General features: G+C 44.0%; 1 protein-coding gene across 4 annotated transcripts; it reads left to right on the top strand.

Moving 5' to 3' along the window:
• Positions 1-48,548: 48,548 nt before the first annotated feature.
• On the top strand, positions 48,549-121,545 carry TPST1 (tyrosylprotein sulfotransferase 1). 4 transcript variants are annotated; one of them, XM_044285691.1, is made up of 7 exons: positions 48,549-48,695; positions 78,372-79,302; positions 90,343-90,541; positions 112,789-112,839; positions 115,854-115,884; positions 117,165-117,202; positions 119,430-121,545. In XM_044285691.1, exons 2-5 carry the CDS (start codon positions 78,464-78,466, stop codon positions 115,881-115,883), a joined length of 1,119 nt encoding a protein of 372 aa, XP_044141626.1. In that variant the 5' UTR covers positions 48,549-48,695; positions 78,372-78,463; the 3' UTR covers position 115,884; positions 117,165-117,202; positions 119,430-121,545. The 4 variants fall into 4 exon arrangements, with proteins under 4 accessions (XP_044141626.1, XP_044141623.1, XP_044141622.1 ...); XM_044285687.1 differs by lacking the exon at positions 48,549-48,695 and adding an exon at positions 48,712-48,814; XM_044285690.1 differs by lacking the exon at positions 48,549-48,695 and adding an exon at positions 77,491-77,626.
• The last annotated feature ends 22,634 nt before the right edge of the window (positions 121,546-144,179 follow it).

The following is a 144,179-nucleotide window of genomic DNA, read 5'->3' as shown; positions in this document are numbered from 1 at the left end:
TGATCGAACGTCCCACAGTAAAATTGAGCGAGTCTGATTGGTTGCTATGGCAGCCTGGGGTCTTGTGAAGGCTCCCAGGCTTTCCACAGCAACCTGCCTGTTAAATCCTGCCTCAAGCAGGGCTTAACAGGCAGTGCAGAGAATTCCCATACACTGCAATAGCATGCTAGTCTATGGTATAAGTAATGAAATGATTGCATATTCAAGTTCCTAGGGGGACTATAATAAAAAAAGTTTAAAACATTATTATTGTAATTTTTATATAAAACTAACAAAATAATTAGAAATTCTAATCACCCTTTCCCAATTTTACATATATATATAAAAAAAAAAAAATTAAATACAGTTGATATAGTCAACTCAAACTGTTATAATATAAAATAATTCATTCTGAAAAAAAAAAAAAAAAAAGCCCAATTTTTTTGTAACCTTGCTGCCCCATAACGGTACCAATAAAAACTGCAGCTTGCCCTGCAAAAAAACAAGTCATTAGTATCAGAATATATAAATGTGGATTTTTTTCCACTTTTTTTTTTATGTAGGGGTGGGAAGAGTGCAGCCCTGATTTCCACCCACACCTCTGTCCTAACTAACTCTGTCCTAACTCACGGCGTACAACTTGGCGGCCTTCCCTAGCTTAAATACGTGCAGGGGCCTAAAGAGTGCTAGAGTAACACGTAACAGTCAGGGAAGCAAAGGTCAAAGCCAGGAGGTCATGCAGGTACACAAGGGAAAACACAATAGCAAGGTCAACACAATCCGAAGTCAGAAGCAGAGAGGTCACGTCAATTCCAAGGAAGTAACAAGGTCGAGGTCAGAAACAAAGCCGACGTCCAAACACAATAGCTAGATAATAATAGGAATGCTGGTGAAGGTAGAAAGACTGATCACAGGCAACCTGTGGCCAGCAGGCTGCCTGTTTAAATAGCCCAGACTGGTGAATCACATGACATGGCCAACGTCACGTGACTCGCATAACACAGCCCAACATAGCCGAGCGCCAATCATCATTATCAGCGCTCAGCTCTCCTGATACTTGTTGTCTAGGGGACGGAGGACGCCGGCCACACAGATGAGGCATACCCATATCACTGAATTACCCTCAGACACCGGCAAGTCAGTGATAAAGTCCATGGAGATATGGGACCAAGGTCTACTAGGGATGGGCAGTGGTCGTAACTCCCCCACCAGACGAGACCTAGGAGTCTTGGACCTGGCATAAACCTCATATGAAGACACATATGAGTGGACATCTCTAGACAAAGTAGGCCACCAATAAAACCTGGAGACAAGTTCCTTTGTGGCATTAATACCTGGATGTCCACTAAACACGGAATTATGGCACTCACCCAACAGTCAGAGATGTAAATTACCCGGGATAAATAATTTATTAGTAGGAGATTGTACCGGAGCCAAGTGTTGCCCCACAGTTATTTTGGTTGTCAGAGGAGATCAAAGCCACAATGACACCTGACGGTAATATTGGTTCTTTTGGAGTATCGGAAGATTGAAAAGAACAAAAACTGCGGGATAAGGCGTCCACTTTAATATTTTTACTTCCTGGCCTAAAAGTAATACAAAAATGTAAACGTGTAAAGAACAATGCCCACCTAGTCTGTCTGGGATTCAAATGTTTAGCAGATTCCAAAAACATTACATTCTTATGATCTGTAAATACTGTAACCTGATGTTTAGCCCTCTCCAGAAAATGGCGCCATTCCTCAAAAGCCCATTTAATAGCAAGTAACTCTCGATTACCAATGTCATAATTCCTCTCGGTAGAAGAGAATTTACGAGAAAAGAAAGCACAAGGTCTCAGGTTAGTGAGAGTTAATGACCCCTGGGAGATTACTGCCCCAACTCCATCCTCGGAAGCATCAACCTCCACCACAAAAGCCCGCTCTTGGTTAGGTTGAACTAATACTGGGGCGTTAACGAAACACCTCTTGAATGTTTTAAAAGCCTTTATGGCCTCTGGTAACCAATTCACTAGATCAGCTCCCTTCTTAGTTAGATCCGTGAGATGCTTGGCAATAATAGAAAAGTTCTTAATACATTTTCGATAATAATTTGCGAAACCCAAGAAGCGTTGTAATGCTTTAAGAGAGGAAGGTCTCACCCACTCCAAAATGGCCTGTACCTTCTCTGGATCCATCTTGAAGGATTGGGGTGTGAGAATATATCCTAGAAACGAAGCTTCCTGTACTCCAAAAATACACTTCTCACCCTTCATGAACAGTCGGTTCTCCTGAAGAACCTCCAGTACCCATCGAGTGTGAATAACGTGAGAATCCCAATCAGGCAAATAAATCAGGATGTCATCTACAGTGCTGCCCATAATTATTCATACCCCTGGCAAATTTTTACTTAAAGTTACTTTTACTTAACCAGCAAGTAATTTTTTGACGGTAAATGACATAGGTGTCTCCCAAAAGATAATAAGACGATGTACAAGAGGCATTATTGTGCAAAAAAAACCTTTTCAGCTTTTATTTATATTTGAGCAAAAAGTGTCCAGAGTGTTAGGGGTTGAGCAGCTCCCCCAGATTTGCCACTATATTTCTGTGTTTTTGTCTTGTTTTATATGTAGTGTATGTGCCTTCACCTGGCATTCAAACACTATCCTCTGCACCTGGTAGCCTCCATCACATGGTCTGATATAGGTGTGGCTTACAGTCTGGCTTTGTTCACATTGCACTAGTTGTCCTGCTAGGCGGTTGTGTGGAAGCTTGGCTGTGAGCTGGATTACATCACCTTCAGACCTTGTTCACACCATAGGTAGCGTAGTGGTAGGACCCCTTGCCATGCTGAGAACCGTGACGTGGTGCTTGGGGCTCCGATATCTTCCTGACAGGAATATATTGGCAAAAGTCTCAGCTTTTAATATCTGCATTTATGACTAGCCAGTATAGTCAGTGGTATATCCGTGTGGTGCATTTTTTTCTGTGATTTATGATTATATTTTCATCCGCACAATGCTCCGTTTTGTGTAGGATGCCTTTGTGGTGCATGTGGACCGCGCCGACATCCTCCACCGTATGCAAAATATTTTTTGCTGGGGATAGTCGTTTGCTGCGGTCCACATGCGGTGGGGTTGCTCCCCCAATGAAAAACACGCTACAGTGTTAGGGGTTGAGCAGCTCCCCCAGATTTGCCACTATATTTCTGTGTTTTTGTCTTGTTTTATATGTAGTGTATGTGCCTTCACCTGGCATTCAAACACTATCCTCTGCACCTGGTAGCCTCCATCACATGGTCTGATATAGGTGTGGCTTACAGTCTGGCTTTGTTCACATTGCACTAGTTGTCCTGCTAGGCGGTTGTGTGGAAGCTTGGCTGTGAGCTGGATTACATCACCTTCAGACCTTGTTCACACCATAGGTAGCGTAGTGGTAGGACCCCTTGCCATGCTGAGAACCGTGACGTGGTGCTTGGGGCTCCGATATCTTCCTGACAGGAATATATTGGCAAAAGTCTCAGCTTTTAATATCTGCATTTATGACTAGCCAGTATAGTCAGTGGTATATCCGTGTGGTGCATTTTTTTCTGTGATTTATGATTATATTTTCATCCGCACAATGCTCCGTTTTGTGTAGGATGCCTTTGTGGTGCATGTGGACCGCGCCGACATCCTCCACCGTATGCAAAATATTTTTTGCTGGGGATAGTCGTTTGCTGCGGTCCACATGCGGTGGGGTTGCTCCCCCAATGAAAAACACGCTACAGTGTTAGGGGTTGAGCAGCTCCCCCAGATTTGCCACTATATTTCTGTGTTTTTGTCTTGTTTTATATGTAGTGTATGTGCCTTCACCTGGCATTCAAACACTATCCTCTGCACCTGGTAGCCTCCATCACATGGTCTGATATAGGTGTGGCTTACAGTCTGGCTTTGTTCACATTGCACTAGTTGTCCTGCTAGGCGGTTGTGTGGAAGCTTGGCTGTGAGCTGGATTACATCACCTTCAGACCTTGTTCACACCATAGGTAGCGTAGTGGTAGGACCCCTTGCCATGCTGAGAACCGTGACGTGGTGCTTGGGGCTCCGATATCTTCCTGACAGGAATATATTGGCAAAAGTCTCAGCTTTTAATATCTGCATTTATGACTAGCCAGTATAGTCAGTGGTATATCCGTGTGGTGCATTTTTTTCTGTGATTTATGATTATATTTTCATCCGCACAATGCTCCGTTTTGTGTAGGATGCCTTTGTGGTGCATGTGGACCGCGCCGACATCCTCCACCGTATGCAAAATATTTTTTGCTGGGGATAGTCGTTTGCTGCGGTCCACATGCGGTGGGGTTGCTCCCCCAATGAAAAACACGCTACAGTGTTAGGGGTTGAGCAGCTCCCCCAGATTTGCCACTATATTTCTGTGTTTTTGTCTTGTTTTATATGTAGTGTATGTGCCTTCACCTGGCATTCAAACACTATCCTCTGCACCTGGTAGCCTCCATCACATGGTCTGATATAGGTGTGGCTTACAGTCTGGCTTTGTTCACATTGCACTAGTTGTCCTGCTAGGCGGTTGTGTGGAAGCTTGGCTGTGAGCTGGATTACATCACCTTCAGACCTTGTTCACACCATAGGTAGCGTAGTGGTAGGACCCCTTGCCATGCTGAGAACCGTGACGTGGTGCTTGGGGCTCCGATATCTTCCTGACAGGAATATATTGGCAAAAGTCTCAGCTTTTAATATCTGCATTTATGACTAGCCAGTATAGTCAGTGGTATATCCGTGTGGTGCATTTTTTTCTGTGATTTATGATTATATTTTCATCCGCACAATGCTCCGTTTTGTGTAGGATGCCTTTGTGGTGCATGTGGACCGCGCCGACATCCTCCACCGTATGCAAAATATTTTTTGCTGGGGATAGTCGTTTGCTGCGGTCCACATGCGGTGGGGTTGCTCCCCCAATGAAAAACACGCTACAGTGTTAGGGGTTGAGCAGCTCCCCCAGATTTGCCACTATATTTCTGTGTTTTTGTCTTGTTTTATATGTAGTGTATGTGCCTTCACCTGGCATTCAAACACTATCCTCTGCACCTGGTAGCCTCCATCACATGGTCTGATATAGGTGTGGCTTACAGTCTGGCTTTGTTCACATTGCACTAGTTGTCCTGCTAGGCGGTTGTGTGGAAGCTTGGCTGTGAGCTGGATTACATCACCTTCAGACCTTGTTCACACCATAGGTAGCGTAGTGGTAGGACCCCTTGCCATGCTGAGAACCGTGACGTGGTGCTTGGGGCTCCGATATCTTCCTGACAGGAATATATTGGCAAAAGTCTCAGCTTTTAATATCTGCATTTATGACTAGCCAGTATAGTCAGTGGTATATCCGTGTGGTGCATTTTTTTCTGTGATTTATGATTATATTTTCATCCGCACAATGCTCCGTTTTGTGTAGGATGCCTTTGTGGTGCATGTGGACCGCGCCGACATCCTCCACCGTATGCAAAATATTTTTTGCTGGGGATAGTCGTTTGCTGCGGTCCACATGCGGTGGGGTTGCTCCCCCAATGAAAAACACGCTACAGTGTTAGGGGTTGAGCAGCTCCCCCAGATTTGCCACTATATTTCTGTGTTTTTGTCTTGTTTTATATGTAGTGTATGTGCCTTCACCTGGCATTCAAACACTATCCTCTGCACCTGGTAGCCTCCATCACATGGTCTGATATAGGTGTGGCTTACAGTCTGGCTTTGTTCACATTGCACTAGTTGTCCTGCTAGGCGGTTGTGTGGAAGCTTGGCTGTGAGCTGGATTACATCACCTTCAGACCTTGTTCACACCATAGGTAGCGTAGTGGTAGGACCCCTTGCCATGCTGAGAACCGTGACGTGGTGCTTGGGGCTCCGATATCTTCCTGACAGGAATATATTGGCAAAAGTCTCAGCTTTTAATATCTGCATTTATGACTAGCCAGTATAGTCAGTGGTATATCCGTGTGGTGCATTTTTTTCTGTGATTTATGATTATATTTTCATCCGCACAATGCTCCGTTTTGTGTAGGATGCCTTTGTGGTGCATGTGGACCGCGCCGACATCCTCCACCGTATGCAAAATATTTTTTGCTGGGGATAGTCGTTTGCTGCGGTCCACATGCGGTGGGGTTGCTCCCCCAATGAAAAACACGCTACAGTGTTAGGGGTTGAGCAGCTCCCCCAGATTTGCCACTATATTTCTGTGTTTTTGTCTTGTTTTATATGTAGTGTATGTGCCTTCACCTGGCATTCAAACACTATCCTCTGCACCTGGTAGCCTCCATCACATGGTCTGATATAGGTGTGGCTTACAGTCTGGCTTTGTTCACATTGCACTAGTTGTCCTGCTAGGCGGTTGTGTGGAAGCTTGGCTGTGAGCTGGATTACATCACCTTCAGACCTTGTTCACACCATAGGTAGCGTAGTGGTAGGACCCTTGCCATGCTGAGAACCGTGACGTGGTGCTTGGCGCTCCGATATCTTCCTGACAGGAATATATTGGCAAAAGTCTCAGCTTTTAATATCTGCATTTATGACTAGCCAGTATAGTCAGTGGTATATCCGTGTGGTGCATTTTTTTCTGTGATTTATGATTATATTTTCATCCGCACAATGCTCCGTTTTGTGTAGGATGCCTTTGTGGTGCATGTGGACCGCGCCGACATCCTCCACCGTATGCAAAATATTTTTTGCTGGGGATAGTCGTTTGCTGCGGTCCACATGCGGTGGGGTTGCTCCCCCAATGAAAAACACGCTACAGTGTTAGGGGTTGAGCAGCTCCCCCAGATTTGCCACTATATTTCTGTGTTTTTGTCTTGTTTTATATGTAGTGTATGTGCCTTCACCTGGCATTCAAACACTATCCTCTGCACCTGGTAGCCTCCATCACATGGTCTGATATAGGTGTGGCTTACAGTCTGGCTTTGTTCACATTGCACTAGTTGTCCTGCTAGGCGGTTGTGTGGAAGCTTGGCTGTGAGCTGGATTACATCACCTTCAGACCTTGTTCACACCATAGGTAGCGTAGTGGTAGGACCCCTTGCCATGCTGAGAACCGTGACGTGGTGCTTGGGGCTCCGATATCTTCCTGACAGGAATATATTGGCAAAAGTCTCAGCTTTTAATATCTGCATTTATGACTAGCCAGTATAGTCAGTGGTATATCCGTGTGGTGCATTTTTTTCTGTGATTTGCAAAAAGTGTCCAGTCCAAAATTATTCATACCCTTATTAATAATCAATAGAAAAGCCTTTATTGGGTATAACAGCAATCAAACGCTTCCTATAATTGCAGTCCAGCTTTTTGCATGTCTCCACAGGTATTTTTATATAAAAATATAAAAATAAAGTCATAGTACTTAGAAGGCAGGATGGAAAAAAACAAAAATGAAAAAATGAATATTGGCCTAGTCTCAACATGGTTAAATTTCACTTAGTATGGGTTGTCATGATATGTCATGATATATTTCTTTCCCATAAAGTTTACACAAGATGTCATCTTGAAACATCATAATAGGCTAAGGCTCTGTTCACATTAGAAGTTTTCTTTTCAATTAGGCCTTATGCACATGACAGTATTTTTTTGCAGTCCGCAAAAAGGGGTTCCGTTGTTCGTTGATCCGTGTCCATTTTTGTTTCCATGTGTCTTCCTTTATTTTTGGAGGATCTCCAGACATGAAGGAAAGTAAAAAAAAAAAAAAGTTTAGTTTGCCATGCAAATGGTAGGAAAAAAACGGACGTGGACGCGCAGACGCGGATGACAATGTTGTGTGCATCCGTGTTTTTTCACGGACCCATAGACTTGAATGGGTCCGCGAACCGTTGCCCGTGAAAAAAATAGGTCTGGAAACACGGATCACAGACGTGGATGACAAACGGTGCATTAGCCGAGTTTTCCACGGACCCATTGAAAGTCAATGGGTCCGCAGAAAATCACGGAAAACGGAACAACGGACACGGGACACAACAACAGTCGTGTGCATGAGGCCTAAGACATCCAGTCTGCAAGACTTTTCTTGCCTTAAGGGCCCTGTCACACGTGCAAGAATTCCGTGCGGGTGCAATGCGTGAGGTGAACGCATGGCACCCGCACTGAATCCGGACCCATTCATTTCTATAGGGCTGTGCAGATGAGCAGTGATTTTCACGCATCACTTGTGTGTTGCGTGAAAATCGCAGCATGCTCTATATTGTGCGTTTTTGACGCAACGCAGGCCCCATAGAAGTGAATGGGGCTGCGTGAAAATCGCAAGCACTTGCAAGCAAGTGCGGATGCGGTGCGATTTTTACACATGGTTGCTAGGTTACGATCGGGATGGGGACCCGATCTTTATTATTTTCCCTTATAACATGTTTATAAGGGAAAATAATAGCATTCTTAATACAGAATGCTTAGTAAATTAGGGATGGAGGGGTTAAAAAATAAATAATTAAACTCACCTCATCCACTTGTTCGCGCAGCCTGGCTTGTCTTCTTTCTTCTTCTTTGAGGACCTAGGAGAAAAAGGACCTTTGGTGACATCACTGCGCTCATCACATGGTCCATCACCATGGTGATGGACCATGTGATGAGCGCAGTGATGTCACCAAATGTCCTTTTCCTTCCAGGTTCTAAAAGAAGAAGAAAGAAAACAAGATGGGCTGCGCGAACAAGTGGATGAGGTGAGTTTAATTATTTTTATTTTTTAACCCCTCCATCCCTAATTTACTAAGCATTCTGTATTAAGAATGCTATTATTTTCCCTTATAACCATGTTATAAGGGAAAATAATAAAATCTACACAACACCGATCCCAAACCCAAACTTCTGTGAAGAAGTCCGTGTTAGGGGCTGGGTACCAAACATGCAGATTTTTCTCACGTGCGTGCAAAACGCATTAAAACGCTTTGCACTCGCGTTGAAAAATCAGGCATTTTCCGGCAACGCACCCGCATCTTTTCCCGCAACGCACCCGCAATGCCCGTGTGAAAGAGGCCTAAAACTACTGAAACCCGATTGAAACCTGACTGTCCCTATTATACATAATATCAATGGGACCTGTCAGGATTCAATGAGGTCCATTTAAAAACAGATCTGTCATATTTATTATGGCTCTAATATGAACGGACACCAAGACTCTAGTGTAGACATAGCCTTAAAGACACATTACATATCCCAAACCTATTACAAAACTATGGATATTGATTATTGGTTATTATGACCATTTAATTAGATGTTAGAACACAGTATTTGCATAATATGATGATCATACTAGGGGTATGTTATGAGGTAAGGAATATATAAGCAACTAACATACAACTGATCAGTAACGGGCACCTGTATTTATTCCCAAGGTAAGTGACATCACAAAACCACTTATGATGTCATTCAATTACTTGACCAACAAAGCCAAATCTTTGCAGAGTGAAATATGCTGTAGGTCTAATGATATCACTATACCTATATGCTATTACTGTTTAAGATATTGTTTTGGATAACCTTAAAGTGGTATTCCAGTAAAGTAACTTAATTTTTGAAAAACTGCATTAAAGGATAGCTGTCATATTTTCACTCAAAATTAAATTTTCATATATGTTGTTGCTGCTGTTGTGATAATCCATAATTACTAATTATTGTGTTCACATACCACTTGTTTAATAAGATTCCGTCCATAGCAACCGCTCCTCACAAGACTTCTTTCTGACTATCTTCTCAAGCCCTGAGGCTAAGACCTCCCTCCCTTTCTCCAGACTTAAACACGCCCTCTTCCTCATGAGTAATCGCAATTTTTTATCACCAATATTCTAATCGCAAATTTTTATCGCCAATATCGGCACTATCCGGGTCCGACAGGAGCGCACACGCAGCGCTTGGGACTGCCCACTACTACGTCCTCCATCTTCTGTATATAGAAGATAGGAGTCGGAGGACACCTAGCAAAGCTGTTTTAGCCGCACCACTGAAATGCCTGGGGGAGGAAAGAACATGCTGCAATTACTAGGTAATTCAATACCTATACAAAAGTATTAACTAGGGAACTAAGCTAAACTTAGTCAGACCAATCCAATTACATAAAAAATAATAATAATAATAATATTACAGTTACCCTTTAAGGCTGCAAGCTGTGACCCAACCAGAACCCATACCCATACATGATGATGATGATGATGTATAGTCTTGTGTACACGCAGTCTTACCCTTAGGGCCTCGATGCGCTTAGCTGGCTGAGAAGAAGGCATGACACTTTGCCATGGGCCACAAAGGCCTAGAGAATAAACCAGAGTTTCCATTTGTCTAGCTCCTGTGTGAGCCTGCAACACACTGAGTATGATGGCGCCTGATCTTCCCTTACAAAACTACAATCCCCACAATCCCTAGCTTTCCTGCTGCTTTTCACTGATTGGCTGCCTGATGTACAGTCCGGTCACGCCCCCTCTACTCAGTAATCACCAGCACACTAACACGCCCCTTGTTTCACAAGACATTTAGCTAGAGAACTGATAGCAACACACTGAGCATGCTCGACCACACAGAGGCTCAGAACTACAGGTCGATGCCATGGTAATTTATGAGGAAACACAGTGGGTAGCAGAGGAAGAAAACTACTTATAACTACGGAACGGTAAATCTGTGAAATTTAAATTATATTAGGTAATTATTGATGATGAATTAGTCTAAAACACAAGTTATATTTCTGGTAACCGGAATACCCCTTTAACTTGTATTGTGATTATGGAACTTCAGAAGTCTGTGAATATTAATAAAATATGTTAAACAGGATCTGTAACTGCTTCTGACATGTCTGTTAGTAAATACGTGTATTTTACATGAAATGTCAATTCTGAAGAATATTTTCTTATACCTTAGCACTGTGTTATTCCTCTAATATTCCTACTAGAAATGTATTACTAAATTGACAACTGGGAGTTAGCCATTTGATGTTTTCCCCATCAGTCTGATACTGTCCAATCAGTGCTGATAGAGCCAGACTTTGTAGGGACACTACTCTTTCATAAAGAGAATGGGAAAACCCAAATCATTTATTCAAACATTTTTAGGAGGATTAATGGATGAATGGCATAAAACAGAGTTACGAGAAAATATGCTCCAGTATTTTATGGGGAAAACAAGTCTTTACTAAAACAAAAAAGTCCTAAAGTTGAAGATACCTCTTTAAAGGGACACTTCTGTCAGCAACAGGTATTTTATCTGAAAATTCATAGCAACATTTATTTTTTTTGAATTTTGGGTTGTTTTTCTTTTTCATTTGAGCAGTACCATACTACTGAAAATGAAGTATAAAGGGGGACATTTATCAAACTGGTGTAAAGTAGAACTAACTAGTTGCCCACAGCAACAAATCAGATTCCACCTTTTATTTTCCAAAGGAGCTATGAAAAATGAACGGTGGAATCTGATTGGTTGCTATGGGCAGCTAAGCCAGTTCTACTTTACACCAGTTTCATAAATCTCCCCCAAAATGTCCTGTAGCAGTGATAAATGCAGATAGTGTCAGGGATGGTGTTGCAGAAAGCTGGAACTTGTAAATAAACATCCGACTGGCTTGATCCCAAACTAAGGAGCATATGGGTGAGCCCTATAAAAAACCGTAGAGCTCTCCCTGACTGCTATGCCCATGCAAAGGTCTTTATGGTAGGCGATTGCATGCCCACGTACCTAATACTATGTGACATCTGAAAACCCTATAATAGTGAGGGGACACGACCACCGGCTCCCTGCACTTAATACAGACAGAGTCAGGGTCACCTAGAATCAAGCCAGCAAGGAAACACAAATAAAGGAAACAGACTTATCTGAGGAATCAGCAGAAGCAGCCTCCAGCAGTGAACACAGCCCAGGAAGAAGTATAAACCGCAAAGTGAGGCAGTATGGGAGGGAATATAAAGGGAGACAATTAGTGTAAATAGGTGAAAGGAGATGACAAAGTGAAACCAAAACAAAGAACGTCATGCAGGTAGAGAAGAACATCTAACAGACCCTCTAACAGAAGTGGCGGTGACGGTAGCCGACATCAGGGCTTCTGATCAATATGGTTTATTACAGTAAAAGGGCCAGCTTTTACTGTAATAAACCATATTGATCAGAAGCCCTGATGTCGGCTGCCATCAATTGATATCACTTGATATGCGATCATGGCTAGGGGGGTAGTTAGTCGCGGGTGTCTTGAGCTTTATCCTGTGATAATCCCCCCTGTAAAGCGAGTACTCATATCTTGAGCACCTTTTTATAATACCTCTTCTGGAGTATATTCGGTATAACGATCACTCTCCAGAGACGAGGTGGCACTAATCAACATATTTACTTCTTCTACATCCTTTGGGAGTGGCTGTCACAACCAGACAGCTGAGAAGCTCTGACAGAAGCCTTTCAGAACCTCCTCCTTGAGTTTTCTTTGTTGTGATGTTCAGTTCCTCATCTCGTTAGCCTCTCTCAGCTGTCATGTAGTTGGACTGATTGCTTCCCTTTAAATTCCTCCCCATAATGAATTACTGGGCGGCTTATACTTCTTCCTGGAGTGTATGTGCATGCTGATCCTATTTCCCAGTCTGCTACTAAGTTAAGTGCTGTACATTTATCTGTTATTTTCTGTTTGCTGGATCCCAGGTGACCCTGACTCCCTCCGTGTCTGGTGTAGGGAGCCGGTGGTCGTGTCCCCTCACTATTGTAGGGTGTTCAGGTGTTATATAGTCGAGGTACGTGGATATGCAACCATCCACCTCTGGGATTTTTGCATAGGCTGAGCAGCCAGGGAAAGTGCCAGGTTTTGTGCAGGGGTCTCCCTTTTGGTTCCTTAGCTTTGGATCCAGTGAGTCATATATGCATGTTGCATTGTCTTGTTTCCTGTACACCGTCCGTGACATTATAAGCCGCCAAAACCGTCTCAAGCATGGATCCGGTTTCACTTTTGGCTGAACGCTTCCAGGGTCTTTCATTGGAGGTAGCTGATCTCCGTAAGACTTTTTCTCAGCTTCAAGTGACCGGTTCAGCTTGCGTTCATGGAGTTTGTTCTGAGCCTAAGATCTCGCTCCCGGATACGTTCTCCGGGGGTAGTGAGAATTTTGTGCGTTTTAGAGAGGCTTGCAAACTCCATTTTCGCCTTCTTCCCCACCCATTCCTCTGGTGATGAGGAACGGAGGGTGGGGATCATTATATCGCTGCTCAGGGGTAACGCTCAGTCTTGGGCCTTTTCGCTGCCGGAGGGGGCACGGCCTCTCCGTTCAGTGGATGAATTATTTTTAGCCCTCGGTCAAATATATGATGATCTGTATCGTATTGCTCTGGCTGAGTCTAGACTACGTCTATTATGCCAAGGTAAACAATCCGCAGAGATATACTGCTAAGAATTTCGGAGATGGGCAGCTGATACTGGTTGGAATGATGCTGCACTCCGAAGTCAATTTTGCCATGGTCTTTCAGAGGGATTGAAAGATGCATTTGCCTTTCATGAGAGGCCTATTTCCTTGGACTCTGCTATGTCTCAGGCCGTTCGTATTGACAGGCGTCTTAGAGAGAGAGGAGAGATATCTCCTTCCTGTCATACTCAGTCCCAGGACAGTGCAGCGGTCTCATTCTGTGCGCAGGGGTCTCGGTCGCTGTCAGCCCCTTCTGAGCAGGAGCCCATGCAGCTGGGGTTGATTGCTTCTGACAATAGAAGATTCAGCTCGCATGGGAGGGTTTGTTTTTGTTGTGGAGGTATAAATCATTTGGCAAATGTTTGTCCCTCTAGGAGATTCAGGCAGTTTTCTGGGAGTAATAAAGAAACAAACAGGAAAAAATCTTTTAAAAATGTTCCGTCTGTTACTATTGGCAGGGTTGAGGCGGAAATTGAAGGTTTTCCGTTTGCTTGTAGTTCCCGTTTTGTCCTGCCTGCTAGGGATGGCGCTAGAGAGCAAGAGCATTTTTTGTGAGATTTTTGTGGATAGTGGAGCAGCTGTCAATCTCATTGATAATCAATTTGCAATAACTCATGGTTTCCAGGTGCGCACTTTGGGAAAGGATATTCCTGTTTTTGCTATTGATTCCGCTCCACTTTCTCAGAAATCATTAAAGGGCATAGTTCACAATATCCGTTTAATTGTGAGTGATGCTCATGTTGAGGATGTGTCATGTTTCGTCCTTAGCAGGTTTGCCTACTCCTCTAGTGTTGGGGCTACCCTGGCTCACTAAACATAACCCCACCATTGATTGGCAAGCGAGGCAAATAAATGGTTGGAGTGACTTTTGCAGAGAGAATTGCCTCACGACATCTGTTTCTGAGGTTGCTACTAAGACTGTACCATCTTTTCTCTCTGAATTTTCGGATGTCTTCTCTGAGAGTGGAGTTCAGGATTTGCCCCCGCACAGGGAGTACGATTGCCCTATTAATCTCATCCCAGGCGCCAAGCTGCCTAAATCTCGTTTATACAATCTTTCCCAACCTGAGAGGATCGCTATGCGTGCTTATATCTCTGAGAGTCTGAGAAAAGGACACATACGACCCTCGAAGTCACCTGTTGCCGCTGGTTTTTTCTTTGTTAAGAAAAAAGATGGTTCTTTAAGACCTTGTCTGGATTTCAGGGAGCTGAACAGTATCACTATTCGTGACCCTTATCCGCTTCCTCTGATCCCGGACCTGTTTAACCAGGTTGTTGGGGCTAAAGTCTTTTCCAAATTAGATCTAAGAGGGGCATACAACCTGGTCAGGGTCAGAGAAGGAGATGAATGGAAGACGGCCTTCAATACCCCATAGGGCCATTTTGAGAATTTGGTTATGCCTTTTGGTTCGATGAATGCCCCAGCCGTTTTTCAGCATTTCGTGAACAGCATTTTTTATCATTTGATGGGAAAATTTGTATTAGTGTATTTGGATGACATTTTGATTTTTTCTCCTGATTTCAAAACTCATAAGGAACATTTACGTCAGGTCTTGCTCATCCTGCGGGAGAATAAATTATATGCGAAACTGGAAAAATGTGTGTTTGCGGTTCCAGAAATTCAATTTCTGGGGTTTCTTCTCTCCGCTTCTGGTTTTCGCATGGACCCCGAGAAGGTCCGCGCTGTGCTTGAGTGGGAGCTTCCTGAGAATCAGAAGGCGCTGATGCGTTTTTTGGGCTTTGCCAATTATTACAGGAAGTTTATTTTGAATTATTCCTCTATTGTTAAACCACTCACTGATATGACCAGAAAGGGGGTAGATTTTTCTTCTTGGTCAGTAGAGGCGCGTAAGGCTTTTTCTAATATCAAGGAGAGTTTTGCTTCCGCTCCCATCTTGGTGCAACCTGATATTTCTTTACCCTTCATAGTTGAGGTTGATGCTTCTGAGGTGGGTGTGGGGGCGGTCTTGTCTCAGGGTTCCTCTCCTGCCAAATGGCGACCGTGTGCCTTTTTCTCGAAAAAACTCTCCTCCGCAGAGAGAAATTACGATGTGGGAGATAGGGAATTGTTAGCCATCAAGTTGGCTTTTGAGGAATGGCGCCATTGGCTAGAGGGAGCCAGACACCCTATTACCGTATTTACTGACCATAAAAATCTGGCCTACTTGGAGTCAGCCAAGCAGTCTGAACCCGAGACAGGCCAGATGGTCTTTGTTCTTTTCTAGGTTTAATTTTGTTGTCACGTTCCGCCCTGGAGTTAAGAATGTGAAGGCAGATGCCCTGTCACGTTGTTTTCCGGGAGGCGGGAATTTTGAAGACCCGGGTCCCATTTTGGCTGAAGGTGTGGTGGTCTCTGCTCTTTTTTCTGAATTGGAGGCAGAGGTGCAGGCAGCCCAGTCAGAGGCTCCTGATCTTTGTCCTCCTGGGAGGTTGCTTGTGCCTCTCGCTTTAAGATACAAGATTTTTAAGGAACACCACGATACGGTCCTTGCTGGGCACCCGGCGGCAAGAGCCACACTGGATCTCATCGCTCGGAGATTCTGGTGGCCTGCGCTTCGTAAGTCGGTTGAGGGTTTTGTGGCAGCCTCCGAGACTTGCGCTCGTGCCAAAGTCCCTCATTCACGGCCATCAGGTCCTCTCCTTCCCTTACCCATTCCTTCCCGTCCTTGGACACATCTGTCCATGGACTTCATAACGGACCTGCCTCGTTCCTCGGGGAAGACTGTGATTCTGGAAAGGTGGACCGTTTTAGCAAAATGGTGCATTTCATCCCTTTTCCTGGTTTGCCCAATGCTAAGACGCTGGCGCAGGCATTTATTGATCACATTGTCAAATTGCACGGTATTCCGTCAGACATAGTCTCTGATAGGGGCACGCAGTTTGCTTCCAGATTCTGGAAGGCTTTCTGTTCTCGCTTGGGGGTTCGGTTGTCATTCTCTTCTGCTTTCCACCCGCAGTCGAATGGCCAGACAGAGCGCGTCAATCAGAATCTGGAGACATATCTGCGCTGTTTTGTGGCGGAGAATCAAGAGGATTGGTGTTCTTTTTTGTCCCTTGCTGAGTTTGCTTTAAATAACCGTCGTCAGGAGTCCTCTGATAAGTCACCATTTTTTGGTGCATATGGGTTTCATCCGCAGTTTGGGACTTTCTCTGGAGAGGGGTCTTCTGGTTTACCTGATGAGGACAGATTCTCCTCGCCTTTGTCATCTATTTGGCAAAAGATTCAGGATAATCTAAAGAGCATGAGTGAGAGATATAAGCGTGTGGCAGATAAGAGACATGTGCTTGGTCCGGACCTGAATGTTGGTGATCTGGTGTGGTTGTCTACCAAGAATATCAAATTGAAGGTTCCCTCCTGGAAGTTGGGTCCTAGGTTTATTGGGCCTTACAAAATCCTGTCTGTCATCAATCCTGTTGCCTACCGTCTTGATCTTCCTCAGACTTGGAAGATCCATAATGTTTTTCATAAGTCCTTATTGAAACCTTATGTTCAACCCATTGTACCCTCGCCTTTGCCTCCTCCTCCGATTATGGTTGATGGGAATCTTGAATTTCAGGTCTCTAGGATTGTGGATTCTCGTCTTGTCTGCGGTTCTCTTCAGTACCTTGTTCATTGGGAGGGTTATGGTCCTGAGGAGAGGATGTGGGTCCCAGTGACGGACATTAAGGCCTCTCGTCTCATCAGGGCTTTCCATAGGTCCCATCCTGAGAAGGTGGGCTCTGAGTGTCCGGAGTCCACTCGTAGAGGGAGGGGTACTGTCACAACCAGACAGCTGAGAAGCTCTGACAGAAGCCTTTCAGAACCTCCTCCTTGAGTTTTCTTTGTTGTGATGTTCAGTTCCTCATCTCGTTAGCCTCTCTCAGCTGTCATGTAGTTGGACTGATTGCTTCCCTTTAAATTCCTCCCCATAATCCATTACTGGGCAGCTTATACTTCTTCCTGGAGTGTGTGTGCATGCTGATCCTATTTCCCAGTCTTCTACTAAGTTAAGTGCTGTACATTTATCTGTTATTTTCTGTTTGCTGGATCCCAGGTGACCCTGACTCCCTCCGTGTCTGGTGTAGGGAGCCGGTGGTCGTGTCCCCTCACTATTGTAGGGTGTTCAGGTGTTATATAGTCGAGGTACGTGGATATGCAACCATCCACCTCTGGGATTTTTGCATAGGCTGAGCAGCCAGGGAAAGTGCCAGGTTTTGTGCAGGGGTCTCCCTTTTGGTTCCTTAGCTTTGGATCCAGTGAGTCATATATGCATGTTGCATTGTCTTGTTTCCTGTACACCGTCCGTGACAGTGGCGCCTTTTATAGTGTTTCCTTTTGAACCAGGTTACGGTTGGATCCATCTATTCTGGAACCACCAGACCAAGTTCACTCACTATCTGCATTTTTCCAATTGGAATGAAAAACATTTTCTTCATTCCCCTATAACACTTGTGCTGCCTTCCCTCAATTTCTACTGAACGGCACTTAGATTGCGGTGCTACTATACCTGACTCTACCTCCACTATAACTCTCTCCACCCTTCTGGCGCCTTTTCTCCAGGACACTCAGCCCTGGTTGGACCACTCAACCTCTTTTTTTCTTTATCTTATTGCTGTAGCAGTGAGCACAGAGAGATTAGGGCTCTTTCACACCTGCGTTCTTTTCTTCCGGCATAGAGTTCCGTCGTTGGGGCTCTATGCCGGAAGAATCCTGATCAGTTTTATCCTAATGCATTCTGAATGGAGAGAAATCCGTTCAGGATGCATCAGGATGTCTTCAGTTCAGGACCGGAACGTTTTTTGGCCAGAGAAAATACCGCAGCATGCTGCGCTTTTTGCTCCGGCCAAAAATCCTGAACACTTGCCGCAAGGCCGGATCCGGAATTAATGCCCATTGAAAGGCATTGATCCGGATCCGGCCTTAAGCTAAACGTCGTTTCGGCGCATTACCGGATCCGACGTTTAGCTTTTTCTGAATGGTTACCATGGCTGCCGGGACGCTAAAGTCCTGGCAGCCATGGTAAAGTGTAGTGGGGAGCGGGGGAGCAGTATACTTACCGTCCGTGCGGCTCCCGGGGCGCTTCAGAGTGACGTCAGGGCGCCCCAGGCGCATGGATGACGTGATCGCATGGCACGTCATCCATGCGCATGGGGCGCTCTGACGTCATTCTGGAGCGCCCCGGGAGCCGCACAGACTGTAAGTATGCCGCTCCCCCGCTCCCCACTACTACTATGGCAATCAGGACTTTAATAGCGTCCTGGGTGCCATAGTAACACTGAAAGCATTTTGAAGACTGATCAGTCTTCAAATGCTTTCAGTTCACTTGCGTTTTTCCGGATCCGGCGTGTAATTCCGGCAAGTGGAGTACACGCCGGATCCGGACAACGCAAGTGTGAAAGAGGCCTAAAACTTCTATATAGTCAATTAAGTGCTGCTGTGTGAGGAAGATGTTATCTTCAGTATAATAGTAGGTGTAGAATTAAAACAGCAGTATGGCAGCTCTGTTATTTGCTTGACAGACCTAGATAAAGATGCTCAGAGAAAAGCTTTGCACATGTACTGTGTGATTCTCTAATTGAGTCACTCAACCCCCTTCCCTTTCTGGCCTCAGTCAATGGTCTGAGTGAAAAAGTCAAGGGAGGCCATTTACTGTGCTAAACGTCCACACAAAGGAGGAAAGCAAAGAGCCAGGACAAGGAATCGCATACATGGGGTGACTTACAACATTATATACAGAAAACCGTCCATATATTTTTTGTAAAAACAATTTTTCCACATACTGTAGATGTCCCTTTAAGAGAAATTAGCACGTTTTCGGTAATATATGATAGTTTGCCAGGTACAATATTTAATTAATCATCTTTTTGTTCAAGAACATTTAATGAAATAATGAAAATGTCAAAGTACCTGTTTCTTCATGTGATATCTTTTCACACTACTTTTGAAGTTGTAATATGTAAGCAAACATTTCTTATTATAATAGACTGTAATACTGGAAGGTTGAGTAGACAGGTTTGGAGTATAAATGAGGCAATTTCAAATTTATAAGCTGAAATGACCCAAGAACCCATAGTTCTAATTTTACAATATTAATATGCATTGCTGCTTATAAAATAGTTTGATTGTGTCGCCCTTAAAACATTTCTTGTAAGAATACAAAATAGCCTTGAAATCAATTTGTAAAAAATGATGCTATTGACTTTGGTATCTACGCCCTTTGGGGATTCGCTCTGGTAGTTAGGACTAGCGGATGCAGTATAGAGCCAAAGTACACAGTTCTTGAATCAAACAGCAGTGTTTATTCACACATTGGTGTATAACAAAATGCAGATAAGTTGTATCACAAAACTCAGGTGGCTTGGTGTTTGTTCATACACAAGGAAATTCCATAAACAATAAAAGTCACCTTTTCTCCTGGGTGTTAATTTACACCCTGTTAGCAGTTCAGCCTCATCAAGTCCATAGGCGGCCTGTTTGCCTTTAGAGGGGCCTGAATCCTCCAGCCCAGCTCAAACCTCAAATCCCAGCACAGCCCTCAGTTCACAGCACACAGACTCCTGAGCTCCACTGTCAGAGGGAGGTAAATCCACCACACCTGGCAGTGCTGGCTGGTTTTTATGCCTGGCAAAACTCAGCCTGGAACATGGGGAGTAGTCACACACCCAGCACTTTGACTACTCCCAGTAAGAGCCGTCCTGGATCAGCTATGACAGCCATGCTAAATCTCAAGGTGTCAATTAGCAATAGCTGCTGCTGACACATAAAATACCGGCTCTTACTTCACTTTCTTACATGCCCCCCCTTTGTTCAACCCGGGACAGGGCATCTGCATTTCCCTGCAACTGGCCTGCCCTGTGTTCCACGGAAAACTTAAAGTTCTGTGGGGAACAAATCTCATGTAACAGCCTATCATTCCTAGGAACGACTTTACTTGTTTAGTGGTTACAGGTCGGGGCCAATTTCTTATCACCTCTATTTTGTTTACTTGGGGTTTGATCACTCCGCGCCGAATGACATACTCCAGGAATTTTGTCTCCTGTAACCCTATCGTGCATTTTTTGGGGTTAGCGGTTAGTCCTGCTTTTCGAAGGGAGTCTACTACAGCCTGCACTTTGAGCAGGTGACTTTCCCAGTCGGCACTGAGCAGGACAATATCGTCCAGATAAGCTGAAGCGTACCGACGATGTGGTCGCAGCACAACGTCCATTAGCCTTTGGAAAGTGGAGGGGGCGCCATGCAGACCAAAGGGTAACACCTTATACTGGCACAGCCCCTTCGGTGTGATGAAGGCCGTTTTCTCTTTGGCAGCCTCCATTAAGGGTACCTTGCCAGTACCCTTTGGTGAGGTCCAAAACAGAAAAATACTGGGATTGTCCTAATCTCTTAATCAGTCCGTCTACCTGTCATGCCCTGCTCAGGTGATGTGCGGATGTCTGCCAGGTTAGCAGCATGTGTGTAGTTTTTTGTTTGTTTTGGGTTTGGAGTTGAGCTGTATCCGCCTCCTTTCAGGTGCACTGGGTGGGGTCATTTGTGTGAGTTTAAATTACGCCCCTTCCCAGTGTCCTGTGCGGGTTATAGCTCCTATCTTGCTCTGAGGAAAGGTAGAGTTGCTGTTTCTGCTCAGCTACAAGATAAGTTGTTTTTTGTTTTCCCTTTTGTGTGTTCTGTCTAGGCTGTTAGAGAGACACCTGCCTCCTCCTGGTCTTGAGGAAGCAGGCTGTCTCTTCCCCCTTTTCCACCATCGTCGGGACTTTAGGGAATCAACAGCTTTAGGCATGGGGGCACGTTTATTCCCACCTTTAGGGTCTGAACGTGGGCACAGAAGTCCAGGGAGAGTTTGTAGGGAATTGTCTGGAGTTGACCTTTATTCCCAGCTTCTGGCCTAGACGCTTGATTTGTGGTTTACTGTGTGTTTTTGTATATTGTATCCTACCCAGCGTGACATTATAACCTGCCCATACCTAGACTGCCATTTCTCAGCTGCTTTGAGATGGAGTCAATGCGTTAGTTGATCGCATGCAGGGATTATCCCTAGAGGTTGCGGATTTGAGTAATTCTGTTGCACGGTGTCAGAATGCTCTAGCATCAGGTACGATAGGAGGAAGTCAAATTTATGGGGAACCTAGAGTCGCCCTCCCTGATAGATTTTCAGGGGGTGTGGATGACTTTATCCGCTTTAGAGAGTCATGCAAGCTTTATTTGCGGCTGTGGCCGTCTTAATCTGGTGATGAGAATCAGGAAGTAGGGATAATTATATCCCTGCTTAAAGGGGACGCACAGTCCTGGGCCTCTTCTCTGCCGACCGGTTCTCAGGCTCTCCAGTCGGTGGATGAATTTTTAAAAGCCTTGGGATTAATTTATGATGACCCAGATCGGGTCTCAATGGCGGAATCTAAGTTGCGTAATTTATTACAAGGAGAACATACTGCAGAGGCGTACTGCGTTGAGTTTAGGAGATGGGCTACTGAGTCTGAGTGGAATGACCCCGCGCTACGTAGTCAGTTTTGTCAGGGGTTGTCTGAGAGATTGAAAAATGCCCTCGCTTTTCATGAATATCCTGATACGTTGGAGAATGCTATGTCTTTAGCAGTACAGTTAGATAGACGCATTAGAGAGAGGTGTAAGGTTCCTTCCACGCGAGGGATCCCTTCTGGGAGTGGTTTAGTCTCACTGGTTCCCCAGGGTAATATAACATGTAATTCTGGGGTAGGGGAGGAACCCATGCAGCTGGGTCAGGTGTCTTTCCGTTCTGGTAATAGGAACTTTAGGAGGTTGCATAAGCTATGTTATTACTGTGGAGAAAGTGGTCATTTTGTTTATGCTTGTCCTTTTGTTAAACAGCATGTTAATGATAAAGAACCACAAAGAGGTTTACATGAAGAGGAAAAAAAACATCCCTGACTCTTGGTAGTGTGAATGGGGTGTCGGACCAAGCAGGTATGCAATCTCCCTGCAATACTCGTTTTCTACTTCCAGCTATGGTGGCACTAGACCCAGGAAAATTTAATTTTGAAGTATTCATTGACTGTGGTGCTGGGGTAAACCTTATTGAATTTCTTTTTATTCAAAATCTGGGCTTAAGTACTTGCACTTTAGAAAGAGAGATTCCGGTGTTCGCAATTGATTCTTCCCCTCTTTCTCAAAGGAGTCTCACTCATATTGTTCATGGTATTCAGTTATGGGTAGGTGATTCACATGTTGAGATCATTTCTTGTTTTGTCATGAAGGACTTGCCCGCTCCTATGGTCTTAGGTTTACCGTGGTTGATAAAACATAACCCAACTATAGATTGGCAGGCAAGGCAGATCATTGATTGGAGTGAATTTAGTTCGGACAATTGTCTTAGAGCCTCTATCTCAGGTGTGTCTACTACGGTTCTACCTCAGTATCTCTCAGATTTTGCGGATGTCTCTTCGGAGGGTGGGGCTCAGGAGTTGCCTCCTCATCGTGAATATGATTGTCCGGTTAATCTCATCCCAGGGGCTAAGCTGCCAAAGTCTCGTCTATACAATCTTTCTCAACCCGAAAGAGAGGTCATGCGGAAGTACTGTATATTACCGAGAGTTTGGCAAAGGGTCATATTAGGCCATCTAAGTCTCCGGTCGCAGTTGGTTTATTCTTTGTAAAGAAAAAGGATAGATCGCTTAGACCCTGTCTGGATTTCCGGGAATTGAACCGCATTACGGTCCGTGATCCGTATCCCCTTCCTTTGATTTATGACCTTTTTTTATCAAATTGTTGGAGCCAAGGTGTTCTCCAAGTTATATTTAAGAGGGGCCTACAATCTGATCAGAATCAAGGAGAGGGATTAGTGGAAAACGGCCTTCAACACGCACGAGGGTCATTTCGAGAATCTGGTTATGCCTTTTGGGTTTACTAACGCTCCTGCGGTGTTTCAGCGATTTGTCAATGACATTTTCCATCATCTTGTGCGAAGGTTTATTGTAATTTACTTGGATGACATACTATTTTACTCTCCTGATCTGAAGACCCATCAGGATCATGTGAGACAGGTTTTGTTGATCCTTTGGGAGAATAAATTAAATGCTAAATTGGAGAAATGTATGTTTTCTGTTCAGGAGCTTCCGTTTCTGGGATATCTGCTTTCTGACTCTGGTTTTTGTATGGACCCCAAAAAGGTCCGGGCGGTTCTGGAATGGGACCGACCGGGGAATAAGAAAGCTTTAATGCAGTTTTTGGGGTTTACCAATTATTATAGAAAATGTATCTTGAACTTACCATTGTAAAACCTTTGACCGATATGACTAGGAAAGGCGTCGACTTCTGTCTGGTCGGATGAGGCATTGCAGGCCTTTTCGGCTATTAAGGAATGTTTTGCGTCTGCTCCCATTCTGATGCAGCCTGATGCATCAGAGGTGGGGGTTGAAGCAGTGTTGTCGCAGGGTTCATCTCCTGGCAAATGGCGTCCATGTGCTTTTTTTCCCAAGAAGCTCTCGGTCTCCTATGTAGGAGATAGGGAATTGCTGGCCATCAAACTGGCCTTTGAGGAATGGCGTCACTGGTTGGAGGAGGTGTCTCATCCCATTACGGTATATACTGATCATAAGAATTTGGCTTACCTGGAATCTGCTAAGCATTTGAATCCTAGATAGGCTAGATGGTCACTGTTCTTTACTAGGTTCAATTTTGTGGTTACTTTTTCGCCCGAGGGTTAAAAACGTTAAGGCAGATGCATTGTCTAGTAGTTTTCCTGGGGGAAGTGATTCAGAGGATCCTGCTCCGACTTTGGCTGGTGGGGTGGTGGTGCGGGTTATAGCTCCTATCTTGCTCTGAGGAAAGGTGGAGTTGCTTTTTCTGCTCAGCTACAAGATAAGTTGGTTTTTGTTTTCCCTTTTGTGTGTTCTGTCTAGGCTGTTAGAGAGACACCTGCCTCCTCCTGGTCTTGAGGAAGCAGTCTTTCTCTCCCCCCCCCCCCTTTCCACCATCGTAGGGACTTTAGGGAATCAACAGCCTTAGGCACGGGGGCACGTTATTCCCACCTTTAGGGTCTGAAGGTGGGCCCAGAAGTCCAGGGAGAGTTGGTAGGGAATTGTCAGGAGGTGACCTTTATTCCTAGCTTCTGGCCTAGACGCTTGTTTTGTGGTTTACTGTGTGTTTTTGTATATTGTATCCTACCCAGCATGACACTACCCGGGGCATGGGATACGTGTCGAACTTAGATACCTCGTTTAATTTTCAAAATTTGTTACAAAACCGCAACGTCACTTCCGGTTTGGATATCAGTACTATATGGCTGGCCCACTCACTCTAGACTCCTCGATGACGTCTAGTTGCAGCATTAGTTGTACTTCCTTAGAGATGGCCTGTTGCCGAGCCTCGGGTACTCGGTATTGTTTCAATAGGATTTTGGCCTGAGGACCAGTAACAGTGTCATGCTGGATTATGGAAGCGCATCCAGGGAGGTCTGAGAACACATCCGTGTTCCTGCTGACGAACTCCCTGGCCTCCCGAGTCTGTTTAGAGGAGAGGCTGTCAGCAATCTTTTGACACGGTGGGGAGTTACAATTTCACCAAATACTAGGCCATAGGCAGGGAAAAGGGAGCTGGTCACCTCCTAAAGCTTCCCTAAAATAGCCCTAGTCTCCTGACTGTATGAGCCGCCTTCAATGGTAAGGGGGCTAATACCCACAAACCTAGAAGTCTAGGAATCACCCTCAACATTGTGACAGGGCAGAGACCTCCTGTTCATCCAACACCACGGATGAAAGGCGTCTCTAGAGGCCCAGTAGCTGACAGGGAGAAAGACAATGCAGCAACTGCACGGCAGGTAAGTGCACAGTGTAACAACAGAACATCAAACACTTACCTGCCGCAGCAAAGATGTAAAAACAACACCAAAACAACCTGGACCCAATGCGGACACCGATGAAAGGTAGCTCGAGGCAAGACTGCTAATATCTTTAGGTTCACCCCTCCGGGAAACTAATGGGACCCCCTTTCGGAGGTAACACACAAAGGGAAACTTCTTGCACACATGCAGGGACAAACACAAACAACATCCCAGACATGCAACAGCAAACAAGACGTACAACAAACCTCCAACTCAAACCCACACCATAAACCACAAAACAGGAGGGGAAGGGAGACATAGAGGAAACACACAGTATGACATCGCAGATGACATTGCTAAGAACAATGATGTCAAACTTGGATGGCCCTCAGATCTCATCCATGCACAGAGCAAGCATCTCACATGCAAGGCTGACAAACCAAACTGATCCCAGTCTCCAAGCCAGAGTATATAAGAAGACCTGAGACCACTCCTAACTCACTAATTTGCTCCAGCCAGTGTATTAACCCCACAGGCACCACTCAGCAGGGAGACACCACTCAAAGGGAAACTGCACACAAGCAAAAGGCAACAGGTTGCCGCAGACAACAGCATGCGTGGCCAGCAAGTCACGGCACACACAGCAAAACCTGTGACTCTGCCACAACATGCCAAAACAGCAACATGTTGCCACCGGCAACAGCAAGCGTGGCAACAGTGTCACAGCGTACACCATAGGCCATGACATCTTCACTGTGGCAACAGCTTTCCTTACATCAGACTTCTTCCCCTAGAAAACTTGGCCGCGGGCTATTGTCAGTACTGGTCTCCCTATCCTTCCACGGTTTGAGTAAATTCACATGGTACACCTGCTCCGGCTTCCGCTGCCCTGGCTAGTGTACCTTGTAGTTTACTTCTCCAACCTTTTCGAGTCCCTTATAGTGTCCCTGCCACCTAGCTAGTAACTTACTGTCCACTGCCGGTACCAGAACCAAAACCCAATCTCCTGGGTTAAAGATCCGGACCCAAGCCTGCCGATTATACACCCGACTTGAGTTTGCTGAGCTGCCTCCACATGTTCCTTTACCAGCGGCAACACGGTTTCCATATGTTCCTGCATCTGGGTAACATATTCAACAACACTTTTATATGGTATGGGTTGTTGCTCCCACGCCTCTTTGGCTATGTCCAACAGACCACGTGGATGTCTGCCATATAGTAGTTCGAAGGGCGAGAACCCAGTAGAGGCCTGGGGCACTTCTCGCACTGCGAACATAAGATACAGCAGAAGGAGGTCCCAGTCCTTCCCATCCTTAGACACTACTCATTTTAACATAGTTTTTAACGTTTGATTAAACCTTTCTGCTAGGCTGTCAGTTTGCGGGTGATAGACGGATGTTTGATGTTCAGCAACTTACAGAGCTCCCGCATGTCCTTGCACATAAAAGGAGTCCCCTGGTCAGTCAGAACCTCTTTGGGTATCCCCACTCGGGAAAACATCTCCATTAACTCTTTTACTATGAGTTTGGCCGATGTATGTCGCAGTGGCACCGCCTCTGGGTACCGGCGTAGTCCAGGATGAGCAAGATGTGTTGGTGCCCCCTAGCGGACTTCGGTACTGGGCCTACGAGATCCATAGCGATTCTCTCAAATGGTACCTCGATAATTGGGAGGGGCACTAAGGGACTGCAGAACAGGTGCTGGGGTCTAGTGGTTTGGCAGGTGGGGCAAGACTTACAAAAGTCATACACCTCTCTAAAGACACTAGGCCAGTAAAACCGTTGTAGTATCCGGTCCTGTGTCTTCTGCAGTCCCAGATGTCCCCCGAGAACATGTTGGTGGGCTAACTCTAACACGAAATAGGGGTGTTGGAACCGCGCTGCTCGAGGCTATGTAGTCCGTTTTGTCAGTGGATATAGCAGGGCACCCGCGTCTCTCCTCTTCACCTAAAGTGGATCCAATCCTTCACAGACCGCCTCCTCTACAGGGTCAAGAAGATTACGCAAGATAGTGAAGTACCCTCTATTAAGTTGGTTTAAAAGGTTTTATTGTACTCACAAGAGTTTGCAGAAAATAGGCATAAAACACAAAAGAACCGTCACGTTCCTGCCCGACCCGGGTTTCGCTCGCTGGCTTCCTCAGGGGCGACAACTGTTGTCGCCCCTGAGGAAGCCAGCGAGCGAAACCCGGGTCGGGCAGGAACGTGACGGTTCTTTTGTGTTTTATGCCTATTTTCTGCAAACTCTTGTGAGTACAATAAAACCTTTTAAACCAACTTAATAGAGGGTACTTCACTATCTTGCGTAATCTTCTTGACCCTGTAGAGGAGGCGGTCTGTGAAGGATTGGATCCACTTTAGGTGAAGAGGAGAGACGCGGGTGCCCTGCTATATCCACTGACAAAACGGACTACATAGCCTCGAGCAGCGCGGTTCCAACACCCCTATTCCTTGATTACTCAGTGTGAACTACCTACCACACCTTATCGGGACCAGCAGCGCAAGTACTTTTGTCCTTGTTGGGACTCAGGATTGACTTTTTCTTTATATATATCTCGTGTATATTGTTTTATATTAACTCTAACACGAGTTTTCGATAGGCCCCGGACACCACCAACTGTTCAACAGGTTCATCCCGCAGCTGGTTAATCTGATATAGCATATTCTGGTGCACCACAAAACGGGGAAACATCGACTCGGCCCGAGGTTGTTGGGGTACACCATCAAGTATTACCACATTCTCCCAGGGTTCGGTCTCGGCGTTGGGCTGTACCAAAATTTTCCCCGGAGACATTGGGGTCTGCCAACCCAGGACCTGGTGGCAACACCTCTACATCTCCCACCATTACCCTATTCAAGGTTGTCTCCCCCTCTTCCACCGAAGTGGCGGTCACCCCTACTGCTGGCCCTTTGGCCTCAGGTTCCCAGGGTTCTGGTCATTCCCCTGAATGATGGGGGGGCAAGAAATGGACATGAATCACGAGGGGCAGAAATGTGAAATGATGGGGGGGGGGGGCAAGAAATGGATATGAATCATGAGGGGCAGAAATGTGAAATGATGGTGGGGGCAAGAAATGGACATGAATCATGAGGGGCAGAAATGTGAAATGATGGGGGGGCAAGAAATGGACATGAATCATGAGGGGCAGAAATGTGAAATGATGGGGGGGCAAGAAATGGACATGAATCATGAGGGGCAAAAATGTGAAATGATGGGGGGGGCAAGAAATGGACATGAATCATGAGGGGCAGAAATGTGAAATGATGGGGGGGCAAGAAATGGACATGAATCATAAGGGGCAAAAATGTGAAATGATGGGGGGGGCAAGAAATGGACATGAATCATGAGGGGCAGAAATGTGAAATGATGGGGGGGCAAGAAATGGACATGAATCATGAGGGGCAGAAATGTGAAATGATGGGGGGGCAAGAAATGGACATGAATCATGAGGGGCAGAAATGTGAAATGATGGGGGGGGGGGGGCAACAAAATGTAGATTCGCCCCCAGTCTTGCCAAAATCTCACCGTTTACCTTCGGGTAGTTGGCCGCTTGATCGTCTGGCAAGTTGAAATACAACCGCTGGAAATCTGATGCCAGGAAACAAGCGATGACCTCAGCCCACTGGTCTCGGGGCAGCTTTTCCCTGGTGGCCACGTTCTCGTACATTGCCAGGTAGGTTTCGATGTCGTCTGTGGGTGTCATCTTAGGGATCGATGCACGGATTGCTTTCAGGGGATCGTAGACGCTTGGGGTTGCTCCTGCTGTCTGCAAAGCCATCACGTGTTGTAGCAGCAACTGGTTGGTCTCTTGCTGCTGCTTATTAGCCTCCTGTTGGTGCAGGTTAGTCTCTTGCTGCTGCAAATTAGCCTCCATGAGGGCCTTCACAACAGCCTCCATTTTGTCGTCGGGCACGGGTTGAAATACAGCTGGTTTGATGTACGACATACACCTGTGCCCAAAAATGCAAACCCAAAAATATATTGGCGTTCACGCCAGCCTCACTGCGTTTGCCCGCATCTTCCACAAATTGTGGGGATTCGCTCTGGTAGTTAGGACTAGCTAATATTAATATGCATTGCTGCTTATAAAATGGTTTAATTGTGTCGCCCTTAAAACATTTCTTGCAAGAATACATAATAGCCTTGAAATCAATTTGTAAAAAATGATGCTATTGACTTTGGTATCTACGCCCTTTGGGGATTCGCTCTGGTAGTTAGGACTAGCGGATGCAGTATAGAGCCAAAGAACACATTTCTTGAATCAAACAGCTGTGTTTATTCACACATTGGTGTATAACAAAATGCAGATAAGTTGTATCACAAAACTCAGGTGGCTTGGTGTTTGTTCACACACAAGGAAAGTCCATAAACAATAAAAGTCACCCTTTCTCCTGGGTGTTAATTTACACCCTGTTAGCAGTTCAGCCTCATCAAGTCCATAGGCAGCCTGTTTACCTTTAGAGGGGCCTGAGTTCTCCAGCCCGGCTTAAACCTCAAATCCCAACACAGCCCTCAGTTCACAGCACGCAGACTCCTCAGCTCCACTGTCAGAGGGAGGTAAATCCACCACAACTGGCAATGATTGCTGGTTTTTATGCCTGGCAAAACCCGGCCTGGAACATGGGGAGTAGTCACCCACCCAGCACTTTGACTACTCCCAGTAAGAACCGTCCCGGATCAGCTATGACAGCCATGCTAAATCTCAAGGTGTCAATTAGCAATAGCTGCTGCTGACACATAAAATACCGGCTCTTACTTCACCGAGGTCAGGAATCTCGGTGACACATACCTTTCATCCACTATGATTCCAGGTACCTTCTTACAGCCCCCTTCTTTCAGTCTTTAATTTCAGGGCATCCACCTTATATCTTCACTGCTTGTAAGAAGCCGTTTGTAGCTTGCTGATCCTTATTGGCTGGTTTGCACAACAGCAGAAATCATTCTGTGCATGTGGATCAGGGAAATGGGACTGAAGTACTGGGCATGTGTGACTGCTAGAGATGAGCCAAGTTTTGAAAAACTCGATTCGTCCAATTCGCCGAACTTCGCCAAGAAATTTGATTCATTCTGAATAAATTTGTCATGAATCACTGTAAATCAGGTATACCCAGGCCGCTCTGCCTAATGCAGCGGGACACCATGGCAGCACATGCAGAGGGCACCATGGCCCCTGGGTGTCTGCTGTTTTAAAGAGCAGACACCTGACACTAACTTCCTGTGACCGGCGGTAATGGCGGTCGTGGACCTTTAACCCTTCAGATGCCGTGGTCATCCGGGTGTGCCCCGGCTACCCCCAGCAGGGTTCAGGGGAGACGGAGCATGTATGCAGCAGCCCCTGTCCTTCTGTGTGATGTTACCAGAGATGGTACACAGCATTGAGGCAGGAAAACCTTCCTCAAAGCAATACAATTGAGGAATCCCATGTGGATCCATCCATAAGGTCTGGGATCCCTCCCTACTATGAACCTAGTGGTATTTTGCTTTTAAAATTATTAGGGTTAAGACCAGATGGCCAAACATGGTAAATGGATCAAACATGGCCGCTGGATTATTACGCTCAACACTAGTGACCACCAGCATTTGACACATTAGGTAGATATTCTGAGAGAGAATAAAAAGAACCATAATAATTATTTAACAGCAATATCTAGGCACAGTAGTTTAAAAAAAAATAATTTATGATTCTAATTACAAATTTGTTGCTTTGTGTGATCTAATTTTGTGACAAGGCCTTAAAAGCATTAGAACAGAATTTTACATAAATTTTACCTGCAAATTGTCAGCCAGCCAGTACCGCAGGGGCAACACGTGAGGTGCACGGTGGGCCGATGAGGGGCCAAACAATAACACACAGTTCATCGGTTTACTCACGGTTAGCAGAAAGCCTCCCTGGGCTGGCAGCACAGTGTTGAGGAAGACAGCACGAAATCCTGCGGGGCACGCTCTGTGTTAGGGAAGCATCAGCCAAGATAGCGGTTGAGGTGCCCTTGATGTCAGGGGTGCTTAGGGTGCTTGTTGCGGCTGAGTCCCTTGATGGTATTTGTAGTGACGCCAGTACTGGTAGTAATGGTAGTACAACCAATGGTAAGAATGAAGTAGACGGTGGTAGGATACAACTCACAGCTTTTACTGATGTTGGTTCCAGTTGCAGCATGTACATCAAACAGAATACAGTCCTTTGCAATTTAAAGGAATCCTGCTGATCCACTGTTAATAGGTTTGGCTGGGTTTAGCTTAGCTTGAAGGTTCTGTATCAGTGTAATTTGGTGAGGTTGCCGGTGGCTATAGTATCCTTCACCTGGATACCCAAAGGTCTTTTATGCCTGGTTTGTGGCTTTTATCCTTTGGATTTTTTAAGTCCTTTCTTTCTTTTGTCCCTTTCTGGACTAAACTTTAACTTAGCAGAAGTGCTAGATCTGCACTCTCTCAAACTCAGCAGACTGACTACTAATCAGCAACCACTGAACTAACTCCTTCCCCTCGTCTCACTAGGCCTGACCTAGGTATTTATATGACCTAAGTACTATCCCCATCTAGTGGTGGGATCTATAAATTACACCAGACCAGCCTATGAACAGGGATACAACAGGTGTTGTAGTATAAAATAACATGCAATATGATAATGCAGTTTTAAAGCTATTTTGCAGTTCACACGTGTCCTGAGTGGAACGCTGCAAATCCCATTGATTGTAGAGAATAGAGATGAGTGAATTTCATTTTTTGAAATTCATTCACGCTTCGTTTGGTGGTAAAAGCAGAATTGCGTTATGGATTCCATTACCATGGACCATAATGCAATTCTATAACAGAATGCATAACGGAATGCCTTTAGCAGCATTCCGTTATTCATTCTGTCACAATATAAGTCTATAGGCCGCAAAACAGATCCCTCCCGTTTCCGTTATGCAGAGGAGTACTCTCCTGCTTAACGCAAACTGGACGGATCCGTTTTGCATTCCATCATAGAATTGCGTTATGGTCAGTGGTAACAGAATCCATAACGCAATCCTGCTTTTATCACCAAACGAAGTGTGAACGAATTTCATAACATGAAAATCGCTCATCTCTAGTAGAGAACATTTTTTCCAATGGACAAAGCATTGCTTCTGACATTGATATTTTCCTAATTAATCATGATCATAAATTCCTGAATATTCTTCCTGCTTGCGGGAGCTAAGGACACTCAATGTCAACTTGGTACTTAAATCAATAGCTGGTCCGCATAGGAATCCATACTAAATATTTAAAGAGGTGCAGAATTTCAAAGAATCACATTAACAACAAAGCAGTGACTGTATTAGATAGAAACAGAACTGAGCAAAAATATTAGATTTCAAACAAATTATACATTTTCAATAAGGATCAGATTTTGGATCACGTTTGCCCTGCTGTATGTTCCTAAAATGAAGGGTTCATTGTTGTTGAGAGAATGCCTGACACCTGATACTTGCTTTGTCATACAGGGATACCTGAAACAGAACTACAGCTCAGGACCAGTCCAGTTTCACACTCCCACTGATCACAGAGAGACTGAGACATCCGACGGAAAACACCTTTAAAAGCTTAGGCTACTTTCACACTAGCGTTTTTTGCGGATCCGTTACAATAACACAACCGAATGCATCCTTCATGAACGGATCCCGTTGAATTATGTCTTCTATAGCCATGATGGATCGTCTCGAACACCATTGAAAGTCAATGGGGGACAGATCTGTATTGTGCCAGATTGTGTCAGAGAAAATGTATCCATCCCCATTGACTTACATTGTGTGCTAGGACGGATCCGTTTGGCTCCGCTTCATCAGGCGGACAGCAAAACGCTGCAGGCAGCGTTTTGGTGTCCGACTCCAGAGCGGAATGGTGACTGAACGGAGGAAAACTGATGCTTGTGAGCGGATCCTTTTCCATTCAGAATGCATTAGGGCAAAACTGATCCGTTTTGGACTGCTTTTGAGAGCCCTGAACGGATCTCACAAACGGAAAGCCAAAACGCTAGTGTGAAAGTAGCCTTATTCAGACAGCTAAGGGTACTTTCACACTTGCAGCAGAGGATTCCGGCAGGCAGTTCCGTCGCCGGAACTGCCTGCCGGATCCGGCAATCCGGACGCAAACAGATGGCATTTTTCCGACGGATCCGTCTGACAAATGCATTTAAATACCGGATCCATCTCTCCAGTGTCATCTGGAAAAACGGATCCGGTATTTATTTTTTTCACAGATTTAAAGGTCTGCGCATGCACGGACCGGAAGAACGGATAAGTCAATGCGGCAATTTTAATGCCGGATCCGGCACTAATACATTTCTATTAAAATTTATGCCGGATCCGGCATTCCGGCAAGTGTTCAGGATTTTTGGCCGGAGAGAAAAATACAACACGCAGCGGTATTTTCTCCGGCCAAAAAGCGTAAGAGGGACTGAACTGATGCATCCTGATGCATACTGAACGGAATGCTCTCCATTCAGAATGCATTGGGATAAAACTGATCATTTTTTTTCCGGTATTGAGACCCTCAATACCAGAAAAGAAATTTTCCCATCTGGGTGCTGTCCAAGTGTACTGTAGAATAGACAGCACCTGGACTGAACACCCACCCACTGTTCACCTGCCCCCCACTGTTCTGGTCCAGCACTCTGGCTCTGGTCAGTGATCTTCCGGTCCAAGGCTTGTTTACTTCTGGCTGGTAGCCAATTACTGGATTCAACGGTGACACGTGACCCAGCAGTGATGTAGGATACCTTTTGGGGACAGGTCTCCACTGAGGCCAGTCATTGGCTGCAGAGGCGCACATGACCCAGTCCGTACCCCTGCTGGAAGTAAACAAGATGGGAACCGGAAGATCACCCAACAGAGCCAGTGATACCAGAGCCAGATAGTGATACCTCATAAAATACCTATTAATTAACATTCACGATATGTCTACTTTATGTTGCCATCATTTTGGTAACGTTATATATTTTTTTTTTAGGACCTTAGAATTTTAGAAGCAATTTTTACAATTGTCAAGAAAATTTCCAAAATCAAGAATTTATTTGTCTTGCACTGCTGAACATAAGTATTTGAACACCTGAGAAACAGCAAGAATTCTGGCTCTCAAAGACCTGTTACTGTGCCTTTAAACTGTCCACCTCTACTCCACTCATTAATCTAACTTAGTAGCACCTGTCTGAACTCTTTAAAGACCCCTGTCCACCCCACAGTCAGTCAGATGCCAACTACTACCATGGGCAAGACCAAAGAGCTGTCAAAAGACACCATAGACAAAATTGCGGACCTCCACAAGGCTGGAAAGGGCTATGGGGTAATTGCCAAGCAGCTTGGTGAAAATAGATCAACCATTGGAGCAATTGTCAGAAAATGGAAGAAGTTAAAGACGACTGTCAGTCTCCCTCGGACTGGGGCTCCATGCAAGATCTCACCTCGTGGGGTATTACTGATGATAAGAAAGGTGAGGAATCAGCCCAGAACTACAAGGGAGGAGCTAGTCAATGACATGAAAAGAGCTGGGTCCACAGTTTCAAATGTCACTGTCGATAGAACACCACGCCGTCATGGTTTCAAACCATGCATTGCACGTAAGGTTCCCCTGCTCAAGTCATCACATGTCCACTCCCATCTGAAGGTTGCCAAAGACCATCTTGATGATCCAGAGGAGGCATGGGAGAAAGTCATGTGGTCAGATGAGACCAAAGAAGAGCTTTTTGATCTAAACTTCATTTGTGTTTGGAGGAAAAAGACGGAGGTGGTAACATCATGCTTTGGTTGTGCTTTTCTGCGAAGGGGACAGGATGACTGCACTGTATTAAGGAGAGGATGAATGGGGCCATTTATTGTGAGATTTTGAGCAACAACCTCCTTCCCTCAGTCAGAGCATTGAAGATGGATCGTGGCTGGGTCTTCCAACATGACAACGACCCGAAGCACACAGCCAGAATAACCAAGGAGTGGCTCTGTAAGAAGCATATCAAGGTTCTGGAGTGGCCTAGCCAGTCTCCAGACCTAAATCCATTAGAACATCTTTGGAGGGAGCTGAAAACTCTTTGTTGCTCAGCGACAGCCCCGAAACCTCTAGAGGAGGTTTGTGTGAAGGAGTGGTCCAAAATTCCTGTTGCAGTGTGTGCAAACCTGGTCAAGATCTACAGGAAACGTTTGACCTCTGTAATTGCAAACAAAGGCTTCTGTACCAAATATTGAGGTAGTTGTGGAAGATATGACACTCATCGAATATATTGCGGCTATCGAATATATGGTGATATAACGATCACAATATTCGATGACCAGATTATATTGTGGTGGACTTATTACCTACTACTAGGCATATAGGTTCAATTAGTTACCTTATACCTCAGTCATTTACATATCCAATCGTCATTTTAGTGATGTTTTAATTATTGTGTGTTTTATTTTCTGTACAATATACATATCTTGTATGATCATTTTAGATGTATGACTTTTTAATATTTGTGACCTGGAGTACATTACAACAATTTAAAATAATAAAATTAATTGTTTGAGCAGTCCTCCGGATATATGAGTGCCATATCTTCCACAACTATCTCTTTATAATAACCCTTTGGTGTGTGGAGTTCACACTGAGATATTGAGCACCACTTCATCCCCATTGATTAGTAGAGCCACCCCATTCTGCCAACATAATTTGTACCAAATATTAACACTGATTTTTCTCAGGTTTTCAAATACTTATGTTCAGCAGTAGAAGACGAATACATTCTTTAAAATACAATTTTGAATACAATGTGATTTCCTGAATTTTTTTATTTTATTCTGTCTCTCAGAGTGGTAATACACCTACAATGTGAATTTCAGACCCCCCCCCCCCCCATGGAAATGTCTTTGGGTGCCATATTGCATATGAAGAGATCCTGAGGTATCCCCACAGTGAAAACCCCAAAAAAGTGACAGGATTTTGTAAACTACACCACCCAAGGAATTTTTAAGGGGTGTAGTGAGAACTTAGCCCCAACAGGTGTTTTACAGAATTTATAACACTTGGCTGTGAAAATAAAAAAATACTTTTTTTTTTTTTTTACAAAAAAATAGTGCTTTAGGCCAAAACTTTCGTTTTCACAGGGGATAACAGGAGAATATCATCCCACAATTTGCTACTCATTTTCTCTTGAGTACAGAAGTACCCCATCTGCTGTTTGGGGATATGCCAGGGCTCAAAAGGGAAGGAGCAGCATCTGGATTTTCTAACATGGACTTTGTTGAAATTGTGTATAAGAGCTGTGACACAGTGAGAGATTTAGTCTGGGAAAACAGGGATTTGCCTCCAGCACAGGTTGGTGCTGTATCAGCAAGGACTCTTTGAGGCAGAATTGCTGCCTGGTGTGAATTACCACCAACACTGCAAGGTGACTTTTTTGTTTGAATATGCTTGTTTTGTCACTTGCCTAAAGTGTGAATAAAACACTGAACTGTTTGATCCAAAGAACTTGTTGCTGCCTCTATACTGCGTCCGCTAATCCTGTCTACCAGAGTGAGTCCCCAGAGCACCATAACTTTCTATTTTTTGTTGACTGAGAAATGAGGGCTTATTTTATTGGCACCATTTTGGGGTACATTTGGCTTTCTGATCGCTTTTTATCTCTGCTAATCTCCTCCAGCACACGCTTTCTGTGGGATGAAACAGAGCTATTGCTGTTGAGTCACCAGGAAGTGTGGCTTAGCATCACGCGTGGCTGTGTTGAGGCTGAGTATTGTGCAGCTTGAGCCCGGACAGGTATGTTAGAGCACTGAGGGTAGAAGACAGAATTGAGGGAGGAGATCAGGGGTGGATTGACAATAGAACCTACAGGGAATTTTACCAGTGGGCCAATGCTCAGGGGTCCACTCGAGCACTCCTCACTGCCACTAGCTAGGTACATAAGGATCTGATTCTCTCAGTGGTAATTAACACTAGTTGCATCAGTACCCTCCTGAATTCAATTGTATCGCTCCCCTCAGGTGATACAGTCGAATACTGCAGAGAGGCATGTGAGCCCAAGTCTAAGTACATAAGTATGCTCTGCTTTTTACCTTCATAGGCCACAGGCCACTATATAAGGTAGTGTACAAATAGCGCAGAGACTCGGGCATCTTGGGTCACATGCTGGAAGAGGCGCAACTTGGAACAGGACTTAGGTGTTTTATTTTTTTTCTACTTTTCTTGACCACTTAGGAAGCATACTACTAGGGGCACTATAGAAGTCATTGTTAGGGGAAGTCCAGGTGGCATGCTGAAGTTAGGGTTGGTTTGGTGCTGTGGCCCACATCTCACTCCCTAAGGAGGACAGAACTTGGCAGCTATTGATGGCCACCACAGAGGGGCAGCTTCTGGGGAGGTATTTTATGCTGCACTGTGGTATTTGGTTCAGCAGAGACAGTATATTGTGCTGCATTGTGGTATTGTTGACCCTGCCAACTTGTGTTGCTCTGCCTTCTGTCAACTTGGATTCAACTACAACATGGGGGTCACTTTTAGTTTTTTTTCCAGGGCCACTTTAAGTTCCCAGTCCATCCCTGGAGGTGATGTAAAGGTATACAGCACTGTAGATAGCTTTGTGGGTAAGAATGAGCACTTTAAATTGAATCCTATACTGTATGGGCAATCATTGCAATGACTGGCATAGGGTGGAGGAATCGGAGTAGCAGTTAGGCCTCATGCACACAACATATGTGTTTGACTGCCCGTAAACTGCAGATCGGTGAAACATGGATACCAGGGGTGTGCATTCCACACTTTTGCATTCTGCACTTAGAAAAGCCTAGTAGTTAAAATATATTTATAATAAAATAATATTTAAGTATAGTAATATTTAGCATTTTCAGTAATTTTACTTTATTAATTCCAGGATAACCCCTTTAAGGATAGGTTGGAGAGGGGAGGGTTTAGTGAAGGGAAGACAGATTAGGAATGAGTTGCAGTAACCAAGACGAGAATAGATAAGGGCTTTAATGAGCGTTTTTGTTGTCTCCAGTGAATTCTAGAAATGTTTTTGAAAGATTCAATTTGAGATAGAGCAAGGAAATGATGTTAGAGACAGTGGACAGGCAGTCCCTGGTGTTTTGTAGTAATGCAAGGATTATGTCAGGGAATGAAGTGTATGTTGCATGTCATCAGTTTAGAGATCATATTGAGAATCAATAGGCACTGTGTAGAGAGAAAAATAAGAGAGGACCTAGGACTGAACCCTGACGAACCCCAACAGCAAGAGGGAGAGGAGAAGTAGATCCAGCAAATGATACACTGAAAGAGCGTCCAAACAAATAGGAAGAAAAACAAGAGAGAGCAGTGTCCTTAAAGGAAATATGTTACTAAAAATGTTATCTGCCAGTTAAAACCAGATAGCAGTTAAAACCAGATTATCTGATTACAGCAGGGGTGGATTGGCCATAGACCCTACAGGGAAATTTCCTGGTGGGCCGATGCCACAGGGGGCCACACAAGTCCTCCTCTCTGCCACTGACCGGTTACAGGTACTTATGTACCCAGCCAGCGACCGAACATACCCTCCTGAATTCATGCGCCATAGACAACTGGAGGAGGATGACAGAAAATGGTAGATATTGATGGCTACCTTTTGGGCAGTATATTGTGCTACACTGTGTTATTTGGTTCTGCTGGTATGGTATTTTGCACTAAGGTATTGTTGACCCTGCCTAATTGTGTTGCCCCGCCTTCTGTTAATTTGGACCTGCCTACAAAATGGGGCCACTTTAACTTTTTTCCAGGGCCACTTTAAGTTCCCAGGCCACCCCTTGATTACAGATTTATTGATTCTAGTTCCTGAACATAATTATGGGGACTGCCATCTTGCCTGAGCTGTTCTTAACAGGATTTAGAAAGCCTTAAAGGGCTTCTGTCACTCCACTAAACTAATTTTATTTTTTATTTTTTTGTCTCCTTAAAATCCTTTTGCTGCGATTTCTCAATATATAGGGCTATTACTCTGTTTGGTTCAGTAATTATATAAAAAACTGACTTTTATAATATGCAAATTACCTCTCTAGCAGCAGGTAGGGCGGCTACCTGCTGCTAGCAGCCACATCCTCCATTCATAATGACGCCCCCTCCTCATGTTGATTGACAGGGCCAGCGGACGCGCTCGTTCTCTGACTGGCCCTGTCTGCGCTTTAAATCTCGCGCCGGTCTTCAGTTGGCGCAGGCGCACTCAGTGGAGGACGCTCGCTCGGCCGCTCCATCCTCAGTGCACCTGCGCCGGGTGTACATGTGACGTCATCGGCACAGGCGCACTGAGGATGGAGCGGCCGAGCGAGCGTCCTCCACTGAGTGCGCCTGTGCCAACTGAAGACCGGTGCGAGATTTAAAACGTAGACAGGGCCAGTCAGAGAACGAGCGTGTCTGCTGGCCCTGTCAATCAACATGAGGAGGGGGCGTCATTATGAATGGATGATGCGGCTGCTAGCAGCAGGTAGCCGCCCTACCTGCTGCTAGAGGGGTCATTTGCATATTATAAAAGTCTGTTTTTTTTATATAACTACTGAACCAAACGGAGTAATAGCCCTATATATTGAGAAATCGCAGCATAAGGATTTTAAGGAGACAAAAAAAAAAATTAGTTTAGTGGAGTGACAGAAGCCCTTCTTTGCGGCAGTCACATGGGCCACAGACACAATGGTCTGAATGGGATCTCATTGACTTCTATGGGAGAGTTTTCTAGGAATGCTCTGTGACCTGTGCAGAGGTCATTGTACAAGGAAAGAATAGATAAGCTTTGACAATCACATATTTTGAATGGTGGATCCAGTGTTATATATACACAGAGGTGATATCATTACAGGGATAAGAATGACAAAAAAGCAGGTAACTGCAGGAATGTGATCTGTACAGAACAAGAAGTGTACAAACATTCTTTATAATAAGTTAAACATAAAAACTCGATTTAAAAATAGCCAATTTTTTGATGACACATTTTTTTGTTGACACAAGTCCAATAGATTGAAGCATGCCGAGTAGGAGATGGTGGGCTTAAGTGTCAAATTCTGCAGAGAGATCCAGAAGAATGAGCAGAAAGTAGTTACCATTGTAGTTAGCTGTCAGGAGGTTATCTGTCACTTTGGTAAGAGGAGTTCCTGTGTGTGGAAACCAGATTGTATTGAGTCAAGGAGACTTAACAGAGAGAAAGTGAAAGAGGAGAGAATAGACTAAACCCTCCAGGAGTTTATAGATGATTAGAGACAAGTCTGTAGTTAGTTGTGCAGGACGGGTCAAGAGATGGTTTCTTTAAAAATAGGATTGCGAAAGAATGTTTGAAAGAGTAGGGGAAGATACTAGAAGAGCGAGACAGGTTGGAAATTTTAGTTAGGTGAGTAGTCACAACCGGGAGAGAGACTGGAGAAGTGAGGGTACAGGGTCACTAATGCAGATGGTAGGGCGGTAGGGCGAGAATAAGAGAGGATCCTGGAGACTTCTTCTGTGACTGAGTTGAATATAGAAAGTAAACCAGATGAGGTGTGGTAGAGAAAGGTGATCGATGATACTTGGAACCTGGGAGATGATTTCATGCTGGATGTTTTCAATTTTTTTGGGAAGCGGATAGATCTTTAGCACAGAGGTCTGTAATAGCCGCCTGCTTTTTAGACTGAGGAGAGAGTGAAATGTGTCAAAGAGTTTTTTTGTATTACTGGACAGTGAAGAGATCAGAGATGTGAAAAGGTCTGTTTGGCATGGTGAAGGGCAGAGTTATAGGTTCTCAGAATAAATTTGCAATGGAGGCATTGCATGGCTTTTCTACATAGATGTTCAGCACTTCTGGAGCACTGTAGGAGAAATAGAGTTTGATGTGTGTGCCAGGGTTGCTTTTATCACTGTTGGAAGGTTCTGAGTTTAAGGGGTGCTGCTTCATCTAGGGTACTTCTGAGGGTATGACTATAGTGTTTTGCAGCCAGATCAGAAAAGACTGGGGACAATGATGGCTGGAGAGTGTCTATAAGTTTCCAAGGGTCAATGGCATGTAGATTTCTGCATGTGTGATAAGCAGGAGTGTGCAGAGATGGATGAGAATTTGTGATAGTGAAGGAGAGAAGGTTGTGCTAAGGGAGCGGTAGAGGAGAGTTAATGAAGTCAGAAACCAAGCAGAGCCAGAGGAAGACAAGTTCAAGTATATTACTATCTTTTTGCATCTGAGATTTAAAAAGTTGTGAAAGGCCAAGAGAGAAGGTTAGAGATAGGCTGGGAGCAGGCAGATAGATCGGGTTGCATATGGGGATATTAAAACCATCCAGAACGACAGTTGGTAATTCTGAGGACAGGAAACATAGAAGCCATGTAGCCAAGTGATCCAGGAAATGGGTGGGTGGCCAGGGAGGTGTAAACAGCTGCCACTCTCAGGGAGAGTGGGTGAAAGAGTCTGAGGGTGTGGACCTCAAAAGATGGTAATGAGAGCGATAGTATTGGGCGAATAATCTGGAAGATGCATTGTGGAGAAAGAAGTATAATGACTCCACCACCATGTCTGTGTATGAGAAAAATTAGCAAGAGAAGCGGTGTAAGCAGCCAGCAGGTTAAGAGAATTAGAAAGAAAGAAATTATACATATAGGGGAGTTTGTTGCACACTGACCGTGGATTCCAGAGTGCACAGTTAAGAGAAGGAAGAGAAGACATACAACAAATGTTGATGAGATTTGCAGGATTGTATGTGAGATGGTGAGATATCCCCAACGTTAAAAGCAAAAAAAGTTGAGAAACAGCAAATAGTTCCATGATTTTTAAGAGTGTTTTTTGTGCTGTACACTAAGACAAGTTGATTCAGGAAGGTTAATAGTGCATGACAGCAGACAATAATAGGACATGTTCTATTTTTTTGCGGAACAGACATGCGGACATACAGAAACGGAATGCTCACAGAGTAACTTCTGTTTTTTTTTTTTTTGCAGACCCATTAAATAGTTCCATATGCGGTCCACGAAAAAAATATGTTTGTGTGCCTGAGCCCTAAGACGACTACTGCCCTCGTGCCAGCCCCAGCACTTGTGCCACCCCCATACTATGTCTAAATTTATAGGCGAGTATGTGCTTAGATCTATGGTTAATTAAGCTTGTTTACTCTATTAACAAACCAACTTTAATACCTGAGAGGAAAATGCTATGCAGAGATAAACATAGTGGCCTAGTCTTGAAAGTCAGTATGGATCAAACACTTTGACAAAAGTCGCAAAAATAAGATCAAGTCAGTCATATGTACTATTAATGAATGTTTGAATATGCAGCAATGGCAGAGATGTATAGCAAACAGAGGGTTAATAGCCGGATTGAAGACGAATTTGTACCACAAAAGAATGTTTCAATATGTCAATGGTTGGTACAGAGTCAGAGAAAATTCTCTTATCACCAGTTTTGCCCACCTAAAAGTGCATTTACTCGCACAAAGCTAAAGACGATTGGTGGGAAGGAAGAATTCTTTCCTGACAGTCGGCTGCTTGTTCAGTGGGGTTGAAGTGTTGCATTTACATGCAGTGAACGCTTCCACAGTATGAGGACGAGGGACATGTAAATCCACCTTAATTTTATATGGTTTTATGTGATTTTCTCTTGCTGTGTATTTGTATCATTCTATCAAATAAAATTTGATGTATAAATGTACAAAATAAATATGTTGTGTGCATAGACAGTTTATGGAGTTTAGATCTTGTGGAAAGCAAAACGTACTTTTACATGTTCTGAGCAGGAGGTCAGCAAGCAGATACGTGTCTGATTCCTTTCACAATAGGTGCTATGCCCTCAGGCCAGCCAGAGAATCCTTTACAACCAAGAATGTGTAATATTTCTTTTCATTTACTTGCTTCACATACACAAATCATCTATTTATCTAGATCATTATGTGTCAAGTATCCATGAAAGAACACTGCTCAATGTTTCCTCTATATTTAGATGGCTAACCCCATCTTCTACCTCATGTAAGGCAAACATACTGGCCCACAGTTACTAATCCTATCCAGATGTTAAGTGTAAGGCCTCTTGCACACGATCGTATGGCTTTTTCTGTATATTGCGGTACGTTTTTCACTGATCTGTTGTTCAGTTTTTTGTTTCAGTAGTGCTTTCCGTTCCTTTTTGCCGTTCCGTTTTTCCATTTGGTTTCCGTTTGTGATCCGTTTTTTTGCAGATCGCAAACGGAGACGGAAGCATACAATAATGTTTAAACAGTAGGTACATAAAAAATTTGGGCTGGGCATAAAATTTTCAATAGATGGTTCCACAAAAACGGAACGGATACGGAAGACATACGGATGCATCCCGTATGCATTCAGTTTTTTTTGCTGAACCATTGACTTGAATAGAGCCACAGAACGTGATTTGCAGGCAATAATAGGACATGTTCTATCTTTGAACGGAACAGAAATACGGAAATGGAATGCATACGGAGTACCTTCCGTTGTTTTTGCGGACCCATTGAAGTGAAAGGTTCTCCACACGGACCGCAAACGGAACCTGCAAGAACGGAAAGAGGCCTAAAGGAGGAACAGGCAGTCTTAAACTGCGCCTAATTTATCACAATGGCTGATGCTGGATAATAAATCTGGTACATCTTTAGACTCTAAGTTTAGAGAACATGATTGTTGGCTCAGTTTAACCCCCTAAAAAAGCAACAAAATGTTGGCACTTACTTTGGTACGCAGCAGCACATTTAGGCCATGACTATGAAGCCACCTTCCTCTCCACTAAGGCTACTTTCACATGTGCAGCAGAGTGATCAGGCAAGCAATTCCGTCGCCGGAACTGCCTGCCAGATCCGGCAATCTGCATGTATTGCGATCACAAATGCATTGCAAGAACGGATCCGTGTCTCCGGATGTCATCTGGAGAAATGTATTTGTTATATATATATATATTTTTTTTTTTTACCGCTCTGCGCATGCACAGACCGGAAGGACAGATCCGGCATTGCAGTATTTTTAATGCCGGATCCGTCACTAATACATTTTAATGTAAATTAATGCCGGATCCGACATTCCGGCAACTGATCCGGAATTTTAGACGGAGATAATACCTCAACATGCTGCATTATTTCCTCTGTCCAAAACGCCGTTCAGTGACATCCTGATGCATCATGAACGGATTTCTCTCCATTCAGAATGCATGGGGGTTAAACTGATCAGTTCTTTTCCAGTATTGAGTCCCTATGACGGAACTCAGTGCCTGAAAAGAAAAAAAACGCTAATGTGAAAGTACCCTGAGCCATGCCCCTTGTTAGACCAGTAGCAAAACTGTCTTAAAGTGTCTAAAACAAGCAATACATTTGTTGCAAAGAATGTATACCAGTTTTGGTGCATTTTAATTAGTAAATCTCCCCTTCTATGTGGAGTGTTCTAAGAATAACAAAATAAATCATGTAGGTCATCAATATTAAGCCACTGCACAACCCCTTTAATGTGATAAACAAGTCTGATATATCTTGTCTATAAGGACAGGATAAGGTTAGATATTTTTGCAAGGTGTTAATCAAGCAAAGTGAAGTCTCACTGAGGCTTCTTACGAGGTCTACTAGGTCTACAGGGGACTATTCATGTGAGCTGTCTTAGTTATTCCCTTTAAAACCACAAGGAAACCCCCAGGAGCTCTAGAGAGCCATGGTTCAAGTATGTGAACCTGGGTTAAAGGGGTTTTGCAACCAGCACTCGCGCCATTCAGCTGTTTGAAGAAGAGGCGGTGCTCCATGTGAGCGCTGCCTCTTCTTCATCAAGCTATGCATCACCTCCCCAGTAGCGGTGGCGTGGTGTAATTACAAGTATGGATGAATGGATACAGCGAGTACTTGTAACTACACAGCACTTCCTAGATGGCTGGCAATGAAAGGAAGAGGAAACAGCGCTCACATGGAGCGCTGCCTCCTCTTCAAACTGTTGATTGGCAGGCCCCCACCGATCAGATATTTATGACCTATCCTGAGGATAGGTCATCAATAAATAAAGGCTACACAAGCCCTTTAAGTCTGGCACAGCCAGTAAGTAATCTAATTTACCGTATTTTTCACCCCATAAGACGCACTCCCCCCCCCCCTGCAAATGCCCCTGCATCTTATGGGGCGAATGCTGACATTTGTACTCCGCTTGATACATCGCGTCATATGGGCAGGTGCGTCTTATAGGGTGAAAAATACGGTAATACCTTTCCCCTTAATGTCTGTGGGCAAGAATTTACTAAAAAAAACTCCAAAAAGTTCTATATTCCAAATGGTTGAATATTTCAGAAAAGGCTTAGAGACCACTACTTCTTTTAGTCATCTCAAATAGAACGTGTTCTCTATGAGAAATAACAGGTTTAAATTGGAAACCCTGCCTGAAATTTCTAGGGTGGCCTAGAGATCCAGAAGATGGTTTGAGGTAGACAAGAAGCTACATTAAGCCATTTTCACACTAAATGTTTTAGGATGTCCCCATGTAGATGGTAGCTTTGTATCTGTGTTGAGTCTTATGCCTGGGGGAATTGTTAATTAAACTGTTAGGGCTGTTTCACACGAGCGGATGCCGTGCGTGACATCCGCTGCGTGAATGACAGCCAAGACCCGATAAGGACAGCAGAAGCACGGAGCATTAACATGACTGATAATGCTCCGTGCCTCTCTGTGATCTCTTTACTACAAAATCACGGTGACAACTTTATCTCAATGTGATTTTGTAATAAAGAGATCACATAGAGGCACGGAGCATTATCAGTCATGTTAATGCTCCGTGCTTCTGCTGTCAGCATCGGGTCTTGGCTGTCATTCATGCAGTGGATGTCACGCACGGCATCCGCTCGTGTGAAACAGCCCTTAGGGTACTTTCACACTTGCGTTGTTGGATTTCAGCAGACAGTTCCGTTGCCGTATTCCAGATCCGGATGCGGATCCAGCTGACAAATGCATTGAAACACCGGTTCCGTCTCTCCGATGTCATCCGGAAAAACGGATCCGGTATTTATTTTTTTCACATTTTTAAAGGTCTGCACATGTGCAGATGGGGAAACCGGATCCGGTTTTCCGGAACACTTGGTTCCGGATCCGGCATTAATAAATTTCAATGGAAATTAATGCCGGATTCGGCATTCCGGCAAGTGTTCAGGAATTTTGGCCAGAGAAAATACTGCAGCATGCTGCAGTATTTTCTCCGGCCAAATACCGTAAGAATGACTGAACTGAAGACATCCTGATGCATACTGAACGGAATGCTTTCCATTCAGAATGTATTAGGATAAAACTGAAGCGTTTTTTTCCGGTATTGAGCCCCTAGGATGGAACTCAATACCGGAAAACTTTAACGCAAGTGTGAAAGTACCCTTAGTGAAATCTGATAAACCTAAGAAGCAGAGCAACCAACTATTGCAACTATCCACATTAATTGTGCAAGCTGGGAAAGAAGGTCCTGAAAACCCCAGAACTGGTTGGCTGTCTACCCCAGGGGAATCTTTTGACAATGATGAACTCTGCAGACACAGGTGCCATGATTTGGAAGGTCAAAATGCATAAACTACAACCTTCTCTTCTACTTGATCCTACTTAATCTTTAAGACAGACGTGCTTAACCTGCGACCCTCCAGCTGCTTTAAAACTACAACTCCCACAATGACCTGCTATAGTCTGTTCGGGCATGCTGGGAGTTGTAGTTTTGCAACAGCTGGAGGGCCGCAGATTATGCATGCCTGCTTTAAGAGAATATAAAGTAACAAAGAAGGAGGAGGGAATGGATGTAGGTTCCTTGAGTGTAACAATGAGAGGTGTGCTTGGGCTCTGCTGGAGGGCGGGCCTGGGCACTGAATAGGGGGGTTTCTGGGCACTGTTGAAAGAAAGTTATCTCCTCGAACCACTGCCAGATAGTTCTTATCTCCTCGAACCACTGCCAGACCGTTCTTATCATCTCAAACCACTGCCAGACAGTTCTTATCTCCTTGAACCACTGCCAGACAATTCTTATCTAATCAAACCACTGCCAGGCAGTTCTTATCATCTCTAACCACTGCCAGACAATTCTTATCTCCTCGAACCACTGCCAGGCAGTTCTTATCATCACTAACCGCTGCCAGACAATTCTTATTTCCTCGAACCACTGCCAGGCAGTTCTTATCATCACTAACCGCTGCCAGACAATTCTTATTTCCTCGAACCACTGCCAGGCAGTTCTTATCATCACTAACCACTGCCAGGCAGTTCTTATCTACTTGAACCACTGTCAGGCAGTTCTTATCTCCTCGAACCACTGCCAGGCAGTTCTTATCATCTCTAACTACTGCCAGGCAGTTCTTATCTCCTTGATCCACCGTCAGGCAGTTCTTATCTCCTCGAACCACTGCCAGACAGTTCTTATCTCCTTGAACCACTGCCAGGCAGTTCTTATCATCTCTAACCACTGCCAGGTAGTTCTTATCTCCTCGAACCACTGTTTTTATCTCCTCGAACCACTGTCAGACAGTTGTTATCTCCTCGAACCACTGCAGGACAGTTCTTATCTCCTCGAACCACTGCCAGACAGTTCTTATCTCCTCGAACCACTGCCAGACAGTTCTCATCTCCTCAAACCACCAGGCAGTTCTTATCTCCTCGAACCACTGCCAGGCAGTTCTTATCTCCTTGATCCACTGTCAGGCAGTTCTTATCTCCTCGAACCACTGCCAGAAAGTTCTTATCGCCACGAACCACTGCCGGACAGTTCTTATCTCCTCAAACCACTTCCAGACAGTTCTTATCTCCTCGAAGAACAAAAGGATAGGGCAAAATTATTCTTTTTGCCCAATCCTTGTCTCCCCCATATGTCGGGTACAGTCAGAAGCCCCCACAACAGTGTGTCAGCCTCGGCTTAACCTGCCATTTACAGAGGGTTCGGCTGACAAAAGTATAATGTGTATGGCATAAGTAGCAATTGACTGGAGATTTTGATGTGTATATATATAAGAGTCTGGTTTTGGAGAAGGCATATTCCTCGAACACCACCAAAATTATTTTTTTTAAATGTCTGAGGTAAGCACACACAGCCTTGCAACCTCACCTCAAACCCATGGGTACGTCTGGGCATCACTATGGGCAGTGTGACTCATTTTCCCTGCCAACAGGTAGGCACAGACCTACACCCATTTGTATGTGCTAGGTGGTTACCTCCCCAAGAACATAATGTTCTATTCTCTTCTTGTATGCCAGTTTACCATGGTTTTCCTATAAATGTTGAGTTTGCCCATTTGTCACCCATAAACCAGGCTATTATTTTAAGAAGCACAGTACAATAAATCTGCCCATAAGAAGCACAGGCGGTAATGCGGCGAACACATCAGACAATGACGCCGCCAGCTCCACAGCTGAGGATGCCGCACGTCACCGCCTCAGTGAGGAGACCTTCAGCACCTTCCACCGCTAACTACTCCAGTGCCCAGCCCTCCAGCCACTCGGCCAATCACAGGTCGGATCTCACCTCAGCCCCTTATCCCTGCTGACCAATGAGCGCGCCGCTGACATCTCTCGGCCCTGTGCCTGGCAGCCGCGGTCTGTGCACGCGCAGCGAGTGCTTGGAAGAGCGAGGCAGAGAACGGCGGAGACTGAGCATGATGTCGGGGGGAGGGGGGGACCGGAGCTGACAGGGGCTGCCCGCCCGGGACCGGACACAGGTGAGCGCCCTCTCTAATGACTTCTGGTTACTTATTGCCAGATACGGCCGTGTAATGGGAGCTCTTTGTACTAATGCTGTCCCGCACGGTGTGGATAGCTCTGGATTATGGAGCGGCCGGTAAGTTCATTTCCAGGCAGAGGGGGGTGTTCAGTGCTGTTACATTGGCACAGGGCAGTTATTTCATGCTGGGCATAGAAGGGAGATGCTGTGCCAGGCTGCTCCATCGCCGGTAGTGTATCCTGTCCCAGAACATGGCATTTGCCAGATCTGATGCCAAGTGGTGTTCCATTGGATGTATTGCCCAGCTCCGCAACTCAGTCCATGGTCTACTTTACACCCATCAGGTGCCTAGCACTGGGTATCTGGCCAAGCTCCTACTTTTTGCCCAGCCTCCTTGGTCTTGCCCCTTTCTTTTTGTGCAGCCTCTTGGGCATATAGGTATTATATGATACTTGTGCCATCCTCTGGTTTTTATTTTTTATTATAATCAATCATATTTTATTTATAGTGTAAAAAAACATGTCCACATAACATTTATAATATAAAGTCTAAGATCATCCCCGACCCACCCCAGCTATCCCCCCCCTTCCAACCTTGCAGGAGAAAAAAAAAAAAAAAAAAAGAAAAGAAGAAGAATTCCAAATTAATTAACCATATCCCAGTCTTCCCACAGTTTGCCCCATTTTAAATAGGATCCTCTTTGTTTATGCAGAATCCTCTCATAGCTATTTACTTTCTCTACCAAGGCCAGCCAATTACTGCAATCTGGAGCGGAGGAACTAAACCATAATCTGGAAACAAGAAGCCTGGCCAAGAACATAACCTTAATCAATAATTGACGTTTTATGGGCTGATAATTAACCTCCGATAAGTCTCCCAGGACCCATATCCTGGGAGACAGAGGAACAACAATATTAAGTTTACGAGCCAGAGTGGTCTGGACCGATCTCCAGTAGCTGCCCACCATTGGGCAGTCCCAAAACAGGTGTAAGTGGTCTGCCTCGGAGTCGCCACAGCGTGGGCAATCGGAGGAGGCTCTAAGTCCTCTTCTATATAACCACATAGGTGTCACATATATTTTGTGCAAAATGTTAAATTGTACAACAGTATGATTAAAATTGTGTGAAACATATTTTAAACTTTCCCCTATGTTCTCCCAATTTGGGGGACCCACCTCTAAAAGTAACAAAGACCAGGACTTCTGTCCTGGTGAAAGAAGACCCAAAAAAAATGTTTCATTAAGTGTCTATAACAATGTGATATTTTAATTTTCGTGGCGGATTTCTTAATAATTAAATCGTGTAAGAATTCAGGAGTATCTATAAGAAAAAGGTGACTATTCAAAGTTCTAGAAAGTGCAGACCTCAATTGAAAATATGCGTACCAGGCCACCTCACTCAGATTAGCCCTTTGCCCTAATTCCATCGAGGACAGAATTTGTCCACCACTAACCACCTGATGTAAATACTCAATATTCCTAGTCCTCCAATACTGGCAGCAATTCAAGTCCCTAAAATTCAAAAGCTTTGGATTATGCCATAGTGGGGTACATATAAGTGATGCCTTAACTCCACACCAGCTCCTAATAACCCGCCAGGTCTTTATAGCCATTCTGCAGAAAAGTGTGTGCCCGGTCTGTATATTTGATAAATAGTCGGACTCCAATACAGTAAAGAAATCCGTAAAACCTGAGTCTTTCACCACTTTACTGCAAAAGCTGCTATTTTCCCAGTCCTTAAAAAGGCAGAGTTGAGAGGCCATAAAATAACCCCTAAAATAGAGGAGGTTAAGGCCTCCCTGGTTATAAGGCTGGGTTTTGATCAGTGCCTGGTTTCTGGGTCAATTCTCTATCTGTCCTGTAAGTGGCACAGAGCCAGGCTGTAACTGAAAGGGCACGGGGCTGATGGAATGACACGGTCATTTTACGATTGGATCACAGATTATCAGCAAGCAGTTTTATTTTTATTATTATTTGTGTCCATGTCCAGTGCCCACAATGAAGAAACGTTTCATTTCATTATTATTTTTTCTATAACTGATGTTACACCTTGGGAATAGTTTTCGCAGATCTCTTCTCAATAGGGGATCGCTCATTACCTTGGCATTTTCTTTATACCAGGGGTCAGCAACCTTCGGCATGCCAGCTGTTCAAAAACTACAACTCCCAGAATCCTCCTTTCACCTCTGTTGGAGTTACATGAACAGCCGAGTAAGTTTGCCCGCTGGGAGTTGTAGTTTACTGATCTCTGCTTTATACATTGCGTCAGACCTGCAGTTTTCTATGACGCCTTGTGCCATTTATAGCAGGGACAAGGCTGGCCAGGGCTTGTGGAGATTTGCTCTTTTTAGCATTTCTTTTGATGCCTATGGAATATCATAGCGCCAGTTCACACGACCAAGCTTAAAAAATCATCACTGAATCTGCTTGAGGTTTTTGAAGCAGATCTGCACTAAAAACCTGTGGAAAATGCACAAAAACCGCATGGACTTGCGTGGAGCTGTTTTATTTTGTGTTTCCTATTAATTTCTATGGGAGATTCGGCGCAGATTCTGCCCCCAAGATGGGGCATGCTGCATCTTTTTTTCCTCCCGATCTTTGCAATGAATGGGAGGCTGTTTTGAAGCGTTTTCTGGAGCTGATTTTGAGGCAGAAACGCTCCAAAAATCAGCACCAAAAAACTCAATGTGAACTGACAATAGAAAAATTGCCTACCCCTGGTATGGGGACCACGCTGCCCTGTTTGAAGGGGTCAACAAGGTGCTGACCTAATTGGGCATGTTTAGTGGCACACGCTCCTTATTCCAGATGACAGGATCTGATCTCCACGGCTCCTGCAGATACTTATGCCTCACTGTTTGACCCAGTCCAAAATATGTCCGCTCGTGATGATTCTTTATATTATGGGCCATGATGATATCTAAGCCTCGGTGTTTTGGGATAATCTTGAAGACCTGTATGCTTGCCAGTAATAACTCGTGCACCGTCAGATTAGCAAATAATTGATTCTTCTTTCATCCATGATCAGTATGACATTACATGTGGAGGTAATACTAAGAATGTTATCCTTTATCTCCTCCAAGTTGGCACAGTTCACTTGGCGAGCTGTTGCCTGTCCTTCTTGTACTTTGAGTTGCTGCCTCCAGATGTGCCCAGTAATAAATGGGTACTGCATCAGGTTAAAGTGAACCTGTCATCAACTTTATGCTGACAATGAGGGCAGCATAAAGTAGTGACAGAAATGCTGATGTCAGCGGTGTGTCACACATCAGCTAAATGTAAGTGGTTGCAGAGAACCAGCATCATAATCATTGAAACACAGGCCTGGAAAAGAGTCAAATCCACTTGAAAAGAGTCCTGGTTATTCATAATCTCCTGCTCTCCCCGCCCATCTGCTGATGATTGGCAGTTCTCTCCTAGAGAGAAAGGGAGACAACTAGGTAGAAGACTGTCAGTCATCAGCAGGTGGGCAGGAGAGCAGGAATTCATGAATAACCAGGACTCTTCTCAGGTGGCCGGGACTCTTCTCCAGGCCCAGTCTGCAATGATTGTGATGCTGGTTCTCGGCAACCACTTACTTTTACCTTATAAATGACAGACCGCTGAAATCAGCTCACCTGTCTCTACTTTTTTCTGCCATTAGTAAGGGCAGCATAACGTTGATGACGGGTTCCCTTTAGGCCTCATGCACACGAACGTATTTTTTAACGTCCCGCAAAACGTGGTTCCGTTGTATCGTGATCCGTGCCCGTTTTTTCTTCCGTGGGTCTGCCGTGATTTTTGGAGGATCCACGGACATGAAAGATGAAAAAAATCTAAGTCAAGTTTGCCATTGAAATGATAGGAAAAAACGGACACGGATCACGGACACGGATGACAATCTTGTGTGCATCCGTGATTTTCACGGACCCATTGACTTGAATGGGCCCGTGAACCGTTGGCCGTGAAAAAAATAGGACAGGTTATATTTTTTTCACGGCCTCGAAACACGGGTCACGGGCGCGGTGTAAAAACGGTGCACAAGCCGAGTTTTCTACGGCCCCATTGAAAGTCAATGGAGCCGCAGAAAAAAATGGAAAACGGCACAACGGCCACGGGTGCACACAACGGTCGTGTGCATGAGGCCTTAATGTGTGCTTTTCAGCTAGTCTTAGACTATGAAGCAAAAATACTATAGAGAAAACCACATGCAAAAACCACATGTGTAGTGTCTACATGTGTTACTGCATGTGTGGTTTCAGTGGAGAACGTCTCTAGGAATGTTTCTAGAACTCTGCACATCTTTATTTCTGTTTCCAAAATGTACTTCCAAATTTTTACAGGACCTGTTACCTCTCCCAACATGTCTGTTTTAGAACCTATTAGCATTCCCTGTGCAATACTGATTCTGGGGCATCTTTTCATATAGCTCTGTTCTGCTCCTCTATTATTGCTACTAGAAATCTGTAACTGGGTGTTATCAGTGGGGGGGGGGGGGGGGGGCACATGGGGCAGCCGCGTTACTGTCGAGTACCACGTGGCTCTGCAGGCTGCAGTGGGCTCTAATTAAACTAATTAAGGACACACTGATTAGCCTGTCTGCATTTTATTAGATGTGTGGTATTGCAGGTGCCGCGCAACCATTAACAATGCAGTCATAATTAAAGTAGAGCCTGCCTTGGCCTGTATGGCCATAGTGCGTCCACACCACCACACTAATGCATTATGTGGTCGTACCCTAACAATGTCCATTCAGCGCTGCCGGTGGGACACTGCAGGGACACGCCTCAAGCTGGTAACATCCAGTTGCAAATTCATTACTTACCTTCTAGTAGCAATAACTGAGGAATGGAACAACAGTTATGTGAAAAGATGCTGCAGAATTTTTTATGCATGGGAATTAAAACTATTTTGTAAAACAGACTTGTCAAGAAAGGCATCCTCTTTACAGCAACGCTCCAGTTCAAGAAAAAAACATAACTGGGGAACACACAAAAGCTTTACATGGTGACCTCCGACTCATCTTTTCAGTCCTGGGCTCTTCTGTCATCCAAGATGGCGGCTCCACTTCTCAGACTACCTGATGCACACTGTGGATCAGTAGCCCAAGACACTTCGTACTTGTCTAGCTCTTGGACTGGCCAGTGCTGTTCCCGTGAGCAGTGCCGGCCAATCAGAGGGCATGAGGTAGTCTGAGAAGTGGTGCCGCCATCTTGGATGACAGAACACAAGCTCGGGAATTGACAGATCTGCAGCTAAAAAGTTGAAAAGTCAGAGCACCAGGTAAGTGTTCTGTTCTTTCCCCAGTTTTTGTGATTTTATTTAATTTTTTATTTTTGCAACTGGAGAGTCGTTTTAAATCATTTAGTTGAAATGAGGACCTCCCAACCGGTTGCTTTGGGATCCTTAGCCACATTGCTAGATATGTTGAAGGGTGGAATACAATAAGCAGATATACCAGTATACTTTATGATACTGATGTTACCTTTTCTTCTTCTGAACTTTGGACTTTGACTTGGTCACTCCCAAGAGACGGCTGATATACACCTTTCCTGAATTGCACGTACAAGGAGGGCGAGGCATTTTCTGTTGACAGTGTATGGCCGGTGCTCTTAGACATTAGGGCTTGTGAGCACCCTGTCTCATACGAGGCTGTTGTGAGTCACAAGTCAAGAGGACTGCTAAATAGGGATGAGCGAACTTCTTCTGTTTTCAAGTTACAAGGTTCAGGTTCCGATTATCTAAGGCCCCTTGCAGACGAGTGTTTGTTAGCTCCCGGCCTGACCTCCCAGCACTGCAGGCGTCACATAGCATTATACTAATTTATGATGCTATGTAACCCTTACAGTTCAGGAATGTATTGGATAACACTGGCAGCATTACGTGACCCTGTCAGTGCTGGGAGGTCAGGCCAGGAGCTACGCTGCGGAGTTGCAGCGTGACAAACGCTCGTCTGCAATTATGGTCTGTGGTTGCGGAATCCATAACGGAATCCTTAGATATCCTGAACCCGAACCTTGAAAAACAGAAGCTCGCTCAACACTACTGCTAAACAACAGGTCCTGCTTTGGGATGTCACAGATCCACAATTACACCGGGTGTAGGAAATGACGACTGATCAAAAATGAAGCATCTTAGGGGACTAGAAAACTTCCACCTCGATGGAAGAGTTGGACTGATTAAGGACAGGGTGCGTTCTTGTCTCTCTGTCTTTTTAAGTTTGCCTAATTATTTGGCCACACACATTAGTCTTAAGTTGATCAAGATAGATGATTTCAACCAAAATGAACTTTCGTCTGTTGAAATTTAACAAGGAACGATCCTTCTGACTGACGACAGACCGTTGTTGTTGGAAAAGAAGTTGGTTGCGTTTTAATATTTTCGTCCGATAGTTTGTCAAAAGGTCTTTCATCCATCACCTGATTTCATTGAACAGGTATGGGCAGTTTAATCAACTGTGAAGGCCAATCTAGACTAAAGTGTGTATGACCATGTCTGCCAAGTAAATGTTCACCAGATGTTTTTTCAACTGGTGTTCAACCATCAACCAACTTCTGTCTACTGTGTATGGCCACCTTAATGCCTGTGGCCCCAGCTTGGGTTGTTCATGAATAACTTTGTACAATATTATAATCTCTTTAAAAATGTGTCTTAAAGGGGTTGTCTACTATTTGTTATATTGATGATCTATCCGGATAGGACATCCATATCAGATCGTCAGGGGGCCAACTGGTGGCACCCCCGCCGACTAATTGTTTGAAGAGACCACAGTTCTCAAACAAGCACTGCCTTCTCGTCACGGTTTACCTACTTGCAGCTGCGACTGCACCTAAGCCGTCCCATTAATATCTATGGGATGGCTCCTTCCTATTCAAGTGAATGGAATGGTGAAGTTGTAATTACATTGCTATGTCGCTGCAGTTGCAACGGCGAGCAGGTAAATAGTGAAGAGAAGGCAATGCTCGTATGAGTGCTGCTGTCTCTTCAACCAGCTGATCAGCGCAGGTGCCGGGAGTCGGACCCCCACCGATCTTATATTGATGATCTATCCTGAAGGTAGGTCATCAATATAAAAAAAAGCAGACAACCCCTTTAAAGGAGGCAATACACATTAGATAGAAGATGGTTTTAAAACCAGTTGAACAAACAATCGTCTGAAGGATCTTTTCACACACACGACCATACACGTTAGTCCATATAGTCCCTTATAAACTGGCCATAAACATTCTTTCAAAGAGGGCTCTTTCATCTACAATCTTTTTTTTGTGAACAGAAAAGCATTCTTCCGTTTATCAGATGAAGATTTCAAGCAGAGCTGACTTCTTTTCAGACAATAATGTTCTGTCATCTGTGGATGTTGAAATTGTCTATTTTGAACAACTTTAGACCAATGTGTACGACCACCTTTACAGAGTGCTTGTCATCTTGAGAACCTTTAGGGCTGTTTCACACGAGCGGATGGCTCTCATTCACGCAGCGTGACATCCGCTGCGTGAATGAGAGCCAAGACCTGCTGCGGACAGCAGAAGCATTAACCTGACTGATAATGCTCCGTGCCTCTCTGTGATCTCTTTACTACGAAATCACAGTGAGATAAAGTTGTCACCGTTATTTTGTAGTAAAGAGATCATAGAGAGGCACGGAGCATTATCAATCATGTTAATGCTCTGTGCTTCTGCTGTCCGCAGCGGGTCTTGGCTGTCATTCACGCAGCGGATGTCATGCACGGCATCCGCTCGTTTGAAACAGCCCTTATGGCTAAAGACGTACGAATTAAAAAGGTGCCGCTGATTACCCGATGATTGAGCGAGCTGCTTGTTCATCGGTTAGGCTAGTTTCACACTAGCGGCAGGGGAGTCCAGCAGGCAGTTCCGTTAGGTGAACAGCTTGTCGGATCTGTCCTGCCACCAGTCCACGTGTGCCCCCGGACTGTTGCTCTGTCCCTATTGACTATAATGGGGGCGGAGTTCCGACGGCATGTCGTAGTTTTTGTCCAGCTGCCGTGCTGCTGCCGGAACTCCGCCCCCACCCCCATTATAGTCAAAGGGGACGGAGCCACAGTCCGGGGGCACACGCGAAATAGCGGCAGGACCGATCCGACAGGCTGTTCCCCTGCCGGACTCCCCTGCCGCTAATGTGAAAGTACCCTTAATAGGATTGTTGGTACGGACACCTAAATAGTCGCCAGCAGTAGCTTTTGCATCTAAACAGCCTTTGCTGCCGGCGAACAATGATTCTGTATGGGGACAAGTGATGGCATTAGCGATGGCTTCTCCTCATACTGTGGAGGAGATTTCTGCAGGTAAATGCAATTTTCTCCTCTGACAAGCAAGCGATTGTCAGGAAGGAACACTCCATTGAGCAGTGTAAAGGGACCTTTAGAGAAGACAGGCTCTGGGTTCTCCTGAAGATCTGCCGATAAGGAGCGTTCTGTATATATATGTTGTATACTGTTAGCAAGTAAAACAAATTACAGCATGCTTTATGAGCGACCTGATAGTGAGTATAAGGGCTCCTGCACATGACCGTTGGATGTTTTGCGGTCTGCAAAACACAGATACTGGTCGTGTGCATTCCGTATTTTGCGGAACAGAACAGCTGGCCCCTAATAGAACAACCTATCCTTGTCCGTAATGCGGACAATAATGCACACAGTAATTTCCTTTTTTAGCGGACCCAATGAATTGAATGGTTTCACATACGGGCCACAAAAAAAAAAAAAAGAACAGACACTGAAAAAAATTAATAGTAGCCCAGATTGGATAAGAGGTTGTGTCCTGCACTGTCAATACGTGTGGCATGGGTATGTCGCACTTCATCAGGAGAGCTTGCCGGGACCTCTTCTCTGCACTTGTCCAAACTAGTGCAATATAGGTAAATTTGTGGTGCAGATTTATTTGGCCGTCCACTCTGCATGTGCTGACGGGTTCAGTGCATTCAGCGATTGACTGGCTGTTCACAGTGCACTGTGTATATGCCTGTGTTTTTTAGACATTTATGGTTACATCATACGGTTTACGGCTACTTTCACACTCGCGTTTTGGGCGGATCTGTCATAGATCTGCAAAAACGGATCCGTTACAATAATACAACCGTATGCATCCGTCATGAACGGATCCATTTGTATTATCTGTAACATAGCCAAGACGGATCCAGTTTTCTATTGTGCCAGATTGTGTCAGAGAAAACTGATCTGTCCCCATTGACTTACATTGTGTGCCAGGACAAATCCGTTTGGCTCAGTTTCGTCAAGCGGACAGCAAAGCACTGCAGACAGGTGTCCGCCTCCAGAGCGGAATGGAGACTGATCGGAGGCAAACTGATGAATTCTGAGCGTATCCTTTTCCATTCAGAATGTATTAGAGCAAAACTGATCCGTTTTGGACCGCTTGTGAGAGCCCATGATGGATCTCTCAAACGGAAAGCCAAAACGCCAGGGTGAAAGTAGCCTTAAACATTGGTGCGAGTTTCTTTAAAACGAGATGGTGTGGGGTAGCAAGTTTCAGGTTTGTGACACACAGAGCAATACATAGTATAACGTGCCGTTAAATGCTTAAACAACATTCCATTACAATAAAAGAGTAGCATAACATTACATTAAAAACATTGATGGTACAATAGAAATGTCTCCCGATTGTTTAGCTCCAGGACGAACATTCCTTAGTTTATCTGCCGGTCTATCCTGCCTGAGCACATGCTCTCGTTTGTGAGTACCATAGATTTATTGTTTTGGTGTGTTTTTATTGCGTCTATAATTGTGCGTCTCCGCAATCCAGCTAGTTGGAAACTCTTCGGTGATAACCGTTTATGGAGGAGTCCCTTGTAGTGTACAGTAGTAAGGCCATAGTCCGTTACCACACAGGCACGTGCTGCTTCGTCAAGATTACAGTGTGGTTTTCATGGATGGTTTCAGCTGTTAACTACATGCCAGTCTTTGCAGAAGCTTTGGCAAAACCTCCGTGTACAAGAATCTGTAACGTTGTGTTCCAGTAGTGTGATGTGACCCCCTTTCTACAGCTCGGGCATTACAGGCAATTCTACAAATGTAGCGAAAATGAGCCAGACGTCAATTCTCCTTGCTAGGTTTAAAGTATTACACAGTCGATTAGAAAGTGAAATAAAATATCAGAAATATATCCCTGTGCATATAAGCCGGCAGGAGCCAAGTCTTTGACATTTACAGAGACTAAAAGTGTTCTAATTCTTTTGTGCAGCTTCCAGTACGAAGGTGCTGCGTTTTAACCGCATAGAAATCTTGCTTGTGTAGTTATACACGGAGAAGGAATAGTTGTGGAAAGCACAGGCTGGATAGGCGTGTTAATGTTATGCAAATGAGAAAAAAGGAAACAAAATATTCAAAAACCTCTCTAGTATCCGCCCCTTTCTCGCTATGGAAACAACAAAAACTCTCAATATTGCCCTGATCCACTCCTGCCTGGATTACTGCAACTCGCTATTAATTGGCCTCCCCCTCACCAGACTCTCCCCTCTCCAATCTATTCTTAATGCAGCAGCCAGGGTCGCCTATCTGTCCAACCGCTACTCTGATGCCTTCGCCCTGTGTCAGTCATTGCACTGGCTACCCATACACTATAGAATCCAATTCAAACTGCTCGTCCTCACCCACATAGCCCTCCACTGTGCTACACCACCCTACATCTCTGTCTACCACCCTACCCGTGCTCTTCGTTATACCAAGGACTGACTTCCACAAAAATCCGAACCGGTTTCTCACGAGCTGCATCGGTTCTCTGGAATGCCCTACCCCAAGAAATCAGGCTTAATCACAACATGCACAGTTTTAAACGTTCGTTAAAAAACGCATCTTTTAAGGGTGGCCTATCACCTCCCTTGATCTAACCTCCCCATAGCACATTTAGCATTCCCTGAAGCTGAGCCTCCACTGCATCCAGAAGCACTTCGTATATTGGCTGCTGACCGGCTCATGTGGCTTTATATCTGCTCCCCCTATTCTCCCAGGATGGCTGGACTATCGCACATAACAAGCACTTTTACCTTTTGTGTCACCCCTATTCCCTCATAGATTGTAAGCTCTTGCGAGCAGGGCCCTCATTCCTTTTGTTGTAGTAATCAACTTGTCTGTTGCTATGTTATTTATGACTGTACATGAATCCCTGAATTGTTAGGCGCTGCGGAATATGTTGGCGCTATATAAATAAAGATTTATTATTATTATTATTTATGCATTATCTAGTATGAGCACCACACACAGAAATACATGCACTTACATGCCTTGGCCTGATATCAGTTAGGTGGATAATGAGTGTCTGAGGAACGTTCTACAACACTGAATGCACTTGGGAACGGAGATCATCAAGATCCGCTGCTGGCAGCTCCCTTTGTAATTGCCGACCGATGATGACTTCCCAGATGTGCTTGATGGGAAACTATTCTGCAGATGCTACAGGCCATGGTAGGACATTTAGGTCACGGAGGCTGCCCACAGTACCATGAGCAACATGTGGCTTGGCCTAGTCCTATTGAAATGACTCCTGGGACACTTGAGAAAATGGGAGTATCACTGGCTTCACGACCAAATCAATGCAACACTGAGCTGTTAGTGTACCTAAAAAGAAGACTAGAGGGGTTGGCTAATGTACATTATGCCACCCCTCACTATAATCCCAGAAGTAGGACTGGTGTGTAATGGTCTCTTGTGAAAGCCTCTTTGTGATGTTTCCCATGTAGTCTCCAGACCAGTCTTCAACTATGATTACGTCCAAGACAAAAGCTTGGACTCATTGCTGAAGAGGGAAGACCTCTATTCGTCCTCTTTTTGTCTTCTTGCTCTGCACCATGATAGTCTTTGAGAGCTGTGGTGTGGTGAAGTCAGTGGAACATCTGTAGATGAATGTCTGGCTCGTAGCTCAGTGTCATGCAAACATCTTCTGATGGTTTGTGCAGACACTGTTTACCACCCTTGGGATGTAATGTCCAAATTCACTTGCAGTGCAGAATGGATGACTACTCTTCTAATCAGATGATCAGTTTGAGCTGTGGCTAGGGCATCGGGTACTGCTAATTGCAGGGTCATACCAACACCTGTGTTTAAAATGGCAAGTCCTGGTGTAGCCTGAAAATTAGTAGAAACTGTGGTACAGTACCCGCTGCTTAAGCTGCACATGTGATAGCACCCTAAGGTGTATGGCCATCTTTCATTCCATGACTGTGGGGTAGATTTTGGCAGATCAATTGTGTATTACGAGGTTTTGGTGTAGCAGGGACACGGAACTGTATAATACACACTGCAGCTGTGAGGAACTTCTTTTTCTAAAGATTGAGAACTACGCATCAGTCAGGAGAAGGAACTTCCTGCACAAGTCATCTGTGACAGACCTCAGGAAAAGAGAAGTAGCGTCTTTGTAGCTCCTGTTGTCTCTGTATAATTGGCAAGTTCTGACGTTATTTGTAGACTTGTCAGTGGAAAATGTCCATCGCCCTGTATTATAACGATATTATTTAACTCTGGCCTCACACTGAGCAAATATACTTTCATTAAGTACTGTGACAAGGCAGACGCCGCAGTGCTACCCCTTCGAGCAGAACTGAACAGTCTCCTCTACGTCTCTCTCTGAATTGGCAGCTCTCTTGTCACAGCAGATGTTGCTATGTGACAAATGGATGCTGCATGGCTTTCCTCTGAAGTCACTACAACTTCCATCAGAGAAACCACGTATTGCTTGGCAGCCGCCCACTATGTGTAGCTATAGTTATTTTAGAGTGAATGGAGTGAGTACAAGGCCTGCACAATCCACATGGCAAGGCAGAAGGCTGGTCTGTTGCCTCAGCACTTCACTGAAACATCTCGCTTCCTGCAGGTTGTTTGAGGCTCTGATTCTTTGGGTCACATTTAGTAAAGAATGGCCTTTCATATGCCAGTGTTAGTAAAAAGTACGCCTGCGCTGTCCCGTGAGCTACAAACTGAAATGTACCCCCCCCCCCTTTGTTGCTTTTTCTGTTTTGTTGTATAGGTTTGTGCTACCCATAGCATTTCTCATGGTCACAAAACATGCCTAGAAAACTCTCCTACAGAAGTCAATGAGGTCCACTTCAGACCTTTGTCTATGGCCCATGAGGCTGCCGTATAGCAGTTTTCTTAATGCTTTCTAAATGCAGTTAAGGGGGTTATCCTGGAAGCGATGATGACGACCTCTCCTCAGGATAGGCCATCGTTATCATATTAGCAGGCATCCAAGTCCTGGCATCCCTGCCAATCAGCTTTTTCAGGAAGCCACTATGCTCACTGGAGCTTTGGTGAATGATTCAGGCACCCGACATCTTTCCAAGGATGTCGTATAGTGGTTGCCCTTGGTATTGCGGCTGAGCCCCATTGATCTGCAACTAGGCCACGTGACCAATGTACAGTGATGTCACTGGCCTAGGAAGAGGTTGCTGCGCTCAAGACCTCTTCTAACAGCTGTTCGGTGGGAGTACCAGTTATCTCGCTCCGTAGATATGATACTGATGACCTATTCTGAGGATAAGTGATAAATATCTTTTCCCAGATAACCCTATTAAGACCAGCTCAGGCAAGATGGCTGCCCCCAAAATCATGTCCAAAAAATAGAATAAAAAAAAATTATAATAAGAAAATTAAAAACAGATTAGAAAAAATGGATATTTGTCGCTTTCTGGTTTTAACTGGCAGAAAAAAAAATTGGTGGCACATTTCCTTTGGCTTTGTTACTGTCCACTCTTCCATAGAGCCCCTCTCTGTGGTTTGTACGGATAAGGCCGTTTTTGCGGCTTGGATGCCGACCCATTCAATTCAATGTGGCCACAAAAGATGCGGACAGCACTCCGTTCCATGGTCCGCCCCCAAAAATATCAATGGCTGTCTGCAATTTGTGGACCGCAAAACACACAACGGTCGTGTGCATGAGGCCTTATAGTCATGCTATGGACAGATTCTTCCATCTCTGTTATGGATCATTGGATCTCCTTCTGTGTTATCATTGATGTCTCTGTTGAATCTTTCATTAATGTCCTCCTTGCTCGGTGTGTGGGTTTTGGTGGCCAGACCGTGAACGAGCCCTTATTCAACTAATGATGTGATTTTGGAAGTTAATTGGTTGGAACAGACCGTATTGAGGGGTTTTATACATACTCACTCACAATTTTCAATTTTTTGTGTAGGTATTTATTTATTAAACAGGGTATTTTTTCATTCCACTGTAACAACTAAGGCTACTTTCACACTTGCGCTTGATCGGATCCGTTCTGAACGGATCCGATCATATTAATGCAGACGGAGGCTCCGTTCAGTACGGATCCGTCTGCATTAATAACTTAGAAAAATTTCTAAGTCTGAAAGTAGTCTGAGCGGATCTGTTCAGACTTTTAATGTAAAGTCAATGGGGGACGGATCCGCTTGAAGATTGAGCCATATGGTGTCATCTTCAAGCGGATCCGTTCCCATTGACTTACATTGTAAGTCTGAACGGATCCGCTCGCCTCCGCACGGCCAGGCGGACAGCTGAACGCTGCAAGCAGTGTTCAGCTGTCCGCCTGGCCGTGCGGAGGTGAGCGGAGCGGAGGCTGAACGCCGCCAGACTGATGCAGTCTGAGCGGATCCGCTCCATTCAGACTGCATCAGGGCTGGACGGAGGCGTTCGGGTCCGCTCGTGAGCTCCTTCAAACGGAGCTCACGAGTGGACCGACGAACGCAAGTGTGAAAGTAGCCTTAGACTATTGTTTCTGGTTCATTACATAAAATTAAAATTAAAAATCCATTTTAATTTCAGATTGTAATGCAACAACAGAAAAAACCCATTAAAGGGCGGTGAATACCTTGACAGGGCACTGTGTATATTGTATCACCCTGCAGCAAGCACAAGGGTTATGTGGTCAGGTGTTATCGTGTGATCTGCAGACTCCATTAAAGTGGAACTGCGTGCTATTAATATTGAAAGAGCATTTTGCACTAAATGCAAAACTACCTAGAAATAGACGTCCCCAGAGTTCTCTTGCATGAAGTACTTCAATATTTCATTGTAGAGAATTCTGAGTTATTAAGCAGATGCTGGATTTCCAAATGTAAAACCATTCGTGGCTGCCTACTCATCTGGACCAATGTGTCTATTGACGGTATATACCTATCTTGCCCCGCTCATCTTCTTCCTGTGTTATTTTGTATTTCTCTGGCATTCAGAAACAACCATACTGAGAGGAAGGCTACACCGTGACTTTGAGGTTTTCTAGGATTTTGATATTGATAGCCTATCCTCAGGATAGGTCATCAACATAAGAACGGAAGGGGCTCCGACTTGTAAAAATGTCTCTTGGTCACTGCCAGTGATGCGGTGGTCTAAGGGCTCATGCACACGACCGTTGTTTATGTCTGCATCCGATCCACATTTTTTGCCGGTTGGATCCGGACCTGTTCACTTCATATGTCCATTCCGCTGCTCCCGCCCAAAAAATAGAACATGTCATATTATTTTCCACATTATAGATAAGGATAGGTCAGTTCTTTAGAGGGCAGAATGTTCCTTTCCACAAAATGCGGAACGCACACGACCAGTATCCGTGTTTTGCGGCTCCGCAATTTGCAGGTCACAAATACGGCAACTGCCGTGTGCACGAGCCCTGAGGGTGTAAAGTAATGGATGTTGGGCTGAGGGCCTAGTGTTAATGAGACCCCGGGTAGAGGGAATGCACTCCCGGTTTGGCCACTGCACTGTAGTCAGTGGGAGGCCGGTTTGGGTGAGTTGGTTGAAGTCTTCTGTGATGATACATGTGCTTTGTTCACTAGAAATATGGACTATCTCAATAGGTTCTGCTTAGGATAACGCCATCCTTCACATCGCCTGTACAGAAGAAAAAGCACTGTTTAAACATGAGAATGAATAAAGTTATGTTAACATGAAACACACTATTGTTTTTGTGGTAAAATTTCAAGAATGGACAGGATACTTCTTTCTTCAGTTTTTTTGCGATTTAAGGCTTCGTTAAGGCATCATCGTTCCAGATGGATTAGGCACATAACTGAGCCGAACGGAACCTAAGGACCCCATAGACTATAATGGGCTTCGTTAGGTTTCCGCTCAGAAGATTTTGGAGTGGAGACAAAAGTTGTGCATGCAGGACTTTTGTCTCTGCTTCAAAAATCTTCCTCTGAGCGGAAACCTAACGGACCCCATTATAGACTATGACGTCCTTAGGTTCCGTTCGGCTTAGTTATGTGCCTAAGAGTCCATTCACACGTCCGCAATGTGGAACGGAATTGCGGACCCATTCATTTCTATGGGGCAGCACTATCTGCTGCCCGGATCCGGAATTGCGGATCCGCACTTCCGGGTCGGCAATTCCGATCGCGAAAAAATTGAACATGTCCTATTCTTGTCCGCAATTGAATAGGCATTTTCTATTAAGTGCCAGTGATGTGCGGTCCGCAAAATGCGGAACGCACATCGCCGATGTCCGTGGATCTGCAAAACACACACGGACGTGTGAATGGACCCTAATCCGTCCTTTCCGTTCTCCTGCTCCTAAACGGAGCAGGAGAACGGAAAGGCTGAACGGTGATGTGAACGAAGCCTTAGAAAACCACAAGCAGAAGAAAGAAAGCTGTCAAAATTAAAATGTGGATTACCCACTGAAATGTGGAATATCTGCATATGTTTCGGTGTAGAATCCGCTCCAAAAATCCATATATCCTTAAGGCGAGTTTAGACGGGCCGATGCAACAGCCAATTGTTGGGAATGAAGCATTCCTTCCCGACAATCAGCTGCTCGTTCAGTGAAAGTGACCACTGTGTTTACATTCAGCGATCACCTCCACAGTAGGAGAACGAGGGATGGCTATAGCGATCCTTCATTCCCATACAGAATCACTGTTTCTGGGCAGCAGGTTGCTGTTTAGACCACACGATTTGCTGACTATGACCGACAGGATCACCCAATGAACAAGCATTTCGCTCGTTCATTTAGATGGCCAGGTTATAGGGAACGAGCATTCACATTATGATTGTTTCTGATAATCTGGACAATTATTGGTACGTGTAATTCCATCTTTATTTTCTCCCTGATAAGAGAAGAAAGTCATAGCTAGCTCTTGCTTCACCCAGGGCAAAGATTTTGTTCAGTGCCCTAGCCCTGACTACAGGGTGATGGCACATCATAAAAGGTATTGAAAAACTCAGTTAAAAAGTTTCTTGCCATAGTTCACAGAAAAAAAAAAACACCAGTATTCTGCCATGTCAGATGATGACGTTCTGAGTACATTTTGACTCTTCCAGGGTAATTGTGATCTGTGACCCGCATCCTGTGTTTACATCCCGCCGCATGACTCGTGGGGATTGTCCAGCATAAGGTCTCTGCCTCTCCTTCCCCCTTTCAGCTCGAACATCACAGATCCTCCAAGCCTGTTTGAAGCCCTGCTAGAAAAACTCCACCCTAAGGCCTCATGCACACGACCGTGCCGTTTTTTGCAGTGCGCAAACCGCAGATCCGCAAAAACCGGAAGCCGCTCGTTTTGCCTTCCGCAATTTGCAATATAAATGCGGAAAGCGCGGACAAGAATAGGACATGTTATTTTTATTTTTTTTGCGGGGCCTCGGAACGGAGCCACGGATGCGGACAGCACGCGGAGTGCTGCCCGCATCTTTTGCGGCCCCATTGAAGTGAATGGGTCCGCATTCTAGCCGCCAAAACGGCGGCTCGGATGCGGACCCAAACAACGGTCGTGTGCATGAGGCCTAAGACACAACATCATTTGCTGACATCATATCTAAAGGGCAGGGTCCAGGAGAATGAGCAGAACACCGCCGCGGGGAGGCAAGGTCACTGATGATTGTGTCTACGGGGCAGAACCTTACAAGCTTTGCCACACCTCAGATGTAGAAGTGATGTCTTCGGGATAGGGAACCAATCCAGAGGAAAATGTCACAACTTATTGTTTGATGTTAATAGATGCTGAAAATGGCAAAACCGGAAAACCATCTGTACCTGGTCAAGACAGTGGGGCTCTTGTACTGCATCAGGATAGGCTAATATAGGATGAGTGACAATGGAGCAGACTGCAGTCTTGGGAAGGGGGGTTCATATATAGATTTTGGGACACAAGACGAGCAGGACTTCTGTAACAGAGCCAAAGCCTTAAGGAGTTCAGTAGGCAAATATTAGCGTTACTGGCTACAACCAGTAATGCTCTTCACTCCTCTAGTCTCCCTTGCCTGCCGCAGTGCTTTCCAGTGCATTGGAATATGTGCTAATCATCCAGTTCTCTTTGCCATTAGGACAGCTGGTCTTGATCAAATCTGTTTTAGGTTGGGAAGAATGTCTAAACAGAATGATATTATTATGCGAGGACAGTCCTTGGTGTATATTCCACATCTCTGCCACGCAGTCATCTTGGTTTATTGTCTGCTCCACTTCCAGGAGGATTTCTCTGAATGTGAATTTGCTGGTGTTAATGACAGTTACATTCCTGGAAAAACTGAGTAAGCTTGGTGCTGTGTGAGAAGTACTGTGTTGTGGTTCAGAGGAGTTTCTGCTAGCTCGAATGTAGTACATCCTCTTTTATAGTGGTTGTGCTGTGACTAGTCATAGATTAAGCATTAAAGTTATTTACCACCTGATAAGCCTTTTAAGGCCTTTTAATGCTTGGTTATCTCACTTCTGCAAATGGCATTTATCATGTAGAGAAAGTTAATACAAGGCACTTACTAATGTATTGTGATTGTCCATATTGCCTCCTTTGTTGGCTTAAGGTATTTTTCTCAACTCTGTTCATGTTATAACATTTTTGCTGTGAAGAAGAGGCATGTGATCTCTGCTGAGTCAAATTCAGTTTTGAGAACTGCAAAAGTAAACCAAACATCTGTCATAATATCTTGTAGGCAGAGAAACTGCCCAATAATCCTTCAAAAACCCTTTGGAAGAGCATGACATTGTGAATGGATTAAAGGAATTTATTTACCAAAAAAATTAAACATATACAGCCTTATTCTACATAATTAAAAAAATAATCTTTATTTCATGATGGAATAACCTTTGGATTAGGGCTGCAACGATTAATCGATGTAATCGATTATATTCGATAACTGGATTCGTTGTCGACGAATCCAGTTATCGAATAATCGCCGATTCGTTGCTATTCGGGCGGGCGGGCGGGCGCTGCATCTTTATTTTACCTTTTTACAATGACGCTCCCGCTCCTGTAACAGCCAGGCAGAGCGGACGGCGGCGTAACGTCACTCAATCACGTGACGCGCCTGCTCCGCCTCCTTCATTCATGAAGTGGGCGGAGCAGGCGCGTCACGTGATTGAGTGACGTTACGCCGCCGTCCGCTCTGCCTGGCTGTTACAGGAGCGGGAGCGTCATTGTAAAAAGGTAAAATAAAGATGCAAGCGCCGGGGCTGTTAGGGGGAAGGGGGGGTCTGTGTATAGCACTGCTATGGGGAGGGGGGAGGATCTGTCTATAGCACTGCTATGGGGAGGAGGGGGGGTCTGTGTATGGCACTGCTATGGGAAGGGGGGTCTGTGCACTGTTATGAGGAAAGGGATCTGTGCACTGTTATGCCCATAACAGTGCACATATCCCCCTCTCCATAACTACGCCGTCCACAGATCCCCCATAATAGTGTCGTCCACAGATCCCCCATAATAGTGGTCGTCCACAGATCCCCCATAATAGTGTCGTCCACAGATCCCCCATAAACGCCGTCCACAGATCCCCCATAAACGCCGTCCACAGATCCCCCATAAACGCCGTCCACAGATCCCCCATAATAGTGTCGTCCTCAGATCCCCCATAAACGCCGTCCACAGATCCCCCCCCATAAGTGTCGTCCACAGATCCCCCCATAAGTGTCGTCCACAGATCCCCCCATAAGTGTCGTCCACAGATCCCCCCATAAGTGTCGTCCACAGATCCCCCCATAAGTCGCCAAACGCCGTCCACAGATCCCCCATAAACGCCGTCCACAGATCCCCCCATAAACGCCGTCCACAGATCCCCCCATAAGTGCCGTCCACAGATCCCCCCATAAGTGTCGTCCACAGATCCCCCCATAAGTGTCGTCCACAGATCCCCCATAAGTGTCGTCCACAGATCCCCCATAAGTGTCGTCCACAGATCCCCCATAAGTGTCGTCCACAGATCCCCCATAAGTGTCGTCCACAGATCCCCCATAAGTGTCGTCCACAGATCCCCCATAAGTGTCGTCCACAGATCCCCCATAAGTGTCGTCCACAGATCCCCCATAAGTGTCGTCCACAGATCCCCCATAAGTGTCGTCCACAGATCCCCCATAAGTGTCGTCCACAGATCCCCCATAAGTGTCGTCCACAGATCCCCCATAAGTGTCGTCCACAGATCCCCCATAAGTGTCGTCCACAGATCCCCCATAAGTGTCGTCCACAGATCCCCCATAAGTGTCGTCCACAGATCCCCCATAAGTGTCGTCCACAGAATCCCCCATAAGTGTCGTCCCAGATCCCCCATAAGTGCTGTCCACAGATCCCCCATAAGTGTCGTCCACAGATCCCCCATAAGTGTCGTCCTACAGATCCACCCATAAGTGTCGTCCACAGATCCCCATAAGTGTCGTCCACAGATCACCCAAAGTGTCGTCCACAATCCCCCATAAGTGTCGTCCACAATTCCCCCATAAGTGTCGTCCACAATTCCCCCATAAGTGTCGTCCACAATTCCCCCATAAGTGTCGTCCACAATTTGTTTTAATATGGCCTTTGAACATAATTTTTCAAGTAAGATCATATAAACCTCTGTTTTGTAATTTTGTCGTTTTTCCCGATTAATCGATTAATCGTAGAAATTAATCGGCAACTAATCGATTATTCAAATAATCGTTAGCTGCAGCCCTACTTTGGATGGTAATATATTTTCCCCAAAAAGCATTTTATCTAAAAAACAAATCCAATTTAAATTAAAAAAAATCCAATTTTTATATATATATATTTTAAATCATTGATTTTTATCCACCCTGCTTCTATACCTGCAGCAGAGATTGTCACCGTTCAGTCTCTGACCCTAATGGGGCTCAGTCTCATTTTCCTATACATGCACAAGGGTCAACTAATCTACCAGTATATGTTTTTTATGGAGCCTAGAAGGAAGCAGAAGCATACAGAGGAAGCCCACGACCACATGAAAAATGCTTATTCACTACTGGTGATCTTTGTCCAGCCTAAACTGTAGTGTTCAGCACTGTAGGCCTGTGCAGTACAAGGAACATACCATAATCTATCACCTATATGTTTTTTTTTTTTGCAAAAATGAAAAAATACTATTATGCTGTTTGTATAATAGGAGTGATAATAAGGCAATATACCATTTGTGAAAATGAGGACATGAATGACCTCTTCATGATGCCCTCTTCCTTTCATTTCTAGGGAAATATTTATGGTGTGTTCTTGCTTATGGTGACCTTTAATGTCAGTGGATATCGCCACGATATTCCATTATGTACACTCCTCAACATTGAAATTGCAACACCAATAAGGACAAGCTGCAAGGTTATACAAATTGAGAAAGTAGCAGATATCTCTAAGAGCTGCAGTTGATTAAATTTTTTAACAACTAGTTGTAATTGGTGGTATGTGAGAAGGGCATATAAGTCAGATTGAAAGCAATGTTTTTAGTGACATAAACCTGAAAAATCCGATCAAGTTGCATAGCATAATTGTGTGATGCCTACAGTTTGTCGAGGTTCCAGTTATTGCCACTTGGGCAGAATCCTTGAACTGAGAGACCTTGGTCATCACTCTGGCAGATCACTGTGGGCCTAGGCTGAGATGCACTCTTCAACGCTACGTGTCCCAGTGTTTGGAAGAACAAAGACTAACTGAAATGACAGCAAGAGGTGCAACGAGGTGAACGTCTGCATGGATGGATCATCTGGTTAGAAGAATGCCTTGTAGTGATGTATTCTGTACTGCAAGTGAAATGGGGCGTCACATCACAAGTCGTCGGTGGCAAATACTGTCTACACAAACCATCAGGTGTTTTACACAACATTGGGCTATGAGCCAGACCTCCAACTATAGGTGTTCCATTGACCTCACGCCACCGCTCTCAAGGACTATCATGGTGCACAGCAAGGCTGGAACAGAGGTCTTTCCTCTTTAGCGATGGTTCCTGCTTTTGTTACTGATGTAAAGATAGCTGGAGATTGGTCAGTGTTACATTGATTTCGAACCAGTTGTACTGCCATTTTTCCATAGTGTCCCGGCAATCCTTTTCCAACAGGGCAAAGCCAGGCCTCCTGTTGCTTGTGCTATTGTGAGCAGCCTGCATGGCCTAAACGAGTTACCGTGGCCTGCAGTATCTCCAGACTTGTCTCCCGTCGAGCACATCTGGGACGTCTTTGGCAATTGCAAAGGGAGCTGCCAGCAGCAGATCTTGATGATTTTTGTGCCCAAGTGCATTCAGTATGCCAGCACATTCCTCAGAGAACCATTTATAACCTCTTTGATTGCATGCCAAGACCTCTAAGTGCATGTATTTCTGCACATGGCTCTCGCACTTGATACTGAATAAATTGAGATGTTCTAAAATATTTTATTTCCATTTTGTTATCTTTTGCATATCAATAACATGTATCAATCCTATAATTTCCATTACTCTGCAACTTTTCCTTCAAGCACTATAATGTTGTGTAGTTACTGTTTGCCCTATGCTACCCAGTGAAATTAGCTTGTTGTAAGAATGTAATTTGGCTTGTATACCATCTTACAGTAGGGATGTCATCAAGCAGTGTTCTCGAATGATTGCACCTTAGCCATGCATGTAAATCCCTGAGAACATATTGCAATTGTAGTGTCCTCACATCCCATATGATTAATTGTAACGGAACAGAGCACTAGATGTTGGCTCTGATTGCTCCTTTGCTTTGGCCATTTTCCAGACTGAACGACTCTCCTAAGATTATTCACTAGAAGCCTTTTTGAAAGCCTTTTGAGCTACATCTAGCTTCAGGCATGCTTCTATGCTTTGCATTTAGTCTGTGTATGCACTTTTTTGGGGTCAAAATTCTTGTTGGTGAATTTGTCTAATATCTGTTTATGGTTTCAATCCAGTTTGTATAGTTGAGAGCATTGTGACCACAATAATATTTGTTTTACCAGTGTTTGCTCTGAACCTTGCTTGGGGGAAATATTGTATGGTTGCAGGTGAACTAATTGTCAGCTTCTATCAATTCTACCCTATACACTGTGCAGTTTGATGCAGTCCATAACTATACAGTTTAGAAAACTCTCATCTGACTGAGCTGTTCCTCCGGACCCAACCCACCTCTAATACTCATGCATACTTGGCTAGGCCTACTGTGTATATGTGTTCTAAATGGGGGAATTGAGGGCAGAAGGATCGGTCATATTGAAATCTAACATACAGCTCTTTCTTTTCCCCAATAGTCTGTGCAGATACCAGACGGATCCGCACCTAAACGCAGGTGTGAAAGTAGCCTAAGCTAACCTTTTACTGTATAAAAATGAGAAGTTGTATTGACCACCTCTAAATACATGGCTGACAGACTGCAGTTAACATTTATGGATATGGCGTGAGATGGGTTTCCTGTGTACTTTTCCCAGCGGAGACGTCCTAATGAGTTTATTTGGCTGTATAGTGATCAGATGTTAGCACATATGTTGCTGAATGAATAGAGGAGGAGGAGGCAGACTCTGGGTTTCGATTTCTCAGGCAAGCAGATCAATATGCGGTTTTGTGGCCTTATCTAGTTTATAAAAAAAAAAAAAGGAAAAATACTTCACACTTATGTGCAAGCGGCTAATGCGTTTCCCAGCCCTGTACCGGAAAGCTATGGGAATAAGCATGTGTCTACAGTTCAGCCTGAATAATACTGACAACTTCAGGAGTGTGAGGAAGAATCTGATGTCTTCGTGGTGTTCCTCAGTCTACTGATTGTCTGCACTTTATCATTATCTGTTTCAAAGTGAGGGATGATGTGAAGGGGTTTCCAGTGGTCCCATACACAATGCCTTATGTGTCCTAAGAAATTCTAGATAATGTAACATTTTAAAAAAGCCACAAACCCCCCAAAACATCACAAACAAAAGCACAGGATAGGTGGCTGATTGGTGAGGGTCCAACCGCTGGGACCCTGGCGATTCCAGGAATGGGGGTCCTGTCTCTGGTTTGAATGCAGTAGTGGTCGAGCATGTGCCCTGTCTCTCCATTCACAGTGTTTGGGACTGCCTGAGATAGTAGAGTGCTGCCCTCCTCTATTTCCAGCACTTCCCACATTTAGGAAGAAAATATGTGCCGGAAACGTAGGTGACAAATGCGGAGTGTAACTATATCCTAACAGTGCATGCACACCATCCTGCATTTTATATGAAGCATACAGCTGTCTCACAGCCGTGTGAATGAAGATGTTAGAACTGAAATACTGCAGGAGAACCTTTAAATGGGCTTTCCCAAACATGGGTGGGCTCCCTCACTAGTACAGGGGCCACCATCCTCTGTTTGAGTCATTTATATATTTATTACTCCTATTTATATAGCGGACATGATTGCACACATTGTTGATGGTGGCAGTGGTAGGGCCCATTTACTTGCTGATTGGGTGAGTGATCGCGCTTGACAATGCTTGTTCCCAATCATGGGTCAGTGGAAACCTGTTCAGTGAGCAACCAACACTTCTTTATTGTGGACATTCAAATCATAATTTGCTGGCAGCACATTGTCCCGTGTCAATGGGGATGTGCTGTCAACAATAATGAAACGATCTAAAGAGACGATTGCATTAATGATTGCTCCATGTAGGTAAATGGAGCTGATTGACATGATTTATCACCAATCCTGCTTGTTACTGATTTTTATTTATTTTTCATAGAAATGGGCTGCGGCCATTTACAGGTTATCGACTTTTTTAATGAAAGTGTAAGCAGTAAATTTACTATGACATCATCAGTTATGACATCACTGTAATTTTTATTGAAATCGCTGGTATCCAGTTGTCGGATCACATTGGATGAAACCCTTTTCATTTCCTGGTCACATTTAACCTGCGGCTAATGCCAAATGTTGGTATAAACCATAAAGCCCAAAGTCTACTCTAGACATATGCCCTTAAATTAAGAAATGCTATGTAAAGACGTTCCCGCAGCCAGCATTGTAATTACAGTGCTCTGTGTCCTTTTATCTTCTCTGCTGATTTCTTTAGTCTACAGTTCTGGTAAAAAGCACAAATTACTGGCTTCTGTGTTTTATTATTTATATCCTACCTGAATAAACTTTCAAAGCATTCAAGTAGAGCTCTGTGATCAGTCTCATACTGTACTTGGTTGATCTGTCCTTCTCCTCTTCATACAGTCCTTTTACATGGACCAATGTTTTAGGCAACTATCAGGAATGAACTAAACATTCCTGATAATTGGTCTGTTGTCGGTCCATGTAAAAGGACCAATCGTTACAGATCTTTATGGCGGTAGTCAATAAAAATATTCTCTAAAAGGCCCCACACCCATTAGTATATGGCTGAAAGTCTAATGCGGGTGGGGAGCTCCCGACTCTCCCTCAACAGATTGTCAGCGGAGGAAGGGAATATTTTTACCCAATCTTTTTGTTCTCAAGGGTGGTAAGCCACCGACAGAGGTGTCTGGCTGGGGCTTTCTCCTCATTGAATCCAAGTTTGGTGAACCAAACATATACAGGTCCTTCTCGAAAAATTAGCATATTGTGATAAAGTTCATTATTTTCTGTAATGTACTGATAAACATTAGACTTTCATATATTTTAGATTCATTACACACCAACTGAAGTAGTTCAAGCCTTTTATTGTTTTAATATTGATGATTTTGGCATACAGCTCATGAAAACCCCAAATTCCTATCTCAAAAAATTAGCATATCATGAAAAGGTTCTCTAAACGAGCTATTAACCTAATCATCTGAATCAACTAATTAACTCTAAACACCTGCAAAAGATTCCTGAGGCTTTTAAAAACTCCCAGCCTGGTTCATTACTCCAAACCGCAATCATGGGTAAGACTGCCGACCTGACTGCTGTCCAGAAGGCCATCATTGACACCCTCAAGCAAGAGGGTAAGACACAGAAAGAAATTTCTGAACGAATAGGCTGTTCCCAGAGTGCTGTATCAAGGCACCTCAGTGGGAAGTCTGTGGGAAGGAAAAAGTGTGGCAGAAAATGCTGCACAACGAGAAGAGGTGACCGGACCCTGAGGAAGATTGTGGAGAAGGACCGATTCCAGACCTTGGGGGACCTGCGGAAGAGTCTGGAGTAGAAACATCCAGAGCCACCGTGTACAGGCGTGTGCAGGAAATGGGCTACAGGTGCCGCATTCCCCAGGTCAAGCCACTTTTGAACCAGAAACAGCGGCAGAAGCGCCTGACCTGGGCTACAGAGAAGCAGCACTGGACTGTTGCCGAGTGGTCCAAAGTACTTTTTTCGGATGAAAGCAAATTTTGCATGTCATTCGGAAATCAAGGTGCCAGAGTCTGGAGGAAGACTGGGGAGAGGGAAATGCCAAAATGCCTGAAGTCCAGTGTCAAGTACCCACAGTCAGTGATGGTCTGGGGTGTCATGTCAGCTGCTGGTGTTGGTCCACTGTGTTTTATCATGGGCAGGGTCAATGCAGCTAGCTATCAGGAGATTTTGGAGCACTTCATGCTTCCATCTGCTGAAAAGCTTTATGGAGATGAAGATTTCATTTTTCAGCACGACCTGGCACCTGCTCACAGTGCCAAAACTACTGGTAAATGGTTTACTGACCATGGTATTACTGTGCTCAATAGGCCTGCCAACTCTCCTGACCTGAACCCCATAGAGAATCTGTGGGATATTGGGAAGAGAAAGTTGAGAGACGCAAGACCCAACACTCTGGATGAGCTTAAGGCCGCTATCGAAGCATCCTGGGCCTCCATAACACCTCAGCAGTGCCACAGGCTGATTGCCTCCATGCCACGCTGCATTGAAGCAGTCATTTCTGCAAAAGGATTCCCGACCAAGTATTGAGTGCATAACTGAACATAATTATTTGAAGGTTGACTTTTTTTGTATTAAAAACACTTTTCTTTTATTGGTCGGATGAAATATGCTAGTTTTTTGAGATAGGAAATTTGGGTTTTCATGAGCTGTATGCCAAAATCATCAATATTAAAACAATAAAAGGCTTGAACTACTTCAGTTGTGTGTAATGAATCTAAAATATATGAAAGTCTAATGTTTATCAGTACATTACAGAAAAGAATGAACTTTATCACAATATGCTAATTTTTTGAGAAGGACCTGTATGTGTATGGGGGAGCAGGAGGGAGACGAGAAAGGGAGCTGTTGGCCGAACAATCTTTTGGCCTCACAGCTATTGTATGACTGCCTTAAGACCTTCTAGATGTCACACCCAATACGAGCACCAATAAGGCTGGAGGTACACATGCAGCAGAAATCTAAAGAAATAGCTTATACTTCTCCTTTCTGCTGGATCAAGTTGTGGCTTTGGCTTAAAAAAACAACAAAGAAACGGTGTCAAAAACTGCATGTGTGATTCCAGACTAAGTGCAGTAAAATAAGAAGCATTACTCCTGAATATGGACACCCAGAAAACAGCACTGGAGCTTTGAGATGAAAAGGATGCAGCTAGGAGGGTAACAAAGTATTGCATAAGATTTGCATGCTAATGTGCAACCAAACGATCTGTGGCTTTGGTGGGTTTAACATAAATGGATGGCATGAGGAAGAAAGAGTGCATGGTAGATGCCCTAAATTTTAGGCTGTGAGGAGATGGTTTAAACAGAGGTCCTTGGCAGAATAGAGGTCATATGTGGAGAGTGTCTGGAGCATAGTGTGGAAATGTTGGCAGTAGCCAATTGTACACAGTTCAGAGAATGAAGAGCGAAGTTGAGGAGTCCAGCAGAAGACTTTGGGCTGCATTGGTGGGATGTTAGTCTTGGGAACAGTAGGTTGTTGCAGTCATCTAGATGGGATATTCGGTAAGTACAGGGGCCAGCATTTTGGCTGATAGATGAGAAAGTATGTAAAATGTTATGGAGTTATTACCGTACAAATTCTTAAGTCACATGTAAAGTAAGTCACACAGAGTAGTCATGAGCATGTGCGTTCTCTATGACCGCAGTAGTGCAGAAATTGATGTTTGAGAAATAGGGGAAGATTTGTCAAACTGTTTCAAAGTAGAACTGGCTTAGATGCCTATAGCAACCAATCATATTCCACCTTTCAGTTTCCGGTGGAGCTGTGAAAAATTAAAGGTGGAATCTGATTTGTTGCTATGGGCATCTAAGCCAGTTCTACTTTACACCAGTTTGATTAATCTCCCCCATAGTCTTTTATCTTTATACAGGAAGCCCTACTGCCCCAAACCTTTTAAAACAAATCTGATGCTGCTGTGAATCTCCTGTGATGGCCTCAGTAGAGTGCAGTTCTACTAACCGCTTACTAAGTGCCCCATAATCTGTAGCTGTAACTGGTACCTTGGTCTCTTGGGGACAAATGATGACTGCTTGGGGACAAATGATGACTGCTATGTACAGAGCACTTAAATGTGTTCTCTCCGGTGGTATTAGTATAGTAAACACAGCGATTCCCTCAAATTTCAGTCTCTATCTAAAAATCAATCGTAGCTTCCTTAATTGTCAGTGAGAGAGGCTACTTATGAGCCATGATTGGTCCCAGCCATTGCACACTGACCTTCTCCACAGAGTGGAAGAATCTATAAATACCGCCAATGTGCGTCACTACATGATAATAGAATTGTGCTGTGGAGTGGTGGTTGCTGCCGCTGCTTTGTGATGACGATACGTAAACTCTTTAGCTATTGAGGCAATCCACTGAAGGGCTGATTCACTCTTCGCCTGTCACATCCCGTTAAGTCCTCTGTCCTCATCTAGCGGGATCTTTGGTCAGTCTTCAATGCACTGTCGATAGAAACTCCTTTTATAATAACAGATTGTGATATGAACAATGGTAAGATGTTATTTTTATTACTTTTTATATTTTTATTATGTTTTTTTTTCTTTTGACTTTTTATTTATTTATCTTGCATCAAGTTATTACTCTAGGTATAATATAATCTATGTTTTATGTATATCTATAAGAGTTAGAGCTTGTGCCAAGATAGAAACTTAGAACGTATCCACAAGATAGGTGGTAAGTAGGGGTTCGGACCACCAGAATAGAGCAGCAGGTTGAGTTGCATTCTCGAGGAGACTGCTAGAGACCAGACTTCACCAGTTATAACCCCCTACCTGTGTTGAGAGCAAATCGGTGCTGCATTGCATGGTCAAATGACTGCCCATGCATGGTCAACCTTCAGAGAAACCAGTGGGAGTTATGGAAGAGTATGTATGCCAGGCCCCCATTGAGATTGTGGTGATATGTATCATTAACTTGTCATAAATGAATGATGACTGTAGTGTTTGAAGTGTTCCAGACTATGGTTCTCTCAGCTTGCTATCAATTACCAGTAACTCAGTAACCATGTAGATTTTTCCCTGCTCTTTCATTACGGTATAAGTGCTACATAGTATGGTTTTAAATTTTTATTTATTTTTTAATTTCTTGTAGAATCTTATTCCAGATGGTCATTTTTTTTTTTTTTTTTTTTTTTTACTGTATTTTATTCTTTCATTGGTGGTTGGCTGCATTACGCGGATTGTCAGACTCTGTCTGTTTTTGCTATAATAATGTGCGTTTATTTTTTGTTCTGCAGATGGCGCTCACCTTTTTGGAATAGGATCTTATTGGGATGCCGTTGTAAATAAAAACTGCACCGACTCAATCTGTCCCATTTTGGTTGTCAAAATGATTGGGAAACTAAAGCAAAACTTGCTGCTGGGCTGCCTAGTGATAAGCTCCGTGACTGTCTTCTACTTAGGTCAACACGCAATGGAGTGCCACCATCGAATAGAGGAACGCAGTCAGCCTGTCAAAATGGAAAGCCCTAAAGCAACTGTAAGAACTCTGCAAAGAGCAAATTCTAGTTTTCCATATAACAAGGACATGCCATTAATATTTATTGGGGGAGTACCTCGCAGTGGAACTACACTAATGCGTGCCATGCTTGACGCCCACCCTGAGATTCGATGTGGAGAAGAGACCAGAGTTATTCCGCGAATCTTGGCGGTCAAACAAATGTGGGCACGATCCAGCAAAGAAAAAATTCGTTTAGATGAGGCCGGTGTTACGGATGAAGTGCTGGACGCAGCCATGCAGGCTTTTTTACTGGAAATAATAGTGAAGCATGGGGAACCGGCACCGTACCTATGTAACAAAGATCCGTTTGCTTTAAAATCACTCTCTTATTTAGCCAAGATATTTCCCAATGCCAAATTTCTCCTGATGGTGAGAGATGGCCGCGCGTCAGTGCACTCGATGATATCTCGAAAAGTTACTATAGCTGGCTTTGATTTGAATAGCTATAGAGATTGCTTAACCAAGTGGAACCGTGCCATAGAGACCATGTATAATCAGTGCATTGAGGTGGGCTACGACAGGTGCATGATGGTGCATTATGAACAGCTGGTTCTACATCCAGAGCGTTGGATGAAAACATTACTGAAATTTCTCATGATTCCATGGAATGATGCTGTGCTACACCATGAGGAGATGATTGGCAAAGCTGGAGGTGTATCCCTGTCCAAGTAAGTATTCGTTGTATTGTAGCCATGACCCTGTGTATATCTTCTTCACACGTAGTCCTGCTTGACATTGGAAAACAGGACCAGTGTTCCACCAAAAATCTCAGCTTACTGTATATTCATCCAAACTGATGGTCAGTTGCTGTAGGCGATCAGTGGCCCTTTGGGGTCTTTTTGCTCTGGTTAATATGATATCCATATGCCTTAATAGGAGAACCCGTTAAAAGCAACAGATCTAGAAATCGTAAGTTTCAAAGGTTTGTGTTATTGGATGTAAAAAAGTACAAATATATATTTTGTGTGTTTTTTTTTATTTTTATTTCGGGCCTTTTTACTTTTTTTTTTTTTTTTCTACATTTAAGTCAATGGTGCAAAAATGGCATGATGGAGTCTGCTCAGTAAATATGCAGTGATAAAATGTCCTGTCATCCCAGGCCATGGGTTTATGTGAAAACTTTGGGGTCATTTATCAAACTGGGGTAAAGTAGAACTGGCTTAGTTGCCCATAGAAACCCACCAGATTCCTCCTTTCCTTTTCCAAAGGAGCTGTGAAAAATGAAAGGTGCAATCTGGTTGGTTGCTATGGGCAACTAAGCCAGGTCTACTTTATACCAGCTTTTATAAATGACCCTTTAAGTTTTTAGTTTTTTTTTCCATGTGTGACATGGACATGACCCATTTATAGCTATCTAGCATGTTTCTGGATGGCTGATACAATGATTTTCAGCCATGGAGAATTCAGTCAGGAACCCAAAGCATCTTTTTAAAGGGGCCCATAATAGTGTGAAGTTGGCATGTTGCCCATAGCAACAAGTCAAATTCCAGTTTGGAAGTTGGAAACTACACAAAGTCTGAGTTTGATTGGACGCTGTGAGCAACATGCAGATATTGCTGACCAATGTAGACCACATTATTTATTTATTTATTTATTTTTGCAACAAATTTTTAATTCTCTGTATATCGTCATCTTCTTTGAAAGGACCACCCCTGTAGAAGATCGTTTTTCCACTGAAATTATGGATGGTCTTCTTGGCGTTTTTTATGTAGTTCTTTTCTTAATTTAAAAATACATATTCTTATACTGTAATCCTAAGATTTTATTTACTGTTTTTCTGTTACTGGTTGTAGCTTTTGTGTTTGTGATCATCAAACACGTCATTGATAACGGTTCGCCTATAGTGAAAAGGTTGAGAATCTCTGATTGAAGAAGAGGCCTTGGGTCCATAGTGACCAGAGCCAAACCTGACTGGCAAACTGCAATATGGGCTATAGTTGGTATGGGCAGAAAGCCCAGCGTATAAAGGGCTTAGACCTGAAGCCTGAAACGTGCTCTGAGACATTATAGACGGCGTCACAAATCTATATTGATGTCAGATGACAGATTGTGTAACATTACAGGTACTCGGGGTAGAAAGGTGTGTTGTTCAACTCTCTAATCAGTATCTAGCCCGAAGAGAACAACAAAAACTAAACTTTATTCCATTTTTTTTTTGCACAAAATATCCAATAGATTCAAGAGCACTATAGGGTCAAACAGGCTAACAGCAGGGAACTGGTTGTGAGGTAGAGCTGCAGGGACGTTATTCGGTGTCCACTGAGTTACTTCCAGCTCGATACAAATATTACACAAACGGTTGTCTCTGCACTTAAATATCCACTAGGTTGTCTTTGCAGGCCCCAGCTAAACATATTATAACTAAGATGTAACAGGGTCTGCATAGTACGATGCCAGAAGATTGTCCCCCAGATTAGAGCCCAGCATTCATCAGACACACAGGCATTCAAGCCTCTTGTTCAAAATGCAGGTCATGAAGTCTTGCATCGCGTTTCTGTATAGCGCTGGGCAGCTAAGAATGTCAGTCTAACCTTTAAAAGATGGCTCCCCCTCCCTCGTTGTCAACGGTAAAATATCTGTTAAACTACAACTATATTCATATTTTTTAATCTAAGTATTAACCCAACACAGCCACTTTTATTACCTCTCCACCTACGAGGAGCCATGACGTTTTTCTTACCATTTAATGTACCATGTATTGATAAGTTGTTAGAATAGTTTAATGTTTTACTAAAGAATAAAAAAAAATGCTTTTTCACCATACTCTGAAACCGGTATTTTTATTTATTTTTTACACCCAACGTCTGTATGTTTATTTTTCACCAGCCTAAAGCTGATTTCACATGGGCAATATTTCTATTTGGATGCCGTCTATTTTTACAATGGCCCGCTTTCGGACTGAACACTGACCCATTCAATTCAAAGGGTATATGCGCTTGAGCATTGTTTTTCACAGACCAACTGTCTGATCCGAAAGAATCGAATCTGAGGTGTTAAACAGCCAGGATTGATGTAATATCTTGAGACTGTGCCATCAAAGCACTGTACATGTACAGCAGGACCGTCTGTGCAGCACCTCACCATGGGGTTTATTGGGTTCTCTCTTGTAGACAATCCCAGTTTGTGTGCACTGTTAGGACATACACTGTAGATATCATAGTGGGGCTTCTCCCTGCTGGAAACCTCAACTATGTGCTAACGAACTCCTGAGATAGAGCATCTCCTGCTCTGGCCGAAATGGCCTGGTCATGTCTTATATGGCCGCCAATTGATTTACATGGGCACCATGTTATACTGCATGTTTCCTGCAGTGCGCAGACAAAGCAACTGTAGCGATCAACTGGGCGGCAGTTTTTGGCCACTTTCACTTGGTCAGTATTTCTCATCTGTATTTGTAAGTCAATGGAAAGATCCTCTGGATAGGTCATCGGAATCTGATCTGTGGGGGTCTGATAACCGAGACCCCCACCATTCAGTCCTGTGAGTGCAGTGGCCTTCTCACAGCTTACAAAGCACAGCGTATGGATGGATCTGGTCAGCACACGATCCTCATGTGCGCTGCAGTGGGAAAGGGGAAATCTCCAGTAACACAGCGTAGAGAAGCGGTTGTGCTTGGTATCGCGCTCAGCCCCATTCACTTCTGAGGGGCTGAGCTGCGCCTAGGCTACATGACCGATGAACGTGATGTCACTGAGCCTAGGAAAAGATGTGAGAAGGCTGTGGCGCTCACAGGAGTGCTGGTGCCTTCTCATACTGCTGATCGGTGGGCTCCGGGTGTCTGACCCCCAATGATCAGATACGGAGGACCTATCAAGAAGATAGTTCATCAGTAGTAAAATCTCGGAAAACCCCTTTAATTAGCAGAGGCTCTCCTATTAGTGTTTAGTGAAAAACAGATCAAACGCGAATGCCATGGGCGTGTTTGGTCTGCATCACGGACCAAAGTAGTGCATGTCTTCGTGATTTTTTTTTTTTTTTTTTTTACACTGTACCATGGTCAGTAGAAAAAAAAAAATGAATATAAAAGAAAATAAAAATCAATAGATGTGTGCTTTCCTTGGAAAACGGGTCAGCACTCTTCAGTGAAAAATTGAGTCTGCAACACAGGCATGGCGGCACTACGGTTGGGTGAATGGACCCTATACTGACGAAAAATACTGACCAAAACTGGCAACTGACTGTGAAAGCGACCTTTAGAAGAGCGTTGTTGCTGAGACAACACCTTTTTAAAGCTACCTGTACATGTTGTGAATTGCGCACAGTTTTTCGGAGTGGATTCTCGTATAGATGAATTACAGAGTAATAAAGTAGCAGAAAAGTGTATGAGACTTCACAAATCTCATGTATACATTGCTTTTTTTTTTTTTCATTCTGTGCAGATTGACGTGCCATGCGGATTTTGAAATCCTCAGCATGTCAATTCTTTGTGTGGATTTCAGCCTTTTCAAGACATGGGTGAAATTTGACGCAAAACTGCATCAACTCTGCACCAAAAACTCCAAGTAAGGCCTCATGCACACGACCTTTGTGTGTTTTGCGGTCCGCAAATTCCAGATCCGCAAAACACTGACGTACGCAATTTGTAGAACGGCGTGGACAGACATTAATTTAACTGCCTATTCTTGTCCGCAAAATGGACAAGAATAGGCCAGGTTATATTAAATTTTTTGCGGACCACGGAACGAAGCAACGGATGCGGAAAGCACACGGAGTGCTGTCCACATCTTTTGCGGCCCGATTGAAGTGAATGGATCCGTATCCAAGCCGCAAATGGATGCGGACCAAAACAAGTCATGTGCATGAGGCCTAACACGTGTTTTTATTGCAGAAATCAGAATTTCTGAAAGACCTACTTTGTGTGTGTGCAAAAACTGCAGCGTAATACAATTTAAATAATCTCACGTACACTTTGCTTCTTTCTTCCGTGTGAATTTAGAAATCCGCAGCATGTCAATTATGTTTGCCATTTTTGGTGAGGATTTCGCCCTTTCAGTGATAGGGTGAGATCTGCTTCAAAACGGCAAAAATTCCACCACAAAAAACACACTGAAAACTTGAGTTTTTTGGTGCAGGTATGGTGCAGAAACGGGTAGGGCTGTCCTGCATGTTTACCCACCCCGTGTGCAGGTAGACGGAGGGCCTTCACATGTTGCAGAAGTTTTCTGATGTTGGTAGAAGGTTAACCCATGGTCACCACAAAGTGTTACCCTGTAGACACAGGGAAAGGGGAGTGATTCTCATCTCTTTTCAGCGCTGTGGTATATGTTGGTGTTATAGAAGTGAATAGTAGACAGGACGTTTGCTCTACCTTCTCCTGCTCTAAAATTGCTTGAGTTTGTGAAAAGTTCAACTTGATGACCATGGTTAACGATTTAACTCCTGTAAGAGATTATTAGGGAAGTCAGTGCTACTGTAAGTGATTATTCCGGGTTGATGCTGTGTTATAATATTCAGTATATTGGTTTTTGTGGTGGTTTCTGCGCTGACGACCACTTTGCTCCATTGAATATGAGCTGCATAGTTGTGGGTGGAATGCCGGGGGCCCTGCAAGGAGGAATGAAGGATGTGAGCTGGGCAGTTTACATGAGGTAAGGTTATGGGGGTGGCTTTAGTAATGGAAAATAAGGGCAGCCATAGATCTGTGCCATGCAAGCAGATGTGGGTTCTATGCGTAAACTCCAGGCAGTGCTGTGACTTGGCGTTTTATCAGCACTTGCCACCTAGTTGGCAGAGTCATATCCTGTGAAAGTAACTGGTAATTAGTCATCTGGCGACGCCTCGTTGGTGATGCTTTACACGTCTGTGTGAATTTGCAAATTGGAATCACTTAACATTCTTTGGAGCTGGAGCTACAACTGCAGCCGGAGTGTATAACCGCCTAAATGTGTTTTCAACATCCCCGGGTGGTGACTGTACAGCAACTGCACCAAGGGGCATGCTCCCAAAGTAGTGTCCTCCCACACATGGGTAGTGCCACATGGCATATTGTACTGCCGCTAGTACAAGGACACATCTATCTGGGCATTACTGTGGCCCTACTATGCATAGCTAACTGAGAGTGGCCACATAGTGGTGCCCAGCACCATAAGTAGCAGCTCAGTGGCATTTACAGCAGGAGGAGTTTACCATAGCCCTATATGGCTCAGCCCACGTCAAGACTATGATAACTAGGAGGATGGCTAGATCTTATACTTCTATGCAGGGTTAGTTTCCAGATTTCTGCTAGTAATGTGCTTTGTTTCACACCAAAATTAGTATTATATAATTAGTGTATTTTTCGCCCATAAAACGCATTTTGCTTGTAGAGGAGGAAAATAAGATTATTATTTTTTCTCCCCATCAGACCCTCAATGTTAAAAACACCCCCAAACAGACTTTAGATCAGACTCCCAATGTTAATTAGACTGCAGCGAAGACCCCCAATCAGACCTCATCAACTCACCTCTCCTCTTGCCGTTTATGAGATGCTGCACTGTGCTGTGACCTGACCGGGCACAGCTCGCCTCGTCCTCACGCTGTGCGCAGTTCACAGCACAGTGTCGGCAGAAGTAGACCAGGAAGCGGTGAGTACTGTCAGCACAAGGAGCGACAGCTCCCTGGTCTTACTGTACTAATGAGCACTTCCATAAAACGGTCATTGGTATTCGCCTGACATTTCCCCCTAACTTTTGGGGAGGGAAATGCTTCTTATAGGGTGATAAATGTGGGAATATAAAACGGCTATTCTGCAGTGCTCTATCCGTTTCATTATAATAGACTTCCTTTCAGTATTTGATACATTTGTATGTATCCACGTTACATAATATACACATGTGGCTCCAGGACAGCAGGGTACCTCACCCTGATTGTCCTGTACACAAGCGTTACTGTCAGGACAGCAAGCATGGGGCACAGGAGCGAAGGGGGGCTACCTGTATTGAGAGATGCAGTTGGTATAGTGGAGGAAAAAAGGGTCCGCGTGAGTACAGAGAAGACAGCAGGACGGAATGGGGATGGTGGTAGTGTGGGGCCCCATTTCACGTTTTCCTATGGCACCTGGTGCCTACTTGTTGTATTCCTGGTCCTCTATATTGTGCATGCTCGGTGTAATTGCTACATTACATCTCTTACTGGTAATAAAAGCTGAAAAGATGCTGCCATGGGACAACGCCTTTCCCAGCAAATTCATTTAACCCCATTATTTCCACATGGCTTGATGTTAAAAATAAGTGTTTGTTGGTTAACAATTGGGCAGTGCCATCTGTTCCTCAGCAATACGTGCTGTTGTCATATTCTCATTAACCTTCTAGTCATCATGGTTTACTTGGAAGCGGTTGTTATGTCATCTGAAAATAATGCGGCTTTCTGAGGTACATTAGAGCTGTCACTTCACGTTAAGTACTTGCTGATGGCTCCTATTTTTCCATCATGACTTCCGTTGTCTCGCCCGTCTCCTTCAGTGTACGTGAATAACATGCAGTGAACATGACAGTGCTGCCAAAAGTCTAAAAGCTTGTAAATGGAAGAAAATTCATGCTGCATTAAAGGGTTGTCCCACAAAAAATATTCTACCTTGTTCAAACCCGCACCTGGATCGGAATACGTTTGTAATTGGATTTTTCTTTGCTGAGATGGTTGCACATACTCTGTTCCATCTTTCAAATTCCACCAGCCCCATCTTCTGTTAGGACCCATTCACACTGAGTTCTTTCCTGTGCTGAAATTCCGCTGGAGATCTTCTGCGCTGCCTACCCTTGAAAAGAATAGGGGGCAGAACTGACATGGCCACGGCTTGCAGAGGAACAACCTGACAGATTTCCCCATATGTGGCATAGCCAGACTCCATTGACTATAATGGGATCCGTCTGGTTTCTGGCATGAGTGCCGGGCGGGCAAAACATAGTACTTATGCCGGATCCCATTATAGTCGGTGTGAACGGCAGTATCTGACTAGGCTGGATACGTTGAAATCTGGCAGGCTATTCTCATGCAGGAACAGCACGCAAGATTTGAGAACGCTGATGTGAAACTAAACTTACTAGTTCAGGTAATTCAAGTGGCCTCTTGGGTTTAGATGAACTAATAATCGTCCAGATTATCGGGAACGGCCATTCCTGCAAACACTCATTCCCAATAATCTGGCCATCAAATGTGCTTGCTGCCCAGAAACAATAATTCTGTATGAGGATGAGTGATCTCAATAACCATCCCTCGTGCTCATACTGTGAAGGAGATCACTGCATGTAAATACAATGAACGAGCAGCCGACTGTCGGGACGGAACGCTTCCTTTCCGACAATCGGCCGCTCCATTGGCCCATCTAAACCCACCTAGAGACTGGTGGCAAAGCAGACAGTTCACTTACATGGATAGAAGTCTGTCTGGCTGGACTGGTTAGCCACGGACTGCTCCTGCTAGACAATAAACTTCTGAAAGACATCCAGGGGAGGGAGTAACATATGGGTAGATGAGGCTTGAGCACTTGCACGTCACTTCTTCACAGTTACAAAAGAAAGGAATATAGAGGAGTTAAAGGGGATTCCCAATTTTAGGATGTTGATGGCCTGTGTTCTGTCCATCAGCTAAAATTGTGACACATAGTAGTGCATCATAAGTAGCGTCACGTAACTGACGTCTCTGGCCTAGGGTAAGCAGCGAGAAGGTGGGGCTTCTCAAACAGCTGATCGGCGGGGCTCCTGGATTTCGGACCCCACTAGTTAGATGCTGATGACCCATCAGTTGCAAATAGTTGGATAACCCCTTTAACATGGGGCGAAGTGCTGCCGACAAACCTTTTTATGCACGAATAAAATATATATTTAGACAGGAGAGTAATTGGTACGAGATTTGTTCTCCCTTGAGCGTACTGATGATGGAGGTTTGGAACCTGGCTGTTTGTGTCTGTGCTTCAGGTTCCCTCAGCTCACCGCTTGTGGTACAACGTTCAGTTGAGCGCAGCTTCATTAGCAGCGATGTCATTGCTCTTTGTGGTAGCAGTGATTCTCTGGTGTTGCTTGCAAAGCAGACAACACTTTGAATGTTTATGTTTCAGCTCATTAATTAATCACTATTTGTAATTCTCAATTTTGGACTTGTTTCATGTGCAGCTAACCATATCCATTGGTCCTTCTTGTTTGGTACTCTAATATAAGGCTGTTCACATCTCTGCCTATTATTTCTATTCTGTTATATAGAAGCAGAACAAGAAAAATAACGGAAGCAGCGCTACCGTGAAATCAAGGGGAAGAAACTGACCCCATTGTCTATAATGGGATGTGTCTGGCTTCTGCATTTTGCTGGACAAGATAGTGCTTTATTTTTATTATTTTTTATGCCATTTTTAACAGAATCTCTGAGGGAAATCAGAAGTGGAGCCTCCCATGCAGATGTGAACATAACTATGCAAAGCAGCATAGTACCCGCCTCTGAGAGCACCCATTTGTGCTGGTGACATCACTGGGCTCACTGCTAGTCGGAAGTCTCCCCTTATATTTGTATTCAGCGGATTCACCTAAATCTGGTTCAAGAAAGTACAAAATAATATAGTGGCTGGAGGGCACTCAAATACCAGAGAACATCAAAGTCGGATATCAGTAATATAACATAGTACATAAGGCCGAAAAAAGACATTTGTCCATCCAGTTCGGCCTGTCATCCTGCAAGTTGATCCAGAGGAAGGCAAAAAAAAAACTGTGAGGTAGAAGCCAATTTTCCCCACTTTAGGGGGAATAAAAAAATTCCTTCCCGACTCCAATCAGGCAATCAGAATAACTCCCTGGATCAACGACCCCTCTCTAGTAGTTATAGCCTGTAATATTATTACACTCCAGAAATACATCCGGCCCCTCTTGAATTCCTTTATTGCACTCACCATCACCACCTCCTCAGGCAGAGAGTTCCATATTCTCACTGCTCTTACCGTAAAGAATCCTCTTCTATGTTTGTGTACAAACCCTTCTTTCCTCCAGACGCAGAGGATGTCCCCTCATCACAGTCCTGGGGATAAATAGATGATGGGAGAGATCTCTGTACTGTCCCCTGATATATTTATACATATTAATTAGATCTCCCCTCAGTCGTCTTTTTTTCTAAAGTGAATAACCCTAATTTTGATCTTTCAGGGTACTGTAGTTGCCCCATTCCAGTTATTACTTTAGTTGCCCTTCTCTGGACCCTCTCCAGCTCTGCCATGTCTGCCTTGTCCACAGGAGCCCAGAACTGTACACAGTACTCCATGTGTGGTCTGACTAGTGATTTGTAAAGTGGTAGGACTATGTTCTCATCACGGGCATCTATGCCCCTTTTGATGCAACCCATTATCTTATTGGCCTTGGCAGCAGCTGCCTGACACTGTTTTTTGCTGCTTAGTTTGCTGTTGATTAAAATTCCTAGATCCTTTTCCATGTCAGTGTTACCGAGTGTTTTACCATTTAGTATGTACGGGTGACTTGCATTTTTCCTTCCCATGTGCATAACTTCACATTTGTCAGTGTTAAACCTCATCTGCCACTTATCTGCCCAAGCTTCCAATCTATCCAGATCCCTCTGTAGTAGATAGTAATCTCAATTTATTGCCTAAAATAGTGACATATATGACTAAAATCGTACTCCCATCAATCTAAAAACGTACACCTAAAAACATACATATAACACAATGTCATACTGTGAAAAAAGACCGCACAATGAAATGTCCAAACGCTGTATGATAGGACAAAATCCGTATAGGGCTGCAATGTCCGTATGCAATTCAGGTCAGGTGTATGACCGCATATGTGCAGATTCAATTAGTGTAGATTCAATTGGTGTGCAATACCAGCTCGCGGTGTGGGTCAAATATATGACTGCGTATATTCAACTAATATAGTCTTTATCACGAACTTCACATAACCCCCATAGGGCAAAGTACATTACCCCTCCTGCGTCCCCGTGATCTTGCGCCAGCCACTTAGACTCACACGGCGTCCTGTATGGTATTAGGTCTATGACGTCCGGCTGCGTCCCTCGTGATGCACGTATTGTTGCAAGACTGATGAGTGCGTCGGGTCCTAAAGTCCGGACCATATAGTTGTATCCGCACTAGAAGTCGCTCACTGGGGATTCGAGGGGTCCGGTGTCTTTTGTTGATAGCACCTCAGAGTTCCAATAAAGAGTCCTTTGCTTTCATGAACCAAACCGGACGCGTTTCAGGGATCAAGCCCCTTCCTCAACATTACCGCTGTTCATTACTATACATGATAATTAGGCTGCACCTTGCCTGATACGGCAGGTAGCTAGTCAGAGAGAGTGTTGTGAGCATGCTCAGTGATGTGCAGTATGCACTGTGGAGGTGGAAGGAGGGCAGCTGTCTCCAACCTCTAGTTCTAGGTGGTGTGTTGTTAGAAAGAAGCAACTTGGCAACCTATTATGGGGCAGAATTTGTATCTAAAAGGAAAATAATAAAAACGTAAAAGGGACAATGTCCAAGACATGACATGTTACAGTATTGTTATGACATTATGGCCACATACACACAACGATTACCCAAGAGAAGCTACAAGTCTTATGGGACTTTTTTTTACCCTTATATATAAAATGTAGCAGTAATAGCTAAAAGGGGTTCTCACTTGTGGGACTCCCGTCAAAGAGCTGATTTTGCAGTGAAAAGATTCAGTCAGCTGTATACTATTGTCTTCTGAATTGGCGGCCATTCAGATGGATGACCTCAACTAATACTGTTTTATTCTTTTCAGGGTTGAGCGATCGACTGATCAAGTCATCAAGCCAGTCAACGTGGATGCTTTGTCAAAATGGGTTGGCAAAATACCGCCAGATGTTTTAAGAGATATGCCAGTCATTGCACCAATGTTGGCGAAACTAGGCTATGATCCATATGCCAGTCCTCCCAATTATGGAAAGCCAGACCAGAAGGTTATTGATAATACAAGACGGGTAAGTGATAAAATAATATTTGAGGAGCACTTAAACTTGTATTGGATTGTTGTTTTGTTGTCCCAGTACATTATGAAGCCTTACAACTAACCCTAATGCCCATATAGTCGCCTGCCCTTGCCTTTAAGACTTTCAACATGGTACCGTACTTTCATCGGATGTCAGCACTTCAAATGCCTGCCCTGCTACAGCTGTCCTTGTCCATGCCTCCACACTTTTTTGCAGTGTGGACCGTCAGATGAGGATCCCAGACCATATTCAAGTGAATGGGCCTTCAGCCACATGGTTGGTGACCTTGCATTGCGGACCGAAATTTGCAGTCCACAGCACGGGCACAGGCCAACAATGGCCATATGCATGAAGCCTTACTATAGGGTTTCTTCTCTAAATTGGTGAAGAGTAAACTCAACTTTAGCAACCATCAGCAGAAAGCTGCCGTTGCTGTGCAGAAAATGGCCCGGCCCGGCCACGCAGGTCAGATAATTATTAGATATCTGGAGCATAAGAATTATATGTTGCATCACTTACTGTGTCATTCCATATTACCTCTATAATTAAGGTTTTACAGAAGAGAAAAATCAGGGATAATAGACGATGCAGAAATAATTTACTTTCATCCTTGCGGATATCATCTTGGCCCTCTTTATCCACTGTATTTAAATCCTGTATATTATTTGCGGTTTACATGGGCCTGATGTAGGCACTCATTCAGTGCCAGGTGTGGTGCTGCTAACGGACTAAATAAAAAAAAATAAAAAAAGTTACCTATATATCAGGTTTTCCACCATTATTTCAGCAGAGCCCACGTTCCCCAGTTTTGTTTCTTATCTCCAGTACTGTGAAGCAGAAGCTGAATCATAACCAGAATGACACTAATCCTTTTTATATAGAGTTATACCTTCTGATCTGGATATCTCTGCACTTTGGATTGCCATGTGTTTTTTTTTCATTTAGTTTCTGGCATTAATAGGGTTTTCCGAGATTTAGGTGACTAATATCTGATTGGTGGGGGTCCGATTTGCTGCACCCCAGCCGATCAGCTGTTTGAAGAGGCTGTGGCGCATCGTGGCATCTTCCTAGGCCAGTGATGTCACATTTATGGGGGTTGAGCTGTAAAACCAAGCACAGCTGCTATACAATGTACAGCTCAACAAAATGCACTGGCCTCCTCAAACAGCTGATTGGCGGGGGTGATCTGATATTGATGACCTATCTAAATTCTTGCTCATGAACTTTTTTTTTTGTGGCGTTTCATAGATTTGAATTATTTTTATGGCTAAGCTTTGGCTGTAGACTGAGATTACCATGTGCAATGCAGTTGTATCTGCTGGACTGTTGTAAAGTTCATACCTGGACCGTGGAGCTTTGGATGGTGTGTTACACAAATCTGGGTAATCTTCTTCTTGCCTTGAAACTGTAAAAAGTGGTTTAGGAGGATTACTGGTCTGTGACCATAATGGTTGATGTGTGATGGTTTTGGCAGGGATGCTTACATCCATAGACCAGGGATCAGCAACCCCCAGAACTTCAGCTGTTCTGAATCTACAACTCCCAGGATCCTCTTTTCACTTCTATGGGAGTTACAAGAACAGCCAAATAGGTGTGCATGCTGGCAGTTGTAGTTTCACAGCAGCTGGAGTGCAGAAGGTTGCTGATCCGTGTTCTAGAAAATGGCTTGCCTCCAACTTTGTGGTAAAAGCTAGGGCCGCACTATTATCTGCTTGGAATTGGCCATAGACAACCGGAGGTGTGACAGAAATGGTTTCCTGAGTGCTGTGAAAAAGCTGTGAAGAGCCCTGGCCGCAAACCATTCATCACCTTTGGTATGAAAGGAACCTCTGATTCCCTGGTCGACCTTATTGCCCAGCCTTGTGCTTTAAATCCAGTGGAAAGGTTTCCCAGATGGGTAGAGGCAGTAATAACAACCAAAGGGCAGTTCCACCTAAGATGTGATGTTCAGGTGCCCACGTACCTTGGTCGTGAGGTGCGGGTGTAATTTTAGCATGCAGGGGGCATTACTGCTGATGAGCAATAGCATTATGCATATAAAAGAAATCCAGCGCCCTGTTACCATGGCCAGAACGATGTAGTAATTAGCTGGAATACTTCATATCGTTGTAGACCCTTGAGCTCATGTACATTCTCCATAGCAACACTATTTAGTTATTTCTGCTGTAGAATTCCTGGTGACGTCACTGCCGCCGTGTCGCCTCCCTGAGTGTTACTGTGCTTCCCATTGAAGTGTCCTCTGCTAGATTTCTCTTTTAGAACTTATTATCCAATGCCTCTTAGGCTTTGAAGTGCGAAGCCGGCGCGTCTATCAAGCTAATTAAAATGAACCTTATGACTTGTGTCTTTGAAGTGCTGGGAAATATGCCTGGTTAATTCAGCCTCCAGAGGACGGATGTAGTAGCTTGGTATTGTATCCCAGTCTGAGTTTCAATTGAAAGCATCTGTCTCCGACTTTTTTCCATTCTGCTTGGCAGATAAATAGTGATAATGAGCTATGTATAGGTGCGTCTTTGTAGGATGACATTATAACATTATATTGGTGCGGGGCCGCAGCTTTCCTTTTAATTTACCAACAGAAGCATAGCTGGGCAATGGCACAGTATCGTCTGTGTGAGCAGAGAATGACGAGGAATTGTAGGATAACTGTACGGAATGATTGCTGCCGCGTATATATGTGTAGTAGATAGAAGAGCTTTCAGCTAATGTATTGTGAGGTAATGCATTACATGACTCCACACTGACAGGTTAGGCTACTTTCACACTAGCCTTTTTACTGGATCCGGCAGGGTTCAGCAAAAAACGCTTCCGTTACTGATAATACAACCATCTGCATCCATTATGAACGGATCCAGTTGTATTATCTTTAACATACCCAAGACGGATCCGTTATGAACACTATTTCAAGTCAATGGCGAACGGATCCGTTTTCTATTGTGTCAGAGAGGACGTGGTTTGCTCTCTGGTATGAGAACGGAATGCATTTTGGAGCATTCCGTTCTGTTCAGTTATGTTTTGTCCCCAATGACAATAAATGGGGACAAAACTGAAGCATTTTTTTCTGGTATTGAGCCCCTATGAGGGATCTGAATACCGAAAAATATTAACGCTAGTGTGAAAGTAGCTTTATTATAGACACATACAGTGTATTCTGGGATACTTACAAAATAATAGTAATCTTTTTATATAAAAAATTAAAACAAGAGCAAGTCCTGCTCACAAGAGCTTACAGTCTATGAGAAGATGGGGGGGTGTCACAAAAGGTAAAAAGTGCTCGATTTGTACAATGGTCCATCCATCTTAAAGATTTGTACCTATGAAACTGGCTGACCTGTCATATGTCTCCTTGGAATCTGTGTTGGTCACACACAAATAGGGTGGGTTTTTGTTTGTGAATTATTTAGCGGATTTTTCAGTTTTTCTCCTTTCATTTAAGGGTACTTTCACACTTGCGGCAGAGGATTACGGCAATCCGGACGCAAACGGATGGCATTTGTCAGACTGATCGGGATGTGGATCCGTCTGACAAATGCATTGAAATACTGGATCTGTCTCTCCAGTGTCATCTGGAAAAACCGATCCAGTATTTTTTTCTCTCACAGATTTAGAGGTCTGCGCGGACCGGAAGAATGGATCTGTCAATGCGGCAATTTTAATGCCGGATCCGGCACTAATACATTTCAATGGCATTCCAGCAAGAGTTCAGGATTTTTGGCCGGAGGGAAAAATACAGCATGCTGCGGTATTTTCTCCGGCCAAAAAACTTAAGAGGGACTGAACTGATGCATCCTGAACGGAATGCTCTCTATTCAGAATGCATTAGGATATAACTGATCTTTTTTTTTTTTTTCCGGTATTGAGCCCTTGGGATGGAACTCAATACCGGAAAACAAAAACGCTATTGTGAAAGTACCCTAATGCAGCTAGATAATTTTTTGTATCTTCTGTAATGTTCAATGTGATTAATACTATGGGAATGAGAGAAGTGGTCTAATACCACCTCCCCTTGGCAGAGTGCTGGCTGCAGACCTAGTTGCGGTAATGGACTGAGCACTTTTAGAAAACAAAGCCATGGCTAGCCTAACAAGAAGGCCATTGTTGTTGAAACGTTCTCTCTCAGATGATCCTGTTTCCTTTCAGTCATATTACCGCAACAGCCTCTTACAGAAACCACATTCACTAATGTCCCCTCACTGTTTAAAATGTATGAGGCGCTTCAGTGGCATCTTCCTAAGAAAACATCTTACTAACTAAAGTTAATACTGTATCAGTCTGCTCATATAAACTGTATTATTTGCTTTAGTTTTTGATCAGTACAGGTTTAAGCCCTTCAACATGGTTTGTGTAAATATCGTCAGGGGGTCTCTGTGTCCTATTGGTCACACTACCCTACTCAAAGGTAGAAGGTCAAACATAGTGTCCTGTGATTGAGATGGTTTGATTATTAATAACCCCCCCCCCCCCCCCCCAGTAGTGGATCTGGGTGTATTCTAATATTTAGGCCTCATGCACATGGCTGTTGTTGGATGGTGCCCGTATTGCGGCCCACAAACTGCGGATCCGCAATATATGGGCACCTGCCGTTTGTGCACCGCATCACTGATGCGGACCTGTTCAAGTGAATGAATCCGGAAGGTGCGGAACAGAGGCACGGAGCCCCACAGAAGCATTACGGAGTGCTTCCATGGGTTTTCTGTCCATGCCGCCACATTTTTTTGCAGTGTGGACCGTCGGGTGAGGATCGCAGGCCATATTCAAGTGAATGGGTCCTCGGCCACATGGTCGGTGACCTTGCATTGCGGACCGAAATTTGCAGTCCGCAGCACGGGCACAGGCCAACAATTGCCATATGCATGAAGCCTTACTATGGGGTTTTTCTCTAAATTGTAATATTGATGAAGAGTAAACTAAACTTCAGCAACCATCAGCAGACAGCTGCTGCCAAGACAAATTAAATCCTGGGATCAGGGGCGGATTGGCCATAGACACTATAGGGAAATTTTCCGGGGGCCACCCAAGCTCTCCTTATCTGATGCTCAACAGCCGCAGTTGCCCTCCTGAACTCAACTGTATTACCTTCCTCAGGATTGTGATACAGTTGGATACTCTGGCAAAGGTGGGAGTATTTTGTGTTGCACTGTGGTATTGCAGGCCCTGTCTACTTATGTTGGCCCTGCCAACTTGTGTTGGCTCTGCCTACTTATTTTGCCCCAGCTTCTACCAACTTAGTCCCGCCTACAACATGGGGCCACTTTAAGTTTCCAATCTGCCCCTGCCTGGGATACACCTAGAAAGCCATAACTGCACCTGTGTATTAGAAACAGGGGCTGGTGCAGAGGAGGCCAACCAAGGTAATTAAAGTTGTCTGGCCCAGGAACTGACCAACCTCCTCCTTGGGACCCATTCCCAAATGAGAAAAAGAAAAAAACACCTGTTTTTCCCTTCCCCCACGACAGCACCACAGAGAGAGGATCAGCCCCAAGGGGCAGGAAACCTGCAGAATAAAAAGGTGGAGCCTTTCTACTCCTTCAGTGATTTCCTGTCCCTGGAGTAGGAGACCTACAGTTTTTCTTCCAGGTATTTACCATTGGTCTGTTATCCTAGGGGGTCCTTAGAGAGCTGACTGTATCCTGCCGGGCTCCATCGCGCTGCGGTTGCAGGCTGCCAGGACCCTAGGATCTGGGGGAGCTCCAGGGGCTCCTCGGGGTCTTGCGGCAGGCACCTGGGCATCCTTCTGTGGAAGTTTTGCCACGCAGTATGAGGAGGCTTCCCCAGAAGCTGGGCGGCTGGCGCCTGGGCATCCCTTCATGGAGGCTTTGCCACGCTGCCTCAGGACGGACGAAGAGCTACGGAATAGCGTGGATACTTCCGGTAGCGAGTGCAGCGGGTGATGCACGTCCGGGAGAGCCTGGGACGTACTTCCGGCCCGCGACATTTAAAAAGGATATCCCTTACCGCCGAGACAGAGAGGTCTTACAGGCGGCTTAAGGAGATCGAGGAACGGCTCCAGTTCTTTGTATTTAATTTTTTAGTCAAAACCTAAGAAAATGCTGGCTAAAAGGAAAAACAAAGAATGTGCCATATGTAAAACAGCTCTTTCGTCGTCTTATGACAAAAAGCTGTGTCAACGCTGTATTGATGTATCCCCATCCCTCCTAGAGAATATTAAAACACTAATTAAGATGGAAGTGAAAAATACGCTAAAACCCAGTAAGAAGCTTAATGTGACGGAAAGGGTTAACCTATCCCAAGACAATTCTTCTGGCGACAGTGACTTCCCCCTGGATACCCTTTTCCTCAGATTCTTCCTCAGAGGATGAAATTATAGGAAAATCCTATACTGACAGACTGTTAAAAGTTATAAGATCCACTATGAATATTGAAGATGTTAAGGAGGATAATTCGGTAGCGGACTCTTTGAAGGATTGCAGGAAAAAAGGGTTGATGCTTCCCCGTGCATAATAGCATTATTTCTCTAATTCAAAGGAAATGGGAAAAAAACATGGTTTTTAGTTCAAAAACCTTTTAAACATAAATGCCCTTTTGAGGATGAGCAAGGCTCCCAAAATAGACGTTGCCATTGCCAAGGTTTCTAAAAGGTATTCTCTTCCCTTTGAAGATACAGGTGTTCTTAGGGACCCTTTGGATAAGAAGGCCGTCCTTCCTGAAGGGTGCTTGGGAGGCATCCACTTCCTTTTTTCGCACTAACGTAGCGACCATGGTAACAGCTAGAACCTTAGCCTTTGGGCTGCAGCAATTGAAAATCCAGTTAAGAGAGGGATCCTAGGGAGCAGATTTTATCCTCCCTGCCCACATTACAGAAGGCAGGTGCCTCTGTAGATGCAGTCAGACTTGGCGCTCAGACTGCATCTCTTGCTAACTTAAGAACTGGAGTGGAGGAGATGTAGCTTTCCAACATAGGTTATGTGGTATTCCCTGTCTGGGTAAATTTCTCTTTGGTCCTGATTTCGATGATTTGTTAGATAAGGTGGCGGATAAGAAGAAAAGATTTCCCCCTCCCAATCCTTCAGAATTTTCTTCTTTCAGGCCCAGTAGGTCCTTTCGGTCCTCCGGGGTAATTCGGGCAGGAGACAGTTGAGGGTTAAAGACCAGAGATATAGGAAAATCTGGCATGGAAAGGAAACTCTTCCTCGTCAAATAAAAAACAACAATGACGCCCACCCAAAGGTGGGAGGAAGACTAAGATTTTTTTTTCTCTCCGCTTGGGAAAAGGTAGCTGGCCCATGGGTTTTGCAGATGATTTGTCATGGTCTAAAACCAGATTTTCGTGCCATGCCACCTCAAAGATTTATCATTACAAAAAATTGTGCTGTAAAAAGGTCTTTCCCTATAATAAAATAAATTTGAGAACGAATAGAGAAGGAAGTCTTAATTCCTGTTCCTCAAAAAGGTTATTTCTCCACGCTTTTTCCTTCAGAACCATCATCAATCTGAGGGATTTAAACAAGTTTCTACTATTCAAAAAATTCAAGATGGAAACAATGAAAACTACAGTGCAGCTCCTGTTTCCACATTGTTTCATGGCAGTAATGGATTTGAAAGATAACTATTTCCACATCCCAATGCACCCAGAGTTCCAGAAGTTTCTTAGAGCTGCAGTCCTTTTGGAGGGTCAGCTACAGCCGTTCCAATTTCAGGCTTTGCCCTTTGGCCTGTCTATGGCACCAAGGATCGTTACCAAAATGGTAGCGGAGATGGTATCCTTCATAAGACTAAAGGATGTGATGTTAGTACCATATCTGGACGATTTTTTAATAATTGCAAAATCTCATCACTGTTGCAGGGAAGCAGTTCAGATGGTGGTAAAGACCTTTCAGGAATTGGGCTGGATAATCAACGACAAAAAATCCAGACCAAAGCCAGAAAAGTGTCTGAGATTTCTAGGCCTAATTTTAGACTCTGTATCCCAGAAGGTATATCTACCGGAGGAAAAGATAACCAGGATTTTCAGTCAAGTAAAATCCCTCACATCTCCCACCCTGACAATTCGGAAGGCGATGTCAGTTTTACGGTCCCTGGTGTCCTGTATTCCAGAGGTCGAATGGGCTCAGCTACACTCTCGGCAATTACAAATGGAAATATTAGCCACATTCAAATAGAGCAAAGGTGTTCTAGATGTCAAGATGAAAATCTCAAAACCAACAATGAAAAGTCTAGCCTGGTTTGGGGGGGGGGGGGGGGACAGGCAAAATCTGATGCAGGGGATCCCATGGTCCTATCCGGATCCGATAATCATAACTATGGATGCAAGACTCTGGGGGTGGGGAACTCATGTCCAGGGTCTCAGTTTTCAGGGTCAGTGGTCTATGAGTCAAAGGCGTTTTTTCTCCAACAGGAAGGAGCTTGTAGCGGTGAGATTGGCATAAGAAGCTTCTCTGTATCCGACAATCGGACTACACTAGCTTGTATTAATCACCAAGGGGGGACAAGGTCAGTCGCCCTTGGATGGGAGGTGAGTCGGTTGTTGAAGAAATTGGAGGGGCAGGTCAGTCATGTTTCAGCCCTTCACATAAAAGGAAAAGAAAATATTCAAACGGACTTCCTGAACAGTTCAGTCTTCAGGATCACAAAATTATGGGGCATGCCTGTGATAAACCTGTTCACCTCTAGTCAGATCAAGTCAGTAGATCTGTTTTTGTTCCCTAAATCCGAGGGAATCCTCTTATGGGCTGGATGCCCTTCTTCTAAAATGTGACTTCACACTAGCATATGCCTTTCCACCTTTCCAGTTACTGCCGTTAGTCCTGAAAAAGATCAGAAAGGACAGGGCGAAATTGCTCCATTCTGGCTGAAGAGGGCACGGTTTACTCTTCTCAGAATAATGTCAGTGTCAGACCCTTGGAAACTTCCGGAGATTCCCAATCTACTGTCCCAGGGTCCGGTTTTCTGTCCAGCAGTAAATGGTCTGGATTTAATTGCATGGAATTTGAAAGGAGCCTATGAATTAAAAAAGGATTTTTACAGGAACTGATTGCTACACTTAAGAGTAGAAAGCCGGTGACAATTTCTATTTGAGCCAGGACATGGCATAAAAAGATTTCTATAAATTTTTAGATTTCTATAAAATGAATCCTGATAATCTGCCTTATTCGGTTCCTATTTCATACATTCTTGAATTTCTTCAGAGAAGGCTAGCTTTGGGGTTAGCTAAAAATACTTTAAAGGTACAGGTCTCTGCCCTTTCTGTGCTTTTTGGGTAGTTAGTTTTTTTTTTTTTTAGTTTTTTTTTTTTTTTAGAGCAATGGATAGGATGGCTCCTGTTTCTAAACCAAAAATTCCCTTGTATCTTAATCTGGTCCTAAGACCTCTGACCTAGCCACCTTTTGAGCCCATTAAATCGTCTGATATCAAGTATCTTACCTACAACATTGTTTTACTGGTAACACTTACCACGGCCAGGAGGGTAAGCGAGTTGCATGCTATTTCCAAAAATCCTCCTTTTACTTCTATTCTAGAGGATAGAGTTATTGTCCAGCCTGACCCAGCCTTCTTACCTAAAGTTTCTTTCCAGTTTCATAGATCCCAGGAAATAGTACTTCCTTCATTTTGTGCCAATCCAAAAAACCTGAAAAAAATTGTTTTTCATACATTAGATGTAAGACGCTGCTTGTTAAATTATCTCAAATCTGCGGAGGAGTGGCGAAAGTCTTCAGCCTTATTTGTCTTCTTCTCTGGGCCAAATAGGGGTATGAAGGCTACCAAAAGTGCCTTGTCTAGATGGATCAGACTATGTATAGCTCAAGCTTACTTGGAGGCTGCTCTTTCTCCTCCAATATCTGTGAAGGCTCATTCCACTCGTTCTGTCTCCACTTCTTCGTCTGAAAGATCTGTTGCAACTATTGATCAAATCTGCAAAGCTGCCACGTGGTCTTCTCCATGTACTATTTTCCAGCACTATTGTTTGGACCTAAACTCTTCCTCTGATCTATCTTTTGGTAGAAAGGTCTTACAAGCGGTGGTCCCTCTCTAAGGAAGGATGATTTCTCTGTAATTCTCTCTGTGGTGCTGTCGTGGGGGAAGGGAAAAATGATGATTGCACTTACTGGTAATCGGATTTGCCAGACCCCACGACAGCACCCTTCCTTATTCCCTCCCTGTTTTCTGTCCCTGGGGCAGATCCTCTCTCTGTGGCGCTGGCGTGGGCTCTGATTACCGGTAAGTGTAATCATAATTTTCAGTCCTGCCATTCTCGCACCATGGCCCAGTTCCCAGCTGCTTTGGTTCCTCCTGCCAGGAAGTGGCTGTGGCCAATCACTGCCCTCAGTGGTCATATGTGCTAGAACAAAGGTAGGACTGCAGACAAGAGTTTTTTTTTATTTTTTATTTTTTTAAGGGAATAGGTTGATTGCAGTACAAGACAGATCATTAAAATTTGATATTTTCATACCTTGGCCTGTAACAACAATGGGGTGGGGAGATGGCGAGGGGGGACAATTTTCAACAGCTAGAGGACAAAGCTTCTTTACTGTAAGAGCAGTGAGATGGTGGAACTCAGTGCCACAAGATGTTTTGATGGATGACTCTGAATAGGTTCAAGAAGTACCTGGATTCCTTCATATGTAGTTAGGATATCACAAGTTGTATTCCCTAGATAACTGGAGATGGGGTGTTGATCCAAGGGTTTTCCACTAGTATGGGGCAATTGGCATCCTCTCATAGGGTTTTTTGCCTTCTTGTAAGGATTATAGGTTGGTCTTCATGGAACAGTGTCACATTCTTGTTTTAAAATTCTAAAATCAGTAGGTGGTCTTTTAAGTTTTGCATTTAGGAAAATAGTTTGATAAAAAAAAAAAATCTTTCTGCTAGGGATTATCATACGTGTAGAAGAAATTGCATATCCTATCCTAAGCTTTTTATATAGCATTTAAATGTCCACCCTCGTGGATTATTTCATCCAGAAAAGGCAGGATGTGAACTTCTATCTATAATTACTTTCTTTGGCCACACGCTCAGCAGCATTCTTGTCTAGACATATAACCACTTCTTGCCCTCCTGATCCCTTTGGCTTCAGATTATGGGTCACTATGAGTTCCCTGCTGTACTCCCTCCAGCGCAGAAGGTGAATAGCACTCAGTCCATTTCCATCATTCATCACACAGTGAACTAACTGCTGGGAAACACACACTTCTTTACTCCAGAAGGAACCGATTATAGAGGCTTTATACTGTTAAAACACACACTTGACTGTCCTTGATTTTCTTTTAACTAGTTTTTCTCTCTATAGTTTTCTGGCCTATTCCAAATAGTAACCTTAACTGAACCCGAGCTGTACTGTAGTACTACTATAGGTTTCCGAATAAGGTATGGTCTTTGAAGGAGTGTCCTGGTTGAAATTCTCATTATGCTTTCTACTGACAAAAGTTGAGTGCAGAGCAGTCTAGTATAATAGAAGTGTGGCACAGAAGGGCCAGGTCACATTCACAGGTGGGTAGCAGGACCTGTCACTGACAAATTCAGGATCCATGATATGCATCAGGAAACTCCTTTTCATAAAGCATAGCACATTTGCTGCTCAGAAACTGGAGCGGTTCTCGAAGACAGAATACGCATATATGGGGTCATTTATTAAGACTGGCGTTTTAGAATTGTCTCTTAATAACCCTGCACTGGTGCTTGATGCGCCTAAGTTATGTAGAGTTGTAGATTTAAGTCATTTTTTATGCCAAAAACTGACACAGAAAATGATAAATGAGAGGGGCCGGCCATCTCACATCCTTTCTCTTTTCTCTGCAACCAAATCTGCGACAAAAGTACACCAAAAAAGGGAGTACTTCTCATCATAAATAACCCCCATAATGTATGCCCGTTAGATGCATTTGCTAGTAAATCAGATGCCTGTGCCTCTGGAAGCAGATACCAGCCCTCCGGGGGCAGGTAGATGGAGCCATTAGCAGGGGGTGCTGGCAGTTTGTAGCTGTTTAAATGAGTTTGGGGTAGAGATAAGTGCAGTTGCAGCTCCGTAGCTGAGCCTTTGCCCTGGCTTTGCTAAACTGAGCAGTGGCACAGGCAGGAAATTTTGGGCTAAATGTCCGGCCCTGGCTGTCTAACGGCAGGTGGGCGCTTCTTCCCTTGTGGGGCCAGCTCTTCACATGAGAAAAAGTCCTGCAGATAAGACAAATAAATTTGTTAGAATCCATTTGCTCATCTTTAGGGCTGTATTACACCAACAGGTTATCTGTCCAATCAGACCAATAGTTGGTGTGTGTAACAAAAGATCTGTGTGTGTAATTGGCCATCTGACCAAAGATTGGTCAGAAAATCTGTCAGATAATATGTTGGTATGTTGGCCCTAAGTTTGGAAGTTACTATTCCCATAAGGATCACTGAACTAATCCTTTTAATTGGATCTGCTTTCTAGTCTGCTAACTAATCTGTGAGCAGATTGTGATTCAGCCAGCTAGCATCGATAGTCTCATGTGAAATGTGTTAGTGTTGCTTGCCACACTACAGTACAAGATCTTCTATAGTAAATGCAGGACTATCTGGGCTGTGGTGACACAGGGATTCAACACCAACCGAAATCTGTGTTTGTTTAAAGGGGTTTCTAGGAGACAGACAGTGATGGCTTATACTTCGGATACACTATCAGGGTTTAATAGGAGGAGGCCCTCCTCCTATTAAACCCTGATGGTGTATCCAAAGTATAACCCTTGGGACTCCCGCAGATCAACAGGATGAAGAAGATGAACATTGAAAAGGCTGTGATTATCCCGTGAAACCTGTGCCATTTTCATGATTGGTAGGATTCTCAAGAATCGGGCTGCTCCAATCTATAACATTGGCTGTTCTAAAGCCTGTATTACACTGCCCGATTTTTCGGCAGACAATCGCTCAAGAGCATTCGTGATCATCTGGCAGATACTGCCGCCTACTCCCCGATGAACGAGCAAATGCTCGATCATTAGGCAATCAAAATCTTTTGACATGTTAAAAAAAAAAAAAAAAAAAAAAAACGTTTGCAGGCGGCAAAACTATTGGTGTCTGGCAAAGCACTACAAAGCATGGCAGGCGATTGCAGGGAGGGAACGCTTCCCTCCCGACAACTGTCTGCCACGTCAGGATGTGTAATACAGCCTTTAGGCCACTTTTACATAGTCAGTGTTTGATCAGTGATTTCCATCAGTCACTGAGCCAAAACCACGAGTGAGTCATAAACACAGAAACTGGAGCAAATCTATCCAATACTCTTTATTAGTGTTGAGCGAACTTTGTGTTTAAAGTTCGGGTTATTGAAGAATCGCGTTATGGATTCTAAATTCCGTTATGGTCCGTGGTAGCGGAATCCATACGCGATTCTTTGATAACCCGAACTTTAGACGTCGAACTTAAAACACAAGTTCCCTCAACACTACTCCTTATCTGTTAGCTCCACTCCTGGTTTTGGCTCATCACTAATGGAAATCACTGACCAAACACTGAATGTGTGAAAGCAGCCTTAGGGCGCATTGACATGACCATATGTATTTTGCCGTCTGCAAATCCAGGATTGCCAAAAATACGGATGACGTCATTGTTGTCCACAAAATGGACAAGAATAGGATATGTTCTACCTTTGTGCTGTCCAATTTTTTTGGCCCCATTGTAATAAATGGGTCCGCATCCAATCTGCAAAAAATGTGTATTGGATGCGGAGCAAAAAATACAGTTGTGTGAATGGGATCTAAGGTTGACTCTAGGAAAACCTCTTTAAAAAAAACATAGATAAGCAAATAAAATTACTTTAACCTCTTAATAACTAAGCCACTTTTGGCAGCAAAGTTTTGGTTCTCCACGCCTTCCAAAAACCATAATTTTTTTTATTATTATTTTTATCAACATTATTATTATTATTATTATTATTATTGTATTTTTTTATGGCAACATTTAACAATCCATATGATATTTTGTGACACTAAAACTAAGAGTCTTGTCTATCAAAAATTCTAGATTAAAAAAACAAAAAAAAATTACTATGTCTGGAACTGAAGTTATTTAAGAGCAAGAACAGATGTTTCAGCTGGTAAAACAAACATTACAACGTTTCTCCTTTATACTCACGGCAGAAATGACATAGAGATAATGAGTCATTAATTAAGCTTGGTGTTCACATCACCAGAGCATGGATAATGAGACTGGTTTCCATAAATCTGTGGAGCGTCACAAGATATTTTACATAGCCCCCGTGAACTATATCGATTTTATAACTAAAGCTCATATGCACAAACTTATTTTTTGTCAGCATCCGATCCACATTTTTTGCAGGTCTGATGCAGACCCTTTCACTTCATCTACAGGTGAAACTCGAAAAATTAGAATATCGTGCAAAAGTCCATTTATTTCAGTAATGCAAATTAAAATAAAATTGCATTAATGCAGCTTAAAATTAGAATTTGTGAAAAGGTTCAATATTCTAGGCTCAAAGTGTCCCACTCTAGTCAGCTAATATTCCATACCCCCTGACCAAAGGGTACCTGAGATTGTGACTTTGGGGTTTCATAAACTGTAAGCCATAATCCTCCAAAGTATAACAAATAAAGGCTTGAAATATCTCGCTTTGCATGTAAGGAGTCTATCTCATATGTTATTTTCACCTTTTAATTTGCATTACTGAAATAAATGAACTTTGCACGATATTCTAAATTTTCAAGTTTCACCTGTATATGTCCATTCTGCAGCACCTGCAAAAAAAATAGAACATGTCCTGTTCTTGTCTGTGTTACGGATAAGGATAGGACTGTTCTATTATGGGCCGGATGTTCAAAATGTGGAATGCACACGGCCGGTGTCCATGTTTTGCAGACCGCAAAAACGACTACGGCCATGTGCATGAGCACTAACTGGTAGAAGCGGTTTTATACAGCTCCTCCAGTAGATATAGGAATATTAAAGGGGTGTCCCTTCTGCAGGCCATCATCTGTATATAGTGAACATCTTTTTACAGTGGCATTCCCATAAAAATTTGTATTCCTTTTACCAGTGGCTGTAGTTGGAAGTTATCTACTCCCTTCGGGTTGTCAGCTGTGTCATGTGACTGACACTTTGACACTCCAACTGACTCAGCATCTGTGGACTGGAAATCCATTTCTCTAGTCATTCCTCTGAGACTGACATCAAGGCTCCCATAGGAATGAATAGAAAAAAACCGGAATTCCTGTCCACACATAAGATGCTGAGTCAGTTGGAGTCAGATTGTTGGTCACATGACACAGCTGAGGACCAGAAGGGAGTGGATAACTCACAGATGCAGATGCTGGTAAGAACATTAGGGGACATTTATCATTTTGTGGTTTAAAAAAGTTTTATCATGGCAGTTGCTCCATTGTCAGCGACATTTGGTGATCCTCGCCACTTTTCAAAGTGGTTTATGTTTAAGAGCTAAAAGTGAGATTAGACCAGGATTATGGCACATTTACAGGCAACCCCCTGGCCTACTTCTACACATATAGGTGTAAACCACATTTCACCCACACCAGATATATTAAGATACACCCCTTCATATATTAGTTTCAGGCACACACACAAGGCAATGCCAGACTTATAACTGGCACAAAAACAACCGCTGGTGATAAATGTCCCCTTCACCTTCACTACAGTTTACATCACCTTCCTTTCTAACGGGCTAGAGAATAAACATTGTGGGAGTGTTTCTTTAAGCACCATTCATCTGTGCAGAGATGATGTCTGGATGAGTTAGGAGTCTAGACTTCAATGTATGAAATCATCCCTGGGGAAGCGTTCAGTAGAGCAGAGTATATTACAGAGCAATGTACCATTTCTTCTAGATTAGCCGGACTTAAAGGGGTTTTCCGCGATTTTAACACTGATAGGTCATCAGTATCTGATCGGTGGAGTCCGCGGATCAGCTCTTTGAGAAGGCACCGGAGCTCCTGTGAACACCGTGGCGCCCTCTGCTTTCCTTAGGCCAGCGACGACTAGTTCATTAGTCACTTGGCCTAGGGAGAAGCTCACCCTCTTAGAAATTAATGGGGCTGATCGTGGTACCAAGCACAGCCTCTATACAATGTACGGCACTGTACTGGGTGAGCACGGAGAAGGCCATGGTGCTCACATGAGCGCCGCTGCCTTCTCAAACGTCTGATCTTCGGGGGTCCTGGGTGTCTGAACCCCTCTGATCAGATACTGATAATATCTCGGAAAACCCTTTTGACGAAAAAGTTTGCAACCCACCTTTTTATTTATATGTCTAAAGTCTAATAACTATAATTATTATTAGTTATCCGTGAGTCTTTACTGTGCCAATGTTGGTGTGTCCCTGGCCTATGCCGACCTTTGCCTGAGTTGCAGCCAGCATACTAGTATTTGTGAAAGCTGTCCCTACATAGTTGTTTTATAGATTGTCTGGTGTTTCAATTATAGCCTTTCTATTCTCCATCTAAAGAGTGACTGGAAATGATTATTCTTTTCACCGTCAGTGGGATCGTATAGGTGCCAGATTCATAAGCCACACTAGTATACTGCAGGTAGAGGACATTTAGGAAGAATTCCAAAATTCTGATGCTATAACTTTATTTTTCTCTTGGGGCCCATTCGCTGTATAAAACGGATGTGGACCCATTACTTTAAATGGGGCCGCAAAAGATAAGGACAGCACACTGTGTGATGTCCGTATTTCTGTTCAGTGGCCCCACAAAAAAGATAGAACATGTCCTATTGTCCGCAATTGCTCTGAAAAATGTGGTCTGCATGCGGCTGGTAGCTGTGTTTTGTGGATCTGCAATTTGTGGACCACCAAAAAAAAAAAACTGATATGGTCTTGTGAATGGACCCGAAGAAAAATCTCCTAATTAGTTCTATATGCCTGGTTCTCCCAGACTGGATAATTGAATGTCCTATTTCACCTTAAGGACTTGGCCATTTTTTGCAAATCTGACCAGTGTCACTTTAAGTGCTCATAACTTTAAAACGCTTTGACTTATCCAGGCCTTTTTGAGATTGTTTTTTCGTCACATATTGTACTTCACGACACTGCTAAAATTGGGTAAAAAAAGTAAATTTTTTTTGCATTAAAAAATACCATATTTACCCAAAATTTTGAAAAATTAGCAAATTTCTAAGTTTGTTTCTCTACTTCTGTAATACATAGTAATACCCCCAAAAATTGTGATGACTTTACATTCCCCATATGTCTACTTCATGTTTGTAGCATTTTGGGAATGATATTTTATTTTTTGGGTATGTTACAAGGCTTAGAAGTTTAGAAGCAAATTTTGAAATTTTTCAGAAATCTTCAAAATCCGACTTTTTATGGACCAGTGGCAGGGGGGGGGGTCTGGGGTCTGAGAGAAAGATTTAGATAAAAGTTATTATTAAATTTTTTTTCCTAACTAACTTTTCCCTTCTTTCCCTGCCTAACGGTGCCTCTCCCTCACTGACCCTAACCTACCTGGATGGCGATGGGTGCAGGAGGGTGATGGATGCCGATTTTAGGGGGACGCATGAGCTGATGCTGAACGGTGAGGGTGCTGGACAGGAAGAGGAGGGGAGAGAGGAGCGCAGGAAGTTTGAATCTCGCGCCTCTCTCCCCTACACCAATCAGCACCCTGGACAGCAGGGTTTTCTGCGATCGCCGATACCCCCCCCCCTGCGTTGTTCAGCCGGCATCCCGTTCCGTTTAACCCCCGCGGCGCCGGAATCCCGATTTTAAAGTTAGGACGTACCGGTACGCCCGAGTCCTAAGGACTCAGGAAATAGGGCGTACCGGTACGCCGTGTGTCCTTAAGGGGTTAAAGGAATCTAATTTTGATGTACTGGGGCGCATGACGGACTCATGCGCACAGGAAAAAAAAAAGTAGGTATGGATCCTGTGTGGAGGCACATGGAGCCATTATGGGTCAGTATTACAGAACCATAGGCCCTCCATGTGTCTTGAAGGGGACATGCAGTACAACCTGCAACGGTAAAAAATCAGGGGAAAGGGTAAAGTATGGCTCCATAGCAGAACTGTAAAACCGCTGTGTGCCAAAGTGTGGACATGGCGTAGATTTTATCAGATGTACTCATATACAAGGGCAGCTTTGATATGCTGTCGTTACACAGATCATTGCACTAAAGGTAACTATGGGAGGTGTGAACGTTTTCACTTGTGTATCTGTCAGTCATTAAACCTAATGACTCTTACAGTGACCCCTTGTGCCATTTCATCCCCTCCACAGTGTCTCACCTGTAAAGAAGACGTCTAGGCTTAATAGAGTGCACATAAAGATGTCTGGCTGCTTTATCATTTTCAGGGGTAACAAATTGTGCTGTGTGCAGCATTTTAAAGGCTTTGGTTGGCGGTTTTGCTTAGATTTCTGCAAATATGCTTTAACTATGGCTTCCTGACGAATTCCTCAGAACTTCTAGTTTTCAATCTGCAGTAGCGGTGCGGTTCCTCCGTGGTCAGATTTCTCTTCTGTTAAATGTTGAGGCAGTTTATAGCAGCACAGTCATTTATCACCACCAGGTGGGCCAATGCTTTATTGCTGCGTTCCTGGCCATTTGTCTTCTATGATCGATAGAGAATTGTGATTCACCTGCACCATAATGTAAATCCTCTGCTCTCAGCTTGCTGTCCACTTCCAGAATAAGCTGCCCCTCTTCCCCAATGGATGAATTTCCACCTTGAATTTAGGATTTTTAAAGCTAAGCCAGAAATGGACGATTACTGAGGACACGTAGAATGGAAAGCTGGAATCTTCTCCTATGTTTGAATCCTGTCCTGTCCAATACTGTATAAAAATAACCTGAATGTGGAAACCAAGCCCAACATTTGTAAAAATCACGACCTATGTAAAAAGAAAACCAGAAAAGTGTGTTTTTAGCAGTATTGTATTTTATGAAATCCTTGTTACTACAGTGGTTCATCTGTCAAACTGAGCTCTCTTTACTCATGACCTATCCTCCGATAGGTCATCAGTATATAATTGGTGGGGGTCCGACACCCAGGACCCCTGCCGATGAGCTCTTTGAGAAGGCCACAGCCTTCTCTCTGTTTACCAAGTACAGCGCCGCCCATTTGATGGTGGCTGTGCTGTGCTCAGCCCCATTGTAGTGTATGGTGGTCCCTAGGCCATGTGACCAATGAATGTGACGTCACCGGCCTAGTGAAGGCTGTGAGAGGATAGGATAGGTCATCATTAAAAAGATCTTGGAAAACCCCTTTTAACCTGTGGTGTGGATTTTAAATCTGCAGCATGTCAATTTATGCTCCAGATTTCTGCTGCGGATTTCACCTCTGCAATACAATCTGTAGTAAAATGCTTGTTAAAAGTCACATAAAATGTGGATTTTGTCACAGATTCATAACGGATTTTCCTGCAGATCGGCATCAGAATTTGTGGCGGATTTTGTACATCAAAATACCTCCCGTATTAATGTACCCTAAATAATGGAATATAGGGGGTCCAAGTAAGGAAATAACTGCGTAGTAAGCACATGCAATTGTGAATTCTGTCTATTTATTCTCAGGGTTAAATGCAGTTACAAAGTTCATTTGCAGTGGAATGTGTTTGGCAAGAGGTTGGCTTAAAAGTGCAAATAATGAGGTGATTGAGCAGACTTTGGTGGGTAATGCCAACCTGTGACTGAACAATGCCGTGTTTGCTGATCTCCTAGCTAATATCTCAAGCCTCAGTGGTTTATATTAGTCATCTGAAAAGTCTGTGTAGATGGGAGTAAGTCAACACCACACAACAACAAAAAAACTTTCGTCTGTTACTAGGCAAAAACAGTTTGTCCTATACTAAATCGAGTGTGCGGATTACAAACCCGAAGTCCGAATTGTTGTAACACGTCACGAAATTTTGCTATGCATATGTATGCCTAAATGAATTAAGCACTTGGAAAGCATTGAATAATTTTGAACAGAACGAGTTTTACTCCAGCAATTACCTGATCTACATCAAAGTTTGCGTACACAGTATACAGTAAACAGTGTATGAAAATGTAATGGAATAACAATTTCAAAAAGTCTAGTTTTTCAGTTTAAAAGTCTTACTTGAGAAAGGCCCAGTACTGTTAAAAGTGCTTTAGGCATCTGCTTTTGCGTTTGTGAACAGTCATATTTTCCCGTTGCAAAAACCAGCAGTAGCCCCCCATCATGTTGGGATTCCAGCGGCCTTGATACCTGTTCTCCATTGTAGAAATATCTTTATGGGACCGCTCTCCATGTTCGTCACTTACGTGTTCCAAATTGGGTGGGATAAAGTCAAGATGGGAATGTGAGAAATGCACTTTCAATGACATTCGGCAGCCAAGTTGTTCATATGCTGGAAGCATGTTGTCTACTAATTCAGCATTGTTTGCAACTCGTCTGTTCCCAAGGAAGTTCTGCACTACTAGCACAAATGCATCCCAAGCTGCAAGACGCACTCGCTTTGTCAGATTCTTGCGCTGATCATAAGTAGTGTATTTGCCACATATGTAAAAGCTAATCCAGCACCTCAGTGCGCTTGAACGTGCCAAGGTATATAGTCACACTGTCGGGGTGGGTGCTGTGTGTCTGCTAGGCAGTTAATGGACTAGTCCCCCTTCTTGGCATCACTGTGAGGGAACCTTGGTCAGGGTCACTAGTTTATTGCTGTTTTATTATACTTGCAAGCAAAGCACCCGTCCTCTCTATCCTTGGCCACTGCATTTGAAGGATACTTCTCTAGTACACACGTTATATTCATCTGCAATCTACACATCTGGAGGCGGTAGGACTGTATCTTACTTTTTGTTCTATCCTCCGGCAACTAGATTGAATTACAATAAGTTGGATGTGTTGGTAGTGGTTCAGTCTTCTTGATCTACTCACTGTCTTGGTGTTTTTAACCATATTGATTTATTTTATGGCCTATCTAGTAAAAGTTATATTTTAAGAAATTAAGCATACCCTGTCCACATAGGAATTTTTGCCACATATGTAGCACAAATTGTCTGGATCGTTAACACATTTGCGTTTATCCATCTTAAGTTTCAAAACTGATGGCACTATAACAGATCACTTTATCAAAATCTGTCCAGCATGCCTTATATACTTACTGCTGACATCAGCCTGAGTGCGTCCGAACAGGTCTGGACAGGTCCATTGGAATATCTCTAATATAATGCATTATTTATTATATAATGCACTTTTATAGCGCTACTATATTCCGCAGCGCTTTACAGACATTAGCATCCAACTGTCCCCAATGGGGCTCACAATCTAAGTCCCTCCAGTATGTCTTTGGAGTGTGGGAGGAAACTGGAGTACCCGGAGGAAACCCACACAAACACGGGGAGAACATACAAACCCCATGCAGATGTTGCCCTTAGTCCAATTCGAACCTAGGACCCCAGCGCTGCTAGGCACCAATGCTAACCAGTGAGCCACCATGCTGCCCATTAAAATTATGGCTGAACTTACTTTTGATCCAAAAAGCTTTGGGCTTTTTATAATTTTGTGTTTTCTTTAGTAAAGATGCTAAAAATATATATATATATTCCCATAATCTTGTTTTTGATGCCCCCACCAGTACAATCTGCCCCCTCCCAGTGCCATCAATTCAACCCCCCATGCCATAACCTGCCCACATTCCTTGAGCCCCCAACAGTGCCTCTTTCACCCCCTGCCATCAGCCACACCTCTCTGCCCCCATTCAGTGCCATCTCTCCCCCAGTGCAATAATCTGCCCCCTATTCCATGACCCCCCCAACAGTGCCTCTTTCCCCTCCTGCCATCAGCCACACTTCTCTGCCATCTGCCCAAGCCCCCTCCCCCCTTCCCGTGCCATAATCGGACCCCATGCCAGCCAGTAAAGATAGATAGATGATAGAAAGAGATACAGAAAGAAGGAAAGCTAGATGGATAGAACTTTCAATACATACCTGTATGTTTTGAAGTTCATCCAAGATGGCCGATATGGCTGCTGGGGGAGGGGACATTTATAGAACATGCTCAGTTGATCAAAACTAATTGAAACTGATCCGCCTCAGACGGAGCCATTACAGATGGATCCGTTCATATGGACTTCAATTGTGTGTCAGGACAGATCAGTTTTGGCTCCGCATCGTCAGGCGGACACCAAAACGCTGCTTGCAGATCGGAATGGAGACTGATCGGAGGCAAACTGATGCATTCTGAGCGGATCCTTTTCCATTCAGAATGCATTAGGGCAAAACTGATCCTGATCTCACAAACGGAAAGCGAAAATGCCAGTGTGAAAGTAGACTTATTTGAAAGTGAGGTGTAAACATTTTCTTGTTTGATCCTTCAGGTCTACAAGGGTGAATTTCAACTTCCAGACTTTCTGAAAGAGATGCCCCAGGTACGATATTATTGATATGCTATTGTGTACACAAATTGGTATTATTGTGTTAGAAGGATCATGAACATCACTGTTCGCTATAGCCGTATAACCTCCATAGAAATGTACACAATCCGCAGAACTGACCCAGGAGACTGGAATGAAATCAGCCACATGTTTCATACATTCTTCCTTTTTTGGCTTAGTTTTTATAGCACTAAGATAAACAGTGCTTTTGGTCTAAGTCCACATTTTCAGATTGTACTGCCTAAAGCAGCCGCAGTCATTATATTTAGTCTTTACTTTTATACCATGTTACTACTACTTTGACCATTCATCTCAAGGATATTATTCATCTTTTAAAATACTTTGCAGTTGACCCATCACATTCGGGCAGGATGATTTCTCCTGGCATGTATCAATGTATCAAACATGCCAGGAGAAATCCTCCTGCCCAAATAGGCCATCAATATCAGATCTGTGGGGGTCTTACTCCTGGCACCCCCACGATCAGCTGTTCGAAAAGGTGCAGTGCTCACCGAAGCCTCTTAAGAGGCGCAGTGCTCACCGAAGCCTCTTCCTAGGCCAATGATGTAACATGGCCTAGGCGCAGCTCAGTCCCATTCAAGTGAATTGTCCTGGGCTGCAATACCAAGCACAGGCCATGTACGATACGTGGCGCTGTGTTTGGTACGCTGTGAGGAGGCCGCAGAGCTCACTGGAGTGGTGTGGTCTCTTCAAACAGTTGATTGATGCCAGTGGTGGAACCACAGAAGTCACATTCTGTTGTCCTATCCTGATGATACGTCATCAATATTCTGCTCCTAGAAGACCCCTTTAATATGTAGACTTAGTGCTGTCATATCCTGTAGTTGAAAAATCTGGAAACTGATTTGAGTCTTGAGTCTAAATGTTGATATGTAATATGTGTCAGGCTTATATTATACTATGATAATTCAGGATAGGCCACCCCCTTGTCCTGAACTCACCAAGTGCTAATTTATTCAAAATGGCATCATTGCTATTTTGTATAGAAATTTAAAGCCTATGCTTGAAGTTCACGCCTGAATGCAGTTAAATGGTTTTACAGCCCCAAAAATGCTCAGAATGCTGTGAAAAAAACAAACCCCTGACCACACAGATCCCCCGCTGGCCGCCGCTGCCAAGTCCTCCATTGCCCTCAACTTCCTGTTCCACCAATGTTCTGTCATCACAGGACCATGTGGCCACTGAAACTGGATCAAATAATATAGATTGTTAAAGGCTAGTTAACCCTAAAAACACAGAGACAGAGGCACTCCTCTGAACGCTTCCCCTATTGGCCCTGCTCAGCCTTTTGAGCACGTGCAGTACAGATAGATCCGTACTCCACACATGTGAAAAGCCGAGGTGATGCCCCGTTGCGATTCACAGGTTTAGTTACCCTTTCAGTGCGCACACTCAGTCCATATAGTAGGAAGTAAGTTATTTCTAAGAGCTTGCTATACTTGCTATAAAGACTGCATATAAAGCCACATTCCTGTGTAAAGTTCCAGTAATGAATCCGTTTTTGGCACAAGTTGGTTCTAAAAGTTCCAGAAGACAAATTAAACAAATCCAAAACCCCACTTCCTCTTCTACTGGGGATTGTGGCATGTGAACTTGGTAAAGTTCTACTGCTGTCTTCTTGCAGAGATGGATATGTATGATATGTTTGCAATCTGAACAGGCATTTGGGGAGATTCACACTTAGTGTATATTTTTGCTGTGTTGAATCGGCCGCAAAATCTTTCCAACTTGTGCCCTTATAGATACATGTTCTTTTTGAGTTACTTGGGAGCGATTTGGTTATTTTTATCATGCCACCTCTTTAGGGTATGTACACATGTATCAGATATGCAATATAGTTCTTCCGCCAGAAGATAATAAAAATATTGGGGGCAATTTATCAAAACTGGTGTAAAGGTAAACTGGCATAGTTGCCCATAGAAACCAATTAGCTTTCACCTTTAATTTTCCAACGGTGCGGTGAAAAATAAAAGTTGGAATTTGATTGGTTGCTGTCGGCAACTAAGGCTGGTTTCACATCACATTTATTTTTCTATTTTTCTGTAAAAAAAATAAAAATAAATCTGGCACCATTGGCTTACATTGATTTTCATGCCAGATCTGATTTGTTCAGTTTTGTCAACAGGACTTTGTTTCCGTCCTGCATAACAGAAACCAGACGGATCCATTATGCTTGCCCGTAGACTTCTATTAGGACGGATCAAAACAGAATTCCTTATTAAAGCGATTCTGTCACCTCTTTTTACCCTATAGAGATGCGGACATGCACGGCTAGATCGCTGCTAGCATGTCCGCAATATACCTGTCCCATATCTCTGAGTGGTTTTATTGAGTGTAAAAAATGATTTTATATATATGTAAATCAGCCTGGTAAGGAGCCCAAGGGGCTGCACTAACCGTTCTGGAGCCCAGCACCGCCTTTATCCACGAATCTCCATTCCATTTTGATTTCCGTCTTCTGGATTCCGTTATTTATATAACGGTGATGTGAACCCGGCCTAAGCCTGTTTTCCTTTTACACCAGTTTTGATAAATCTCCCTCATTGTCCTCATGAGAGGAACTCTTTTTTTAGTACGAGTGCAGGGTGGATGTAAATGCCTGTAAGGCCTCATGCACACGTCCGTTGTGTGTTTTGCGGTCCACAAATTGCGGATCCGCAAAACACGGATGATGTCCGTGTGCGTTCCGCAATTTGCGAAACAACACGGACAGCCATTAATACAACTGCCTATTCTTGTCCACAAAATGGACAAGAATAGGACAGTGTTTTGTTTTTTGCTGACCGTGGAACGGAGCAATTCATTGAAGTGAATGGGTCCGCATCCGAAGCAACGGTCGTGTGCATGAGGCCGAAGAGATGTTGGAGCAGAATGTAGTGCAGCAGCTATACAGATTAGCTGTGTTGTGGTGTCTGCGCCAATAACTTTCTGTCCTAATTGTAAGAAATCTTCTTCTGGGGATCCAATGTGGTGTTTTTATGTTCTAGCGAAAGAAGACACGGGAAGGAAACTCATGAGGCAAGATTGTTTTCTCTTGGACTATTGCAGCTCTTATTTCTGGGCAGCTCTTCTCTGGATTGGATTTAACCCTTTGCAATGCAAGGGGTAAAATCTGTGGCAAAACCACATCAAAACAGCAAGTAACACAAGCGGTTTTGGTGTGGAAACTCGTGTGCAGTTACCCTAAAGGCTGCCATTGCTGCATGTCTCCATCCTACCTTGCTATTAATGCTTATTCCTCCTGTCCTCCACATGCAGAATGATCTATGCTTCATGGGATTACTCATGTTTTCTCTCTTCTGCGCCACTGTATTGCTGCTTCAATGGAAATTACTGCATTAAAGGCCATAAAAGGGGCCAGATACTAAATTTGGTTTTGCCTTTGGTCGCTGCTGATGGCGCATATTAGGACACATTAGTTATCCCTGAGATCTGGCAGCTTAGTGCACTAGCAGTGTGTGAATGTTTCCTGTCTGGACTGAAGACCAATATATCTGGTCACCTGTCCATAATGACTAGTATGCAAGAATGACTACCCCCCAAGTCTGATGTGATAGAACTAGGTTGGTTTATCACCACGATGCTCCTGGCTAGCCACAGACCTTAATGAGACAAGAAAGAACATCTCGGTGAACTATCGATTACACCATTATGTAGTTAATCATGGCCGTTCTATGCAAACGACTCGATAAAAACCTTCCGAGAAGAAGTCCTAAATTCTGAACAGTTATAAAGTTCTTGGCCTGGCTGGAAATGTTCCCTAGCGACTGCTTTGTATTGCAGCACAGCCAAATTCATTTGAATGGGACTGAGATGCACTTAGGCTAGGTGACTGATGTACCGTAGCCTAGAAAGAGGCCTAAGTTCCCATGGAACAGCTGATTGGCTGGGGTGCTGGGCGCCGGACCTCTACCGATCTGATATTGATGACCTATTCTGAGGTTAGGCCTTCAATGTCAGATTTCTGGATAACCCCTTTAACTATAATCGCCTTCCCATGTGAATCTCAGACCATCTTTGATGTGCACACTACCACCCCACGCCCCTCACTTTCTCTATCCCCAGGACAGCGCTGTATCTTATTGCAGAGTGATGTGCTTATTGTGACTGATTTCGTAAAAAAAATCAGGAACCTCCAGGCCCTCAAATAATACGTTTACTATTGGCTTATGGTTGCTAATGCTTCACTGTGCTTGCTTTCCTACCATTAACCAATCTGAAATGAGAGGAAGTACCATAAATCAGTTTTATGGCCGATTCCCTCATCTGCGTAACTATTGCTCCCTTATGTTTTACAGACTGAAGCAGTAAAGTAGCTGAGCCGTACTCTGTCCAGGTAAGAGCTCTGCCAGAAACCCCCTGCAGTGTTGAGTAGGTCCCATGAAGACTGATATCAGTAACTGCAGTATATGTTGAACAGCATGTGAGGAGACGTATATGTAAATGAATTGCGGAGCATATTACTAAACATAAATTAGACTTGGCCTTAATTTTGGAAGGTACTACAGTAGTTCTTGCAGTGGAGGTCCAGTGGGTATATGGTGTTTTAAAGGCAATGCTCCCTGGGAAAACATATGAAAATGAGTTCACCTCTAATAAGGAAGAAAACTGTCTCTCTAGTGCCACCTATAGGTAGCTACCCTGCGATGCAATGTGTCATCATGAAATGCAGTCTGATGACAGAGCAGGAGGAGCTGATATATAGTTTTGTGTGTAAGGTTCATAAAACTTGTAATTTATTCATTAAAGCCTCTGCTCAGTATCCATGTTGACAGCTGTCTGTGCATGACACCAATACACCATAAATAACAAATTGGACCACCGATGACTAAGTATACCACGGTGCAGTCTAGCCCTGTCAGTCAAAGGGGTGGTGGGTGTGTACTGAGGCCCCTTCAGTGATCAAACTGCCTAATTTGAATAAATAAAAAAAAATCCACATATTTCTGCATCAGTGCAAGCCAAGAAAGAAAGGTATGGTTTTAATCAGCATGATCAACCCTACCAGGGCAGGTAGGCAAGGCAAAATGCCTGGTTGAATAGGGTTGATTGTGCAGGAAGAGGCTCTTTAAATGTATGAATTTTACGTTTTGCTGATGTTTAACCACATAGCCACCAGTTAATAGCGACCATGGTATATAACTGGTAGGAGAGGGAGCCCCCCCACCCCGGACTGGTGGTTGCCATGGCAGCTGGAGACCTAACAATAGACTGTCTGCCATCTGTCATGGTTCTGCAAAAACGCTTCCGTTACAATAATACAACCGCATGCATCTGTCATGAACGGATCCGGTTGTATTATGTCTTCTATAGCCATGACGGATCAGTCTTGAACACCACTGAAAGTCAATGGGGGACGGATCCGTTTTCTATTGTGCCAGATTGCTGCAGGCAGGTGTCCGCCTCCAGAGCGGAATGGAGACTGAACGGAGGCAAACTGAGGCATTCTGAGCGGATCCTTTTCCATTCAGAATGCATTAGGGCAAAACTGATCCGCTTTGGACCGCTTGTGAGAGCCCTGAACGGATCTCACAAACAGAAAGCCAGAACGCAAGTGTGAAAGTAGCCTAATATGGCAGGCATAATACACTGCTCTTTATAAGTAGTGTAGTGTATTATGTTAGCAATCATGATCACAGGTATCTTTGTGGGACTAAAGAATGTTGTAAAAAAAAAAAATATATATATATATATATATATATATATATATATATATATATATATATATATATATATATATATATATATATATATATATAATTCCGAACTAAACAATTCCAGGTTTCTCCTTATTAAAAGCTTTTATTTCTTGTAATAAAAATGTTACAAAGCCTACGCATAATGGGTATCGTCACATCCGTAACGTTTAAACCATACAACTATCGTGTTATTTTTCCTGGTCATACGTACCCTAAAATGATACCATTTGAAAACAAAATTGTCACACAAAAAGCAAATCCACATACAGCTCTGACAACAGAAAAAAATAAAGTTATGGCTCTTGGAATGTGACAATGAAAAAACTAAAGAAAAAAAATAATGTATTGGTCATTAGGCCCAAAATAAGTCCATCACTAAGGGGTTAAGATTATTTTAAGGCCTTGCAGAGTGACAAATGGCTGTTTTCTTTCCCTCTTTAATTTCACTTCCCATGTATGCCTACAGTGTTTGGCGAAAACATAATGCAGATATATATTATACAGGCCACTTCCTTATTCACACAAATGTATGAAGATCGGCTGTTTTGCGGCTGCAGTACACAGAGCTTTTTAATACGCATATGTCCGCATAGGACACGTACATGGCGATCGCCGGATGTGAGACCGGAATAGTGCATGCCCTGAGTTTCTCTGCACGGAACAGAGGTGTGGAAGGGACAGGGTGTGTAGTCTGTTGTGGTAGCAAATTACATTTGTGTATATAAGGCCTCAGAGGGGACTGCCAGGACTAATGTACCAGTACATAGAGTATAGTGAAAATATAACGGTATAGAAATGTTTGGCTAGGATCATATGTTTTGCTTCAAAAGTCATTTTCTAATATGTCATGTAACCTCTACGCAGGTGTTAACGGCTGAAGAACGGACCCATGAAGACCATTTCCTCGCTGCAAGCAGACTGTGATGTGTATGTCTTGGTTGTGCCCTGACCAGTCTCCATGTGTGTTTGGCACACAGATTCATCTCTTATGATTAGTGGCACTTTCTTATGGCCGGAGCGGCACTCCTCCGGCAGCGGTGTAGTACTGTATTTACCAGCTGTATTATGTTTTTAATTTGACAGATTCACAAGAACCTTCTAAATGACATCCTGATGAATCCCATCACTGTGTGGCCTCTCAACGTTGCAATGCTGTGACATATTATCTTTATTTTTTTTTAATGTAACATAGGGTGTGATACATTTTTAGATGTGTATACTCCAGTGCTCGGACACGCGCAGTTGTTTCTCACCAGCAGTGTATTTATGTGTATTGTATACATGGTCAATTCTGAGAGTCAAAGCTCCAGCTCGATGAAAACAATATATATTGTACGCTTGGTGCAGCCAAATGCATGGCAAACAAAACAGTATTCTTCTGTCCGCCTGGAAATCTGGTGAATGCCGTTACTGTACAAAGGCATCAAAATGACACAAAGGAACCATAAATATGTACAATACGGCATAAATCCCCATGTACACAGAGCAGTCTGGAAGTAGTCAGCAAGACGTTGCACGGGAAGCTGTTCATATTTTTACACATTTTATCATTGAGGAATAATTTTTTTTGAATTGTTGTAAATGCACACAGGTCAGTTTTTATAAGGGGGTGTGCTCATAGACGTCATTTTGTGGTGAAAGCGTATTGTTCTTTCTAATCTACAGGCCACCCCCTTATCCAAATTTTCAGTTCCACCACCATATTTTTTACATGCTTTCAGAAAACCACCCCCTAGGAGACCACTTTTCAGTGCAATTTTGGGTGGCTGTCTCAGTCTTCGCTGTATGTTGTTTCAGTCGCTTATCATCGTACCTTCAGAGGCTGTAAGCTTGTCCTGCTCATGTGCTGCACACACAGCTGCAGGGGGCAGTTATAATGGATGAATGTTTCCATTCATTGACTGCAAGCTGATGAATTAAGACCAAGGGAAAGAAATGAAACGCAAAGTATATTATGTTGTATTTACATGTTCTTTTTGCCAGTTATTACAAAATTGTGGCAAAAATGGTGGTTATGATTTTCTGCAATAACCTCTTCCCCACAAAAGTCAGGTGTAAAACACATATAGACAGTTACCAAACTTTTCATTACACAATGAAGTTTTAACAAATAAAACCCTTTTAATATGGCCATAAAGATTATCATTACAGATCTGAACAGTTTGGCATGGATACATACGGTGCTAGAAATAATCCGGTTTAAAACATGGAGGAGAAGTTCATCGCGTAGAACGCTTATTGTTCATTCTCCAAAATTCTTCTTGTTCGTTAGAGATAAATGTTACATAGCAATTACTCTATTATAAGGCCATAAAAGTACATGAAGGGCGATACCATACAAATGATTTTCTTTGGGCAAAACCCTAATCTAATATAATCGTGCATTTAAAATCTAAGCACTTATTGTATGGCAGTAGGGGAGTCTGGCCGCGATAAACACTTGTAACGGCTTTAATCTGAATGATAATGGCGGTATGTAAAAGGCCATAGTACTATACAGCATGGCCTACATTCTTTTATGTAGTTGCCACCTTCTTTGCTGAATGTGGAATTGCATACAATACTATATTCTATTGTAAAAAATAAAATATATATATATATATAAAAAAAAAAATCATTGTGGTGATAAAGATGCATTGAAAACATTCCTGCCACTGCTGTGCAGTGTTCTCTAGCAGCAGCCAGAGCATCCGAAAAGTGTATTCATGTCACTGCTTTCACAGTTTGATTCCAGAACTGAAGTCCATGATGTATCCGGTGGGTAGATATCTAGATTGGTTGCTCCAACCTCGAAAACGTAGCAGACGCAGCCATGAGAGCCTACTGTGTATACATAAGGAATGCAGATTTCTTTTCAGTTATTTAAAGAAAACTTCCAAAGAAGTTGGGTGGGAATGGGGTTTGAGAAGAAAATGTACATTTACAATTTTATTGACCTTTTTGTATTTTATTTTTTAAAAATAAAAGCTTTAAATGTGAATATTTGCTGTGTATTTTTCTCTTATGTGGTAGTCCTGCACTGCTGCTTCTATTATCATCTAGTAACATGTGAGATTTTAGTATATATAAGTAGACATGAGACGTTTTAAATGGGAATTTCTAGTGTCCATTTTTCTGAACATTGCAAGGGCTGTAAATGGCTAATGTGTGTTTTGCTATACACGCTCAACAATGCAGCTTTCTCCAAGTTGGGTAGATGTTTTGTTTTTTTGTTTGCATTGAGATCAGTTTGGAAAGTTAGTCCATACAGTAAGACTAGGGTCACACTTTGTGTAGTACGGCTTTGTTCATATATGCTCTAGAATCTAGGGTATTCCATTAGGGTTACATGTGAGTGTCCAGCACTTTTAATAGAAGTAGTGCAGCTCCAGCGGTCAGTGTGGTCCATCAGTTGCTGTTTGAATCTATCATCCGATTTATTTATTTTTCTTCATAATGTCATTACTTTCATTAGTAACAAAAATTGTTATGGCAGTTTAAAACAGTCTTCGGTTCAGTTCACATCTGCATTGTAGCTCCCATTTTTAGAACATCATCTGTTACATGATAGGCACCAGCACTTTCTGACGGATCTCACAGACTTAGGCATTCAGACGTCCGTAGTGTTTTGCGGTCCGCAAATTGCGGACGCCGCATCACAGCTGCAGACAAGAATAGGACATGCTCTATTTTTGCACTGTGTGCTGTCTGCATCTTTTCTGGCCCCATTGAAAATGAATGGGTCCGCCCCCGTTCCGCATAATTGCGGAATGGATCCGGACCCGTTCTACGGATATCTGAATGGACCCTAATAGTGGGGTTTTTTGGGGTCAACTGAGGTGTTCCAGTATATTGGATGTAGTGCTACACAGCCAAGTCACATTATTACGACCACTTCCTACTTTCCTTGTTGGCAGTGTGTAGCTCATGAAGGAAGTCACGTGTCGTGAGCTGGCTTGGTGGGTATATAAGGTGTCTGCGCACACATCCCTCGTTGTAATGGGTAAAAGTGGTTTATCAGAGTTGCAAAAAGGGATGATTATTGGCTTTTGGGCAAGGGTGGCAATATTTCTGAAACTGCGAATTTTGTGAACTGTTCGTGTGCTGCTGTGGTGAAAGTGTTTTGTGAGTGGACAAATGGCACCATTGCGAATAAGGGATGTGGAAACCATGTCTCAATGATGTGAGAAGTGAGTGTTGGCTATGAAGATGTGCGAGGGCAGACCAAGTGCAGAGAGCTAAGCCTGTAGATGTAATGGCTCTGCCCCCTTTGCTCCTAGAGGCTCACTTGCATATAGTAAAACATCATTTTTCTCAGCAATACGGGCACATATGAACATGGGACCAACACAGATGCCTTCAGCTGCCAAGTGCGCATGTAACAGGTCAGCCGGTGTCATAGGTACAAATCTACTGACAGATGTCTTTTAGCAAGAATGGTGTTCGTGGAGGGACATCAGAAAGAAAAAGCCTTTGTTGTGCAAAATAAAAAGCATTGTTGCCTGAGACCACCTGGATGTTACAAATTATTTTGAGAAAATAGTCTTTGAACAGATGAGACAAATGTGGGACTTTTTAGCACAAATGTACAATTCTATGTTTGGAGGGAACTAGAAAATGGCCCAAAGCACCCAAGTAAGTCATCTAAAGAATTGTGTTTTGGAATCTCGAGGTGCTGTGAAAACACATTTGCAGTGAGGAATGGTAAAATATTCCCGTTGTGTATATCTTATTTGTAGCTACAGGAAACCTGTTGTGGAGGGGAATCTCATACAAGTTATTTCATTTAAAGGTTTATATACTACTTTCCCTACACTTTAGTTGTTTATACAGCACGTTCAATATAAGACATGACCGATACAACAGTGTCTGTAATTCTGACTTTATTAATAAGGCTGCATGTACACAACCTTGTGGGGTGCGGAAAGCATGGCCCATGTGTCAGCTACATCTCTGAGTACCTTGAACTCGCTGCATTATAGTGATTTATAATGTAGTGAGTTTCTATCTGATCACAGGTCAGGTAATTCCAAAGGGTTCACTTACTTTTTCTTGCAACGGCATGTATAGAATGTTTTTTACTAGCAAATTAAGTCTTTATTGTGCAGAAATCCTTGTGCGAGTCACAAGCAGTGAATGCCTTTCCTTTATTTCCCCGTTGGTTTGATCACATCACCAAGGGCACAAATGAACACAACATCTGTATGAAATTAGCATATCATTGAGACATGGCGGCACAATGCAAACAAAGCCTGGACATCCGTACGTAACATGCTGGACTGATAAAGTTACAGATGGTCTGATCTCTAGCACCTGCATTATTAACAGCACTCCAGGGGTAATGGAAGCAGCAGGCCTCTGCTCTGAATGATTCTGATTAGGCTTTATATGTACATTATGTTCCTGCAATGCAATCATCAGGGTAATAAAAGCAAGGAGCAGCTGTTGCTATACCAACAGCCTTGGTTTTGTGCACATCCTGTACTGAAAGAGATTTCACGATATTGCGGTACAATGTTCACGAAGAAAAGAACTATTACACCTTTGGCTCCCTCAGCCCCTGTTACAAAAGGGATGGAGAAATAGTCTAAAAAGGCATACTAGTTAAAATTAACAAGCTGCAATGATTTCTATGGGAATGTTTAAAAACGTTTCACAAAATATTTCTACTATGAAGCCATAGGAAATCATTATAAATGAGGGCAAAAGGGGAAAAAAAGTGTAGTACAGTGTTAGCCAGTAGAACATTGCTCTCATTAAGGGTCCATTCACACGTCCGTGTGTGTTTTGCGGATCCACGGAGCAATGTGAGTTCCGCATTTTGCAGACCGCACATCACCGGCACTTAATAGAAAATCCCTATTCTTGTCCGCAATTGCGGACAAGAATAGGACATGTGATATTTTTTTTCTGGGAACGGAAGTGTGGATCCGCAATTCCGGATCCGGGCAGCACATCGTGCGGCCCCATAGAAATAAATGGGTCCGCAATTCCGTTCCGCAGAATTCCGGAGGTGTGAATGGACCCTAAGAAAAATAAAATCAAAGTCTTGTAGGTATGATACCATTTATTGGCTAACAAAAATGGAAGCAATAATGTTACATAGCAAGTTTTTGAGGCAACTTAAAGGGGCTTTCCAGGTTCAGAGCTGAACTCGGAGATAAGTTCTCCTTCACACACTCAGCCTGTATCAGTGGAGCATTGGAGCATTTCTAGCTCCGATGCTCGCCCTGTGCTACATAGCGCCGGACAAGGGCTTTTTCTTCACTACTGGTGACGTACCGGGCTCCTCATGGGCATGCTAGGCAGAGGCTTCCACCTAGCAGTGAGCCTTGTGACAACATCGGCACAAAAATAAAGCCAGGTACTGTACCGTCAGTAAACATGCAATGCAGAGCAAGGGGGGAGCATAGGAGCAAGAAATTCGCCATGCTCCACTGATACAGGCTAAATGTGTGAAGGGGTTGTGTCATTTCAGCAAATGGCATTTATCATATAGAGAAAGTTAATACAAGGCACTTACTAATGTATTGTGATTGTCCATATTACCTCCTTTGCTGACTGGATCCATTTTTCCATCACAATAAACGCTGTTCGTTTCCATGGTTATGACCACCCTGCAATCCAGCAGCGGTGGCCATGCTTGCACACTATAGGAAAAGATTCCCGGCCTCTCCGGTGGCGGAGTCCGCAAGAGTACACATAGATTGGTGCGAATAATAGAAAGTTCAGCAGCTCTCGCCTGCCCTTCCTCCAGCTGTGAGCACGGATAACCCGAGTCAGGTAACGGGTAACTGAATGCAGAAAAATGTTAAGAAATATCCAGCTCCACTTGTATAAAGGAATGTGTTTATTTTGCTTGCGATAAAATCTCATCCATAGGTTACAAAAATTAGCAGTCTTGTCATAGCAGTTTTGACAAGACTGCTAATTTTTGTAACCTATGGATGAGATTTTATCGCAAGCAAAATAAACACATTCCTTTATACAAGTGGAGCTGGATTTTTCTTAAAATTTTTCTACATAGACTGGTGCGTTTTACTATAGTATGCAAGCACGGCCACCGCTGCTGGATTGCAGGTTGGTTGTAACCATGGAAACGAGCAGTGTGCATAATCAGTGTCTTGTATTAATTTTCTCTACATAATAAATGCCATTTACTGAAATGAGACAACCCCTTTAAGTCTCTTCTTCAGGGTTAATATCACATTCTGAAAAAAATTTAATATATACAAAAAGAACAGAGATGGTGTAATGAATGGACATTTGAAAAACAACAGAATATCAAAAAAGGTTGAGAATGGTCCTTAACCCCTTCCAGGCAGCCGCCATACATGTATGCCAAATGTCAGATCTTTAACCGCCTCCGGACCGCCTAACGCGGCAGCTCCAGGCAGAGTCACACAGCGGTGCGTCATCTCGCGAGATGCGAGATGACACGCTTAGCCGGCCCGCGCATGCACATCGCGGGCCGGCATTTGTTCGAGGGGGGTCACGTCATCAGCTTGCCAGCCAATGATCGTGGCTGGCAAGCTGATGATTTTTTTAAAATCCAATCACAAGCCATCTAACACATTATATTTGTAAATTATAATGTGTTAAATGGCTTCCCTGCTCCTCTGCTGGTCCTTTTGGTCGGTTGGTTCCAGCAGAGGAGCAGGCATCACAGTGAGTAGCACCAAACACCACACACTTAGCCCCAGATCACCCCCCTGCACCCCAATTAACCCCTTGATCACCCCTGTCAATCACCTAGTGAAAGGAAAAAAGTGATCAGTGTAAACTCACTTTTTTTTTCCACTGGTATTGACTGTTAGGTTTTAGGATAGTTTAGGCCCCTTAGTTAGGTAGTTAGCGATCGTTTAGCGCCCAGCCCACCGCACCGTAGTCACTTATTCGCTGATTAGCGTATCGCTAATCAGCATTTGTACTTTTATAGTATCTGTAAGTGATCAGAACTGATCACAGTCAGATCTATAATAGTATTAGTGTCACCTTAGTTCGCCCTCCACCCAAAACGCAGTGTTTGCCCGATCAGGCCTGATTGGTCGCCCACACTGTGCGTTCACCCACGCCCGCCCCGCCGCAGTGACAAAAAATATATATTTTTTTTTATCACAGCACAATCACTTTACAAGCACTGCGGCGATAGAAAATATCAAAACTGATTTTTTTTTTTTATCAACCGCAGCGGCCTCCGGTATTTCGCTAGCCTCCCATTTGTAAGACAGGCTTGCTTTTTTTCTTGGGTAGTCTCAGGGAATACCCCTAAATTTAGTTGCCCATATGTCAAACAGGGGGTATTCTTCTGAAGAGGCCTACAGGCTTCTGACCCAGTCGGATGAGGAATGGGAACCCTCATCTGATGAATCTAGCGGGTCAGAATATGAACCTGTAGAAAGCAGTAGCAGTCTGACACAAAGTTCAGAAGAGGAGGTTGAGGTCCCTGATAGCACCAGGCGTACCCGGCCCAGTGTCGCTAGACCACAGGTTGCGCAGGATCCGCTTCAAGGGCAGCAGAGTGGGGCTGGCGCTGTCGGATTACGTGGTGAGGCATACACCAGCAGAACAGCCCTCCCTGGACCTAGTACCAGCACTGCCGTACAACATGGGGAAGTGGCGAGCACCAGAAGGGCAGTTGAAGCTGGTATGGTGGGACGTGCAGTAGTTACCCTGTCGCAGCCACCGCACAGACAGGCCCGTAGAATCCCTGAGGTGCTGGCAAACCCTGATTGGCAGCCCCCAACTTCAGGCGCACCATTAGTTCCCCCTTTCACCACCCAGTCTGGAGTTCGGGTTGAGACAGCTCAGATCGGTTCGGCCCTGGGATTTTTTGAGCTGTTCTTGACTGCGGAGCTCTTGGACATAGTCGTGGCAGAAACAAACCGGTATGCCACACAATTTATAACCGCCAACCCGGGAAGCTATTATGCCCAGCCTTTCCGGTGGAAACCAGTCCAAGTTTCCAAAATTAAAACTTTTCTGGGCCTTTTCCTCAACATGGGTCTAACCAAAAAGCATGAATTGCGGTCATATTGGTCCACAAACCCAATTTATCACATGCCCATGTTCTCTGCTGCCATGTCCAGGGCACGATTTGAGGCCATCCTGCGTTTCCTGCACTTTAGCGACAACACCACCTCCCATCCCAGAGGCCATCCAGCTTTTGACCGGCTCCACAAAATTCGGCCCCTCATAGACCACTTCAACCAGAAATTTGCAGATTTGTATACCCCTGAGCAAAACATCTGCGTAGATGAGTCCCTAATACATTTTACCGGGCGCCTTGGCTTCAAACAATACATCCCAAGCAAGCCCGCCCTGGTATGGGGTCAAATTGTATAAGCTCTGTGAAAGGGCCACAGGCTATACCCACAAATTTCGGATCTATGAGTGAAAAGATCAGACCCTGGAGCCGGTCGGTTGCCCTGACTACCTGGGGAGCAGTGGGAAGACAGTCTGGGACTTGGTGTCACCCTTATTTGGCAAGGGGTACCATCTTTATGTGGACAATTTCTACACAAGTGTGGCCCTCTTCAGGCATTTGTTCCTAGAACAGATTGGCTCCTGTGGCACCGCGCAAACTAGTCGCGCGGGCTTCCCCCAACGGCTCGTTACCACCCGTCTTGCAAGGGGGGAGAGGGCTGTATTGTGTAACGAAGAACTGCTCGCGGTGAAATGGAGAAACAAGCGTGACGTTTACATGCTCTCCTCCATTCATGCAGACACGACAATCCAAATTGAGCGAGCAACCAGAGTCATTGAAAAGCCCCTCTGAGTCCACGACTATAACCTTCACATGGGAGGGGTGGACTTCAATGACCAGATGTTGTCTCCGTATTTAGTTTCCCGACGCACCAGACGCTGGTATAAGAAGGTGTCTGTATATTTAATTCAATTGGCTCTGTATAATAGTTTTGTTCTCTACAGTAAGGCTGGGAGAACAGGATCCTTCCTCAAATTTCAGGAAGAGATCATCGAGAACCTCCTGTATCCAGGAGGTTCCGTGGCCCCATCCACGAGTGTAGTTAGCCGTCTACTCGAGCGACATTTCCCCAATGTCGTTGCTGGTACCTCAACCCAACCGTCACCCCGAAAAAGATGTTGTGTCTGTAGTAGGAGTGGAATAAGGCGTGACACCCGCTATTTCTGTCCTGTCTGCCCTGACCACCCTGCCCTATGCTTAGGGGAGTGTTTCCGGAAGTACCACACACAGGTACACCTAGCATAGGGATCACATCTCACAGGACAGGTACACATGGCTATTAGGGCCCATTCACACACAGCTGCTACAAACCTCTCCTTTCACCTGGGACAAAGTGCATAATGCACTTCGCCACATCTTTGGGCGATTTGCGCTTTGCACATTGTCCTATAAAGGTAAAAAAAAAAAAAAAAAAACACCAGTAAGCAAAAAAGTTAACGTTCAGTTCCAAAAGTTAAATTAAGTTTATATTTTCTGTTCAAGGGTTATTATAAAGTTAATAAAATTATTGTGTTGCGGCCTGTTTTTTTCTTTTTTGCTTTGTTTTTTTTACCTTCCAGGTGGACCAACCGATCGACTAGCTGCAGCACTGATGTGCATTCTGACAGAAGCATTGCGCTGCTGTCAGATTACACACAAGTCGATGTATGCGGCGCTGCAAGACGAGATTTCTCCTCTGCAGTAAAAGATACGTTTGCCGAGGCATATGAGCTGAGGAGGTGGCAGTGTTCATATGCTTTGGCAAACACTTTGTATATATAAAAAAATATAAAAAAATCCCGGCAATAATTTATTTATCCACATCGATTGATGTGAATGGAGAAATCGGGTTTGCCAGGGCATACGAGCTAAGTGGGTATGGATGTTGGGCGGAGCTCCTATGTCCTGGCAGACGCCTTTCCCCTCCTTTTTTTTTGGCAGATATTTTTTAATCCACATTGATCGATGCAAATGAAGAAATCTGTGCCGTTCATTTTTTTTTTTTCAGCCCAGAGGCTGAACGGAAATAAAAAATCTCATTACCTCTATGCTCAATATAAGGAGAATAGCAGAAACTCCTAATGCTGGCCATACATGTAATGATTTCGGAGACCCTCAAATGCCAGGGCAATACAAACACCCCACAAATGACCCCATTTTGGAAAGAAGACACCCCAAGGTATTCGCTGAGGGGCATGTTGAGTCCATGAAAGATTGAAATTTTTGTCCCAAGTTAGCGGAAAGTGAGACTTTGTGAGAGAAAAAAAAAAACAATTTCCGCTAACTTATGCCAAAAAAAAAAATTCTATGAACTCGCCAGGCCCCTCATTGAATACCTTGGGGTGTCTTCTTTACAAAATGGGGTCACATGTGGGGTATTTACACTGCCCTGACTTTTTAGGGGCCCTAAAGCGTGAACGGAAGTCTGGGATCCAAATGTCTAAAAATGCCCTCCTAAAAGGAATTTGGGCACCTTTGCGCATCTAGGCTGCAAAAAAGTGTCACACATGTGGTATCGCCGTACTCAGGAAAAGTTGGGGAATGTGTTTTGGGGTGTCATTTTACATATACCCATGCTGGGTGAGATAAATATCTTGGTCAAATGCCAACTTTGTATAAAAAAATGGGAAAAGTTGTCTTTTGCCGAGATATTTCTCTCACCAAGCATGGGTATATGTAAAATGACACCCCAAAACACATTCCCCAACTTCTCCTGAGTACGGCGATACCACGTGTGACATTTTTTTACAGCCTAGGTGGGCAAAGGGGCCCACATTCCAAAGAGCACCTTTCGGATTTCACCGGCCATTTTTTACACATTTTGATTGCAAACTACTTCTCACGCATATGGGCCCCTAAAATGCCAGGGCAGTATAACTACGCCACAAGTGACCCCATTTTGGAAAGAAGACACCCCAAGGTATTCCGTGAGGGGCATAGGTGAGTTCCTAAAAAAAAATTATTTTTTGTCACAAGTTAGCGGAAAATGATGATTTTTTATTTTTATTTTTTTCCTTACAAAGTCTCATATTCCACTAACTTGTGACAAAAAATAAAAACTTCCATGAACTCACTATGCCCATCACGAAATACCTTGGGGTGTCTTCTTTCCAAAATGGGGTCACTTGTGGGGTAGTTATACTGCCCTGGCATTTTAGGGGCCCATATGCGTGAGAAGTAGTTTGCAATCAAAATGTGTAAAAAATGGCCTGTGAAATCCGAAAGGTGCTCTTTGGAATGTGGGCCCCTTTACCCACCTAGGCTGCAAAAAAGTGTCACACATGTGGTATCGCCGTACTCAGGAGAAGTTGGGGAATGTGTTTTGGGGTGTCTTTTTACATATACCCATGCTGGGTGAGATAAATATCTTGGTCAAATGACAACTTTGTATAAAAAAAATGGGAAAAGTTGTGTTTTGCCGAAATGGGGTCATTTGTGGTGTTTTTCTACTGTCTGGGCATTGTAGAACCTCAGGAAACATTACAGGTGCTCAGAAAATCAGAGCTGCTTCAAAAAGCGGAAATTCACATTTTTGTACCATAGTTTGTAAATGCTATAACTTTTACCCAAACCATTTTTTTTTTTTACCCAAACATTTTTTTTTTATCAAAGACATGTAGAACAATAAATTTAGCGAAAAATGTATATATGGATGTCGTTTTTTTAAAAAAATTTACAACTGAAAATGAAAAATGTCATTTTTTTGCAAAAATTTCGTTACATTTCAATTAATAACAAAAAAAGTAAAAATGTCAGCAGCAATGAAATACCACCAAATGAAAGCTCTATTAGTGAGAAGAAAAGGAGGTAAAATTCATTTGGGTGGTAAGTTGCATGACCGAGCAATAAACGGTGAAAGTAGTGTAGTGCAGAAGTGTAAAAAGTGGCCTGGTCATTAAGGGGGTTTCAGCTAGGGGGGTTGAAGTGGTTAATGGGGTTGTCCTCTCTATTAGCACTTATTAAAACTTTAAATAAAGGGGTTGTCTCACTTCAGCAAATAGCATTTATTATGTACAGAAAGTTAATACAAGGCACTTACTAATGTATTGTTATTGTCCATATTGCTTCCTTTGCTGACTGGATTCATTTTTCCATCACATTATACACTGCTCATTTCCATGGTTATGACCACCCTGCAGTCCAGTAGTGGTGGTTGTGCTTGCACACTGTAGAAAAAATTATTAGCCTATGTGCACTCCCACAGTCCTGACTACCAAGGAGGCCGATGCTTTTTCCTATAGCATGGATCAGCAACCTTCGGCACTCCAGCTGTTGTGAAACTACAACTCCCAGCATGCTCCTTTCACTTCTGTGTGCTGGAGGTTGCTGACCCCTGTCCTATAGTGTACAAGCATGACCACCACTGATTGATTGCAGGGTGGTCGTAACCATAGAAACGAGCAGTGTATAATGTAATGGAAAAATGTATCAAACCACCAAAGGAAGCAATATGGACAATCACAATACATTAGTAAGTGCCTTGTATTAACAATCTCTACATGATAAATGCCACTTGCTGAACTGAGACAACCTCTTTAACCCGTTCACTACCAGCGCCGTACATGTGTGAACATGGCGGCCGCTCGCCCATGCAGTGGGCACCATGGCCGGCAGATCTCTTCTGTTTCAAACAGCAGATACCTGCGGCTAATTACCGTGACCGGCATAATGACGATCGCGGTAATTAAAGGCTTTAGATTCCGTGATCAAGTTAGATGTCACTTCCTGGTGACAAATATGTTCAGCAAAATATATGAAACATACTAAGATCCTAGTTGGTTCAAAATGATCTACAGCCCTCATACACATAGACATGGAAATAAATGTTTTATTGAGTGGTAGGATTTTAAAACCTCCAGTTCTGCAGTGGAGCGCTTCGCAGTGTACGCCCTGCATACCCACCTACTCCCACTTCCGATGCGTTCCACAGTGGAACGCATCAGACTTTTAGATGATGCTAGAGGCTAGAGAACCACAGCAACCGCCGCATCCAGGGACGTATCCCCTGACAGATGCCCCACCATTCATTTCCACAGTTGGAGAACTAAATATGCACTCCACCATGGAACGCAATGTTAATTTTCCATTCTAACAGCATCACTTCCTCTTCCGTTTCATAGAGGAACTGGAGATTTTTAAATACTCATACCACTCAATAAAACATTTATTTCCATGCCTATGTGTATGAGGGCTGTAGATCATTTTGAAACCAACTAGGATCTTAGTATGTTTTATATATTTTGCTAAACATAATTGTCACCAGGAAGTCACATCAGAGGGAACACCCCCCTCTGACCTCAAACCATGTGCCTCTGTATCCCTATATAAGTTTGTTACACTTGGTCTATGTACATGCTCTTGAAAAAGGGATTACTGCCAAAACGCGTTGAGCTGAAATAAATAAAGACTTCCCCTACATCTCGGAGCCCCAGTGTCATCTGCTTTGGGGACCAGGAGACTCTTTTGGTACATCTTTACAAGCGACCTCGGCGGGGGAGGTAGAGGTATAGGTATAGGTGTCTTGAACTTTATCCTATACCTTCCTCCCCGGTGAAGTAAGTGCTAAACCATAAATACATGGAGAACGTGTCACTGACACACTTTTTATGTACGTCATTTTTTTAATATTGCCTATCAAGGGTATTGCACTTTCCCCCGGTTATCCTCTGTTTTCTATTCACTCTGTGGCTTGGAGCCCCCTGGGGCTCTTTCGGGAGATTCCTGAAAGAAATCCCATCAACCTGCACTGCATAATTTGCCATACAATTCACCATTGTGGACCGCTACTTCTTCTCGGTTTGGGGAGCTGCCGCCCTCTATTTCACATCTGCGTCTGCGCAGATCCCCTTCAGGTATTTCACCCTTTGGCGCCTCACACCCCCGTCCTTATCCTCCAAAAAACCTTTTACCCCTAACAAACGCCACTCCTTTTTTCTTTTCATATTCTTTCTGAGAGGGCAGTGTACGGCTGCCTCTATCTATATATATATATATATATATATATGTACATCGCCTTTATATGCTCCTTATCCAACAACTGAACACTGTGGCTATCTTTTCTTTGTAACATGGTTAAAGTTGTCTAACCAGAAGAAGCACACTCAAACAAAAGAAAACCCAACTAGAAATGGAGAAGTTTTTCAAAAAAGGAAGTGCCAGACTTAATGCTATGTTCAAGAGTGTTTACCAAATACTGACATTGATCCACTAGAAACCTCTAAAGCTGAGAGCTCCAGCAAGGAGGACCAGATGGAGAATGATCAAAATATCTCTATATTCCATAGAGCCTTGCAAAAAATCATTGATGTGGCTCTAAAGCCGCTGGAAAAAAGATCTCATGAACATTAAACATGATATCTGTATTCTGCCACAGATGTACGTTAGAGAAGTCTCTGACTGGTTGTGAGTGGTAATCTCTGTACAAGCAATGGTAGACAGCTGAACTCCCTAATATCCCTAGGTCGTGGTACCAGTTGCATGTAAAGCTCCAGTGAGGAGGATACAATGGAAATGCTGTGGTAATTTATTGAGTTTACCTTGAGCAAAGACATATAGAGGACATTAGAGGATATCAGAGGTCAAAACGAAATGCTCTCACCAGCTCTGAGTCTGCTGTAGAAAAGAAAGACACAGGAACAGAACAAACAGGATATGATGTCACTGAAAGGAAGGAGTAGACAGAGCAAAAGCAATGGGATGTACATAATACATTCAGGAAACCGATAACAAGAATGACCACAGGGTGGCAGCATTACATAACATGGTAATGATATGATAACACAAATGCAGCAATTTATCTAAAATGGAAGAAATAAATGCTGGGAAAGCACATCTGGAGCATCAGCAACAGAGTGGAACAATTAGAGGAAAACCAGACCTCCCTAGTCACATTTTGAGAAGCTACAGCTGCAGCCTTGCAATCCTGCCAATCCCATTTTAACAACATTCTCTCCTACATTGAGGATCAAGAGAATAGCAGGAGGAATAACCTGAGCATTTGCGGAGTCCCTGAATCCATACGTACCTCCTCTCTGATGGACTCGGTTTATAATCTTTTGAGACCGCTACTACCAGAGGAAGACGCACGCCACTTAGGCTACTTTCACACCAGCGTTTTTGCTGTATCCGTCATGGGTCAGCAAAAATGCTTCTGTTAGGATAATACAGCTGGCTGCATCTGTTATGAATGGATCTTGTTGTAATATCTCTAAAATAGCCATGACAGATCCGGCACTAAAACCATTGTCAATGGGAGCCAGATCCATTTTCTTTGGTGTCTGAGAAACTGGATCCGTATTGCTCCACATCCCATGATGCACTAAAAAACACTGCTTACTGCACTCTTTTCTGTCCTGCATGGGAACGCAACCAAACAGAATGGAATGCATTCTGGTGCATTCTGTTCTGTTTAGTTTTGTCTCCATTGACAATGAATGGGGACAAAACTGAAGCATTTTTCTCCGGTATTGAGATCCTATGATGAAAAATCGGATCCAGCTTCCCGTAAAAAAGCTTTATTTACTTATAGTATGTCATGATGAAGGACCGCTATGTTTAAGGTTTGAAACGCATAGACGAAGTTTGTGTATCTGATGTCTGGAGATTTCATTTTACTATAAGGAAATAAAGCTTTTTTTTACAGGAAGCTGGATCCGATTTTTCTTTGTGCAAGGCTATTTGGTCGTTGTCCGGGACCTTTTTTATCGTGCTTCCAGAAGAAAGCCCACAGGTGAGCGCTGCAGTTGTTGACTTAGCATTGAATTACGTAAGATCCTATCATGGATCTTAATACTGGAAAGGAAAAGCGCAGATATGAAATTAGTTAATTGTGGAAATGGCTCATTCGCCCAAAACTGATGGCGACCCTCCTAGGGATATTATTAGCAAAATCTTGAACTTTCAACACCATGATGCTATCCTGAAGAAAGCTACAGACTCCATTAACATCAATATGGAAGGCGCTTGGATCGCTTTCTAACAATAACTCTCAATAAGCGTCAATGCCTAAAACCAGTCACAGATGTGTTGAGGAGCCAGAAACTTCCCTACCGCAGTTTTTTTCCTTTCGGACTGGCCTTCACCCTCTGGTGTTCTAGCAAGGTTATCTGCAACCTGATGACCTTCCTCCCATCTGTCAAGAATTGCATTTGGAGCCTTCTTCTATTTCGTCATGTCTTCATTTCTCAGATCAGACTTTCCTAGCCTACCTGTTATTCAGCCTTGGCAGTCTGTGAAGGGTCCAAACCCAGGAAGAGGTTTTCCCTGTCTTCTGATGGATGAGCATTTTGGGATTCCTCCTTGATGACAAGGCGCCGAAGGCCTATTTGTTTGTTCTACTGAGCCTTATATTTATGTTTATCTTTTTAATGTAGCCAGGGATTTTTTTCTGCCCACATGATAGCTGTTACAGTGGGAGTGGTTAGACACATCCAGACCGCCTGTAATTGTTTTCACATATGGGCGTGGGTTCTTTCTCACCCCCCCCCTCTTCTTTCAATGGCTTCCCTTATAATAGTACATACTAGTTTTTTCTTTTATTTAGTAGGTGTGCCTCCCCCACCTCTGAACTAGTGTAGGGCATTTTTTACTCTTTACTTCCCGATAGGGATTGTTCTTTATAAGTTCACCTTACTTGGTTAAAATTTAAAGAAATACTTCTCAACTATGTCTACTGTTAATGTAGTTTTGTGGAATGCACAAACTCTGACATGCCTGAACTCTGACGAAGAGATCTAGAATCTTCCAATTGCTCAGACTCCTACTCGCAGACATTTAAATCCTACAGGAAACTAATTTTAGGTTATGTAAAATCCCTACGTTATCACACACAGGCTTTTCACAGTTGTTTAATTCAAGTCACGCCACGTCTAAGATCAGGGGTGTCTCAATAGCTTTTAAAAAATTGCTCCCTTTTTCTTTGTCTTCTAGCATCATTGACCCGGAGGGGAGATTCGTGTTCTTGAAGGGCACCATTGCCAAAACAATAATTTCCATAGCAGGTATATGTAAGATGGGTAAACAGCTCTCATTGTCTGAACATTGTGTTTGTTTAAATGAAGTTAAATGATCTGGACTGACGCTTTGCTGTTTGGCCACAAGATGCTGCTGTTTTCTAGGCATAGCTGACTGACTGTATATATATTTCAAAATTCATGAGAGGTGTGGTTCTAGGGAGCATGAAGAAGGATCTGCAGCCATCTTAGGAGAGAGCTGAGAGCTGAGGAGCTGTGTGTGAGCACAAAAGCTAATGGATCCAGGAGTGAGAGGACCTCCTCTGTGACCACAGCTGCAGCTGAGTGAAGCTGATTGTTGTCCAAGACCCAGATCCTGTCCAGGGAAAGGAGAATTGTTTCCAGGAAGGCTGACAAGAGCTAAGGAACAAGCTGCATACCCTGTAGGACCTAGTGTCTGCTGGAGAGACTGGTTGTTCAGTTCAGAGACATCAGTGGATAAAGAGCAGACCCGGGTCGGTAAGATCGTGCACGCATCACACTGCATGCAGTGTTGGCGCCTAGAGACGTAGATCAGGCCTGTAGTTAGATAGGGTCTCTGCTTTGTGTCAGGCCTAAAGTGCTGCTACTGTACTACAAGGACTCCATTACTAAAAGGGACATTGCCCATTTGAGAGCTGATAAATCCCCCCACAAACTCTATCCAGTTCAGCGTTTTGCTCAGGAGAAATAATCAGGCACATGCTACCGGACTAGTTATGGGAGGGGGAATAATATAGAGCATGGTAAGATTGTGAACTGCTGTGTTGCACTGCTGGCCAGCCCATACTAAGCACCCAACCAATTGTTTGTGTTTGTTTCAGGGTAATAATAGGTGCGGCGAGGCAGTTTTAGTTGTGTCCGCCAGTAGGTAAATTACCGCAAAATTTCCGCTGGCATCAATCAGGAGGTGCCGTGCTGTGCAACATAGGGGTCTCAGCCTTTGGGCTGGGTGTATGTAAACTTATTTTATGTTCTCATAATTTGTGGTTGTGTTTATTATCACATGTTAGTAAAATTCTGTTTTTGCAAAAGCTGGTGTCAGAGTTGCTTTCCTTGTTTGTGACTTCTCTGTATCCTTGGGAGCTCACCCCGGTACACGGCTTACATGTATATGTGCCAAATGTCAACCAGGTCCGTTGGTTATCAGAGGTGCTACAGAAGTTTTTTTTTTTTAAGCAAGGCCTTTGCATATTTGGAGGGGACTTTATTGTAGCTATAGAACCCCTTCTTGACTCCTCGTCCCATACGACTCATATGTCAAAGCTTAGAGCCCTTAAGAATGCCCTTCCCTCCTATGGAGTTCGAGATGCTTGGCATACGGTAAAACCCCTCTCACAGAGATTATACCCATTATTCAATTACTCATAATTCCTATCAATGACTGGACTACAGTTTTATTTCAATCCCTCACCTAGGCTAAATCTCCAAAGCCCATATTGGCCAAATAGCAATCTCAGATCAAGCTCCGGTCCTGGTGGCCTAATGATTATATCACTCTCTAAGAAGGCATATACATGGAGGCTCAATGGGGTGCTTCTTAACAATGACTCTCATAAGGGTCGGTTATTGAATTCACTCACTGCTTATTTCTCTGAAAATAATGATGCATCCATTTCTCCAGCTACTATTTAGAAGGCCCATAAAGCAGTGATAAGGGGTGAATTCATCTCCATTGGAACTTGCATCAAGTCTCCCAGGACCAGTTAGGTTGACACTCTGACAGTGCTAAACTAGAAGGGTCACAAAAAAAAGTAATTGGCCCCAGCTCACTAAGCTGTGGGAGAATCTTAGGTAAGTTTTAAATCTAAGAGCTGCGAATGCTTATCTCTGTTCCCAACATAGAACGTATATCCATGGCAATAAGGGTTCCAAAATCATGGCCTTGATTGATAAATGCAGTCAGGATCAATTACATATCACGAAAATTGTTTTCCCTGCTGGAGACTTCAGACATTGCGCAACAATTTCAACAGTTTTCTGCTTCACTATACAACATAAGAGATACAGAATCCCCAGACTTGGCTTCCCAGAGGCTTCTCAATATTTTAGCTTTTTTGGACAAACTTTATCTTCCTACCCTGACCTTTGCCAAACAGGCTCATCTTCTTAGACCCTTTTCTTTGACGGAATTGAAAATTGCACTTTTGAACTCCCCTCAGGGCAGGAGTCAGGGACCCACTGGCCTGCCAGTAGCTTATTAAAAGTAATTTCAAGCTTTTTTACTCCCACATGTGTCGCATAATTTCAACTCTCTTCTTGACCAGAAGGATTTTCCCACAGAATTGCTAGAAGCTCATATAACGCTCTTGCCTAAAGATGGGTAGGATCTATCTTGCTGTGGTAACTACTGTCGTATTTTACTTCTCAATGTTGATATCAAACTTTACGCAAAATTGTTGCCGAATCTTTTGAATGGCTTAGTGCTTGGCCTGGTGAATGCTGAGCAGGAGGGTTTCGTTAAGGGGAGGGAAGGTAAGAACAACACACTTCGTGTTCTTCAGTTGATCTAGTTTGCCTGGTCAATGAAGACATCACTTGTTCTTCTTTTGACAGATGCAGAAAAGATGTTTGACCGGGTACACTGGACATTCATGTCATTAACATAAGCAAGATTTGGACTGCCCAAGCAATTTATATCTCATATCATGGCAGTGGCGTAGCATGGGTTGCCAGAACCCGGGGCAAACCAAGTATTGCACCCCCCAACCAGTGGCCACGCCCCTTTTTACAGAACGTGTAGTAGATATTACTTGCAGTCATACTTAACACCACAGATAACACAGTGATAACTCTCTAAGTACAGATAATAATAGATGTATGGGAGGCCCTAGAATTCAGAACACACACAGTGTGACCTGAAGTCTGAGCCCAGGCTGCTACAGTGTGGGCCAAATTCTATATCCACCCTCCAATTGCTACAGAACATACATGGTAATATAGTGCCCCACACCTCTTACATCCAGTGAGGTCTCCTTTGATGTAGATGATCTCTTTACTCATCTCCTCCTTTCAGACCTTCAGACCAGACCACCATTTTTCAGCTATTTCTTGTCTCTGCAGTTTGACAAAAAAAAATCTTAGTTTACTGCTTTTCCATCATCCTCCCATCTTCTGGACAAATCATCCTACCACCCCCAAAAGTGTGCCGCTGTGCTCCCCAATGTGCCGCTGTGCTCCCCAATATTATACTGCAGAAACAGAAAAACTGATAATACTAGTACCAAGCAGATCGTGCCCTTCAAAAATTATTGACACACAGTGCCCTAAAATAACTATGCCCAGCAAATAGTGCCCCTGACACTAATAACGTCCCCCAAAAATAATTGTGGTAAGCTGATACTGTGCCAAGGTGCCCCTACAGTAATAGTGCTCCCAAAAGTCCCACCAATAGTAATAATTCTCTGCTAGAGCACACATGATAGTAATAGTGCTCCTACAGTGCCCCCAACATGTCCCCACTGTGCCCCAGAAGTAATAATGCTCCCATGGTGCCCATAGTAGTAATCATGTTCCCCATAGACCCCTAGTAGTAATAAAGCCCACCATAATGCCCCCCAGTAGTAATAATTCTCCTTATAATGTGACTGTCACGGTCCCTTAGGTGACTGATTTCAGTAGATCAAGGAGACTGGCTGAGCGTGGAGGAATCTAACAGCCTCCTTGATTTCTCTTGATTCAGTGTTGATAGGGTTAATGACCACTTCTCTTGTCTCAGCTGTAGTTTAGTGGTCATCACTTCTACCCTTTATAGTCTGACCCCACCCTTCTGACTATACGTTAGATTTTTTCATTTGGTTTAGGAAAGAGCTGGAGTGTGGTTCTCCCTGAGTTCCTGCTCATCCTTCTACAACAGAAGCTAAGTGTCTTGCTTGTTTGTATTTTGTCTTTTCCCCATTGGTTGTGGTTACTAGGCCTCAGGGAGATGCCTGTTCCTTCATCTTGGAAGGAACGGGTTGTCTCAGCCCTGCCAATATCTTTAGGGCTCCTCAGGGTCTCCAGGTTACTGTATATGGGCATTTCTACCTTCTAGTGGTGCCCATATGGTTAGGAGTCAGGGCCAGGTGTAGAGTTCTTTAGGTGGTGACCATTTCCCTTCCCTAGCGTTGAGGCCTAGTGGCTTTTCCCTTCTCCCCTGGTTATCGATGTGGTGTTTACTCCTTTTCCTCATCTGTGACAGTGACAGTACAAAAAATGCCCCCTTATAATGTGTGTCACATACCAGGGACCAGACTGGTCCGCTGCGTCACGTAACAAGGGTTGCCCGAGCCCCTCAGGCCGATTCACCTCACGCCCTCACACGCTGTTATGCCCTACGCCGGGCTGTAACTTGAACATAAATCACCACCTGAAGCCTGCAAGCATACCCACGCACTAACACAAAACTTTTACTGCTACCACCCGTCAGGACACCCCTGAGTGTTCCACTCGCAAGCAGACACCCACACGATATCAAGCCTCATGGACAAACAACATACAGCCTCAGACTGCACACACACTCTTCATGGAGCTAACAGGTTCTTAAGGTTGCAAGACAAACCATCAAACTTTTAGGTTTAATGTATAAAAAATAGACAGTACTTGGTTACAAAAAATGATTAACAAGAGACATACATAAATGGCAAAGAAATGCAAAATAAAAATGAGAAAACAAAGAAAGTTCAAATACTTAACATTTATGTGGTAAAAGTCCTTTCCTCCCAGGAAATTTGGGCAGAGTAATGGTGCACAAACCAATTCGATTGGATCTCCCACTTTGTGACACCCAAATATCCAGGGATTGCATGTTTATGCCTTTCCTCCAGGGGCAGGCCTGAGGGGGATTTTCCCTCCCACCTCTGACTCAGCCCCTCTGGCCGAGCTTCATTACCCATGCAGCCGGCCCACTGGCCTTCTAGGGAACAGGTATGAAAATATCAAAAAGATATCTTCACCAGGGCAACTGGGAAACGACAGACCCCAGACCTTCTTCATAATTCATATCTCATTGTTCCGAGTCATAGCATATCAAACAAGACACGTCCAGGATGCTCAGAAGATGAGATCCTTTTTTTAAGAAGATGAAGGCGAGTTGATACACCATGTCTACTGTCCATGCGATGCCCCCATCATACCAGATATGATGAGTTGGGTTTTGGAGACGTCAGCCCCATCCTGAACAAGTTATGAAGGATTACAACTTATTGTTCATTCTCTTATATGAAGCCCCCATGCTGACACACGGCGCCAGAGAGTCTGCTGTCCCCTGTCCTGAGTGTGACCAGCAAATGAGCCCATCCTGGTTAGCAGTTTGCTGTTTTCACAGGTATGATGCAGACATCTTGGCACTATATGCAGCCTTCAACCAATTCATCAATGGCTGCTGGCCTGGCAATACATAAATACATACTGTATATGAATGTAAATCACACTGGACTATATTACACTATGACATATACCCATAAAATATATAATATGACAGCAAACATTTTAACTAGGAATAAGGTGGTCCTTATTCCTGACAGTGTGCCAGTGCAAAAAATACCCCCCTTTAATGCCCCCAGTTGAGCTAATGTCCCCATAGTGCCCCCATAATGTGCCAGTATAAAATACCCCTATATAGTACTCCCAGTAATTGCCCCCATAGTGCTCATGTCCCCCCTCCCTCCTAGTGCCCCCCATAATGTACCAGTATAAAATGCCCTTTATATAGTTCCCCAGTAGATGCCCTCAGTGTCCCCCATAATTTGCAAGTATAAAACACCCCTTCTTAGTGCCCCTGTAGATGACCCCATAGTACTCCTCTCCCCCCTTCCCCATAGTACCCACCATAATGTGTTCCAGTATAAAATGCCCCTATACAGAGCCCCCCATATAAAATACCCCTTCTTTGTGGCCTCAGTAGATACCCCCATAGTGCCACCCAATAAAGTGCCAGTAGAAAGTACCCCCATAGTGCCCCCCAATAATGTGCCAGTAAGAAGTGCCCCCATAGATGCCCCCACAATGCCCCCCAATAATGTGTCAGTAAGAAATACCCCATAGATGCCCCACAATAATGTGCCAGTAAGAAGTGCCTTTTAGCTCATGAGTAAGTTCACTCCTTCTTTTCATCACAGTTTTTGATGAAAAGAAGGTGAATAGGTTTGCGCCATATAAATAAAGATTATTATTATTATTATTATTATTATTATATTAGACAGAGGGACTCAAAATGCAACAGCAGCAGATTTTCTTTTTATCTCATAGGATTTAGGGCAATAAATTCTGTTGTTCCCCAATTTTAATATAAAGTTTCTTTTACATGCCTTAATATCAGGGGCGGGCTGGGCCGGGGGGCAGGGAGGCAATTGCCCCCCAGGCCGCCCTAAATAAACGGCCGCTGGGCCGCCCGTCTAAAATTATTTTTTTTTATTCTTCAGGGCCGCACCGCCGATCACCACAGGCGGCGCGGCCCTGGATGTAATTGTGGCCGTGCTGTGGGGCAGGGGAGGGAGAGGCGTGTCCCTCCCCTGTTCTTCTGATAGGCTGCAGGCACTAATGCCTGCAGCCTATCAGAGGCCGGCTCAGGCAGCGCGATGACGTCATTATCATCGCGACGCCTGAGCCGGCAGCGCACACACACAGCAGGGACACAGGCCGGCATCGCTGCTGATGGAGGTAAGTATTTAATTATTTTTTTCTTCTTTGCGGGGGGCTGGCACTATGGGGGGGGGGGTGAGATCTGGCACTATGGGGGGGGGGGGTGAGATCTGGCACTATGGGGGGGGAGATCTGGCACTATGGGGGGAGATATGGCACTATGAGGAGGAAATCTGGCACTATGGGGGGCACTATAGGGGGAGCTGGCACTATGGGGGGCACTATAGGGGGAGCTGGCACTATGGGGGGCACTATAGGGGGAGCTGGCACTATGGGGGGCACTATAAGGGGAGCTGGCACTATGGGCGGCACTATAGGGGGAGCTGGCACTATGGGGGGCACTATAGGGGGAGCTGGCACTATGGGGGCACTATAGGGGGAGCTGGCACTATGGGGGGCACTATAGGGGGAGCTGGCACTATGGGGGCACTATAGGGGGAGCTGGCACTATGGGGGGCACTATAGGGGGAGCTGGCACTATGGGGGGCACTATAGGGGGAGCTGACACTATGGGGGGACTATAGGGGGAGCTGGCACTATGGGGGCACTATAGGGGGAGCTGGCACTATGGGGGGACTATAGGGGGAGCTGGCACTATGGGGGGGACTATAGGGGGAGCTGGCACTATGGGGGGGACTATAGGGGGAGCTGGCACTATGGGGGGGACTATAGGGGGAGCTGGCACTATGGGGGGGACTATAGGGGGAGCTGGCACTATGGGGGGGACTATAGGGGGAGCTGGCACTATGGGGGGGACTATAGGGGGAGCTGGCACTATGGGGGGGACTATAGGGGGAGCTGGCACTATGGGGGGCACTATAGGGGGAGCTGGCACTATTGGAGGAGCTGGCACTGTGGGGGCATTTCTTACTGGCACATTATGGGGGGGGGGGGCACCATGGGGGAGAGGAGCACTATGGGGGTAACTGGGGGCTCTAAAGGGGCTTTTTTTTTATTGGCACATTCTGGGGGGGCACTATGGGGAAGTGGGGGCTCTAAAGGGGCCTTTTGTATTGGAACATTATGGGGGGCACTATGGCATTTGGTGGCACTAAGGGG

The sequence above is a fragment of the Bufo gargarizans genome, chromosome 3 (assembly GCF_014858855.1).
Source record: "Bufo gargarizans isolate SCDJY-AF-19 chromosome 3, ASM1485885v1, whole genome shotgun sequence".
Classification (NCBI taxonomy): Eukaryota; Metazoa; Chordata; class Amphibia; order Anura; family Bufonidae; genus Bufo; species Bufo gargarizans.
The sequence above is the reverse complement of the archived record's forward strand: the minus strand, read 5'-3'. Positions and strand labels throughout refer to the sequence as shown.

Excerpts from the sequence above, each read along its gene's own strand:
- TPST1 (XM_044285687.1), top strand. The coding sequence starts at position 48,769 with ATGCTGTCCCGCACGGTGTGGATAGCTCTGGATTATGGAGCGGCCG. Across the intron at positions 48,815-78,371 it reads TCTGGATTATGGAGCGGCCG|ATGGCGCTCACCTTTTTGGA; the intron begins GTAAGTTCATTT and ends TTTGTTCTGCAG. Across the intron at positions 79,303-90,342 it reads GGAGGTGTATCCCTGTCCAA|GGTTGAGCGATCGACTGATC; the intron begins GTAAGTATTCGT and ends TATTCTTTTCAG.